This window comes from Aquarana catesbeiana, linkage group LG11 (assembly GCF_042186555.1).
Source record: "Aquarana catesbeiana isolate 2022-GZ linkage group LG11, ASM4218655v1, whole genome shotgun sequence".
NCBI classification, from domain to species: Eukaryota; Metazoa; Chordata; class Amphibia; order Anura; family Ranidae; genus Aquarana; species Aquarana catesbeiana.
In genome coordinates this window covers 218,227,456-218,341,633 of record NC_133334.1, presented here as the reverse complement: position 1 = coordinate 218,341,633, position 114,178 = coordinate 218,227,456, and the positions used below count along the sequence as shown (strand labels likewise).

Below are 114,178 nucleotides of genomic sequence, written 5' to 3'. Positions count from 1 at the left end.
CAGTGTTGCCAACCTACCAGATTGAAATTTACTGACACAACACCCACAATTTACTGGCACAGCCATGTTTTTACTGACATATCCAAAAGTACAGTATTTAGGCTACAAACAAATACAATATGCAATTAGCAATGTGATTTAAAGTGGTGTTCTGGCCGAAATTATACTTTTTAAATAAAAATACCCCCATAATACACAAGCCTAATGTATTCTAGTAAAGTTAGTCTGTAAACTAAGGTCTGTTTTGTTAGTTTATAGCAGTAGTTTGTTATTTTATTTTTTGTTATTTTATAAACTTACAACTTACTTACTTGCAGATCTCGCACATGCTCAGTGCAGCACAAGCGGTGTAATAGGTTTCAGGTCAGGTTTCCATAGCAACGGCAGTGTCAGAGGAAGTTGCCGCCCCTTCCCAGAAGGCATTGCAAACAGGAAATGATGCGATGGGCCGCAGCCAGGGAGGAGGAAGTGAAAAATGAATACAGCAGATATACCGTAGGTGCTGAGAAAAAAAAATTAAAAATATCCAATTCGTTTACAGTGCGCAGTTTAGTGAGGGATGCTGAAGAGTTATAAAAGTGGGTGGAACTCCACTTTAAGGTAGATAATAAGTCAAAAAACATATTTCTTATTTTATTTTTGATATAGTAAGTAGCTCAGGGACAGGACTCAGGAGGGCAAGAAATTAGAATGGGCGGCACACACATAAAATTTACTCTCACAGTAACACCGACAGCAGTGTACAGCAGCACAGATGATGATGAGGATGAGACCTCACTGACACCACACATCACCTCCTGAGTCACAGTGACAGTCTCTCTCCAAGCCAAGTGGTCCCTCCAGTCCAAACAGTAATGACAGTCCTGGTCCCAGCCCGCCATGCTCCCATACTGCAGACCCGCAATGAGGCTCAGGCCGATCTGTTGTCTCCATTGCACCATAACATCACATGACATGCTCAGGTATCGCTTCCGCCAGAGCCGCCCTATTACACTGTAGCAGGCACTCAGATGGTCTCAGCTGGCTCCGCACCAAGCTGAGAGTCACAGCCATGTTGGATTTCACTGCCCTCTGGAAGAAAAAAAAATATGTTTTGAGTTAATGTATCTGCGGTCACCATATTTGTAAACATACTCTAAGAAGTTTTGATTTTATAACTACTTGAAATCAAAGAGTGTTTTTGTGCTCACCCTGTATACTGGCGCTAGGTAAATACATTCAGTTCTGGTAATTATTGTTAGAATACTTGAGGTGTTTAACCATATCTCTCACGGTACCGTTATTGTCTTATTGATTGTATAAGTACACTTGCTAATCTTCTCTTATTTTCTGGTACAATGTTTTTATTGATATGCAAAAGGAAACCAGATGTCAAATTCCCATGGAGTTTATATAAACAGGATAATAATACAGATTTTCACGCAAGAACATAAATAAAAATGTGTTACAGGATTTAAACTATAAACCAACAGTGACCCTCGGGCCTGGGCCAGGAGCCAACATGATACCTGAGCCTACAGACTCAGGGGCTGGGGTGGACAGGGAAGTGGACCTGCCCACAAAAATGGTGTGAATAAAAACAAACTAAGCATAGGACAAAGAAATGAACAAAAAAAAAAAAAAAAAAACAGAGAGGTGAAGAGGAGGTAGAGAAAGGAAGTTCCCCCAGGCTGGGGATGGGGTCAAGGTAATTTGAAAGGCCTAGGCTGGTTGGGTGAAGAGTTGGAAACGCATAGGACTATTACGGGGCCCATACCCTGAGAAATCTGGCATGGGAGTCGTGGAGGATACTGGTCATTTTTTTGTGGATCATCAGAGTCATCAAGGTGCTCTTCACCTCTGAAAATGATACCGTCGGCTTTTTTGCCATGCCCTTCCTATTGTGCGTTTAGCTGCGATGAACAGATAGGCAGCTAGTTTATATTGGTAAGTGAAGAGGCCCGGGATTGGACAATGGAGCAATGCAGGGTTAGGGTCCTTATGGAAGGGTACGTAGAAGAGGGTAGATAGGAGTCCAAAGACCCTCGACCAAAATCCCATGAGGCGGGGGCAGGACCACCAAATGTGTATTTCATCTCCTCGCTGAACACACCCCCGGAAGCATCTATCACTATGGGATGGGTATGACTTGGCAATGTGGGCTGGAACCCAGTACCAGCGAAGAAGGACCTTGTAGACAGCCACCAACATGGCTGTGTTAAAGGAGCATTTCACTATGCTGGACCAGGCTTTACTCCAGTCTGTGAGGTCAATGTGGGGCAGGTCTTGTTCACATTTGAGCACATTGGAGAGGGAGGTAGAGGTGCTGTTGGCGTTGAGTGAAGAGTAAATCACAGAAATGGTGCCTGCTCCACCTGGACACTGCAGACAGGTACGTTCGAAGGCAGTCGTATGGTACGGGAGTACCAGTACCAGTTAAAGATAATGAAAGAGTTCGACTGAACGAGCTTTGTGGGACTCTTGGATCGAGGACCATGTGGGGAAAGTGTGGGAAGTGGGAACTAAGAAAATGAACCTGTGAGAACCCATGGGCAGGCACCACGAAAATACATGTGGCTGTTTTAGGCCTGGTGGGAACATGAGGTTATTCAAGAGAGAGAGTAGTGGAAGGAACAGAGACATGAGCTTGCTGGAGTATGGCAGGCTATGTGCCATGAGGGGGCTGACAGAAGGAGGATGCAGTTTGGGGAGTAGCCACAGTAAGGCAGAGATTGGGACCGGCGCACAGTTAGGCATCTCTAAGCGGACTCATAGAGAGATGAGAGACATTGCGTGGAGCATGATAAGTTGGGAAATTTGGGCTGCATGGTAATATTTTGTAATATTTGGGACACCCAGCCTGCCTCGCAGTCTATGTGCATACAGAGTGGAGTGGGAAACCTTGGGACGCTTGTATCCCCAAATGAAGGAGAGGAGTCTGTTCTGGAGGAGACATAAGTAGAACGCAGAAACTTGTAAAGGCAGGGTCCAAAAGAAGTATAAAATCATTGGAAGGATGGTCATCTTGACTGCGTGTATGCAGCCAATCCAAGATAAGGTGGGAAATTGCCATGATGCCATAAAAGCAGTGATAGTGCGCAAAAGGGGATAGAAGTTGTCAGAGAAAAGGGAAGTGTAAAATGGAGTCCAATTTGATACCTAAATAGTCCAAGGAGGAGCTAGCCCAGCGATACTGGAAGAAGGATTGGAGATGTGAGGCCAGGGATTCCAGGAGAGTGATGTTTAGGGCAGCAGTTTTGTGCGGGTTAATTTGGAGTCTGGAGATAGCGGTAAAGCAGGCCAATAGGGCCTGAGGGTTGGGCAAGGAGACAATAGGGTTGGTAAGGGTCAGGAGGGCATCGTCTGCAAACATGTTCAGCTTGTAGCATTCTCCCGCATAAGGTATGCCATTAATGTTAGGGTCTGCCCTAAGAGCAATGGCCATCGACTCAAGAACAAGTATAAAGAGGAATCTTCTCTTATTTTAGACTTTGCTTAGCTTAATAAATTCTTTGAAATACCTCAAGGTGTGTTGGTAAGTGCTGGGTGAGCGAGGTGTGTCATCTTTAGGTGTGCAGAGAAATCACAAAAATAGTTCAGCAGCTCCTCTGGAGGTAGCACTACACTTATATAAGAAGTTACCATAGAGATTTCACAGATGTAATGCGCTGCCGAGCTAGGGATGGGAATACATAGAGATTTTACAGTTGTGGTGTGCTGCTGGGCGAGGGATGGGAGTACATAGAGATTTTATTGTACAATGTGCGTCTGAGCCAGGGATGGGGGTACATAGAGATTTTACAGGTACAATGTGCTTCTGAGCCAGGGATGAAAGTACAGGTGTAAAGTGCTGCTGAGCCAGTAGGGATACATAGAAATGTTCCAGGGATAGGGATCTTTTTAGGTACAGTGTGTTGCTGAGCCATGGATAGGATGCACTAAAACATTTTAGATACGATGTGTGCCTGATTTAGGGATAGGGGTGCATAGACACTTTCCATGTACAGTGTGTTGCTGAGCCATGGATAGGGTGCACCAAAATTTTTTAGCTACAGTGTGTTGCTGAGTCAGAAATGGGGTGCACAGACACTTTCCATGTACAATGTGTTGCCGAGCCATGGATAGGATGCACCAAACCTTTTTGGGAATGGTGTGTTGCTTAGTCAGGGATGGGGTGCTCAGACACTTTCCATGTATAGTGTGTTGGTAAGCCAGGGATGGGGATAAATAAAGATTTTCCAGGTATGGTGTTCTGCTGAGACAGAGGTGGGGTTACAAGGGCATATTCAGAAACAGTTTGATGCTAAACTAGAAATATGCAGGAGAGAAAAAAAAAACAGGCAAAATGTTTTTTTCTTTTGTTTCCTTTTTTTTTGTACATTCAATGAGCGAAGTACACTTACTGTATATTATTACTAAGTCACATTTGAAGGCTCTAGTTTAACAGAAATCTTTGGTCAGGCAAGAATTCAGCTCTATAAATAAATGTACACATACAATGATTATTATCAGAGCGATCTAACAATAAACCAGATTAAGAAGAGTTGCTTGCTCAGCATGCATTTAATTACATGCCACCTGTCCCTACACACCACCCAGTGTCCAACACACACCACTCACCGGTGCTGAGCATAATCCACAGATATTATACAAAGGCAAGTGATAATAGATGATGCTTAATTCTATAGAACATTTCAACACTTTTTCAATAGGCCAAAACAACGTAGTAAACTATAATAGCCAATGATAATGAATTCCTGTTTTTAGTATCTGCTCTTTGCACATTTTCTTTGGGTTACTACACTTTGTACTTTGTCACTGCTTTATCAGAAGGCTTGCAACTGTGCCCACCGGGTGAACAGTAAAAACAAAGAAAAAAAAAAAAGTTTAGGTGCATGTATAATATTTGTGTATGTAAAAACTGGGGGTAAGTTTACACAATTCAATCATAAATCCTTAATAATGGGGTTAACATGTAGCTGACATGCCCTAGAGCGTGACACTATTATGCCACTGAGTCACTCTAAAATCTAAAAAAAATATGATCAGTGTTTGGGGATATTTAAAATCAGTAAGTGTCTTATCTGTTATGGTCATCTACAGAACCTGTATAATTCATAGGTGCCGGGTATAAAAGGGATGAGAGGGTAACCCTAAATAACTTGACGTGTATGCACAATGTGCAGCCATCTAAGCAAGGGTTGAATAGAGGGATTTAGCGCAATTAAAGCTAACAGAAAGAGATGGGTAGGAAGGCAAGAAGACGTGACTGCTACTAGTCTTGAGCATTAGAGAAGATTAAGATTAGGTCACAAGGGTATTCTAGCAGTGTAGCTGTATTGTCATTTCTCAGAAGTTACAGAGTCTAAAAATGAATTATGGGCATGAATTAGCACCCTAAGGGCTTGTTTACACGTGCTTAAAAATGTGGCATTGGACACATTTTTCAAAGTGCTCTGCATGCCAATCAAAGCTCCTGTCACTAAATAAAATGGTTAGCTTACAGTCCAGTTTACACATTGCCTCTGCTTTGCTTCAAAAATTATACCCCATGTCACTTTCTTGGTGCTTCAAAGTGTCTCCAAAGCCTCCATAGACGCCTATGACAAAGCTCACTAGCAGCACCTGCAGCTTTTGAGAGGCTTTTATTCCACCTAAGCTTCGCTTTGTTTTGGAGGTATTGCAGATATGAAATATCCCAGGATGCACTGGGAAATCAACAAGCTAACCGGAAAGACATTGCCAGTAGTCACTTCATGTGTTCATGTGTATATATTCTGGAAGTGTCTGGTGCAGACATCACATCTGGTGTACAGCGAAGAGCAACAGGAAGATGAACGAGGTCTGGAGTGGAACAACTAGCAGACAGCACACCTTGTGTGCAACATGGGAAAGCTATAGCGGAAGGTGAGCAGGGAATGGAGAGAGAGAGGACTGAGTGGCAGAGGATCAGCAGAGGTGGGGGACCTGAGCAAAAGAAACTAGCAATGTCACATGTGCGCAGAATGGGACCAATATAGCGGAAGGTAAGTGGGGACCAGAGAGAGAGAAGGATCAGAAGAGCTGGGGCTTACAACTGAGTGGGAGATCAGCAGAGCTGGAGGTTACTACTGAGTGGTGGATCAGCAATGTTGGGGATACTACTGGGTAATGCATCAGCAGAACTGGGAGTACTACAGAGCAAGGGAACTTCTGAACGAGGGTACTATGAAGCTGGGGATCTACTGAACAGGGGTACTAATGAGCTGGAGTTCTACTGGGTCCCTTTAAAACAAATAGAAAATCAACACCCACACGGCATTTGCCAAGCTTCATTAAAGCTTCAAAAAAGCATCACCGAAGCCATCACAAAAGCATCATAAACACATCAAAAAAGCATGTTGAAATGGTAGCCGCTTTAATGTGTGTTAAAGTCGAAGCAAGTGTAAATAAGCCGTAACAAAACTTCATGTGATTCCCAGGCTCAAGCCCTGCAGGAATGCATGGGAATGTCATTCCTGTACTTTTTCTACAGCAGGAACGATGCTCCCTTTGCGCTGTGGCTGCAGCAGGGCAATCCTGGGAGGCTCAGGTGCAAAGTCCTCCCCTCCCTCCCTCCCTCCTCCTCTTGTGTAAAAAATGATGTCCCTCTCAGTGGCGGAGTGTAGTGTGTGTAGTGCTGCAGCAAGGGTCAATAGATTATTGGGCACTAGCAGAGGACACACTGTTCACCGCCGGAATGTTGGGCTCGGACTGACTGACACGTTCTATACCACCAGCCTAGGCAGCATTGAACACAGTGGGAGCGGCCACCAGGCAGCACCGAGCACACTGGGAGCGGCGGCCGTAGTCCTGCCCACCACTCTCTAGCGGTGGGCGGGAATACGGGCGCTGCTTCCGGTGTGTGTTCAATGCTGCTTGGGCTGGCGTTATAGAACCGTGTCAGTCAGTCCAAGCCCAACATTCCGGCGGTGAACAGCGTGAGCTGGGTGAGTGCCCAATGATCTATTAACCCTTGCTGCAGTACTACCCTCCGCCACTGAGAGGGACATCATTGAGTCTGCAATAATGGGCACGGTGAGGCGGCAATGATGGGTACGGTGAGGCGGCAATGATGGGGACGGTGAGGCTGCAATGATGGGGACGGTGAGGCTGCAATGATGGGCATGGTGAGGCTGCATTGATGGGCACAATGAGGCTGCAATGATGGGCACAGTTAGGCTGCATTGATGGGCACAGGTGAGTCTGCATTTCATGGGCACAGGTGAGTCTGCATTTCATGGGCACAGGTGAGTCTGCATTTCATGGGCACAGTGAGGCTGCAATGATGGACACAGTGAGTCTGCATTGAATCATTGTCACACATTGTGGTGATTTTTTTGTTAGTATAGCATACAGGTTAAATTACAGTGGGGCAAAAAAGTATTTAGTCAGCCACCAATTGTGCAAGTTCTCCCACTTAAAAAGATGAGAGAAGCCTGCAATTGTCATCATAGGTATACCTTATCTATGAGAGACAAAATGTGGAAATCAAAATCAAATCCAGGCAATCAAATTGTCTGATTTTTGAAAGAATTTATTTGCAAATTATGGTGGAAAATAAGTATTTGGTCACCTACAAACAAGCAAGATTTCTGTCTCTCACAGACCTGTATCTTCTTCTTTGAGAGGCTCCTCTGTCCTCCACTGACACCTGTATTAATGGCACCTGTTTGAACTTGTTATCAGTATAAAAGACACCTGTCCACAACCTCAAACAGTCACACTCCAAATTCCACTATGGTGAAGGCCAAAGAGCTGTCGAAGGACACCAGAAACACATTTGTAGACCTGCACCAGACTGGGAAGACTGATTCTGCAATAGGCAAGCAGCTTGGTGTGAAGAAATCAACTGTGGGAGCAATAATTAGAAAATGGAAGACATACAAGACCACTGATAATCTCCCTCGATCTGGGGCTCCACGCAAGATCTCACCCCGTGGGATCAAAATGATCACAAGAACAGTGAGAAAAAAATCCCAGAACCACACGGGGGGACCTAGTGAATGACCTGCAGAGAGCTGGGACCAACGTAACAAAGGCTACCATCAGTAACACACTACGCCGCCAGGGACTCAGATCCTGCAGTGCCAGATGTGTCCCCCTGCTTAAGCCAGTACATGTCCGGGCCCGTCTGAAGTTTGCTAGAGAGCATTTGGATGATCCAGAAGAGGATTGGGAGAAAGTCATATGGTCAGATGAAACCAAAGTACAACTGTTTGGTAGAAACACAAGTGGTTTTGTATGTCTTCCATTGTCTAATTATTGCTCCCACAGTTGATTTCTTCACACCAAGCTTCTTGCCTATTGCAGATTCAGTCTTCCCATCAGGTCTACAAATGTGTTTCTGGTGTCCTTCGACAGCTCTTTGGTCTTCACCATAGTGGAGTTTGGAGTGTGACTGTTTGAGGTTGTGGACAGGTGTCTTTTATACTGATAAGTTCAAACAGGTGCCATTAATACAAGTAATGAATGGAGGACAGAGGAGCCTCTTAAAGAAGAAAATACAGGTCTGTGAGAGCCAGAAATCTTGCTTGTTTTTAGGTGACCAAATACTTATTTTCCACCATAATTTGCAAATAAATTATTTCAAAAATCAGACAAGGTGATTGTCTGGATTTGTTTCCACACTTTGTCTCTTATAGTTGAAGTATACCTATGATGACAATTACAGGCCTCTCTCATCTTTTTAAGTGGGAGAACTTGCACAATTGGTGGCTGACTAAATACTTTTTTGCCCCACTGTATTTTGTTGTTACATCTGTTCTATATTTATTTGTTTAATGCATGTGAATTTCGGAGGTTTCCTCGTAAACTGTCACTTTACAATAAATGTTGCACTTTATTTGTTAAAAACGGAGTATGTAATATATATATATATATATATATATATATACACATACACACACACACACGCACGCACATACAGACTTTTTTATTTTTGAGGTGGTGGTGCGGGAGGATCTTGGGTGAGTTCCCACACTTTTTTTTCCCAGGACTCGACCCCTGGTGATTCCATAGAAAGTAGCACAAACTCAGAAGTTCAGAATCTGCTAGTTTCTTAAAACAAAACTTTACTGAGAGAAACATGGAGTCTGCCATTGCTGACTTCCTTCTGTAAATGCTAAAAAGGACCTCTGACTTTACAGTCACTTTCAGGTTGTAGATACTTGATCTAGGGCAGTGACTCAAAGTGTCGAAGCCAGAGGTCACTATAACAATTAGGGGACAAGCATTTTCAGAGGAAATTGGCAGTGACAATCCATATATAGTATATAGGGGGCTTCCACTCAAGAGTAAAGGTTTGCAACATTCTCAGCATGAATTAAACCAGCTCTCTGTCAAAAAGACTTCCAAGGATATTCCTAGAAATCTTACAATATCCCTGAATTCTTCCTTTTATATTAAAATCCATTTGCAATACACCACTGTACAATATATAGTGAAGGTTTGGGAGACATCTAAACATACTCTTTACATTGAAAGCCCAGCAAGACTCATCCTCATATGGGAAAATGACTTACTACCAGAGCTAGCTAAAACTTCAAAGTTTTTGTCTTTGGGGAAAGCTGGTGTTAATACAGTTCCTCAGCTCTACATGGCTGAACATTTTAAAACATTCCAACAGCTGCAGTTGGAATTCTTGTTAGTTTTACCAATATTTACAACTTAGCCACGCAGCACAGGCCCAATGTGGCATATCTGACTCCCACTTTGGCAATGTATCCATACTAGATGGGCTAACCAAAAGCAAGACTTCTAGGGAATACATTTCTTCTACGTGTATATATAAAATCTATCTATAAATCATACAGCTCTAAAGATCTCCCCTACTCTATATTTATATCCAATACATTTATATATACATACAATCCTGACATGGGTGTTCACACAAACATACATTTCACCAATAAGCCAGTCTCTTAGTAGTTCAGACAATTAATAATGCATCCTCCTTCTTTCACCAGATTAATTATCTTAGTGTAGAAACACAAAGAAAAGGCTACATTGCTCCAAGTCCTGCGTGTGTTCCTCCAGTCCCCATCCACATTGGATGTCGGATTTCGGAGCTCATCCTATAAATCCATAAAGCAAAAACCAAAGAACAGCCACACTCCATAGAGTCACTCCATGAATTGGCTTCTGAGACAGTGACCATGTAATGGTAAGGCAACTAAGCTCAGGGCAAGGCCTAAGGTACTCAAAAAACATTGCCATGAGGGACAGATGGTCAGATATGACCAAAACCACTGTAGGCAGTCAATGCTGAATGATGGAAAGGAAAATGCATCAAGTGCTTGACATTCGACCCAGCTGATGTCAGTGCAGTGAGCTGTGAAAACAGAACCTTTGTACATAATCGCTCTGGTTTCTCCCCAAACATTGCAGTCATTTCCCTCTCCTCTCCCTGCTATCGCCACGTCTGAAGTGTAGAAGCAGGCAACAAAATAAATTACACAAATGGCCAGTGAGGTGCCACCTTATTAAACTGGCTGTTTGTATAGAAATCCTTGGCAGCTTCTCACTGAGCTGGGATAAGAAGCATGCATCTCCACTCCTCGATGCAGCTTATTTAACCTGCTGCACAGTGGAGACAAGCCACAGTAGTCACTATCGCTGTTTATCTCCGCTTCATTAACGTACACCATGAAGGAATTCAGTATTACCTCTCTCTAGGCATTTTTCTGAGACAGATCTTATTTTCATGATTTTGAATGATTACCCAGTTCAAAGAGAGGAGGCGACTGCATTCTCACATTGAAATAACAGGAATTGTGGTGGATAAAAAGATTGAAGTCACTGCATTTTGATGGGTTAAATAGAGAGTATGATTTACATCTCTTGTTACATTTAGCATTTCTGTATATTGTTTTAGGGAGTTATACAGTGACAACAGAATGATATAATTTTCAGCTTGACTTTTTATTTGTGACTAATGTAGAGATACAGATATAATATCATTTTTTGATTCAGAGAATTTGTACACAAGCGAAGTGTTTCTGCTTTTTATATGTTTTTCATTTTGTATTTATATATTATATTGTGTATTGGCAAGTGACTGTGCTATCCAGTTTGTGTGACTTCCATCTTGTAAATGCATTTAAAGTGCAAAGTAAAGGCAAAACCTAACTAATTTTAAACCTATTCCCACCCACATTCTAAGACTAATCTATCTAGTCCTATAAAGAAAAGATCACTATACTTACCTATTTTGCAACCGCCCCAGGCTGAGCTGTCAGTGGCAACTTCAGCGTATAAGAGATGCAGCTGACAACAGAAGCCCCATAGTAAGTCTATAAGTAAGTCTATAAGTGAGGTCACTTCCTAGCCATTGTCAGCTTTCTCCTGCTCACAGAGGGAGTGCCGCTAGAGACCAAACCGGAGCGGCTTCAAAAATAGGTAAGTATAGCAATATTTTCTTCACAGTGGCTAGATAGATTAGGCTTAGAATGTGGGTCTGAGTAGGTTTAGAGTTAGTTAGGTTTTGCCATTACTTCCACTTTAAGACCCCTTTCACACTGAAGGCGCTTTTCAGGTGTTTTACGCTAAAAATAGCACTTGTAAAGCACCTCTCAAGCCTCCACCGAGTCCTTTACACTGGGGCGGTGTGCTTGCAGGACCGAAAAAAAGCAGTGTCTTTGGGGTGGTGCGGGAGCGGTGTATACACTGCTCCTGCCATTGAAATCAATGGGCAGCACTGCTGAAGCACCTGCAAAGTGTTTCGGCAGCGGCGCTTTGCGGGTGGTTTTAACCCTTTCCTCAGCCCCGCTAGCGGGCGAAAAGTGCTGCTATGATAGAGTGGGGCGTGGTCCGTGTCAGCGGTAAAGCGCTGCTAGTTTTAGCAGCGCTTTACCGCTGACAGGGACCACGCCCCACTCTATTAGAGTGGTTTGTTCAGCTTAAAGCGATATTAAACCCCAAACCAGAAAGGTAATATATTACAGCTCACCAATTCTTCGATGTGGTGGCTGCAATAGTTTTCTTTTCTTTGCCTGTTTTCATGTGGTGATCTGGCCAGTAACAAATGCCCTGTATTAGAGTGCCCCAACTCTGGATGAATGAGCAGATGAGCACCTTTGAACAGCAGCACTGTCAGTTTGGGGGGGGGGTTAGATGCACCAGAAGATTTAGATACACTAACAAATCGAAGCCAAACTTCAGTTCACACTGTAGCTACAGCAACAGCTTTTTTTTTTTTTTTTTTTTTTTTGGATAAAGCTTTTACATAAATGAATAAAAGCTGATCATTGTAAGCACCGCGGTCCGTGATTTGTCTCAGCACTAACTGATACACTTACAGTAGAGCTTGTTCTGTTGAAAAGCAACTGGATCACCAGATGAAATTGAAGGACAGAAAGCCTAAAAAAGTAAACAAATGCATCCATCATACCTAGAAATGAATAAGCTGCAATATAATAAATATTTGCTTTTGGGTTTAACACTGCTTTAATTACTATTGCATCTGACAAAGAGGCAGGAGGCTCAAAAATGTTTTGCAGATGAATGTACTGACAATAAAGAGATTGTGCTTTCTCCAGGAATCTTTAGAGTACTATGACTCTCCTGGAGATGCCATATAATAGATCTCCAATAAACAACTAAGAATGCTACTTTATTTGTGTAAGGAAACAGTTTATTTGGTTTTGAGTTTTCTGGAAATAGACCTATAATTAAAGATTCTCATAAGGCAATAAGTCATCATTGGCATGAATGCTTCTTGCTTGCCATTTTAAGTTAAAAAAAAAAAAAAAACCTACTGCCGCATCTGAAATGTGAATCTTAATTATAGATCTATTTTCAGAAACCGCAAAACCAAACAGCTTGCATAGTTGTGCATGAAAAACTATTATACAGTATTTTTTACCATCATGGTTGGGAAGACAATGCATGCAGTGCTTTTAATGGCTAGTCCAAACTTCAAGGTTAACTCCAATTGAAGGTTAACAAATTGAAATATATATATATATACACACACAGTAGCGGGGTGCCTGTGAAACAGGTTAAAATGACAGGAAAAGTGATTGATGGGATATATGTTCCTCCACGGATTCTTAGATTTGCAATCTAAGGTAATACCAGCAAAGACTTCAGGGTAAAGAAGGATTGCTCTTTACCCTGTATTGCTAAAGTCCATTCCAGAGCTGGTTTTATTGGGAGTCTGATAGAGCTCTGGGTGGGACAGACTCTCAAGTCCGTGGACCGCAGTTCAATGTTTTCTTTTCAGGTCTTGATTAAGGCAACTGATCCTAGCTCTCAGTGAGAGAGTGTGTCTCTATGTGAGGAGGCAATGACGAGCATGGCTGCTTATCCCTGACTTTGGATACAAGTATTTGCTTTTGTAAGGATACTTACTAAAAACCAAGGACTGGTCAGACTAGGGACACAGTAAGGCTCGCAAGAGCAGAAGTTTATTTTTGTTTGATGGCAAGATGCCTTTTTCTTCTGTTTGGGAAAATCCTGTGGATTAAACATGATGTTTTCCCTAAAGAAACTGTGAGTTTGTCCCTGCATTGAGTCTGATCCCCTACAAATTTGCAGAGAATGCGGGCACAAGACCCAGAGACTGTACCTCTTGCAGCGACATTTTCGAAAAAAAAAAAAAGAGCCAGCGCTCTTAAAGGGACAGTACGCTAAGAAAAGATTTTTTGAATTCACTGGTACCAGTGAATTGTTAAGAGATTGGTGGAACTAATTAAGAAAAAGAACAACAAGGGCGCCACTCTAAGTGCAGTATTTAAAACAAATTTAATACATCTTTAAAATGGGTACTCACAAGGGTACATGTAAACAGGCATGTGGGTAACAGATAGAAGGTGCCAGATATCCCGGGAGTGGTGTCCAATCACATCATTCAGTGACGATTTCCTTCACACGACAGGCTGCACTGCTGTATGGTCAATGTTTCCTGCCGCTGGAACGCACTGCTCGTAATCGGGGTCACTTCTGGGTTCGTGCAGAGATAGGCAGGCGACGCGTTTGCGGAGCTATGCTCCTTCCTCAGGCCTAACGTGACCTGTGATAGGTCAAAACTTATATGGTCTATGAGGGGCATTGATTGGAGGAGGAAACCGTCAATCAGAATGGGGCACAAAGCTATGTAGTGCAAATCGAATGCTGACGTGTCTGATGTAGAAGTGGAAAGTGTAGTGTTCGTATGTCTGCTGTGACAGACCTAATAAGACAGCGCTGTATGTGTGTGTGTGTGTGTGTGTGTGTGTGTGTGTGTGTGTGTGTGTGTGTGTGTGTGTGTGTGTGTGTGTGTGTGTGTGTGTGTGTGTGTGTGTGTGTGTGTGTGTGTGTGTGTGTAAGAGAAAGGGTTTATTGGAAAATAAAATAAAGTATGTGTGTTTCTGTTATTGTGGTCTGTAAGAAAATTAGAAAATGTGAATAAACTGTGAAACTGAAGTTGCATGGTAATCAGATTACTAATATTAATGAAATTGAGATAACTGTGAAAATGAGAATAAAGAGAAATAAATGTTAAAAACGAAAATGATGAAGAATGGGAAATAAAGAAAACTGGTATAATTGAGTAAGAAGAATGAAGAAATAAATTTATAGATGAAAAATCAAACGAGGAAAATAGGGAATAAAAATAAAAAATATATAACAAATTATTAACAAAATAACAATATATAATGAAATAAGAATTATTATAAAAATGATTAGAAAATATATTGTTGAAAAAGTGGTGATGGAAGTAATGGAAGACTAATAGAAAAATAATAATAAAAAATAAAAATAAATATAATGAAAAAATAATAATAAAATAATAATAATGAAAAAAATAATAAAATAAAATAAAAATAATAATAATAAAAATAAAAAGAGAAAACGAAATAAAAATAAACACTAAAAATAAGATTTAATAAAAATGGAAAAATAAAAAAAAAAAAGGATTTAGACAGACAAAATACTAATGGTGAGATTATATGTAAAAATTGTTGTGGTCTTGGGAATAATACTAACAAAAATACACAGGTTTTCATTGGTTGTGAAATCAGAACGTGACTAAGTCATAACTTCTAGATCCTAATTATAGAATGTAGAGTGGCTAAGCTTTGGAATAGTACTCAAATGACCACCATAATGTATTTTCTTTGTTATTGTGATTTTACAGTGTTCATTTTTCATTTGAGTACTATTCCAAAGCTTAGCCACTCTACATTCTATAATTAGGATCTAGAAGTTATGGCTTAGTCATGTTCTGATTTCACAACCAATGAAAACCTGTGTATTTTTGTTAGTATTATTCCCAAGACCACAACAATTTTTACATATAATCTCACCATTAGTATTTTGTCTATCTAAATCCATTTTTATTTTTATTTTTCCATTTTTATTAAATCTTATTTTTAGTGTTTATTTTTATTTCATTTTCTCTTTTTATTTTTATTATTATTATTATTTTTATTTTATTTCATTTTATTATTTTTTTCATTCGTTATATTTATTTTTATTATTATTTTTCTATTAGTCATCCATTACCTCCATCACCACTTTTTCAACAATATATTTTCTAATCATTTTTATAATAATTTTTATTTCATTATATATTGTTATTTTGTTATTATTATTTTATTATATATTTTTTATTTTTATTCCCTATTTTCCTCTTTTGATTTTCCATCTCTAAATTTATTTCTTCATTCTTCTTATTCAATTATACCAGTTTTCTTTATTTCCCATTCTTCATCATTTTCATTTTTAACATTCCTCTTTATTCTCATTTTCACAGTTATCTCAATTTCATTAATATTAGTAATCTGATTACCATGCAACTTCAGTTTCACAGTTTATTCACATTTTCTAATTTTCTTACAGACCACAATAACAGAAAAACACATACTTTATTTTATTTTTCAATAAACCCTTTCTCTTACACACACACACATATATATATATATATATATATATATCTATATATATATATATATAGATAGCGCTGTCTTATTAGGTCTGTCACAGCAGACATACGAACACTACGCTTTCCACTTCTACATCAGACACGTCAGCATTCGATTTGCACTACATAGCTTTGTGCCCCATTCTGACTGACGGTTTCCTCCTCCAATCAATGCCCCTCATAGACCATATAAGTTTTGACCTATCACAGGTCACGTTGGGCCTGAGGAAGGAGCTTAGCTCCGCAAACGCCTCGCCTGCCTGTCTCTGCACGAACCCAAAAGTGACCCCGTCCCCCCGATTACGAGCAGTGCGTTCCAGCGCCAGGAAACTTTGACCATACAGCAGTGCAGCCTGTCGTGTGAAGGAAATCGTCACTGAATTATGTGATTGGACACCACTCCCGGGATATCTGGCACCTTCTATCCGTTACCCACATGCCTGTTTACATGTACCCTTGTGAGTACCCATTTTAAAGATGTATTAAATTTGTTTTAAATACTGCACTTAGAGTGGCACCCTTGTTCTTTTTCTTCAGTACCCAGAGGATTGCTTCTTTCAATCTACAGGGCTGCCTTCTACAGTTGCCTTCATATGCAATGGACTACATTTTGTTTTTTTTGGACTTTTAGCATCTAATAGTTCGTTTTGCCTCAATCACCCATTATATTGTTTTTAGCCCCTAGTTTTGCATTTATGTCAGTAGTTGTGTATTAATCTTCCCAATCACTTCATCCTCTCTTTATTAAGAGTAACAAGGTTGGGGGGTTACAATTGTTTCTAATTGTGTTGGACCCAGCGCTCACACTCACATGTTGTGGAACTAATTAAACAGCTGGTACAGGCACACACAGAACAGGAAACTAACCGCTTGTTGGTGACTGCTACCAAAGTGGCCATGCAGGAGCAGAAGGAGTTCAATAAGCTCAGTGTCAGGTACAGTCCTTGACTGACAAGGTTCTACGTGTGGGAAATGTTGCAGATTTACGCAAGCGAGTGCAGGCTACACTACAGAAAATGATGGCCGAGGATAATGTGGAGGCTTTCCTCGCGGTTTTTGAGAGGGTGGCAGAGCATGATGGGCTTCCTCAGGACCAGTGGGCTGAGGTCCTTGCCCACTTTTTGACCTGGGACCCACAGAAGGCCTATTTTGATCTGAATGCTGCTGAGGCCTGGCAATATAAAACTCTGAAAACTGAGATTCTGGCCTGCCTTGGCGCAACAATGGCTTTGAGAGCTCAGCGTGTCCATGCTTGGCAAATTAAGGTCCCAGATGTATAACCTCATTTACCTCACATGGATGTGGTTACAGCCAGGAGGTCGCCACCCCAGCCCAAATCGTGGAGAGAGTCGTAGTGGACTGCTTTGTGAGAGCCCTTCCAACCCCTATACAGCGGTTTGCCAGGAGGGCTGATCCTAAAGATGCCAATGAGTTGGTGGCCCACGTGGAGCGGTACTAAAGTGGGGGGAAAAAAAGGAGGTAAATGGGATTGAGGTTCCTGAGGCATGAAGAGGCTCAATAACCAAAGGGAGAACTGCCAAGACCAGGGTCCTATAGTGTGCTGGCATTGCCAAGAACCGGGGCACCTGGCCGCCAGTTGTCCGCTAAACCAGGAACCTATGGATTACAGTATGACCCAGTATGATTACAGTATGACCCAGCAAAGCTCTTTTGTTGCTACACCAGGAGGCACCCCACAACAGCCAGGTGGCACTGAGAAACAGATTTGTGTCAAAGTGGACGGTTGCCAGATGACTGCCTTGCTGGATTCTGGCAGTCTAGTAACTCCAGTGCATGCCAGTCTCGTGAACCCCCAAAAGTTTCAGTGACAGCTAATGGGCATTGTTTGTATTCATGGGGATCGTTGTTTGTATTCATGGGGATACCAAGTGCTACTCCATGGCCATTGTAGCCATCGAATCTCCCTGTGGCACCATGGACCATGAGATTGGTATAGTCCCAAATCTCATGTATAACACTGGAATGGGAAAAGCTGCGCTAAAAATAAAGTCCATGACAGTTGACATCAGGGTAAACAAAATGTCCATTAAAAACATAAAAGATCGTAGTGACACCACAATGTGCATGAACAAAGTGCCCAACCACCGTAGCTGTAGATTGAGCTTACCGGACGGCAAGCTTAAAAAGGCAAGTGGCTATAGCCCAGCCAAGGCCTCTAAGCTTGCTGATGACCACAGTATTCAGATGGCAGAGATCGCTCCCTAGGATTCACTTCCGGTATCCACACACTCATTAGATTGCCCAGAAGAAAAAAGAACTGGCCATAATGTAATACATTCCAAACGGTTTTAATAAAAACAAGTAGTACACTTACAATTAGAAGGCGATAACATCACATATAAAAGAGCCGGCTGGCATATACAAAAACGGAGCCCGTCCTCCTACTCCGATGGCGTGGTGACGTCAATACGTGCCTTCCCAGACGATCTGTTTGTCTGCCCTGCTAGATTAGATTACCTTACTGGCAACTTCGTTTCGGATATCGACTATTCTCTGGACTGTGCCTGTCTTTGAATTGCATGAAGGTGTTTTTAATGGACATTTTGTTTACCTTGATGTCAACAGTCATGGACTTTATTTTTAGCGCAGCTTTCCCCATTCCATAGACTTTCTTGTGTTATCGCACTGTATGCTGCTGTTTTTTGCTATTTTTCAGCGCGGTATTTTTACATTTCTATCATGTATAACACAGTCTTTGGACGAGACTTCCCTTTTTTCTGGGACTTATAGGATAACGCCAAGGGAGCAGGGCCCCCACCTGGATCAGATTACTATTGCCCAGAACCGCTGGAGGAGCAGAACGAAGAGAAAGAGTCTGCACATTTTCCCTTGGAGGTCCTTGCAGGTGACACAGAGAACCCCCCTCCGGAGTTAGACCTGCTAAGAGTATTGCTAAAGAGCTTTCTCTTATATTTTCACATGTGGGTATTCCTCGGGAGATGTTAACTAACCAGGGAACGCCCTTCATGTCAAAGGTTACTAAAGAGTTGTGTAAATTGTTTCAAATTAATCACTTACGCAGTTCTGTGTACCACCCACAAACGGATGGTCTAGTGGAAAGGTTCAACAAAACGCTGAAAGGAATGTTAAAGCGAGTGGTAGCGGCAGATGGTAGGGACTGGGACAGCCTCTTTCCCTATCTCATGTTTGCTGTACGGGAGGTACCCCAAGCCTCCATTGGCTTTTCCCCTTTCGAGTTGCTGTATGGCCGACATCTGAGGGGCCTATTAGATATAATAAAAAAAGAGACCTGGGACAAGAGGCAACCCCACTCAAAAGTGTAGTGGAACATATTGCTCAAATGCAAGACCGGATCTATCAAACATGTCATACAATCATGCAATGGTTTCGCACAGAGCAGCCCAATCTTCTTAGTCTCGGGTCCCCACCCAGCGCTCCTGGCCCCTCCCTCCTGCCTAGTGCTCCCAGAGCAAACAGCTTGCTGTGGGGGCACCCAAGCAGGCTTGCTCCTGAGCGGCTGCTCTGCGTGTCCATTCTGACAGAGACGCAGCTTGGCCCTGTCCCCCTCTCTTCTCATTGGCTATGATTGACAGCAGCGCAAGCAATGGCTCCTGCTGCTGTCTCAGCCAATGAGGCCCTATAGTCAGAGCTTCTTCTACAAAAGTATCAATTTTGATATCTCTTTTAACCTTTACATTATCAGTAGCATTTGTATATAGACCAACATGGATTAAGCTAAGCTTTAAAGTGATTATAAAGTCTCTTTTTTTTTTCTATACAAATATGTTATACTTACAGTCAGGTCCATAAATATTGGGACATCGACACAATTCTAATCTTTTTGACTCTATACACCACTACAATGGATTTGAAATGAAACAAACACGATGTGCTTTAACTGCAGACTTTCAGCTTTAATTTGAGGGTATTTACATCCAAATCAGGTGAACGGTGTAGGAATTACAACAGTTTGTAAATGTGCCTCCCACTTTTTAAGGGACCAAAAGTAATGGGACAGATTAACAATCAGAAAAAGAAGGAGGGCGCACTAACCTAGTGCATTACCACTGATAAACTTTATTGCAGCATAAAAGCAGCAAAAATTATACTCACAAACGAGCTATCAAAACCAGCTTTGAAAAGGGCGCAAATGCGCTGTTCTGTGGATCGACACACCAGGACCTATTGCCAAGAGGGTCAGACCGGTGCAAATGGCCAATGACTAACGCGTTTCAGGGGAGCACCCCCTTCTTCAGAGCCTGAACAGGCAATGGCTGGTCTCTCGAAATTGCCTCTCTATAGATGTATATATGTGTGTGCATAAGTACCTGTGTCTGCCACACCCAATTGGTAGCGATGCCCCCTCACAAACGGCAACACCCACCCATTCAGGCTTACCCTCCCTGGACCCCTCCCTCTATGTACAAACCCCATTTGCAGCCAAAAGATAGTACTAATAAAAACAAGCAACAGGCATCACTCTATGTTGCTTGCTATATACTGAGCCAACAAATCTGTAGCAAAATCAGTATGGACCACAAAAAAAAAAAAAAAAAAAAAGGGGGTGGGGGGGGCGCCGACCACACATACCTCTCCTCCTGCAAGCAGCTCCGTAGATGGCCCCATGCCGTGGACAAACTGCCGTGGATAGTACGGGGCTTCTCTGGCTCCCAGGAGCCATATAAGCACTGCACACAGCGTGTGGAACGCACGCCGCCCAAAGGACCAGGAAGTGCGGGCGTTCCTGCGTTCCACCCGCAACTTCCGGCCGATCGTGACGTCAGTTCCCCTTCCACAAGCGTCAGAAGACGCTGTGTGCAGGGGACATGGCCCGGAAGCACGGGTGTGTTTGCGTTCCACCCGCTGCTTCCGGCCGTCATGGAGTTGCCTGTGAATGGCCAGAAACGTTGGTGCGCGCGCATCCCCGTAGGTCCGCGCGCCTCCCACCAATAGCTCCACTGCTGACAGCTATCCTAGGCTGAAAATGGCTGCACAGTACAGGCAGCATTCTAGTCACAGCCACAGGCAGCTCGCAGCCCACATCACTCTACAAGGACCATTCATGGGATGGATATAGAGGGTAAAGGTGTATTAATAAAAAACACATATGTATAGTAAAAAATAGAGATCAATCTCAAATGGGGAGGTTGGTGAGGAGATCAAATTGATACCAAATGAAAATACTAATAGATGATATTCCGTTGATGTGATCCGCAGAGGTATCCTTCCAAGGTGCGATAAGTTATACAACACATAATATATGTATGGTTCATAGATTTAAAATACGGTTGATAAAACAACATATAATATATATATTTTTCATAAAATATAATATCTTAAAAAGGTCAAAACATGAAAATCCATAGCAATTAGTCGCTGATCATAAAAATAAGACCAAAAAGAAATCCGTGCACGATGATACCTAAATAATACTGATCAAAAAAATAATAAAATTACAATAAATAAGAGATCTAAAAACAAATGCTCATCGGCCTAAACCATTAATAACACCATTAAAAAACAGCAATGGAGAATGCCAGCTAAGAGACTACGCACCACTCTATATAGATATAATAAAATATAAATATAGTAGAATAAATAACCTATGGCAGGATAGAACATACTATGTCAAATGACTATAGTGACCGTCCCCCCAGCAAATGCCATGGAGGATACCTCTGCGGACTGGGGTACCAAAGACGAGAGAGACCATTGCCCGCTTGCACCTAATGGAAATTGAACACTATATCCCAATGGCGGTGAAGTACATGACATAGACTACATAATGTTGACAAATTAACAAATTAACCACTGTCTAAAAACCAACCACAGCCTGGTAACTAGCTTCTACACAATACAAGAGGAGAGAAGCGACCTAGCGATACCGATACAGTCCACGTTGAATGCAATTGAGAAACAACAGGAGTCCCCTCTAAAATCAAGATCTAATGACGTATTGGGGATAGGTAAGACTGGTACCAATACAATTAAATCTAAGGTTGAGATTCCTTTTTTTGTGCAAGGAGCTGCGGGAAGAACGAAACCCGCAGCGCAAAAAAGCATCGCATTCCGACCTCTATCACCCCCGAATACCAGGAGGCAGTTAAAACAACGAGAAGAGGGTGTAGGGGAGGGCGGAAATCCAAAGAGAGATCAAAAACATCAGAGAGCCACTCCACTATAAAAATTTTCAATCTGTCGAAATGTGAGTTCCTTGACACAGAGCTTGAATTGCTTAGAAGGGGACTCAACTACGCCCCTGAGAGTCCTCCAAATCTGTTTGAGCTCTTTATCGATCTCAATAAGTTTGTGCGGAATCTTACTGTAAAGCGCCATTTTAGGTTGAAGGAAATAAATGGAACAAATGAGGGTCCAGAAACGACTATCCCCATTGCCCATGCTGAACCTCTAGACAAAGAGATATTGGAGATTTTGGAGGAGCTATACCTGGAAGGAGGTCAAGAATCTGTGGAAGTCTCTCCTCCCTTAACCCTGGAGGGTGTGACGATCAATACTAACTTCAGACCAAAATCAAGCTTCTACCCCCACTGGAATAAGGGGAACTTCATACCCACTTTTTACGAAGTGGTGATGGAGGAATTCAGGAAAATCTGTGGGGACAATAAACGGAAGTTTATAAAGGGCCACGAAGTAAGTCTGGAGGGCCCTTTGGGTAGTCTGAAAAAGAACTCTGAAATAGTCATAAGAAAAGCAGATAAAGGTGGAGGTCTGGTTATTCAAGATAGAGATCAATATTTAGAGGAAGCCTACAGACTGATCGGCGATACCAACACCTATGAGAGACTCACCTGGGATCCTACAGTCAACTATAACATCGAATTAAAAGTGCTTCTGGACAAAGCATTATCAGATCAAGTCCTGACTAAAAACGAGTATCATTTTCTGTATTCAAAGCACCCAGTGGTCCCTCACTTCTACCATATCCCAAAAATACACAAAGATATGGAGAAGCCTCCAGGAAGACCTATTATAGCAGGGATCGACAGCTTGACCAGCAATCTTGGCAACTATATCGATCACTTCCTCCAGGGACTGGTGGTCAACCTGCCATCATACATCAAGGACTCAGGCCACGCTTTAGAGGTACTTAGTGCATATTCTTGGGAGCAGGGATATAGATGGCTATCACTTGATGTGACATCTCTATATACATTTATCCAGCACGAGTTCGGGCTTACGGCTATTGAATATTATGTTGCAGAAGCACACCTATTCGATCCCAGGCAAGCTCGATTCATTTACGAATGCATTGAGTTTACTTTGACTCACAATTATTTCACCTTTTTGGACAGGTTCTATAGGCAGGTAAGGGGTACAGCTATGGGTGCTAGGTTCGCTCCCAGCTATGCGAACCTGTTCATGGGTTATTGGGAGCTGAATTACATCTGGGCCAATAACCCTTATGGGAGGAACCTAGTGTTGTACTCGCGTTATATAGACGATATCCTTATCATCTGGAGCGGTACCGATGAGGAACTGAAGGGATTCCTAGCACATTGTGCAGGAAACCCTTATGGGATTTCCTTCACACATGTGGTAGACGATAAGTCCTTGATCTTCCTGGACTTAGAGCTACAGGTTGACGACACTGGGGCCATTTTTTTTTTACAAATGAAAGTTGTTGTTTATTTACGAAGAGTACACATTTACAGAATAATGAATACATTGATATACGAGGGGATACATAGCAGTGTTTAAAATACAGAATATATCTATCACGACCTACATGGTCGCTATCAATAAAACATATGCAGGTATTTATTTGTGATTATTAAGCACATGTATACCATTTGCGTTGAGAGATAGTTTTTTCATCACATCAGTGCATATAGTAGAGGGATATTCTACTGGAATTTATTCAGTAGTTGTGTTGCATGTGGCTGCGTTGTTTAACCATAAGTCCCATACTTTCCCGTATTTAGATGGGCAGCCCCTATGGGCATATATTTCTTTCTTATGTGGTAAGACAGCATTAATGGCAGCTATCCATTCCTGGAGTGTTGGTGGTTCCCTCCTCATCCATTTTCTAGCTATGAGTAATCTAGCCACAAACAATGCCTCCTTGAGAAAGATGATATGGAATTTGTCTGAATCTGGATCTGGGGGGCGTGGCCGGAAGCGGACGGAGATGTGTGTGGTGGAGTGAGCGCTTGTGTCCACCCTGCTCCAGGTGCCTGAAAACCTTGTGAACAGCCCGGTCTCCCTGTGATAGAATGCTGGTGCCTATCCTGTTCTCCCCCTGCCGTGCCGCTTAGCCACACTGCCGTGTACTGCCGTGTACTGCTTCCCTGGAGCTTGGAGCGGTGTCGGAGCGTAGTGGAGGAGGTAGTGGAGGGAGACAGACGAGCGGGGCTCGGCAGCCGGCGGAAGTGTGTGGTGAGGAGGACGCTGTGTTGGAGAAGCCCTCAGTGGCAGGAACACCGCCCGGTGCAGACTGTACTGGGGAAAGGTGAAGTGCCGGTGCGAAGATTGGAAACTGGCGGTGGTGATGATAGGAGGAGAAAAGTGGTGGCTGCTAATCAGTGCTGTGGAGACCTGTTTCAAATAACCGCGGTGGCTGTAGAAGTGAACTTCTGGGTCTGCCTACTTTAATAGAGGAGATACTCCTGCTGCAGCGCGGTATCGTATGAATTATACTTGACTTTGCTTGCTGTTCGTTATACCCTGTCTCTGATTTTACTGCATAGTCTGCTGTCCATCATACTGAGAACCCCCTGGTAGGATTGTATATTCAGAGGGCTGTTTGGAACCCCATGGGCGCAGATCAATTAAAGGTGTAACCTGCTTGGTAACACAAGTATAGCCCCGGGGGTGAAGTGGAGTGTATCACTTAGATATCAGCAGTCATACCAGGAGGTGGCGGGGGTGGCACTGGGCTAATAACCCTTTCCTTTCTCCCTGATAAGGACTGTGTATGCAGTATAAGGCTCAATTTCATAAAGAATAAAACTATCATGTCAGGAAGAAGGAAGGGAGAAGAGCATCCCAATCATGACACTATGGGAACCCAGTCCCTGCGGTCAGCAAAAGAAAAGGAGAAGGAAAAAGGTCTCTACCCTACAGTGGCAGGGGCAACTGCAGCGGCGGTGGCAGCGTCCGCTAAGTTAGAAAAAATGGTCCTGGCTGCGGAGCATACCCCGAATAAAGGGGGACAGCAAACCCTGAATAAGTCAGCAATGGACAGGAAAAGTCAAGGACAGTCGGGTCTCCACACAGAAACAAAAACCTCCTCTGTAAAAGGGCCAGGCACCACTGGTAAAGAAATGGAGGCCTCAGCTACTCCAATGGGTATGACAGAAGAGGAACCCTCTTTAAAAGATATTTTATTGGCAATAAACGCATGCAAGCAGTCCTTAGGGGTTCTAGGAGATCAAATGAAGGATATTAAAGAGGACCTGACCCTAGTACGAAATGATCTTAAGAAAACAGCAGAAAGGGTGGTGGAAGCGGAAAACAGAATTAGTGTGATTGAAGATGAGCTGTTACCACTGAAGCAAGAAGTGAAGATCTGGAGAGGAAAAATTGAGACCCTGGCGGGGAAGTTTGATGAGATGGAAAATAGACTTCGCAGGGACAATGTGAGGGTGGTAGGGGTCCCCGAGGGGAGTGAAGGTCCAGATCCGGTAGTATTCCTGGAAAAATGGTTGGTGGGGGTGTTTGGGAGGGAGACATTTACTCAACAATTTTCAATAGAGAGAGCGCACAGAATCCCCTTCAGACCCCCCCCCCCCGGTAGCCCCCCGAGACCAATTTTAGTAAAGTTCTTAAATTATAGGGACAAAGTAACCCTCTTGCGTAAAGCCCGAGAGATGGGAAAGGTCTTGTATAAGGATGTAAGGATATCAATATTCCCAGATTTCTCCCCAGATCTACAAAAACGCAGAGCTGGGTTCCTGGGGGTTAAACGTAGCCTCCAGAAATTCAATGTCTCGTATGCTCTCCTCTACCCTGCTAAACTACGGATAAATGCACTGGGGGGAAGTCAGATTTTTGAGTCCCCGGACAGTGCACTGGCATGGTTGGAGGAAAAGAAGGATCAATTGCCTAGGAAATAATGGAGGAAAGGTGTTGAATTTACTATATAGAGACAGGGCACAAGGTTTTTTATTATTCTGTCATATTTATTTCACATAAGGAGCAGGGTGGTAATGAAAGAAGGGTAATGGGTGTAACCTTGAGAGGGGATGTTGGTATATTAGGCTTTGTTTTTTGTTTTTGCTTTGAATGTTGGGGGGGTGGGGAGGGTGGGGAGGGTGGGGGGTGGAGGGGGGTGGAGTGGTTGGGAGGGAGGGTGTGGTATGGAAGGGTAGGTGGATATGGGCTGGCCATTAAAAATGCCCCTAGGGGGTACCTAGAATGGTATGGGGGGGATTGGGGGTCGGGGGGGGGTCGGGGAGGGTGGGGGTGGGGGGTCAAGGGGATGAGCTTTGGGAATATTAGAATGCAATACAGGGTATTAAGTCACACACTCACGAAAAAAAGTTGCAATGATACAGTTAATTACACAAACTCACAAAGGATACAGATAAACACGGGGATAAAATTTAAAGGATGTAATGAGACAGTGGATTTAAGGTCTAACACACTGGGATATGTATGATTTGTATAGAATTGCATTTGTTATTTGGGTTAGCACAGAGATATCATTTTTTGTAGATGGTAAATATTTCGACGCCTGGGTAGATGTGGTAAAGCGAGAACTGAGGGTGAAGAGGCCGGGAATACCAAAACAACAGGAAGTCAATAAATTAGTAGGAACAGGGAAGATTTCCTTCCTTAAAAATATAAGGGGGTACCCTAGACTGGGCTCGGGTGGTTTTTCTTTTTTCCTCTTTCCCTCCCAGTATAGTACCTGGATCTTTGATTAATCAATGGGATCAAGGATAGGGTCATGGAATGTTAGGGGGATGGGCACTCCCTCTAAGAGAGCATTAGTATTTGACATGCTAGACTCTGTTAGAGTAGATATTGTTTGTCTGCAGGAGACGCATTTGACAAAGGATTCTATAGCTCAACTTAAAAGTAAAAAATATCGACATCAGTACCACGCGGTACACACCTCTTATTCTAGGGGGGTGGCGGTGTTAATTGGGAAAGAGACTGCGTTCTTCTGCAGGCAAAGTAATATAGATGCTGGGGGTAGGTATGTTTTTTTGCACTGCACTGTAGGGAGTCAGGAATGTGTACTGGCGAATATTTATAATCCCCCACCTTTTAGGCTAGAAGTTTTATATAGCTTGCTGGATTTTATTGTGGATAAACCAAACATACCTGTTATTGTTGTTGGGGATTTTAATGTTGCAATAAATAAAGAAATAGACAGATTTCCCCCAGGTAAGGAGTGGCAGGGATCGAATGGGAGCCGTATGGGCCAGTTTCTTGAGGAGGCCGGGTTGTGTGACCTTTGGAGGATGGGTAATCCGGGGGTGCAACAATACTCATGCTACTCAGGTGCACATTCCTCCTTCTCAAGAATAGACCTTGTCCTAGGTAATGTTATGGCCGCACATATTGTCAGTGATATAATTTACCAACCTAGGGGTATTTCAGACCACTCATTGGTGACAGCCAGGATGGCAACTGGGGAAAATAAACAACGTAGCCCCTGGAAATTAAATCCAATTTGGCTTGAGTTAATTGAGGACCCAACTGTGATTATAACTAGGTTACGGGAGTTCATTAGTCTAAATGAGGAGTCTACAGCAAGAGGGGTGATGTGGGACGCCCTGAAGGCGTTTCTGAGGGGTCTATTGATCCAGCAGGTTTCAAGAATAAAAAAAGCTTCAAGGTTGGGGGAAGAGAGGATTAGGGAGGAGCTACAAGTAGCAGAGAGGGAACTCGTGAGAAACCCTTCCCCAGAAAACCAACAAAAATGGGAAAATACACAGTCAGTATATAAAGAGGTATTGACTAGGAACTCTGAAAATAAAAGGTTATTTCAAAAACAAATAATATTTGGAGAAGGAGAGAAAGTAGGAAAAATATTGGCCCACATTGTTAAATCAGACTCTCCCCCCCCGACGATTCCCGCTATTAGAACTAAGATTGGTGAGATTACCTCCCAACCAGATAAAATAAATGAAACTTTTAAAATATATTATGAGGAATTATATAAGTCCCGGGGGACAGCGGGGGGGCTGGCACTGGACGAATTTTTCAGGAAAATAGAATTGCCCTCCTTGTCGAGGCTGGACGCTGAGGCACTGGAAGCTCCGATAACATTAGAAGATATTAAAATGGCCGTGAAGGAACTGGCCAATAAAAAATCTCCCGGTCCTGATGGTCTCCCTGCGGAGATTTATAAGAACTATGGGGAGATATTATTACCAGTGCTTCTCAGGGTGTTTGAGTGGGCATACCAGGAGGGGAAACTAACTGAATCAATGACGGAGGCCACAATAATAATGATACCTAAAGAAGGGAAAGACCCCCTGGAACCCGCATCATATAGACCCATCTCATTGCTGTGTTCAGATGCAAAAATCTTGGCTAAGATTCTCGCCTCTAGGTTACAAAAAATAATCCATAAATTAGTTCATCCGGATCAAACTGGGTTTATCCCACAGAGATCAACAAGCGAAAATATTAGGCGGTTTTTTTTAAATTTACAAATTCCAACTGAAAACTTGGGTTCCAGAGCTATAGTAGCGTTGGATGTTATAAAGGCATTTGATAGTCTTGAATGGGGCTTTATTTGGTATATATTGAGGGCATATGGCTTTGGTCCCACTTTCAGTAAATGGGTAAAAATTCTATACAATGGACCCCAAGCAAAGATCAGAACCAATAATGTACTCTCGAGTAAGTTTTGTCTGGAAAGAGGTACAAGACAAGGGTGTCCCTTGTCACCTCTGATCTTTGCTTTGGCAATGGAACCAGTGGCCGCTGCGGTAAGACAAAATAGAAATATGGAAGGTTTCAGGAGAAGGATGAGGGAAGAGAGGATCGCGTTATACGCGGACGATGTACTTATCTTTCTGGGGGATACGGAGGGATCGCTCAGACAGGTGATGGGTATATTCTCAGATTTTGGGGAGATCTCGGGTCTCTCCATAAACTGGGAGAAGTCGATCTTGTTACCAATAGACCCAATTAAGCAAGGCCCCATTCTGGAAGAAACCCCGCTAAAAATAGTGGAGAAAACAAAATATCTTGGTATCCATATAACTAAAGATGTGGAGGATTTCTTACATAATAACTTAGCCCCCTTATTGGTGAAATTTAGGAAAAAGATTGATATATGGAAGAGACTCCCATTGTCGGTAGCTGGAAGATGTAACCTAATCAAAATGCTATGGCTGCCCCAGCTATTGTACATTTTGTATAACTCTCCAGTATGGATTAATGGCAAATGGTTTAAAAAAATGGACATGCTGTTTAGGGGGTTGATATGGAAGGGAGGGCACTCCAGGATTAGTTTACAAACATTACAGCTGGCAGTGACGGAGGGAGGTATGGCGATTCCACACCCTCGTAGCTACTTTTTGGCAGCTCAGTTGCAACATCTGAGAACGGGTCACGGTCCTATGGGTAATAACAACACTGCAATAATGATTGAGGGAGCGCCCCATAGGCGGGTTTTGGAGGTCTTGGAGGCAAACTCGTTTGTATTTAGAACCCCCACAGTCAAATTAATGTTAAAAGTATGGAATCTTATTAAAGGAATGAAGGACATGGAGGGAGAAGGGAGGTGTAGTCCTCTTTGGGATAATAAGAACTATCAAGAACTGTCACAAATAGGTAAAATTATGACCTGGGAATCAAAGGGGATAGTTAAATTGGAACAACTATATGATGGCAATATGTTAAAGACCTTTGCCGCCTTAAGGGAGGAATTTGGTATCCCGAGTCACTCATACTTTAACTACATACAGATCAGGCATGCTCTGCAGGCCCAATTTGGGGAGCAAGGCCCGAAATGGAGTCAATCTCCCATCTTCCAAAAATTAGAGAGTGTGGAGGATTCAAAGGGATTAATCGCAGAATTTTACAAACATATATGCCGGTATAGCAGGGAGGAACCAGTTAAACTTAAATGCAGAAGAGAGTGGGAGTCGGACCTGGGGTCAATATCGGATGTGCAATGGAAAGAGATATTGGAGGGGAGTCACCAGGTCTCGGTCTCTCCCGCTCAGAAATTCTCGCATTTATTGCTTTTACATAGGGCATATTATACTCCAGAAAAATTGTTTAAGTATGGGAGAAGGGTTGATGACAAATGTCCTAGGTGTCATTATACAGGAGATCTGATGCACATGCTATGGAAATGCCCCAAGTTAGTTCGCTACTGGATGGAAGTAGTGGAGTCCATAAATAAGGCCTTTAACCTAGATCTTAGCGCAAACCCGAAAATGTGTATATTGGGGGTGGGAGAAGATCTAGGTAACAGAAGGGCGGAAAGAAATGCAGTACGGAGATGCCTCTACCAGGCAAGAAAGGAAATAGCGAGGAGATGGCAAGCAGAGAAACCCCCCACAATAGAGAACTGGTCCAAAACGGTGTGTGAAACAATAAGGAAAGAAAGGATAGTCTATGTAAGGGGAGGGAACATCAAAGAATTTGAGAAAATGTGGAACCCCTGGCTTATGAAGATGAACTACCCTAAGTATTGAAGATTTAGAGAGGAAAGGGAAGATGTAGTTTTTATATAATAGCAGTAATATGTAAGTAGGGTAATTACGAGTGAGAGTGGGCTGGATACTTGACTATAGACTAGGACCTGAGGGAGTAAAATGGGAGAAAAATTGAGAAAATACCTCTTATAGAAGTGACACACACATTGGATAAGAAGGAAGGTGATTTTTCTTCCTTCTTTCTTTTCTGTTTTTCTTTTGTCATGATGATATATGTATATTGTATGATGTGATGTATTTTGTATGAACATGAATAAAAAGCATTGAATTTAAAAAAAAAAAAAAAAAAAGAATCTGGATCTGGGAAAATTCCCAATATGCACTGCTTGGGGCACAGTTTAAGAGGAGACCCCATTTCATCGTGTATGAATCGCACTATGTGAGACCAATAGTCATGTATAACCGGGCATACCCAGAGGAGATGAAAAAAGGAGCTAGATGGGTTGTCACATCTAGGGCATAGGGGGCTGTGGTTAGGTTTGAATCTAATCATTCTGGCCGGGGTCAAGTATGACCTATGTAAAATGTAAAGTTGGGTGAGGCGATCAGAGAGCCTGGTGGACACAGTTTTGCAATTATCCAACGCATCTTCCCATTCATCATCCTCCAGCTCCCCCACCTCCCCAGCCCATCGGTCCCGCAGACTGTAAGCAATTTTCACAGCCGTAGGCCGAAGCAAAGAGATGTAAAATATCGAGATGAGTTTAGAGGAATCTTGTCCCTTGATGATATTTAGAATATCCAATCGTTCTACGTTGGGAGGAACATTGTGGAACTGGGCCTGTAGAGCATGGCGGAGCTGGAGGTATCTGAAATGCATGGAGTTAGGGAGGCTAAATTCATCCTTAAGTTGTTGAAATGATTTCAATACGTTGTCCCTGTATACATCTGAGAGAATAGTCACCCCCCTAGCGACCCATATTCCATAGTCTGGCAGAGACAAAAGTTCTTTCAGCCCTGGGTTGCCCCAAAGCGGCGTGTGTGAGTGTGTATGAAGGGCATGTATTCTGCTTCTTATTATTGCCCACACCTTGCAGTGGGTGGATATTAGGCCCGGACAACCTCCCCCCAATATCCGAGGATCTGCAGGGTCTCTAAAGATGATTTGAAATGGGTGGGAGTAGAGGTGGGTATATTGGGAACATAGTAGGGTCATATAACGTTTTTTATCGCATTTGTCTATGTAATAAAAGTGTGATAGTTGCGCCGCCAGATAGTAGAGGTTGAAATCAGGTAAGGCTGTGCCACCTAGGTCCGCAGGGTTTTTTAATACTTGCCAAGATAGTTTATGGCGAGACCTTCCCCATACAAATGAGTTAAGAATTGTTTCAATTGTTTTAAAGATCCTGAGTGGCAGGTATATCGGGGCATGCCAAAAGACATAAAGGAATTTGGGGAGCAAGATCATCTTGATAAGGTTCACACGTCCCATAACCCCCAGGGGGAGTTTAGCCCAGATCTGGGTCTTATTTTTCAAAATTGTTAACAGAGGCTCTATATTCTGTTTGGTGTACTCTACGGGAGTGCGAGTGACATTGATCCCCAAGTATTTCATGCTACTAACTATCGTAAGGGGGGAGGAAGCTTGACTTTGTGTGGGTGCACCTATGTCTATAGGGAGGATTTGGGACTTGTCCCAATTTATTTTAAGACCCGAATAGTTCCCAAATGTTTGTATGGTCTCTAGTGCTAATTTCAAAGAGGGGCCTGAATCTGATAGGTACAGCAGCATATCATCTGCGTATAGACTGATTTTCTCCACCAGTTCGCCTCTCCGTAGACCCATAATGCCCGGGTGAAATCTCAATGAAGCCGCAAGGGGTTCCACCACGAGGGCATAGAGTAGAGGAGATAGCGGGCATCCCTGGCGCATCCCCCTTGAGAGGGGGAAGGCGTCCGAGACTCTCCCGTTAACCAAGACCCTGGCACTGGGATTTTGATACATTAGTTGGATCCATCTAATGAATTTCGGTCCGAATCCAAATTTAGCTAGGCATTGCCATAAATATGTCCACTCAACGGAGTCGAATGCCTTGGCGGCATCCAAAGACACCACAACTCTGGATCCCATTTGGTCGTGTTGAGCTTGTATATTCATATGTAGTCTGCGGAGGTTATGGGCTGCATTTTTAGTGGGCATAAAACCCGTTTGATCCGGGTGGATCAGGGTAAGGATTATTTTATTTAGACGCAACGCCAGGATCTTGGCCAAAATCTTTATATCTAGTTGAAGAAGCGAAATGGGGCGATAAGATTCTGGGATTTCTAAATTTTTACCAGGTTTGGGTATGAGCACTATATAAGCTTCAGTCATGGATTGGGGGATAGAGCCAGATTTAAACATATGTGCGTATAGTTCGTGCAATCTAGGGACAATGTTATCTATATATGTTTTATAAAATTCTAGGGGGAGGCCGTCAGATCCAGGTGCTTTCAAGGCTTTGAGGTGGGATATCGCTTCAATAATATCATCTGTAGACACTGGGGCTTCCAGCATTTCAATCTGGGTTTGGGATAGTGTAGGTATTTCTATATTCGCTAATAGTGCCCCTGCATCTCTATTGTCATTATCAACCGTGGAGGTGTAGAGCGCTGAGAAATAAGAACGAAATTCTTCCGCTACTCTATCAGGTTCAGTAATCATTTCCCCATTAATGCCCCTAAGAGATACTACCGTGGGTGGTCTGAGGTCTATATGGGCTAAGTATGCCAGGAGGCGTCCCGCCCTCTCTCCACATTCATAAAGCCTTTGTTTGGTGTAGAATATGTTTCTCTCCGCTTTTTCAAAGTGTAGGTTGGATACTATACGGGCTTGCTGTTTTAGTTGGTCGGCATTAGAGGGGGTAGGGTTAGATGTAAATTCCCTCTCCAGCTCTGTCAAGACTCGTTCTGCCTGGTGTATTACGTGTGAGGACGTCCTCCTATGTTTATTTATGTGTTGGGCAAGTGTCATGCGAGCATGGGATTTAAAGGCATCCCATACTATTTCAAGAGGCGCTGAAGCTCTGTTATGTTGAAAAAATATGTCCCACTCAATCCCAATCTCATCTATTCCGGGTACCACCGATAACCAGAAGGGATTGAGTTTCCATGTATAGGTATTGGGCGGGGAGTCAAGTTTAAGCACAACCCAGTATGGGGCGTGGTCTGATAGTGTACGAGGGTAAAAACCCACGTCCTCCAACAGAGGGAGAAGGGAGCGGGATAGCAAAATAAGATCAATCCTAGACATTGAGTTATGAGATATTGAAAAGCAGGAATAGGCCTTATCTTGTGGGTGACGATATCTCCATGTGTCAATCAGAGCCATCTCACCGAGTAATCTACCGAATCTAGTGTGTTGGGGGGAGGAGATATTAGATGATTGTGTAGTCATTCTATCGAGATCCCTGTCTAACACATTATTGAAGTCTCCCATCCACAGTACCGGAACCGTAGGATGTTGAGCCATAAAAGCAAGGCCTTCATGTAAAACATTAAAGTGGAACGGGGGAGGTACATAGACTGCAAGAATAAGTATTTCCAGCCCATTTAGCTTGGCGTGTAAAAACAGGAATCTGCCCTGTGCATCTGATTTAAGCGTCAGTAAGATAAACTGCACTGTCTTCGCCACCAATAGTGCGACTCCTCTAGAATTGGAGGTGTATGGAGCATGATACACCCACCCCACCCAGGGTTTCTTAAGTGTTGACATCAATTGACCGGTAAGATGTGTAAGGGCTATTATCTCAGCTCGCATATTTTTGAGGATAGATAGGGTTGCATTTCTTTTGGGTTTAGCTCTTATACCTCTCACGTTCCACGTAACACATTTCAACTTAGAAACCATACTTAAATTTGTTTATCTTTGAGCTCGCCATCCTGGTCGCGGAGCAGCCGCCCCGCTGCAGCCTGCAGTACAGGAGAGCATGTATCTCCGCCCATCGCAATCTAGGCGGCAGAGTCAGGATCCATGATTTTCCAACCCTGGAGTCTGAATCCACAATTTCCCCCCCCCCAGCGCATGGGCATATGTATATCAGTATATAAACCAGGTATCTGCAATGAAGACTCCTCTTATCTCTATTAGCCTGTATGAAAAAAAAACAACAAAACTTTTTCAACTTGTAGATTAACACTCTGGGCTGCACAGGCAGACATCCCTTCCCACGTAACACAGGGGCAGGCTGCTGTTCCCGTACATTCCAGGGAAACAAAACTTGCGCCTTTTGGCGAACATTACATGAAATTCCTGTAAAAACAGGACCCACTAGGAGTCCTATATCTAGGGGGACAATAAATCGCTGGAGAGCGAGCAATAACATGAGGGACTTGACTCCCAAAACATGACCTCCAGGATGATAGGATGTGGAAGGATATGCAGAGGTATACGCTAGAGAGTGTCTTCTGGAAGTCATGAAGGGCTTCTGCTTGCCAAAGAAAACAGTTATCATCCATGATGGATGGTATGTGCATAGGGGACAAAGGCGTATGCCAGATGAGATTGCGGAGATGTGCTCCAGAAAAAAGGGGGGGGGGAAGGGGGGACGGTAAAACAGGGGAGGCATAGCAGGGTATAGTGAGATGTGAATATGAGAAAGTTCACTGGCAAGGTGAGGGCCGGCTCCACATGAACTTGTATGGTACAGTACCTTGATGGAGCAAAGTCCGGTTTGTCACGGTGTATGGTGTAATGTCGGCAATGCATTCAGGCGTCATGCACGGTTTACGGCATTAGTGGTCATCTGAAATCCTAGAGAATCCTATGAGGGTGCTCGGTCCGGTGCTGCTCTGTTTTCCATCCATTCGAGTACCGCTTCTGGTGTATCAAAGAAGTGGGCCCTGTCCTCACCGACCACACGCAATCTGGCCGGGAAGAGCATTGCATATTTGTAATGGCGGATCCGCAGTTGTCGTTTGGCTTCTGTAAATTGCGCGCGCTTCTTCTGAACTTCTGCCGAGAAGTCTGGGAAGACTTTGACCTCTCCATTGTTGAATGGGATGTTGCCCTTTAGCCTAGTGAGGCGGAGGACAGCATCTCGGTCACGGTAATTAAGCAGTTTGGCAATGAATGTTCTGGGGGGCGCACCTTGGGGAGGAGGTTTGGAGGCCAATCTGTGTGCCCTCTCCACCACGAATGAGGTGGAAAATTCAGCCCGGCCAAAGGTAGAGATTAGCAGATTCTCCAGGAATGAGGGGGGGTCGGCACCCTCCACACCCTCCGGCAATCCCACAAACCTTAGATTGCACCTCCTCAGTCGGTTTTTCATGTCGTCTTGCTTCATAAGTACCATGTTCAGCTGGTGTTGTAATCTTTCCGTTGTTATCTGCAATGGCGGTATGTCGTCCTTCACCTGGCTGATCCGTGTCTCTGTATCAGTAACCCGTTCTCTTAGTTTCTGCAAGTCCTGTCGGATTAGCGACACATCCACCTTCACCTCCTCTATTTTACACGTGAGGGTGCTCTTGCAGTCCGAGATTGCTTCCAGGACGCGGGCAGTGTCGTCTGCAGCTGAGTCCGACGGAGCGGGCTGGTCGGCGCCATTTTCCTCTGCGGCTGTCTTATCTTGTAGGCGGAATTTTGCAAGTTTAGCGGCCGTGTCCGTGCCTTTTTTTGGAGGAGACATCTTCTCTATACTGTCCCACTGCTGGCAGTTTGAAGAGGTCGGTATTTGCGGTGGTTGTTACCCCAAGAATGACGGACACGGATTTTGGGCAAGCGGAGCTCTCAGTCAGTGTTCCTCACGCCATGCTGGTCCAGGCCACGCCCCACACTGGGGCCATTTACTCAAAACCCCATTTCAAACCGAGCGCTGGTAATTCATATCTCCACGCCCGGAGTCACCATCACCCTAGATGGATTAGGAATGTACCTTTTGGTCAGTTTTGCAGACTCAGGCGGACCTGCACCCTGAAGCACGATTACGAAGAACAAAGCCTTGTCCTCAAGACGAAGTTCAAGGAAAAGGGTTACGAAGAGGAGCATATAGAGGAGGCGTTCCAAAAATACCTTGTGCTATATGACAATACTCGTGTTGGAAAGGAAGAAAAAAAAAGACAAATCCTCACATGGATGAACGACCACAAGTACGATTTTGCACTAGGTATAACAACAAGGCCCTCTTAATACAAAAAATCCTCAAAAAGAACTGGAGGATCCTTGAATTAGACCCTATCTTGAAGACAAGCCTTCCTTCGCATCCCAATTTGGTCTTTAGGAGACCGAAGGACCTAAGGAGCATTATTGCCCCAAGCAGAGTGAGAAAACAAAGAAATGGAGGGCTTAGTAGCATTTGGAGCACGATTTTTGACCAGAAGGGTAGTTACAGATGTGGGAGTAACACTTGTGGGAACTGCGTGCATATGTGCCATAGAAAGAAAGAAGTCGTTGGAACAGACGGTAGGATTCACAAGATGAAGCAGTTTATCAACTGCGGCACCCCGTATGTCATCTATGGCCTTCTGTGTCTTTGTGGCCTCCTTTATGTAGGACGGACGTCAAGACCCATGAGGACCAGAATGAACGAGCACAGGAGCAGTATCCTTATGGAGAAGGACAACTTTTCAATACCAAAACACTTTAAAGAAACCCATAGTAGCAGTACAGACGGCCTCAAAGTGTTCGGTATAGAAGCGATGCCGAGCGACTTGGATAGCGGCAAAAAACATCAAATGCTGTGTAATAGAGAGGCCTTCTGGATTTTTTCACTTGGGAACTCTGGCTCCAAAAGGCCTGAACGAGGAAATCGAACTGCACAATGTTGTCTAACTCCTTCAGTTCCCGTCAAAGCCCCCGAGTCATTGGTGGCACTAGCCAGGTCAATTAGGGTTTGACCTTTCAAGTGTGCTTATTGCCACCAATATGCAGGTTGGGGCTCTCTTTTGGGTCATATGGGGTACACTAGGTTTAGTGACCAGGAATTGGGGCAGATAGGTTTGACAGATGTAGTAGTAGTTTTACAGTTTTTAGTTCCATGTGTAGAAGCTAGTTACCAGGCTGTGGTTGGTTTTTAGACAGTGGTCAATTTGTTAATTTGTCAACATTATGTAGTCTATGTCATTTTATGTACTTCATCGCCATTGGGATATAGTGTTCAATTACCATTAGGTGCAAGCGGGCAATGGTCTCTCTCGTCTTTGGTACGCCAGTCCGCAGAGGTATCCTCCATGGCATTTGCTGGGGGGACGGTCACTATGGTCATTTGACATAGTATGTTCTATCCTGCCATAGGTTATTTATTCTACTATATTTATATTTTATTATATCTATATAGAGTGGTGCGTAGTCTCTTAGCTGGCATTCTCCATTGCTGTTTTTTAATGGTGTTATTAATGGTTTAGGCCGATGAGCATTTGTTTTTAGATCTCTTATTTATTGTAATTTTATTATTTTTTTGATCAGTATTATTTAGGTATCATCGTGCACGGATTTCTTTTTGGTCTTATTTTTATGATCAGCGACTAATTGCTATGGATTTTCATGTTTTGACCTTTTTAAGATATATTTTATGAAAAATATATATATTATATGTTGTTTTATCAACCGTATTTTAAATCTATGAACCATACATATATTATGTGTTGTATAACTTATCGCACCTTGGAAGGATACCTCTGCGGATCACATCAACGGAATATCATCTATTAGTATTTTCATTTGGTATCAATTTGATCTCCTCACCAACCTCCCCATTTGAGATTGATCTCTATTTTTTACTATACATATGTGTTTTTTATTAATACACCTTTACTCTCTATATCCATCCCATGAATGGTCCTTGTAGAGTGATGGGGGCTGCGAGCTGCCTGTGGCTGTGACTAGAATGCTGCCTGTACTGTGCAGGCATTGTCAGCCTAGGATAGCTGTCAGCAGTGGAGCTATTGGTGGGAGGCGCGCAGACCTACGGGGATGCGTGCGCACCAACGTTTCTGGCCATTCACAGGCAACTCCATGACGGCCGGAACAGCGGGTGGAACGCAAACACACCCGTGCTTCCGGGCCGTATCCCCTGCACACAGCGTCTTCTGACGCTTGTGGAAGGGGAACTGACGTCACGATCGGCCGGAAGTTGCGGGTGGAACGCAGGAACGCCCGCACTTCCTGGTCCTTCGGGCGGCGTGCGTTCCACATGCTGTGTGCAGTGCTTATATGGCTCCTTGGAGCCAGAGAAGCCCCGTATTATCCACCGCGATTTGTCCACGGCATGGGGCTATCTACGGAGCTGCTTGCAGGAGGAGAGGTATGTGTGGTCGGCGCCCCCCCACCCCCTTTTTTTTTGTTTTTTTTTGTTTGTGGTCCATACTGATTTTGCTACAGATTTGTTGGCTCAGTATATAGCAAGCAACATAGAGTGATGCCTGTTGCTTGTTTTTATTAGTACTATCTTTTGGCTGCAAATGGGGTTTGTACATAGAGGGAGGGTTCCAGGGAGGGTAAGCCTGAATGGGTGGGTGTTGCCGTTTGCGAGGGGGCGTCACTACCAATTGGGTGTGGCAGACACAGGTACTTATGCACACACATATATACATCTATAGAGAGGCAATTTCGAGAGACCAGCCATTGCCCGTTCAGGCTCTGAAGAAGGGGGTGCTCCCCTGAAACGCGTTAGCCATTGGCCATTTGCACCGGTCTGACCCTCTTGGCAATAGGTCCTGGTGTGTCGATCCACAGAACAGCGCATTTGCGCCCTTTTCAAAGCTGGTTTTGATAGCTCGTTTGTGAGTATAATTTTTGCTGTTTTTATGCTGCAATAAAGTTTATCAGTGGTAATGCACTAGGTTAGTGCGCCCTCCTTTTTCTGTTTTTCTAGCTTGAATACCCATTGTTCAGAGGAGGGCTGCAAGACGCTAGGCAATACCTTGTTATAGGTGGTCGCACCACATGTTCAGTTCCTGGACACCTGAGCGCAGGAGAGATTTTTCTTTTTGTGTTTGACAGATTAACAATCATCCAAACTTTCACTTTTTAATACTTGGTTGCAAATCCTTTGCAGTCAATTACAGCCTGAAGTCTGGAATGCATAGACATCACCAGACGCTGGGTTTCATCCCTGGTGATGCTCTGCTGGGCCTCTACTGCAACTGTCCTCAGTTCCTGCTTGTTCTTGGGGCATTTTCCCTTCATTTTTGTCTACAGCAAGTGAAATGCATGCTCAAATCGGATTCAGGTCAGGTGATTGACTTGGCCGTTGCATAAAATTCCACTTCTTTCCCTTAAAAAAGTCTTTGGTTGCTTTCGCAGTATGCTTCGGGTCATTGTCCATCTGCACGGTGAAGCGCCGTCCAATGAGTTCTGAAAGGGGTTGTAAAGGTAAAAATTTTTTCACCTTAATGCATTCTATGCATTAAGGTGAAAAAACTTTTGACAGTACCGCCGCCCCCAGGGCCCCCGTTTTACTTACCTGACGCCTCGAATCTTCGCTCCTCGTCCTCGTCAGCTTCATTGCAGCTCAGCCTGGTCGCTGATTGGCTGCAGTGGATGGATTGAAAGCAGCGCAGCCATTGGCTCGCGCTGCTGTCAATCACATCCGATGACGCGGCGCGCCGGGGGGCGGGGCCGAGTGATACAGCGAGCGGCTATAGCCGCCGGCTGTATCACGGGAGCGCGCCCGCAAGCACTCACCACCGTGCGAGGGAGCTCGCATGAAGGTGGTAAATGCTTGCGGGGAGGAGCTGAAACAGCCGCCGAGGGACCCCAGAAGACCAGGTTCGGGGCCACTCTGTGCAGAACGAGCTGCACAGTGAAGGTAAGTATAACATGTTTGTTATTTAAAAAAAAAAAAAAAAAACTTTACAACCCCTTGAAGCATTTTGCTGAATAGGAGCAGATAATATTGCCTGAAACACCTCAGAATTTATCCTGCTGCTTTTGTCAGCAGTCACATCATCAATAAATACAAGAGAACCAGTTCCATTGGCAGCCATACATGCCCACGCCATGACACTACCACCACCATGCTTCACTGATGAGGTGGTATTGCTTTGGATCATGAGCAGTTCCTTTCCTTCTCCATACTCTTCTCTTCCCATCACTCTGGTACAAGTTGATCTTGGTCTCATCTGTCCATAGGATGTTGTTCCAGAACTGTGAAGGCTTTTTTTAGATGTTGTTTGGCAAACTCTAATCTGGCCTTCCTGTTTTTGAGGCTCACCAATGGTTTACATCTTGTGGTGAACCCTCTGTATTCACTCTGGTGAAGTCTTCTCTTGATTGTTGACTTTGACACACATACACCTACCTCCTTGAGAGTGTTCTTGATCTGGCCAACTGTTGTGAAGGGCGTTTTCTTCACCAGGGAAAGAATTCTTCGGTCATCCACCACAGTTGTTTTCCGTGGTCTTCTGGGTCTTTAGGTGTTGCTGAGCTCACCGGTGCGTTCTTTCTTTTTAAGGATGTTCCAAACAGTTGATTTAGCCACACAATGTTTTTGCTATCTCTCTGATGGGTTTGTTTTGTTTTTTCAGCCTAATGATGGCTTATTTCACTGATAGTGACAGCTCTTTGGATCTCATATTGAGAGTTGACAGCAACAGATTCCAAATGCAAATAGCACACTTGAAATGAACTCTGGACCTTTTATCTGCTCCTTGTAAATGGGATAATGAGGGAATAACACACACCTGGCCATGGAACAGCTGAGCAGCCAATTGTCCCATTACTTTTGGTCCCTTAAAAAGTGGGAGGCACATATACAAACTGTTGTAATTCCTACACCGTTCACCTGATTTGGATGTAAATACCCTCAAATTAAAGCTGAAAGTCTGCAGTTAAAGCACATCTTGTTTGTTTCATTTCAAATCCATTGTGGTGGTGTATAGAGCCAAAAAGATTAGAATTGTGTCGATGTCCCAATATTTATGGACCTGACTGTACATGCTCTTTTGCAGTGGTTTTGCACAGAGCAGCCCAGATCCTTCTCTTCTTGGGTGCCTCTTCTGTGCTCCTGGCCCCTCCCCCCATTGAGTCTCCCCACAGCAAGCAGCTTGCTATGGGGGCACCCAGGCTGAGCTGCAGCTCTGTGTCTCCATTCAGACATGGAGCTGCCATTTGGCCCCACCCCCTCTCTCTCCTGATTGGCTGACTTTGATGGACAGCAGCAGGAGCCAATGGCACTGCTGATGTGTCTCAGCCAATCAGGAGGGAGAGTCCCGGACAGCTGAGACACTCATGGCCATCACTGGACACAGATGGGCTCTGGTAAGTATTAGGGGGGCAGCTGCACATCTATGCATTAAGATAAAAAAAAACTTCCGACTTTACAACCCCTTTAAAAGGAACAATAAGCCAACCATCTAAGAACACAAATGTAATATACTGCAGCTTGGCAGTCCTTTAATGTGGTGGCCATAGCTTTTTTTTTTTTTTAACTTCTTCTTAGGCTCCTCCCCTCCCTTTTTTACCTGGTGATTCTGTCACTAACATTCTCCTTGTACTAGGGTGACAATACTCACTCTAATATAGCTATAGAGAAACAGTGAAATCACCCTAGGACAGAAAGTGTTTTAGGCCTACAAAACAACTATAACCAGGGGGGGGGGGGGTTATGTAGTCCATAGAGAGAGCAATAACAGTAAGCAGAGAGAAGAATTAATTATCAGCTAACAATATTTCTGGTAAGATTAACAGACATTTCTTTGCACTTAATGAATAGAACAACAAAATTATGTATAAAAAAAAAAGGAAGCATATAAGCGAAGTTTGTTGTTGGGGTTTACCAACGGTAAACACCCAAAGAGCACTTTATGAAGTCCATGATGTTTCTGAAGACATAAAAGATAAATTTACAATATAAGCTTAGCAATTATGTACATATATAAAAATATCAAATACGCAAACTATCTTTTTTTTTATCTATAACAGACCGTCCAGATTGTGTAATTTAACTGCCATCCAACAACGTCTTACAGTACATGGAACCCTAAAACTATGAAGGGTAGATAAAGTTAAGTGGAACTCAATAGACGCAGTGTGCGGTCTTGTGACTGCTTGTAAGAAAGAGAACCAGTCTTCCAGGGCATTTTAACATTTTCCACATTGACATAATTCATACACCCTTCTTTTTCTTCTTCTTTTTAGTAGTATTTGCAGTTGCTATATCCTCTGCAGCACTCCTCCTTTTCCCTTCTTTCTTCTTGGTAGAGGTTTTGTCTATCACAGTTTCCAAGTTACCCCAGACTTCATCATCTTCCTCATCCTTCACATCTTGTGTGGGGAGTGGAGTCAACTCTTCTTCCTGAATATGAGTCAAATAATAACTTAAATCTATAATTAATAACTATTTACCTTCATAACCCAAGTCCCACTAACAGCTCCACCCATAACCAAACATTTACTGTGCTGCAACATGTCATTTTTCAATAAATTATGTTACTGTACATAGTAAACAATACACCAACATTAAGCCCGCATGTGGGTATGGTTCACAGTGAGGTACAATGAGTAGCAACTCCCCATGCATGCAAGGCCCAAGAGTAGATAATAAATGCACACAACTGTATTATAAATAATTTGAGATCCAGGAGTTCCAAGTCTTCCTAATCTCTGTTTTATCAAATAAAGTGGCAGTCAGTTTCTCAATCGTCTAATTCCATGACATTTTCATGTTTGACCTGTGCCAGGGTAGGGACTCCCGACTTACAAGCCCTATAGCCAAAGCTTGTTTAGCTGTCATAAATACAAAGGAGATACATTTAAATTGACTTGAGGTGCATATGGGGGTCTTTAATTTCAGCAAGGCCTCATAAGTGGAATGCTATCACTGTATGCATTAATGGGTAAACCACTGTTCAAAAGCGTTTAATCCTTGGGCAACCCCACCACACATATACCAACACAGCAGCCATACTGCAGCCCCAAAAGCAAAGATCCGAGGCATCCAGCACAAATGTTGCACTCTAAGAGGGTACCATCGAAGTAGAAGCTTGTAATTAGTCTCCAGGAAGGAAGAATTGGTCACCCATGAAAAAAATCATCCCATATTTAGGACCACTGACTGATTGACTGATTAGGATTCCCCAGGTCCCTTTCCAATTGTAAAACAGAAGTTGGGGGGTCTTGCATATCACCAGTCAAGACAGATTTGTTAATTAAAGACAGCGCACCTTTGGACAAAGGATCCCTACGGCACACGTGCTCAACCAAAGTAGGATTGAGTGGCAAACCCATGTGTTTCAGGTTCTATTTCTCAAAGCATGAGCACCTCTTAGAGGTAGTATCTAGGGTTTTGTTTTTTGTTTTTATTCAAACATCACAACAGTATAAAACACAGCAGTGTTCTAAATACTATAAGTGGTTTATAACATTTCCAAGAAATGTGTATTAGCTCTAGATCTAGATACGACACAAATTTTGAAAAATAACCACCTAAGAGCATGTACCTTAAAAAGCAAGCCAGCTTCCATATCTATATCCTTAAAGGTGTCCTTTGAAGTAAGGAAACTGGCACTCTGATCAGTTAATAGTATTTTAAATAACTGGGTGTAGTGCTACTCTGTGATAACGTGCCAACTGCTAAAACCTCACACGTGAAATAATAAAATATACTTTATAAACCAATTAAAGGAGCAGAGCCGGGTGATGTCACTTCTGGTAAAGATCGAGACCAGAAGTTGGTGAGAGACACTGTGTATTGCATGCTGGATAAGAGGTTTTTAATGTGAGTACATCTTTTTTGAATAAGGGAGTGCATTTCTTTAAACAATATTGCACCATTAGCAATCTTTCTTTTTTTCTGGGAGTGATAACTTTCACTATGGAGACATGAGCTGGATTTCTTAAAGGGACCTGTCCATCATTTCCCCCACTGAAGGAGTGTTCCCTGGGAGGAAGAGAGGGTGACTCCATTTCTGATCCATGGTTAGAGATAAGTTCACATGACCTAAATTATATGGGTCGCATACCAAAGGTGAGGACTTAAGGCACACGGATTTGGAACACTGGCAACTCACAGCTATTTGGGTACTGTTCATATAAGGGCAGAGAGGCCTGCAGAAGTGAAGTGGACACTTTGAGCACTTGGATTTATGGACTTGTTAGTGCACATGCTTCAATGTTTGGATTGTTAACACTGATAGCGTTCTAATTTACTATATTTTACTCTATGGGATTGTAATTACAAATGGTATTAACGTTTTGGGAGTATCAAACACACTAGGGTGATGTTATTATTTATTTAAGGAAGTTTTTGCTGGTTTATAATATATTTCATATGTGAGGTTCTCATAATAAACATGTTATCAGAGAGCAGCACTACAGTTATTAATATATTACATACATTTGGATGTGGGAACACATAGTAGGTGGCAGCAGCAGCATTTATTTGCCCTATATGTTGGTATTGCACAAGGTTTTCATCATTATTTGACTAGTTAATAGGCAGTCATGCTGATCCAATGGCTTCAGCCACTGGCCTCAAGTTCAGACTTTTCTAATTTCATACGTGTCGCTAAGTTAAGCAATAGGTTCATTAGTCTTCTTATCTAAACGCTTTTTAATTAGGGTGGTAAAGAAAAATAAAGCCACCATAAATACAAAATGTAGAGAGTTTTAGTACCCCTAAAAATTAGAAGAGGGTCACCAGACATAGGGGTTAAAGGCAAATCAACTTTGCACCACAAGTGCACCTGAAAGTGCAGTTGCTGTAGATCTGAGGGGAAGATCTGCTGATTTTATCATCCATTCATGTGCAAGCTAAAATGCTGTTTTTTATTTATCTTGCATGCCCCCCTAAGATCTACAGTGACTGCACTTTCAAGTGCATTTGCAGTGCACTTGTAGTGCAAAGTGGATTTGCCTTTAGTAAATCGACCCCATAGGGTAGGTGTTTTCAGACGGATTAGTCAATGACATTTATAAGGTAACTACAGTCATCACCATCCTAAACTTACTCTCCTTGGGTCTCATTTGAGATAGAAATTGTGACGTATGGAAAGAAAAATAATGACAGGGCGCGAATATTAGTAGGATCACAAAGCAAACACTTTCTTAAACAAAGCTCATTTACATGTAAAAAAAAAAAAACGGGGGTGGCAGAGCAAGCAAAAACAACACATGGATCATCCACAAGGATATGGGAGGGCCAATCAAACAGCAGCACAGCCAGATGGCAAAAACACATACCAGAGTCAAAAGCACCAGCTGCAAGAGGCACTGCTCACTGACAGGAGGAGTGTCGTCAGGATGTGAGTGGGGCATGACACCCTACTTACACAACCTTCTTGGATTGCCAGTGCAGTGCTCCTGTATCATGTACACATAGCTGCTGGCTCCTAATACAGGAGTGCTGTCAGATCGGGACTCTGCTGGATTTGCAACTTTTACAATTCGAAAGGACATCAACACAAGCATGTGCCCAGTTTTAAAACTGCAAAAGTTGCTTTTTTCCACCCCTTTCTCCCCAACCTATTAGACCTTTTTCATACTGGGGCGGTGCTGACGTTAGCGGTAAAGCGCCCCTAGTTTTAGCAGCACTTTTTGCCTGCTAGCAAAGCACTTTTAACCCCCACTAGCGGCTGAAGAAAGGATTAATAGCGCCCCTGTTGCTGCGCTGCCGAAGCGCTTTGCAGGCTCTTCGGCGGTGCTGCCAATTCATTTCAATGGGCAGGGGCAGTGCTGCTTGTAGGACTTTTTTTCCCCCCGTCTTGCAAGCGCACTGCCCCAGTGTGAAAGCTCTCGGGCTTTCACATCGGGTTGGCTTGAGAGGTGCTTTTCAGGTGATATTTTTAGCGCTAAAACGCCTGAAAAGCGCCCCATTGTGAAAGGGGTCTTAGCTACTAAATTCTTCATAGCTAAGTGATCTGACATATACAAACTGTTGCTTCTCCCTAATCTGTGCAACTACATACTCCACTGTGACTGGCATGCATTGTCTGCCTTTTATTTTTGGTTCTGAGGCAAGGAGACCAGCAACGGCACAGACCACAGCAGGAAGGTACCACAACATTACTGTGAACGTCCAGGTCTACACGAAACCCAATTGGCAGATCCAGAGCTGAGCAGCGATCTTGGAGACAAGGAGGAGTACAATCCCCTGATCCCACATCAAGGGGGATTGCAGTTTGGTATCTTTGCCCTGGGCGACCTTGTCACTTCTAGCATGACCCTATATTCCACACTCTGCATTCTAAGTATCGTCTACCAAACATGGAGATATTTTCAAGTAAGACATTTCCTCTACTGGCTGCCTCTTGAATGCCGGATTTTTGCTTACGCCATTTTAATTCCAAAGCAAAGACGACTCTCACTTACCAGGAATTATATAGCTACTTTATACTACATTCTGGTCCAATTTTGTACTAGCATCCAACAATTCTGTTTAGAGCTGGGAGGCAGATCAGGAAGTTGACCTTGAACAAATTGGGGTTGTTTTACTAAAACTGGAGAGTGCAAAATCTGGTGCAGCTGTGTATGGTAGCCAATCAGCTTCTAACTTCAGCTTGTTCAATTAAGCTTTGACAAAAAAACTGGATGCTGATTGATTTCTATGCAGAGCTACACGATTTACACTCTCCAGTTTTGTAAATCAACCCCACTGACTGGCCCAAATATGGAGCATGACCAAATCTTGCTCCCAAAATGTCTCAGCTGTAGATACTTACTATAAAGTCCTGCTAACATGGATATCTAGTTTGCCCTCACATAGCTTATGTGCTCCCAGGTCACTCTCCAAAACGGTTTCTGTAGCCACATTTTATCATACTTATTGAACCTGCCCATTCACACAGGTGTTCTGGTTGCAGGTTTTCAGCTACTACGTGTCTTCCAAAAAAAAAAAAATCACTCCCTATAGGCACCTAACAAAAGCACTCTTAAACCTAAAGACTTAGATCATTACACGGCACCAATTTACACTTATGAGTCATGGTCTAATAGCCGTGACAAGCTATTGCAAAAAAGTATGGCTTTCTAGGACACTTCATATTTTGGAGGTTACAACTAGATTATACTAATGGAAAGCTTACAACCAAACTTCAGGGCTCCACGTTCAATTCTGAAACCTGGGTTACTCATTTCCTGCTTGCAGACTTTGATAGGTGCCTCCTTGACCTGTAACACTAAAGCCCCCAGCAGCTCACTGGACCAACCTGTATCCCCTGGACCCTCCCTCCCCTTTCCTTACACTATCCTCAGCCCCTAGCCCTCTTATCTCCTCCTCCTTCACTCTTTCTGCCAAATAATTGCAATGGTATGACTCCAAAGACCTCTAGCATATCAAATCAATAGCATGAATTGCTAAGTGGTCATTCTTGTTTTATCACATAAATTATGCTCCATACTATACTCCTGCACTTTTTGTATTTAGGAAAATCTCCTCAATAAAAAAGACTGAACACAGAACTTACTAGGAGGTTTAAGCAGTCACAGAACTTAAAAAAATGGTCACGGGTCTTTTTCCTCTCTTTAGGCATAAACCTGAACATTCAGCCAAGTATTCACAAATATGTGACAACCAATGGATATTACTAATAAAACTCAAAAAAGTGCAGTGCTAAAATATTTAGCAATTATAAAACAAAAAATAAACAGAAAGAAAAAATTGACATCTCTTATCACATATCATGCATGTATTAATATCGTCATCTTATATAATCTATTAAAAGATCTAAAAGTCCACAAACGTGAAAGAATGTATCAAAATGTCCACAAAGTGCAGGAAATCACAAATTAGAAAGTCCTCTGAAGGTGATACTTCGCAGTGTAACATAAACGTGTAAAGTGATTACAGTGCTCATTCACTAAAAAGACGACTTGTATGCAGGGAGGGGGGCCTTACGTGCTGTCACCCTGCCGTATCCGAGGTTCGGATCGGTGGCCACTAATGGAAGTCTGGTAAGTTTGTTTTATACTGTGGTGTACACCATATGGAATATTTTACTAGCAGTTTTAAATTGCCATATATCCTAATAAATATAGTATACTATATGTCACGGAACGTCCCTCACTTCGCTTGAGTGCTTCCGTCATATACCGCTTCTTAAGTTCTGGAACACGAGTCCAATGGATCTGGCTATAGGAACCCCCAAGAACTAGACAACACCAGTCTTGGGGTACATCAGGACTGACTCTTTATTTGAGATCTCACACAATTTTATACACCAGGATGACTCAAAGCTAACCTAATTAACATGAGCTAATTTACTATTAAATTTACCCAGACCAGATGACTCAGAGACATGACCTGTAGGACAGACTTGTGGGCACCGAGCTTAACACAGTAGTATAAACACAATAGCAGGAGCTAATTACAATTAACAATACAAACAACAATCTCCCCCCTCCTCAGCGTATTCATCAACAGTTCGTTTCCTAGCCAGTCCTGGAGGCTAATGTGATCAGCTCACTCAATTAACAGGTTGAGTTCGGAATCAACCAAACCAATAATAGTCTCTACATACATCCTGGGAGATATTGTGGACAAATATTACTGTCCCATTTTAAGTAGTCCAAGATATATTTTCTCACTCACCCTGTGCCAGGATGGCACAGGGTGACTTAGACATAAGATGTATTCTGAGTTCCACGGGCCCTCCCGTCACACTATATACTGCTTTTTTTGGGCTCCATGTGATGAGAATTTTCTGGCTAGGATTCCCCCTGATTGAGCACTATTCCTGTGGAGGATTGATCGAAAAGACTGCTGGGAATCTCTCTAGTTTGGTTTGACATTTTATGCCGTTTATCAATGAAATTCTGGCGAGTGCATATTAGTGAAGGAAGAGTACTGAAGTCACCTTTTAGTGAATGAGCATCAAAGTCACTTTACACATTTATATTGTTACACTACAAAGTGTCAGAGGACTTTCTAATTTGTGATCATTTCCTGCACTTCATGGACTTTTTGATACATTCGTCAACGTTTTTTTGGACTTTTTGGATCTTTAATGGGTTTATATAAGATGACGATAATAATACATGCATGATATGTAATGAGATGTAAAAATGTTTCTTCCTGTGTTTATTTTGTGTTACATGATTGTTAAATATTTTAGCGCTGCACTTTTTTGAGTTTTATTATTGTTTATTAGGTGTGTCACCTTTTGTGCTAGCAGCTCCACCTCCAAAGCGCTCACGGATTTTGTACTAATGGATATTATGGCCTGAGGGCAGTCAGATGATGAGTACAAATCCCATCCCCTACTACAGTCTTTAGTACTTTTCAGAGAACATAGCCTTCGCCTTTTTAAAAAAAAGCTGAATCTTTTAACCCCTTCATGACCAAGGTCCAAACAAATGTTAATGTCCAATTTTGCAAGTTTGACATGTGTTAGTATAACTGTACATATCACCACAACTACTTAATATATACAGGTGGATTACATCTCGTTTTAGTTTCAGGACAAATTGGGCTTTCATTGATAAATGTTAAAAGATATCTCCTGTTTTTGTTTTATTGTGAAAGGTAAACTTGCCCAAAATAGTAGGGAAAAAAGGGAAACATACACACACATATATATATATATATATATATATATATATATATTTCATTTTTTTTTCATTTTAAGTGGAGCCTATATTTTTATGCCATTACCATGACCGACCACCAATAATAAAGAAAAACCACATGAAAATAAATTCTACTTCTGATGATCATGGCGATACCATATGTGTGCGTTGTTTATTCTTTGTACCCATAGTAGGGTCAAGTACCAATATAGTCTTCCGTCCCTCCATTAGGAAGATTTATCTGCTCTATTTTTTCTGTTTACCATTATCTCAGAGTGAAAGCGAATCCCAAATTTTGGGTTGTCACCAGAAGAGGTATAGAGGGGAAATCTTCTAATGGAGGACACTAGTTCTAGTGACAAACCTGACCTCCCTTACTTTAGAAGGATTTCCTCACACTTTCCATTTTGGCTGTGGGACAAGTAGTGAAAGGAAACCTCCCCAATAGGACACAGATGGCAGAAAAAAAAAAAAAAAAATGACAGGGGTTATAACCCTCACTTACTCTATAGAAAACAAATAAAAAAAAAATTGCCTTCAGTTCTACTTTAAATGGGTAACACTCAAACCTTACCTATAGCATTATAGGTTTCTTACCTTATACCAGTGGTCTCCAAACTATGGCCGGGGGCCAAATGTGGCCCTTTGCTTGCTGTTATCCGGTCCTTGGGGGACTATTTATATCCACTAATACCAACAATGGGGCATAACCCCCCCCCCAATGGCAATAAAGTAGCAGAATTCCACCCAATGACACCGAAGATGGGGCATTGTTGATTCCCACTGGCGTTGGGACCTTTTCTACTCCCAATGCCTACAGTCTGGCCCCCTTTAAGTCTGAAGGACAGTAAACTGGCCCTTTGTTGCCTTTTACTGATGAGAACCAATAGAAAAGAAAGAGCACTATGCAGGCATCAAAGTCCTGACTGTGAAATTCCTGAGGCATTCGACTGTTTCCCCCGACTATCAGCACATGAGCCAGATAATATATAAATACCCCACGGTGGTGTGGGGAGAGCAGCCCAGGTTGAAAGGAGATTTCACAATCAATTCAATGTCAATGTGAATAACAGCATATGGACGTCACATACAACTTTGGCAGGGTCAGATACATAAAACACAATAGGAGAATTCAGGAGGGGGTTTAGAAGGGCAATACAGGGAGGCAACACAAGAGGGAAGAAGAAAAGAAATAGGAGCCAGGGAAAAAAGGGAAGTTGTGGACAGGCCCCCCACACCGCCCTATAAAGACAGGAAGTCCTGGTCTAACTCCGGAGAAAGAAAGATGTCCAGGGTAGCCAGGTGGAGACAAATTTCTCCATTTTATCAGTGAATTTAGCGTCAAGTTTTTCATGCAAGAGGACTTAAAGTGATACTAAAGCTTTTTATCATTTAAAAACAACATGTTATACTTTCCTGCTCTGTGTAGTGGTTTTGCATAGAGCATCCCAGATCCTCCCCTCCTCGGGTCCCTCTTGGCAGGCCCTTCTGGCTCTCCCCCAGCCTGCACAGCAAGCAGCTTGCTATGGGGGCACCCAAGCCAAGCTGTAGCTCCATGGCTCCATTTAGACATGGAGCCACGGCCCGGCCCCATCTCTTTCCTCATTAACTTTGATTGACAGCAGAGGGAGCCAATGGTGCTCCACTGCTGTGGAGCGCCACTGACCTGGCCAGCCGAGTCTCTCGTGGAAATCGTAGGATCTAGATTGGGCTCAAGTAAGTATTAGGGGGCTGCTGCACACAGGTTTTTTATCTTAATGCATAGAATGTATTAAGATAAAAAACCTTCTGCCTTTACAATCACTTTAATTCATTCAGGATATGATTTAATTTAAAGAGGGTGGGCATCTTCCAGGCCTTGCTAATTGTCTGTTTTGCTGCCTTAAAGTGATTCTAAATAAATAAAAAAATCTAACATGTTATACTTGCCTGCTTTGTGTAATGGTTTTGCACAGAGCAACCCTGATCCTCTTTTTAGGTCCCCCGCTGGTGGTCCTGGCTCCTCCCCCCTGCCAAGTGCCTCTTGCTATGGGGGCACTCGAGCAGGCTCGGTCAAAAGCTGTTGGGGTTCGGCCTCAATCCCCCCCACACTCTCTCCTGATTGGCTCCTGCTGCTGTGTGAGCCAATGAGAAGACCGACACCCAGTAGAGCTGCTGCTCTCATGCACATCGCTGAATCGAGATCGGGTTCAGGTGAGGATAAAGGAGGACGAACTGCACCCAGGTGGTTTTATTTAACGTAATGCATAGAATGCATTAAGTTAAAAAAACCTTCTGCCTTTAGAACCACTTTAAGATATTTCTTTTGTATCTTTTTTTTTTTTTTTTTATATATAGATACACTTGTGTAGTAATAAAAACATGACAGATTTTCTAATCTTCAGCTGAAAAAAAATAAAAGTTATGCATACACTTTTAATTGCCAATCTGCTCTTGTCGTCTTGTGTTTCAGGGTCTTCGTCATTCACTACACACACTTTTTAATGAAAATTCTTATGTGGCTGCATAAGCATGCTTCCAGCTTACCTCCCACTTGTCACGTGACGTCAACAGAAGACAATTTAACCGCGATTTTAGGTACACCTGTAAAAGGCACAAAGAAAATGATGACTGCAAGATAACCTCTATACCAGGGGTGTCAAACTCAATTTCATCGTGGGCCGCATCAGCATTATGATTGTCCTCAAAAGGGCCGGTTGTATCTGTAAGATTAGATGTCCAGCGCATCCCCTCCCCTTACATTAGATGTCAAGAGCCACCCCACCATCAGAAGTTGAGTCCCCTACTCTAACATCACAGTGCACCCCCTTTCCTTATGCTGCTGCTGCTGGGAAGAAGCTGGATGCATTGCTTGAAAGCAGAAAGTAGGGGTCTGGAGGAGGACCAGAGGAGGGCTGGAGCTCTTCTGCAGCTGCAGGAGAGGTGTGAGGGCCACATGAAATGGCCTGGAGGGCCGGATTCGGCCCGCGGGCCTTGTGTTTGACACCTGTGCTCTATACTATCACACACTTCAGTAGATTTACTTATTGTCCTAAGTCCTAAGTAATATAGCTTTACTGGAGTTCCTTCATTATGTAATAAATGTGTGTTATGCAAGCAGCTCTTTAATAGTGGAGCAATAGCAAGGCAGATCTGTCAACAAGAGACAATCCTAAACTTTAGGCTACATTCATATCTATGCAGTTTTCATGCAGTGCAGTTGCAACACAATGAAATTTTAGATGTGTTTCGACTGCATTTTATATACACTACCATTTATTCCTGTGGAAAGTGATTCCACACCAATGATGTAGGAAGCAGAATATTTTTTAACCACTTCAGCCCTGGAAGGATTTGCCTCCTTCCTGACCAGAGCACTTTTTACAATTTGGCACTGCGTTGCTTTAACTGGTAATTGTGCGGCCATGCAATGCTGTACCAAAAAAAAGTTGCGTCCTTTTTTTCCCACAAATAGAGCTTTCTTTTGTGCTATTTGATCACCTCTGCGGTTTTTATTTTTTGCTCTGTAAACGAAAAAATATTTTCTACTATTTGTTATAAAAAAAAAAAAAAAATACAATAAAAACTCAATTTTAGTCATACATTTAGGCCAAATTGCCTTCCGCCACACAGGTAATAAAAAAAAAAAAAAAAATTCAATAAGCTTATATTTATTGGTTTGCGCAAAAGTTTTAGCGTCTAAACATTAGGGTACATTTTCTGGAATTTACGCAACTTTTAGTTTATGACTGCCTATCTCATTTCTTGAGGTGCTAGAATGGCAGGGCAGTACAATCCCCCCCCCCCCCCAAAATGACCCCATTTTGTAAAGTAGACACCCCAAGGAATTTGCCAAGAGGCATGTTGAGCACATTGAATATTTTATTTTTTGTCACGTGATTGAAAAATGACAAAAAAAAAAGTACACAAAGTTGCAACTGAAATGATACATTGCTCAAACATGCCATGGGCATATGTGAAATTACACCCCAAAATACATTCTGCTGCTTCTCCTGAGTACATGGATACCACATGTGTGAGACTTTTTGGGAGCCTAGCCATGTACGGGACCCCGAAAATCAATCACTGCCTTCAGGATTTCTAAGGGCGTAAAATGGTGATTTCACTCCTCACTGCCTATCACAGTATCACAGGCCATAATATGCCAAGATGGCACAAACCCCCCCGCAAATGACCCCATTTTGGAAAGTAGACACCCCAAGCTATTTGCAGAGAGGCATGTTAAGTATTTTGCAGAGGTTTCTTTTTGTCACAAAGTTTTGAAAATTGAAAAAAGAAAAAAAAATACATTTTCCTTTTCTTTCTTCATTTTCAAAAACAAATGAAAGCTGCAAAATACTCACCATGCCTCTCAGCAAATAGCTTGGGGTGTCTACTTTCCAAAATGGGGTCATTGGGGGGGGGGGTTGTGCTATTTTGACATTTCAGGGCCTCTCCTCCAATGATAAGACTTGTCCTGACACCCCCCCCACTGCACAGCCATTCACTGGTAAGCTCAGTGTGCTGCTGCTTCTCCTCCCCCAGCCCTTATGCAGCTGAGAACAGAGGGAATGTGATCACTTATAGGAAAGCTGAAGGCTTAAGGCTGAAAAATGACTGAACCCGATATGTTTATTTTTGGACAAGATTTAAAAAAAAAAAGGAAAATGTATCCATACTTGTTATAACAAATTTTGTGCACCAAAAAAATGGCAACTATTTGCTATTTAAAATGTGTATTTAGTAATAGAACAAATGTGTTGTAGCTTTGTAAAATGTCCTAGAGTTAACCACTTGCCGACCAGCTGCGGCAGGTCGGCACAATCCCGCAAATCGCCAAAGGGGTACACTGGCACCTTTAAGGGCGATAGGCACGCGCCCACTGCACGTGGCCGGCGCCCGCGATGTCTGCCGGCCACCTGCGATCACAGGCACGAGAGCCAGAACGGGATGTGTGTGTGTGTGTGTGTGTGTGTGTGTGTGTGTGTGTATGTAAACACACAAATCCCGTTCTGACAGGAGAGGAGACACAGATCTGCTGTTCCTACTAATCAGGAACAGCGATCTGTCTCCTCCTCTAGTCAGCCCCACCCCCCACGGCTAGAAACACACACGTTTCCGTTATTCCTAATGCTATACTAGAAGCCGTCTTAGGTATATGGGTTCCTTAGGGTGAACCCCTTTTGGGCTTTATAGCCACAGCAAAATCTTTTCTGGCTGTACGCACTGTCAGTTTTGCCGTCAAGTTCTCTACTTAGCGAAAACCTGGAACAGTTGTCAGGTAGTATACAGTGTTGTGGAATTCTCAATTGTGTTACGATTTATCAAACCAGTGTTGGAAGAAATGTAAAATATATATTATATCATTGGTGATCTCTACATCTGAAAAGCTAGCTGCCTCTCTGTTGGGGTGATCCAGTGGCTAAAATGGAGCTTCTGCCACAGAACAAGCATATAGCAAATTAAGTCAGACCACCTAATAAGCATAGAAGTCCTGGGTCAGTGACAAAGTATTGAAGCCAGTAGATCAGCCTGAAAGCCTGGCAACTAGAATTTTGCAAAGAAAGGTCAGAAGCTGCAGGATACATATTTCTCTTAGCACGTTTCTGGTAATGCACACATTTTAGAATGAAAAATTTGGGGTTGCCATTGCTAACAGGCAACCCCTATTTTAGAAAGAAAAAGGCCAGCAGGTGTAGCCTACATATTTCTCATCACGTTTCTGATAATGCGCACATTTTCAAATCAAAATATGGGCTGCCATTGGTAACTATGTTCTGTCATAAAACCTAAGATATTTACCTTGTGTAGAAGTTCTTTGTCATTGAGGTTATGGAGCCGCATAAACCTGTCTAGACCACAGGAAGCAACAACGGGCATAGACTTGTGACACTGAATGGAGCGCACAGAACCAGCACTGCCCTTCAGGGAACATAAAAGCCGACCTAAGTAGAAAAATACAAATCATTCAGAAAAGTGACTTTGCCGACAATGAATTCTGGCACAGAATTTTTTGATACAACTCTCCTCTATACACAGCAGTAGCAAACATCACTGCAGTTAATCAGCAGAGAAATCTAGAGACAGAAGGGATGGAGAGGCAAAGAGCTTGCATTTTTGTTGTATAAGGGGACAACTCTGAATACAATGCATCCGGAAATGCAGCCTCAAGTCTTTTTTGAGTATGATGCTACAAGCTTGGGCAGTCTCTCCCATTCTTCTTTGCAGGATCTCTCAAGCGCAATCAGGTTGAATGGGGAGCGTCGGGGGAAACAGCCATCTCTCCAAAGCTGTTTAATCGGGTTCAAGTCTGGGCCACTCAAGGACATTCACAGAGTTGTCCCATAGCCATCTCCTTTGTTATCTTGGCTGTGTGCTTAGGGTCGTTGTTTGGAAGATGAACCTTCACCTCAGTCTGAGGTCGAGAATGCTCTGGAGCAGGTTTTCATCAAGAATATCTCTGTACATTGCTGCATTCATCTTTCCCTCGATCCTGACTAGTTTCCCAGTTCCTGCCACTGAAAAACATCCCCACAGCATGATGATGCCACCACCATGCTTCACTGTAGGGATAGTATTGGTCAGGTGATAAGCGGTGAGTGGTTTCCTCCAGACATGACGCTTGCCATTCAGGCCAAAGAGTTCAATTTTTGCTTTATCAGACCAGAGAATTTCGTTTCTCATGGTCTGAAAGTCCTTCAGGTGCCTTTTGGCAAACTCCAGGCGGACTGTCATGTGCCTTTTACTGAGGAGTGGCTTAAACACCTAATCTCACTCGACCAGCGCGTCAAAATACACAGAACGGAACTTCACTTCCGGTGATGCGTAAACATCACTTCTGGTTGCCGTACAGCCGCGTTTCGTCATAGCGACTTCATCCTGTGATTCGTGATTTTAACTTGCCTTCTTGTAAGTGAGAGTGTGAGGCAACTAATGCTGGTGAGTTTACATCTAATTGGGGAGTGGAGACACTGTAGTGATCACGAGGCGCGGTGTCAGATAAGTCTATCATTTGAACTTCTCATCACGAAGATACCACTTTGCTGTTATTGTCTTATTATATGGACTATTCTCATGTTTACAAAGCATTACTCATTGGGTGTGTAATACTTATCTATGTATTGTATCATTTAGCACCACTCTTTACCTTTTGGCTTACATTTGGTAGATCTGGTTTATCATACTTTTTTCTTTGAGGTGGCTGCTCTATTCTTATTTGCTCAATTTGTATTTTTTGTGGCGCAGTGTTAAGATCTTAGGTAGCAGCTCTTTGTGAGATCCAATTGTGTATTAAAATAATGAATTTAGTCCAGTTTGGCATAAGGCTGTAAAATAACAAAATGTGCAAAAAGTGAAGCGCTGTGAATACTTTCCGGATGCACTATATATGTTCACTAGTCACCACTACAGACAGGAGAAGATGTAATCATGCATAATTACTGGAATACTCTCGATATTGTCTGTTATAAGCACACATGTATTTTAAAGTGTCTGCAAGCCTCCCTTTAATGGCCATTAGCCAGGAAAATGAACCTGCCTGGAGAGGTGAGTTTCCAATTGAGCTTTCAGGGAACAGCAGAAGAAAAAAAAAACAGACAATATATTTGAAAACAAACTTGATTTAGTTTGATATATTGAGCTTTGGTATTCTAAGAGTACACTTGTTCCTTAAAAGGAGAAGTACAGCCAAAGCTCGTTTGGCTGTACTTCTGTGGATCATAGCTCAGGAAAGACCGAGACCATATGGTTGGGATCAGCCCACATGCCTGGATTGGCACTCAGGTCAGCCTCTCAGCAAGCCGCTCGCTCCCGCCCCCTCCACAGCACAGCGCTCCAGTGAGCGCGGGAAAGGCCCAGAGCAGAGAGCAGCTGACTGACAGTCACCAGCTCTCTGTCCAGAAAGCTCTGAGAACTGAGCGTTCAGCGGTGTTTGAACGTTTGGTTCTCAGTCTTAGAGCTGGTGGGGGGATCAATGCTGCATCCACCTAGGTAAGCATGATTTAAAAAACAAAAATAAAAAACATTCCCATACTTTTCTTTTAATTAAAAAATCCTTACCTTTCCTCAAGTCAATTACACCCATGTTACCATGAGAATTTCCAACCACTACAGACCTGTATGGGGAAGCAAAGAGATCCAAGTTAAGCTATTTTAAACGTGCAAAAATTAAAGGTTCATGGAAGATGCTGACACATTGCACTAGCTCTGTTGTATTAAATAATTCAGACGACAACAGTAAAAGTGAGACTGTAACAAGAAGAGTAGACTCTGTGATAAGCAGCCAGGGTTGTGAATAGCTCACTGCTGCACATTCCAAGACATAGAAGAAGCCTAAAGCTGCACAATTAATCGTATAAAAAAAAAAAAAAAAAATAAATAAATAATATATATATATTAATTAATAATAATATCGGGATCCCGATTCAACCCCCCTCACGATGCTAATCAGCCATTTCTGCGATTCTGTGTTAACAATGCAGAGCCAAGCTGTCAGAAAAAAAAAAAAAAAAGAAGCTGAGAGCTAAAGAGAAGGGAAGAGATACAATGTATGTTTTAGTTCTTTTTAGATCAAAGGGATGAAGGTTGGTCTGTAAATGAGTTCAGTTTAACCACTTAAAGACTAAACCCTTTGCTTACAAGTTAAAATCAGTATTTTTTGCTAGAAAATTACTTAGAACCCCCAAACATTATATATATTTTTTTTTTCCAGAGACCCCAGAGAATAAAATGGCAGTCGTTGCAATATTTTATGTCACACTGTATTTGCACAACAGTCTTTCAAACGTATTTTTTTTGTGAAACAATACACTTCAAATGAATTTAAAAAAATAAACAGTAAAGTTAGGCCAGTTTTTTTGTATAATGTGAAAGATGAGGTTACGCCGCAAGAATTGTGAGAGAATCGTGATCTTTATTCCTAGCAAAAAATGTGTAATTCTCGTTTTAGCCAGAATCGTGCAGCTCTAAAGAAGCCAATGAGAAAAGCAACCTGACAGAAACTACCTAGCATATTATAACAGTTCTGAGTGAGGTTAATTATCCACAAGGAGTAGGGATTATCCCCGTAATTCACAGAATCCCAGTCAAACACTTGTCTGTCAAACCCAAAGTATAATCACACTGAACAGACCATTATACAAATGAAATCTAAGTACATGGCAAAACTGTTCCAACACGACATGACAATCCAAACCCCACCCATTAAGCTATTTGATCTTCATAAGTATATGCTCACAGAGATGACCAAACACATAAGCAAATGCCTATCACTGATCCTTTCTAAGGGGTTTTCTAACATAGGATTACTACAGTTTCAAAGGCCTCATTACTACATAGACTTCTGAAGTCTACACAGAATTTTAAAGTGGATGTAAACCCTCACATATACCCAGTGAAGTGAACAGCCTCAAATGATACACAGATATTAATCAAAGCCTCCTACATAAGTTTTATTTGTATATGTGTTGTCTTCAGCTCTCTACACAGTTTAGAAAGTGAACATCCTGCTAGAAATTGTTTTCATCCTGTTCCACCACTGGGTGTGGAGTCTTAGCAAACACTTTGTGACAGCTGATTGGAGAAAAGGCACCCCCCTACATAGGCAGAGGAAGGAAGAAACTTGCAGAGCTGTGCTATGAATAAACCAGCTCCCTGCTAATCTATTTATAGCACCCACCCCACAATTTTCCAGCTGCTTTTATCTCCTGTGTCAGAGAACTTGTCAGAAGTTATCATGCTGAAAACAGAGGAACGGAGCAGCAGAAAAAGACACAAGACTTGGAGCTTTGGAGAGAGATAAGTAAACACTACAGATGTATGTGCCTAAGCCAGATTTCATGAATGGGGTTTACATACACTTTAATTACATTTTCTGGTGCGAGAAGTCAGTTTTTTCCTTAATTTTCTAAACTACAATAATAACAGTTCAACTTTACTGGTTTTTCTTCTTTCAGACTCATAAACATGCTACAGGAAAACAAAGCTCATTACAAAAAATTAAAAATAAAAAGTACCTGCCATCTGGAGTAATGCTCAGTGCTGTCAGTGGATCCTCACCAAATAAAGCCTCCAGAACTGGTCGCCTTTGCGGAGTATTGGGATCATATACTCTAACCTGGTGGAGAGATTTCATCAGTAAAAGCACTGCTTAAAGCTGAACTTTATGCTAAACCAATTTTGTCCAAATACAAAACACCATGTGTATTTTTACTTCAATCAAGAGTGTCCTTTGTGTATTTTCTTCCAGATCTGTACAGCAATCCAGCACAAAACTGCTGTGTGTGTGTGTGTGTGTGTGTGTGTGTGTGTGTGTGTGTGTGTGTGTGTGAGTCATGGCGCATTTTTTTGAAGTTTTAATATATTAATACTCCCCGCTGACACCACCACTTGTGGAAGAGAGTTCCACATTCTCACTATATTTTTTTTATTTTATTTTGTTGGCATACTCTTACCAGAGCAATACAATGTTACCATAACACTGTACCACTGTGGGGAGTTCATCAGGATTTTTTTTTTCACATTCTATGTTTGCTTATAGCAGTGAATTTCACTGCTACATGCAAATATTTTTACAGAATGACAGTGTGTAGACATTTTGTATTATTGTGATTAGCTGTGATTGGCCTCAGCTAATCACATGGTACAAATGGGCTGTGATTGTACCATGTGATCACTGTGACCAATCACAGCTAGCAACACAATTGTATACAATGAATGGCATGAAAGGAAGCCATTCATTGTTTACAACTGACATATGATCTGCTGTGATTGGTTACAGTGATCATGTTTTACCAACAGCAGGTCGGTACACTGATCAATCATGTGACAGATAACGCCGTAGCACAGCCTGGAGGGGCCATGCTAGGCACGTTCTTGGGAGGACAAAATATGACGCCCTCTCGGAACAACAAGGTTCCTGCCCGAACGTCACTTTACAATGGCCCAGACAGGAAGCAGTTTACAAAATTGCACAACGTATTTTAACCTACTGGGGATACTGGGGATACTTTTGTGCAAAGGCTATTTATTAAAAAAAAGTTAAAGTTGGCATTAAAGCCAAAAACATTTTCGCTCTAGTTTTAGAGTATTTAAAGTAGAGTAGAGAAGGATTGGAATTCCTTTCTAATTTGTTCCACTAGCCAAAGTTCCATTAGAGATTTCACCTCATTTCATTTTCAGAAATGGAATGCGGACAGAAGGTAAAGTGCTTTTCCTTAGTAAAGTAGGAAAGGCTAGAACCTTCTCTCAGATTTGTATTTCTGTCCGTGTCCCCGTTTCAGATTTTCCCCTCACTTCCCATCCAGTGAAACTGTTGTCAGCAGAACAGAAAGGGAGGGTAATCTCTCAAACACTGCCTCAGATATTAGTAAAAACCTGGTAAGAGTTCCCATCATTCCCCACTTTATCCACAACTAGAAATAAGTGTTTTTGACATGACATATACCGATAATATTGATTGTTTTCTTTAACCACTTGCTGACCGGCTCACGCCGATATACGTTGGCGAAGTGGCCACGGGTGCGCAAAACGACATACCCGTACGTCAGTCTTTCATCAACAGGTAGCGGGCATGCGCCCGCCATGGGTCCCGCGGACTCGATGTCCGCCGGTGTCCCGCAATCGTGGCACGGAGAGGCAGAACAGGGAGATACCTATTGTAAACAAAGCATTTCCCTGTTCTGCCTAGCAACATGACAGGGATCTACTGCTCCCAGTGATCGGGAGCAGTGATCTCTCATGTTCTAGTGAGCCCATCTCCTACAGGAAGAACACGCTGAGTGAACACACTTAGCCCCTTGACCGCCCCCTAGTGTTAAACCCCTTCCCTGCCAGTGACATTTACACAGTAATCAGTGCATTTTTATAGCACTGATCACTGTATAAAATGTCAATGGTCCCAAAATAGTGTCAAAAGTGTTTGATATGTCCGCCGCAATATTGCAGTCACGGAAAAAAAAAAAAATGCAGATCACCACCATTACTAATAATAAATTAAAAAGAAAAAAAAAAAAAAAAAGCCATAAATCTATCCCCTATTTTGTCAAAGCGATAACTTGATAACTTGCGCAAACCAATCAATATACGCTTATTTCGATTTTTTTACCAAAAATATGTAGTAGTTTTGTTTATAGGGCAAAAAATAAAAAACCTCAGAGGTGATCAAATACCACCAAAAGAAAGCTCTTTTTGTGGGAAAAAAAAAAAGAAAAAAAAAAAAAGAAAAAAAAAAAAAAGGACAACCTTGTTTGGGTATAGCAACGCACGACCGCGCAATTGTCAATTAAAGCGACGCAGTGCCGTATCGCAAAAAAGGGCTTGGTCAGGAAGGGGGTAAATCATTCCGGGGCTGAAGTGGTAAAAACGAGGCTAATAGGATATTTTCCTTATATTTCACATTTACTTCCTCCAGGTAATGGGTATCAAACTCGGCCGTGGCTCTCACCAGATTTTTAAAATGAGAGGTTTTAGATAAATTGTTGCTTACATGACAAAACACTACGATAACTGCAGCATTATTTTTTACATTGGCTTTTAGTCACTTACAGTATATTATCATAATATGCCAGACAGAAGCTACCTAATCTGACATATCGCTGTGCCATGAGCAATTTCTTGTACGTAAGATAGCGGTGACTGATGTTTAATGACTTTGAGGGACTCTTGTAAAACTCCACTGAACGCAGTCCAGCACAAATGATGGAAGCAGAATTTACCAGAACTAGATGGGTGCTTCAGGTCCTAATTTCAAACTTCAGGGTGGGCATAAGGGCTAAGAACCCTGCTAAACGTATTTTTAACTATACAGCTCAGATAGAAATGCACACAGACATTTACAACCTGCAAGTGCCAGGTCTATGCTTTATTCATTTCAGGATCCAGTGTAGTATTGCTTGGCTGCCATTGACCGACACACAGGGACAGTTTTCTGGCATGCGTCAGCAGTGGCGTACCGAGTGGGGGGCAGGCCCCCCCGGGTGCCACACACTGGAGGGGGGGTGTCAGGCCAGCACCCCCCCCCCCCCTCGGCGACTGAAGCGATGAAAGCACCGCGGGGGCGGGTTTAGGCAGCGGCATGGTGACAGGCAGGTAAGAGCAGGGAGAGGCGAGCTGCAGTGGCGTTGCAAGGGGGTGCGGGTTGACACCACTGCACCAACCATCCCCTTCTCTTGTGGCTGCGGGCTGTCTGAGTGGTCCCGGATGTCACACAGGGGGAGGGGACCTGCTGTGCATGTGCCACGCTGATCTGAGGTACTGAATGGGGGGGGGCTGTACTGAATGGGGGGAGGGGGTCCGTATAACATGCAGGGGGTCCAGCGCTATGGGGGGGCTGTATAATGTAAAGGGGTCCAGAGGTGCAGGGGGCTGTGTAATATAAAGAAAGGGGTCCAGAGATGCAGGGTGCTGTGTAATGTAAAGGGGTCCAGAGGTGCAGGGTGCTGTGTAATGTAAAGGGGTCCAGAGGTGCAGGGTGCTGTGTAATGTAAAGGGGTCCAGAGGTGCAGGGTGCTGGGTAATGTAAAGGGGTCCAGAGGTGCAGGGTGCTGTGTAATGAATGTAAAGGGGTCCAGAGGTGCAGGGTGCTGTGTAATGTAAAGGTATGCAAGGTGTTGTGTAATGTAAAGGGGTCCAGAGAAGCAGGGTGCTGTGTAATGTAAAGGGGTTCAGACATGCAGGGTGCTGTGTAATGTAAACGGGTCCAGAGGTGCAGGGTGCTGTGTAATGTAAAGGGGTGCAGCGTGCTGTGTAATGTAAAGGGGTCCAGAGATGCAGGGTGCTGTGTAATGTAAAGGGTTCCAGAAGTGCAGTTGTGGAGAGGGGGTACACAGTAGTGACAAAGAGATATTGAAGGATGCAGAGGTATGCAGGGGGCATAGTGAGATGTTTATACATTTTAACATGGGGGGGGCCAGATATAGGATCCGCCCCGGGTGCCAAATTCTCTAGGTACGCCCCTGTGCGCCGGTTATAAAGCCTGCATGTCTAATTATTAAGGCTTTAGTTTGAGTCCCATGCAGTGTGAAGACACATTCGTTTATCCTTTTGGCGTAGTGTGAAGCTGAATACAGGCAGCCTATACAAGTGAATGGAAAAGCATTGGCTGTACTAATCTAGTTAAAGACTTTTTGGAAGATATAGATAAATAGCTCTTCTAAAAAAGGACCCTATGCAGTCATCACAAACCACAATTAAATATTTTAATTATGGTCACCAAATAAAATCTGAGAGGTTTATCACTTACTTGATGATAGCTTGTACAGGTGACGATTTTATCTGTCTCTGGGATGAAATCCAAGTCACGAATCCAAACAGGTACACGGAGATCGAGCCAATCATTCCTCACCTAAGTGAAACAAAATAAAGCAACATTTGAATGTTTGCGATAGAAATTTCTGTGATCATAATACTGCTTTTTAATTAAAGTCATGATTTAACAAACCAGCTTACTCAGTATTAGTTCATGGGCTAGTGTTCAAGAATAAAAAATAGTATCTATTCTAGAAAGCATACATTCTACTTTGTGTGCAAAAAAAAAAAAAGTTGATGAATTTGATACCTATGATATGTATATAAAAAAGTTAAATATGGATCTTCTTTTCAATTGATTGTATACTTGAAATTATTCTTTACCCAATTTATTGTGTGAATATTCTAAAATCCTTTATTAGATCAGTCTCAATGTATCAGTTTGCAAAGCAGAAAAAGAGCGGCATCTTATATGGGTTATCAGACCGTGATGATTTCAGACCAAACCAGGGAAGTGCTTTCTTGTTAGGCCCCTTTCACACATGCGGACAGTATGTCCGTATTTCATCCATCCGTTTTCGGATGAAATACGGACATACATGCATCCCTATGGGATAGCGGGTGTCAGAGGATGTACATCTGCTAACACCCGATGTCGTCCGCCTCCGCTCTCGTCCGATTCTGCGGACGGAAGAAAATCCTATTTTTCTATCCGTCTGCAGAGCGGATCGGAGGAACACGGACAGACGGTCCTGTCTCTGTAATTTGTATTTAGTGCAACCCATACAAGGGGAAGGTAATTGAGACACACAGTTAACATTCTGCATAACAATATTTTTATAGCTGTTCTCATAAATTGGCTAACTTACATTTTTGGCTTTGAAGATAGGCTCCTCTGCTCTTTGCAAATCCCAGATTTTTAGGTCATTCTCTTTTCCTCCAGTCCCAACTTTGTTACGCTGAGCATCACACTGCCGCATCTTTGCAACTCCAGGACCAACCTGCACCTCAAGCTGAAACAAAGATATTTACTCTTTAAAATACCATTCATGAAGAACAATGCACCTACAACCAATAAATGTCAAATTTATAAAATCTCTGCTGTAGAATGCATGCGGGGTTAGCACCGTGGCCAGGTGATATAGTGCAACAGTGTGCAAAAACATAAGGCAAGTGTCTGCATTCTGATCTTATTATTGTGGGTTGCAGGAAAGAAAATCGCTTGATTCCCCCATCAACACAGTCAGCTCAATTTCCCAATCAACGGAGCCGTTGTGTTCTCCCAGGTTGGGGCTGGCGTCTCCACCGGGAGAACACAGGGATTACCGCTAGCGGCAAGAATAGATGTTAGCAATAATTGCATGTAAAATCCAAACAGGCTGGTTGTACCAAAGTTGATCAATCAACTTGGGTACATTCATCCTGCCCATACATGGTTCGAACCACCTATGCCATCTTAACCGACACGGAAGAGTCAAAACCTGTAAAATGCCTTTTAGATGTATGCAACATCTGCATCTGTTAAACAATTGAAGTGTGACTACCAGACAAGCCAACAGTTTTGTTGTAAATAACGAAGAACGACATAAAAAGCACAATTTGATGCAATTAAGTTCTCTGTACAAAATTACTACATCTATTTTTGTGAACTTTTCTGCACATCATCATCCTGAATAAGAATGGTAGAAAAAGGGGCAACAGTGTGAGTGAACCAAGCTCTAGTAGCATGCATAGTGCTACCAGTGGAAAGTTTCTGACATAATAGGGAACAGAGTAATGACCTCATCACCCTTCATAGCCTTTTTGACAGGCTGGTTACAGATTGTTTATCAAGCCGTTTTGTTTAACCACATGCCGACCGGGCCATAGCCGAAAGACGGCTACAACACAGTCGGCTTATTCTGGGCGGGCGTCCTCACAGAATCGGGCACGCACCCGGGAACATCCATGACCGCCGGGTCCGGGGGACCCAGCGCATCACGGATCACGGTAAATGGCTGCGGATAGCGGCCGTTTACTACGTGATCGCTCCGTCAAATGACGAAGCATCACTTGTAAACAAACCGGCGTCATGTCATGACGCCGGTTCCTCTCTCCCCTCTCTGTACCAATTGGTACAGTGTGAGAGGAGAGTTTGCAGCGCTGTGGGCACTACAGATCCAGCCCACAGCGCTGCTCAGTGCCCATACTCTGCCAATATGCTGCCAATACTCTGCAATAAATTTTAACAGAAACAAAAGATTTTTTTTTTTTTAACCGAATTTTCAGCTTTTTTTGATTTATAGCGGGAAAAAAAAAAAAAAAAACAGCGGTGGTTAGACACCACCAAAAGACAGCTCTATTTATGTGAAAAAAAGGACAAACATTTCAAATGGGTACAGTTTTGCATGACTGAGTAATTGTCATTCAAATTGTGAGAGCACCAAAAGCTGAAAATTGGTCTGGTTAGGAAGGGGGTTTAAGTGCCCAGTGGTCAAGTGGTTAAATGCAGTAATGAAAAGCAATGTAGGAAACAAGGCTATGCGATTCCTGTATCACAAGAGTAGCTAAATATATTTAGCACATATTTTGACAGGTATGTCAGGTGACATACAATATAAAATATTAACCAATTGCCTAAAGTTTAAAATTACAACATAATATTCAAACAGAGTAGAAATATTAAAAATGAATGCCAGGCAATGATAAGGGACATTAATATATCACCAAATGTGTTTTTTTCTTCTTAATGAAAGCATGAGATTTTTTTTTTACTTAGTGTCAGCCTTTTGCAGTCCCTGTACAGCAGAGCTCAGTCCAGTAAAGGGAAAAGCAGCACCAGTCAGCTGTGCTATAGTGCTCATGTGCTAACAAGGAGCATGCTGACAGCAGAGTAACAGGGTGATGAGCTTATCAGTGTCTCACTTCCCTTGTCACTGGACTGTGAAAAGTTGGGGGGGAGGGACAAGAGCTTCAAGAGAAACATGATCTTCCGCACTGCCAGACAAGGTTGTACTGTGCAGCAAATTTGGGTAAGTTTCAGGGCCGGATATACACAAAGATACAGATCCTTTGGCATGTCAAAGTGATACTAAACACACACTGTTTAATTTACATCCTCTGCTACTGGTCACATTTTGGGGAAAAAATAAATAAATTATTTACTCTTACTCAATTTCAAAGGATGTGGGTTTTTTTTAATAACAACAGTTTTAAAATTGTCATATAAATATATATTTGAAGTCAAAGATTTATTATTTCTTGGCAACAAACACGGTGTGGACAGATTTCTATCGGTCACAGGCTGTGTCTCGCCCCTCCAGCCTGTGCCTTAGAATAAAAGAGGGAGGTGAAGCCTCTATCAACCTATATGTAATATCCCACCGCCATTGTGTTTAGCTGGTTAGTGGGCATGGAGGTGGAGAGAGGGAGGGAATGGGCTGTCATTTACCACTGTGTATACGCCCATGTGTGTGATGCTATATACACATGGGCTGCTTAAATGTGGTAGTGAGGAAATGCTCAGCATAGAAACTCACTGAAAACTGAGCATGTGGAGAGCAGCCAACACAGCTCTGCAAAATCCCTAGCTAAATTGGGTACATGGAAAGAAGAGGGAGATAGAGAACAGCAGCATCAACCAATTTTTTTGCAGAATACAGAAAATGTATCTCATAATGACTAAGGCTCGGTTCACACTAGGGGCGGCGCGACTTGCAGGTCGCCTCACCGAGGCGACCTGCACACGACTGCCACGGCGACTTGCAAAACGACTTCTGTATAGAAGTCTATGCAAGTCACCTCAAAAGAAGTACAGGAACCTTTTTCTAAGTCGGAGCGACGGATTAGAATGGTTCCACTGAACAGAACGGGACGCTACTTGTCAGGCGACTAGGTCGCCTGACAAGTCGTCCTAGTGTGAACCGAGCCTTAGTGAGTATGAACAGCATGTAATACACCATTTATCGATTATGTCAACAACTATCTTGTATGTGTTTCATCTGTGTATTTAGCCGTTTGCCTGGTGCTCAGTTTTAAACTTTCTCAACAGCAAACAGCTATAACAGCAAGTCCCACTCACATTTTCAGATGATCCTTCTCTCCATACTTTCATAAGCCCAGACTCTACACAAGTAATGATACCACTGTAATGAAAAAAAAAATATTAAAAAAGGTAAATAGTCTCTTACTTTGCAAAACCTGTCTTTAAAATGTGATGAATAAGAAACATCATGCCTTAAAGCATAAGTGCACTTTAAGATAAATTGCATTTATCTTTTTTGCCCATTTTCTGCCAACTTAACCCACCTTCCCGCTCCACAGATGCATGCTTACCTCGATACGACAGTCACAGCCTCTGGTGTTTGTTAACACCTAGCAAAGCAAGTCTCCCTGTTCTGACATCAGCTGCGCATTACAGTCCCACTTCTATGAGCCTGTGTCCCGAGGCCAGAGAGACAAGCAGAGATGGCCCCACAGAAGTTTATAAGGCTGTAATACACAATGTGGTCAGGAGAGAGACAGTGACTGCGCTGGATGTAATCACTGGAGGTCTCAGCTGTTGGATCAAGTTATATGCATCTGTGGAATGCGAAAGTGGGTTGCATTTAGATAACAGCAAACAAATACTCTTGCGCATAAGTGTGGTGTCCTGGTGGTCTATTACTCAAGGGACGATTTCTTTGGCCTTGCTGCCCCCCAGGATAGGGAATATCCTAATAGTCACAGAAAAAGCAGGGTGGATAAAAATCAATGATTGAAAAAAAAAAATCGAATTTTTATCGAATTTATTTTAATAAAAATGCATCTAAAGATAGTTTTCTATTTAAGATACATTAATAATTTAGTTTATTAAGCATGAAATGGAGCTTAGTTATGTAGCACAAGGCTGTATATTCCTGCTCCTAATCCTTTAAAAGCATGTTATATGACAGTGCTTGTCCTGTGTCATTTGGCCCCCTGTAACACCTAAAAAAAACCTGGCTGATCCTGCCAGTTTCTGCCCATCCTTCTGTAAACTGACCACGGTGTATCTCATGGCTGCTGAGACCAGACACCATGGTTAGTTTACGTCCCTCTGTCATCAGCCGCCTCCTATCTGCTCTCCTCTTCTGCTCCTGTTTCCTCCTCCCCTCTCTCCTCTCACAACACTAACCATCAGCACTGCCTCTTATTGCAGTGTCCCACTCTGTGAACGATTTATAAATATAAATGCTGTAAATACCTCATTTAAAAGCTGAGATTGCGATCACATGACCAGCCAGCTCTCTCCTCCAGACTGACATCAGCAGAAGAATCTCTGCCTCGCCCACTGCATCTCTCAGAGGAGGAAAGGAGAAAGCTGGCCAGTCATGTGATCGCAATCTCGGCAGTGAAATGAGGTATTTGCAGCATTTATTTTTATAAATCACACACACACTGTCACATCCCCTTTGATCTCCATCTTCCCAATTATGAAAGAATTCAAGGAATTTGGTCACCTAATTTTATTACTGCCTAAAAGACCTACAATTATCACCACTGCTACTACACAAGGAAAACCTACAAATTTTTAAAACATAATAGACTTTCGATGCATTATTAAATTGATAAAAGTGGACATTTTACCAAAGCTCTTATACGCCTTCCAAACAATTACCAATCACCCCAAGCACCGCCTCCGCACAAGGCCTTTATCAAAAACCTGAATAAAGTTCTATAAGACTCCATATGGCAACAGACACCTCCCAGGAAACACTGTCCCTACTGGGAAATAAGATCTAAAGTTGCATTACCTGAGGCACATTACAGAAAAAGTTTTAGCTTTAGACACTTTAAAACATACCTTCACAGCGTATTCTGATATTTGTTCCTGTTAAGTAAGCGCTTACGTTTTTTGGGGTAGCAAGTGCATTTATTGGTGGTGCTTGCTGCCACTTCCTCTTACCTCATCTTGTCAAAGATGACATAGCCCTCGGCATCCACAGCCTTCTGGCATATCACATCATATATGCCCAGGAGGCTTCAGGACAGACTTCCCTGAGGCCTCAACCGCATGCAGGCGCTGCAGCGCTTCAGCAGGGGGGTCAGCTGTGAGTGATCAGGAAGTGCCAGCTGGTACCTGAATGTAAGATGTTGGCACTGAGGAACAGAAACCCTGGCACGAATTGGGTGCAAGGGAGCCTGTGCTAAACGTCAGGGCTGCAGTACTTTTCGTTTTTTAAAAGGCCAGATGAAGTTCCTCTAAGTTCGTGTTAGCATTATATTTTGTTAAAGCACAACTGAACTCTCTGCAAGTAGTACTGTAATGCCATAAAGCTGCATATACAGTAATATGCTGTTCTTTTAGGTTTATATTAGTTGGCAAGCTCTGCAGCAAGTATTAAAATATGTGCCGGCAGCACATTAAAGATTCAGACTGCTGCTCTTCCACACAAGCAGCGGCCCGGGTCATCAATGTTCCACCATGCCCCCCCTCTTACACACTGCTCTAATTATTATTCAAGATTTATATAGCGCACACAGTTTAGCCAGCGCTTAACAGCGTTCTTGCTAGCTGAGTGTACCTGCTGAGTGGAGGGGAGTGATTTAGATACACTAAAGCAGATTTAGATACACTAAAATGTAAGCCAAACTCCAGCTAACACTTTATAAAAATGACAGCAAACACTTTTTTTTCCCTTTTGGAATAAAGGTTTTACATGAATACACTGTAAGCACCCCTGTCAATGTTAAATGGTTTGCCTCATCCCTGTAAAAGATACATCTGGAAGCGAGCTTGTTCTTCCAAAAAACAACAGACTTACTGGCCAGATCACCAGGTGAAAACAGAAGAAAACCTTAAAAGATAAGTTCACCTTTTAACAAAAAATAATAAATGCACATTTTTTGCAGGTAAAATGTATTTTTATTATTACTATTTTTTTGTTTTGGGAGCCTGTGTGTGAATCTTGTCAGTAGGGAGCTGGAAGAAAAAAAAAAAAAAAAAAAAAAATCAAACCACAATGTCCAGTGGGGATCAGGCATCCGACACTCCTGGAAGTGTGTCAGATGCTGGAGAATCTCAGGAAGACAGCAGAAATCAGTGGCACAAGTGAAGGAATAAGTATTAACACTTTACTATACAGGATAGCCTCAATTTTAATCACTTCCTTTTAGTGCAAAGCCCCTTACTCCTTAAAGGAGGAAGTAAACCGCTGTTTTTTTTCTGACCTGAAAGGTAAAGGCATAATGTGCTAGTATGCATCGCATACTAGCACATTATGTGAAACTTACCGGCAAACAAAGCCCTCGTCGTCACTGCTGGAGGCTGCATCCATTCTCACCCATCTTCCTTCCGGGTCCGCAAACTCCAGCTGTGTGACTGGCCGGAGCCGCGTGACGTCACTCCCGCACAGGAGTCACCGGTCATGGCACAGGGCTCTGAAGGAATGGCTTGGGTGGCCATTCCTTCTGAGCGCATGCACCGATTACATAATCAGCTGCATATACAGTAAATATACAGTAAATATCACCTAAACTGTGCAAAATTAGGAGATACTGTATTTACAGTACCTATAGGTAAGCCTTATTATAGGCACAATCAATAGGAGTTTACAACCACTTTAAAGCACCCTGTCAAGATAGAGGTTATCATAACTAAAGTTCCCCTACAGGAGACCGAGGGATTTTTGTACTGCTGTTATATAAACATACATACACTTGCTCCATCATATATAAATATAACTATAGTAGTTCCTCTATCATACTAAAGACTTACTTGTCTAGGATACCAAGTCCTCTGAACGCTCCCTCTCCTCCTCTACATTCATGAAAATCTGTAAATTTAGATTTTTCACAGTTGAAAACTTTCACTATTCCATCCCGGCTGCCCACTAAAACCTAAGAGAAAGAAAAAAAAGAAAAAAAAAAAAAACACATTAGGCAATGTAACGTGTATCTCTTTTAGGACTTGTTCACGCCATTTCCAGTATCCTGCATATTTTTGCACTGGATAAATGCAGGTCACTAGAGAGGCACATAGAAAAAACAATGGTTTTCCACATTACAAAACAAAATAATGCATATAAATGTATTGCTCAGAAAAATGCATGCAAATGTGAATTAATGCACATGCATTTCCTGTGTTATTTTTATGTGCAGTATGGTTTAAGAGGATCCTTAGGCTTGGTTTTATTTTTTTTTTAATTGTTTATTTTTCAACAATTGTAAAACAGCATATCATAAGATACAAAGATTATGACATTTTAACATTAAAGCAATCAAAAGCAAAGTACAGACAGATTAATTGAGCTTGGTGGGGATATCTGTATAGGCAGGTGTCAGCTTGGTTTTATTTTCAAGAGCACAAAAAGGTTAGTAAATAGTTAGGATCAGCCCAATCACCATTACAGAAGACTGGCTTTATAATATGGCAGTTGCAGAATGAAGCACTAGGGTACTCATTCAAGCAGTCACCCTAATGCCTACCTATGATTCCAGGTCTTATCTTGAAGAGGAAGTAAACCCTGATGGGTTTTACTTCCTTTTTTTCCCCTGCAAAGTAAAAGCATAATGAGCTAGTATGCATTGCATACTAGCACATTATGTGACACTTACCTGCAAATGATGCCTGCGCCGTCCCCACTGCAGGCCGCATCCATCTTCGCCTCTCTTCCTTCTGGGGCTGCGGACTCCAGAGTCCCATGCTCGTGGGAACCACCAGTCCCGGCTCTCGCTATTGAAAAAACGGCACGGGTGGCCGCTTCTTATCGGTGCAGTGTACAGCAACCTTCTCCTAAACGGTGCATGTTTAGGAGATATTTACACTACTTATAGGTAAGCCCTATGTTAGGCTTACCTAGAGGTACAACTTATCAATGGAGGTTTACAACCTCTTTAAGAGCCACATGATAAATAAAAAGAGGATACAACTGGTTGTTATGAGTGTGGTGGGGATTGGACTGTGGATTTCGTAAGAGTTTGATTTAAATAATGGGCAGAACAGGTACTCCTCTCACCTCTGATTCCTGTGGATCTCCAAAGCACATGACATTCACCTCCTGTCCCTTGTCCAGAGAGGAAACTTCTGTGTAGTTGGTCGCTTGTTTCTTCACCAAATCAATGCCTGCAATGTCAATATAGGCAAAGCATAAGTTCACCACTGGGTTTTTTTATTTTTTTTGATAAATAATAAAAGACTGAAAAAAAAAATCTTAGTTTCAGTTTTAGAATTTTGTAAATAAGTGATCTTTCATTCTCACCAATATGTGCTGAGGCAGCACTGATCAGGGCAGTACAGTGGCTAAGTGGTTAGCACTTCCGCCTAGCAGCATTAGAATAGTCGGTATGAATACCTGCCTGGAGTTTGCATGTCCTCCCTGTGCCTGCATGGGTTTCCCCCAGTTTCCTCCCACACTTCAAAGACACACTGATGGGCTTCTATCTAAATTGGCCCTAGGTTTTATGAATGTGAATAATAGACCTTAGATTGTAAGCTCCTTGAGGGCGGGGACTGATGTAAATGTACAAAATATATAAATGTAAAGCGCTGCATAAATTGATGGTGCTATACAAGTACCTGTAGTAATTAATCTAGAGTGAAATTGAAAATAAATTTAAAGGGGAGTTCTGGCCAGGAAAATTTTTTTTTTAAACTCAGCAGCTACAAACACTGTAGCTGCTGACTTTTAATAAGCACACTTACCTGTCCTGAGTGCCCGCGATGTCGGCCGCCCGAGGCCGACCCGTCCCTTAGGCTCTCGGGTCCCGGCACCGCCATTCCAACTAAGGGAAACAGGCAATGGAGCCTTGCGGCTTCACTGCCCGTTTCCTACTGCGCATGCGCGAGTCGCATAGTGCTTTGTGAATGGGACGTGATGTGTTGTGGGACACACACAGTTCCCATAACACACCGCGCCCCATTCCCCAGAAGACAACGCAGGGAAAAGAAGACTGAACATCACCGCGGCGTAGGAAGAGGCAGATCAGGAAGACTGCCTAGCAACAGCCATTTCAGGTGAGTTAATTTTTTTTTTTCCCTCCAATTTTTTAGGAATTTTTTTGTGCAATTTTTTTTTTTTTTTTTAGGGTGGACCTCCACTTTAAGTGGTCACAAGAACAGCAATAGTGAGCCACCTTACAATGGAGACTCTTCTATTGGTGACAACCAGGGATTTCCCTCACTTCCTGTTGTGGCTATGAGGCCGGAAGTAAAGGAAAATCTACCCCACTGGGACATAGATTAAAAAAAAAACAAAAACACACACACGTCAGGGTATACAACCCTCTATCCAACATGGAAAGAAAAATTTGGCTTTAGTTCTACTTTAAAATGTTCATCTTTTTCAATAAAATGAAATGGTGAACACCTACACCGCCCCCCTCCACTTCCTTCTTGTATTTTCCTCCGTGGGTGCTGAGCTGTCAGTGATTTGAAATTCTTGCTCTTCTCTGTGCAGCGCTTTCTAGACAGACTCACTGTGCAGGTGCTGACCAATCAGAATTGCTTTGATCTGTCCTGGAAGCATCGCAAAGAGAATAGGGAGAACAGCAGGGATTTCCAAACCCTGGACTGCACAGGCACTGACAGCTCTGTTTCGTCAGATTAGGTGACCCGTCAGATTTTTTAACAGAAGTGACGTTCCATCGCCACCATCTTGCTACACCCCGTACTTGTTCACAGTAACGATACATTGAGAAGGCGGCAAGCAGACATCTTGTTACACCCATCAGAGTCTTGCATTTCACTCTTATTGTTAACAGTAGACCAAGCTTATATAGTGAAATTCAGTACTTTGAATTCCGTTTGACAATTTGGATGGTGAACTTTAAAAGCAGCGGCAAGCCTGCTGATCTCACAGGTTTACTAATCTGACCAAACACCGCTGCTTTGAAAATTAAACATCAAAACAGTCAGTTGGATTTCAAAATACTGAATTTCACTGTATAAGCTCTGTTTACTGTTAGGCCTCTTTCACACGGACGATCCGTATGTCCGTTTTTCATCCTTCCGTTTTCCTATGGAGCGTCGGATGTCAGCGGTGACATGTCCGCTGACATCCGACCCGCTCCGATCCGAAAAGTGTAACGGAGGAAAAACCTACTTTTCCATCCATTTTCGGATCGGATCGGGTGACGACGGACACTACGGTCCGTCATCATCTGATCCCCCCATGGGGAGAGCGGTGCTCTGACAGGTCCGTCACTGCACAGCGTGCAGCGATGGACCTGTCATCTTCCTGCTCAGCGGGGATCGGCGGAGCGATCCCCGCTGAGCAAGCGGGTGTTCACGGTGCGGATCATGACTGATCTGCCCCGTGTGAAAGAGCCCTTAACAATAACTGTAAAATGCATGACTCCGGTGGGTGTAACAAGATGTTCGCTTGATGCCTTCTCACTGTATCCTTACTGTGGACGAGTGTGGAAGTCTAGCAAGATAGCGGCGACAGAACGTCACTTCCGTTACAAAATCTGATGGGACGCAGAATCTGATGAAACAAGCTCAGCACCTACTGAGGTAAGAAAAGTGGGGATTAAAGGGGGGATTAAAAGGGGGGTGATGGGTTACGGTGTCAGTTTGCTTTTTTATATTTTCCTGAAAAGGTGAACCTGTACTTTACCATCCCCAACCCCTTTGGGGAAACTGCAGCTGAGTAACCAACCTAGTGCTTACAATAGAAATCAGTGGGAAGGAGCAGCTTTGTTACACAACTGATAGTATTATATTCCTCTTCCCAACAATATACAAAGTATCAGATTGATGGAGACCAGATACATGTGTTCTGCTGATACAGTCAGATCTATAAGGAAACACACAGGCTGGTCTGCAAATATGTCATAACTAGATGGCCCTTCTCTTACAGAGAGAGAGATATATATATATATATATATATATATATATAAACAAAAAAAAACGTTGAGGAATACAGAGAGCAGAGCAGTGTGATCCCTCCACTGACAATATACTATGCTTCTTAGCAGACTTCACAGGCAGCAGCCTAATCACTCGTGCCTGCAGCTTATTTACTTAGAAGATGAGTAGAACCTACACACAGGGTCACTTACCTTTAAGAATCCCGGTCTCAGTACCAACCCACACGTGGTTACGTGCAGGCGCCGCCATGTTTACCCACCCGGCCAGCGATCAGGTCCGGTGACGTCGCAGTCACATGACTTGGCTGGACAGGGAATGTGGTGCTCACGTGATCCGGTGTTGTCGATGAATTGAGTAGTAAAGTGTGGTTGGCGTTCCTCAATGTAGTGTAGATTGTGAGGGTATTATCTGCTCTCTACATTCCTTATCCTTCCTGCTTTTCTGGTGTGCCTTCCCTCCTGTAGTCTCTGCCATGTTAAACACACTGAGTTACCACTGAGCAAGGTGCAAGTACATGTCACCTTTGCTGTAGAGATGGCAGATTTCAACCAACCTCAAAGGTGACCTGCCACCCACACTGAGATATCGACCGAAAGAGAAGCTTACCGGTCAGACTGTGGTGTGCTGAGCCAGAAAAGAGAGCATAGGTACATATTGAAAAGTAAAATAAGATTACTGTGCATTGGTTGTTTAAAGTTCTGAAAACATAATAAAAACGTTTAAAACGAAAAGTGAAATAAGTCCCATCGTTGGTGGAGCGCATCCCTCGTAGGAGATGCTGGTGAATAGGGATCCCCCACCCTGCACAGCCAGGCACACCGACTTTCCACAGGCACACCTTGCAGCTTTGTTTTTTTATTTAGGGGTTAATAACTTGGATGGGGATAGGGCACTGTCAGCCCGTGCATTGTGGGCGCACAGGCACCACCGCCGCCCTTTCCTTTCAGGACGCTGGGCGCATGAATTCCTATGGGGGCTTTCAATAGTGTTTTGAAGCACATGATTAGAGCCAGAGGCTCGAATAGGCTTCAAAAGAGGGTGGGCTTGGGGCGCAGAGCACTGCGTCCCGATCCCACTCAGTTGTGTGACAAGAGCGAATGAATTTTCACTATTTTCATACTAAATCTTCTCCCCGCCAACCAGGAAGCAGGTGTGAGAGCTGTTTCCCGATTGGCCAAAATGTCAGGCGATCCTATTGGATGCCTGACATGGAACCAGAGAGGAAGCCCGCCAGCCTGGAGCCACTGCCCGGACCCCGCACCCACTAGCATGGAGCCGCTGCCTAAACCCCGCACCCGCCAGCCTGGAGGCGCTGCCCGCACCCCGCCACACTGGACGACACCCCCATCTATCTGGATTTATCTAACCAGGTAAGTGCCGGACCAACCGGCAGACACGTGCGGGGAGGGGGGTTGTTAGTGCCACCCCCCGAACAAAAAACCCACCAGCCGCCACTGGGATAGCGGTATTATGGGATGCCCACTTGACTGGAACAAAGTCTCTTCAGGGACAACTATATACACTCACTATGTACTGTCCTCTTCCTCCAGCACATCACTTGCTTGCAGAAACACTCAGGCTCAGCTGGAACACTATTTAGGTGGGATCTGACAGGGCACTCTGTTGAATCCAGCAAAAGCCCTTTACAGGCAGGGACCGCAGGCCCCTTTGGAATGTAGAAAAAAAATCCCAGTGTCCAGCTACCTTCCTGTGGCTACTGATCCCAGTCCCACCTCTTCAGCCACTGCCAGCCAACCTGGCTGCAGCTGCCTCTTTCACTAGTCCTCCTGGCTAATCTTCCTCAGTCCTCCCAGACTGACTCTTCAGCCATCCCAGACTGCCACTCACCAGTCCTCCCAGACTGCTCAGTCTCCAGGACGTGCTCGCTGGCTCCTGCTGTCCTCACACCTGCTCCCGTGCCTCTGGAAAGGACTCCTCGTGTTTCAGAGGATACCTCCAGCACCCAAGCCCCAGCCCATTCGCTAGTGTGTCCCATGGACTCGATGTCCAACGGCCACCAGTGATCGCTCCACAGAGAGGCAGAATGGGGATCTGCCAGTGTAAACAAACAGATCCCCGTTCTGTCTGGGGAGTAGAGTGAGATTGTCTGTTCCTAGTGATTAGGAACAGCGATCTCTCTCTAATCCCTGTCAGTCCACTCGCCCCACAGTTAGAAAGCACCTCCCTAGGAAGCATTTAACCCTTTGATCGCCCCTGGTGTTAACCCCTTCCCTGCCAGTCTCATTTATACAGTAATCAGTGCATTTTTTATAGCACTGATCTCTGTAAAAATGTCACTGGTCCCAAAAAAGTGTCTGATCTGTCCGCCGCAATGTCACAGACCCACTAAAAATCGCAGATCACCGCCATTACTAGTAAAAAAAAAAAAAATTATTAATACAAATGCCATAAATCTATCCCCTATTTTATAGACACGATAACCTTTGTGCAAACCAATGAATATATGCTAACTGGGATTTTGTTTTACCAAAAATATGTAGAAGAATACAGATTGTCCTAAACTGAGGAAGAAATGAGTTTTTTTACATTTTTTTGGGATATTTATTATAGCAAAATGTAAAAAAATTGTTGCTCTTTTTTTGTTTATAGCGCAAAAAATAAGAACCGCAGAGGTGATCAAATACCACCAAAAGAAAGCGCTATTTGTGGGAAAAAAGGACATCAATTTAGTTTGGGTACAGCGTCGCATGACCACGAAATTGCATGTTAAAGCAACGCAGTGCCATATCACAAAAAATGGCCTGGTCAGGAAGTGGGTAAATCCTTCTGGGGCTGAAGTGATTAAGAGTAAAATAAGCCCAATAGTCGGTGTCCACGGGATAAAAGAAGCACTAATATTTAATGCCAGTGGAAGCAAATTAGGTGGTAATTTTTGGTGTCATTAGGAGTAAAAAAAAAAAAAAGTCCTAACTGTTGTCAGTAGGATAGAATAAGCCATATTCATTGGAGTCAGTAGGGTAAAATAAACTCACATCTTTAGTGTTGGTAGGAGCAAAAGAGGTGTTGATCACTGGTGTCAGTGGGAGCAAAATAGGTGCCAATCAGTGTCAGTTGGAATAAAATAAGTCGCAGTAAGTGGTGTTTGTGAGGTAGAACAAGTCCCAATCGTTGGTGTCAGTGGGATAAAATAACCCCCAATCCCCCCATATCTTACTGGGAACAGGCTATAATGCTTATATTTAGCCGTCTGTCTCCCTGGGATACCCTTCTCAGTTTTCCAGGGACATCTAGTAGTATACTGTGGGTCTCCTTGACCGCTCTTTACCTTGTTTTAAATTTCGTTTTGTAGTTTTATTTATATTTCTTCTATTTTTCTTTCTTTTCTTTTTCTCTCCCCTTTGGCAATGGTTCTCATTTGGAAAATCCTGACTTTGACCATCTGCTGCTGCTTTGTCCCTGTCAGTTTGTTCTTTCTATGTGAAAGGTCTTAACCATCCCAGTAAACAGTCTCTAATTTTAATACCATCTCCATAAAGAGAGGCTTGATATAGTGCTTTTTTAAGAAATGCATTTTCAAACTGTTATTTATCCAGCATGTGCGAATAAATTTTTTACTACATGGTTTCACAGCACTAATCCCTATGCTAAATCTAAAGGAGTCTCAATTGCCATTCATGCCCAACTCCAGGTTCTGGATTCAAAAATTGATCCCTTGGGTAGATTTTTGTTTCCTAAAAAGTCTGTCTGGACAGTCAGTCTATACTATTTCTAATCTATATCTACTTAATACCTCCCAATCTTCTCAGGGCTTTAAATATCTTCGTACTCTTGAAACCTTTGCGGAAATAATTTTGGTTATTCCTTAATTGTTGGACCTCTCATTTGCAAGGTCATCCATCCAGGATTCAGTTGGGTAAGGAGATTACAGAACTCTCACAACTCAAGTGAAGCTGATTAGATTCTGGCTTGGACAAAACATCACATTCCAGCCCTGCCACTGTGCACATCCCCGATGGGCTAAACTAATAGGCAGGGGTTAGTACATAAGGTGTCACATCCTCCAAGTTTTCCTACTCGTTGGACTATGCTAGGCATTTAGACTGGGGTCTTGCCTTACACACGGGGTACCTTTGTATAAGCAGATGGCTGAACTCTAGTTAACTCTTTCGATGTAATATACACCACCACGGTTACTGATGCATTTTGGAGGAATACGCTGAGCCTATGCCCTGAGCCCTCTCCACATGTCCAGCGTATCACCGCTACCTCACTCCCAGTAATGGTATGGGGTCCCACCGTGCACCTAGCAGGGACTCCATGTGTGCACTCCACTTAACTCTTATAGGGCGTACACACGGTCGGACTTTGTTCGGACATTCCGACAACAAAATCCTAGGATTTTTTCCGACGGATGTTGGCTCAAACTTGTTTTGCCTACACACGGTCGCACAAAGTTGTCGGAATTTCCGATCGCCAACCACGCGGTCACGTACACCACGTACGACGAGACTAGAAAAGGCCAGTTCAGAACCAAGCGCAGCACCCTTTGGGCTCCTTTTGCTAATCTCGTGTTAGTAAAAGTTTGGTGAGAGATGATTCGCGCTTTTTCAGACTCGTGGCTTTCAGATCGTTTTCTGCCGTTCAGTTTGTGCTTGTGGGTTTGTATCTGCTCTTCAGTGCATGCAGCAAGTTCCGCGTGACTTTAGGTAGTCATTGTATTCTTGTTCGTTCGTTCCTGTTTTTCAGGTCGCTCTTCACAGGCCTTGCTGTTCTTCAGTGCGTTCTGTTACTTCGTTCTGAGCAGCCGACCGTTTTCTAGCCATGTTTCGTATGCGTACTCCTCGTAGAGTTCGTGCTGTGCGGGGGCTTGGTGTTGGGGTCCTGACCTTGACACAAGTCCAGTCCATGAACAGGGTGGGGAGGAGTTCATGGACCAAGAATTGGTTGCTTCAGCGTGACCAGTTCTCTCATATGCCTTTGCTCCGTGAGATCCGTGAGAATAATCCTGATGATTTCAGGAACTTTCTCAGGATGACGGACCCCATGTTTCACCGTTTGTTGGCTTTGCTGACCCCCTATATCAGCAGGCAGGATACCTGCATGAGGCAAGCCATCACTCCGGAGCAGAGGTTGGTCGCTACCTTGCGGTATTTGGCCACAGGGAGAAGCCTGCAGGACTTAAAGTTCTCGACAGGCATCTCCCCCCAGGCTCTGGGTATCATCATCCCAGAGACCTGTTCTGCCATCATACAGGTCCTGCAGAAGGAGTATATGAAGGTAAGATTTTTATCCTTTAATATCACATTTTATTGTATTGAATGTTTGATAATATCTTGTATTTCTTTCCTCATTCCCTAATGACCATGATTGTAATATGCTGTGAATGTCCCCTTTGTTCTCATGCATGCTGGATTTTTATGTAATTATTATTTTAGGTCCTTCATACATATTTGCCCTTCAATAACCTCCCCAGCATGGTGTCTCCTGCCCTATATTCACCTCATGTAGTCACTTAACAATGTATTTTATAAGCTCCATAGTAGTGCTTTACCCCAAACACCCCCTAAAATGTTTGGAAATTTTATTTTTTCTTTAAATTCAGGCAGAGTGCCAGAGGCTTTTTTTTGTGGTGTCCCCAAATAATTTTTAGTAACCCTCCCTCCCCCAACTGCTAAGTCAGCTGATCCCAATTCTCTATCTATCCTCAATCATCTATCTGCTGACTTTGCCAAACCCATACACACTATACCCACCTCTTTACTGGTCAGATTTATGGACGAATTACCCAAAGCATGTAGTGCAAGGGCCTGCCTGTATACTTTCCAATGGTACTGTTTAAAGTTTTTGTATCCTATTATTATCTTGATAGGTAATAGCAGAATGTCCAAATGTCCTCAAATGTGGGTTTGATATAGCGTTCAGATGGGGGGAAATCACCCCTGGAAAAGCCAAATTTGGAAGATGCACACCAATTTACGAATGTCAACATGTGCTATCTGCCATCAGGGGGGATCAAGGGACGTGTTTTGGGGGAGCAAGCCCTTCCTCAACGCGACTTTATAATTGAGGAAGGGGTTGCACCCCCAAAACACGTCCATTGATCTCCCGTGATGGCAGATAGCACATGTTGGCACACTGTGTGCATCCTCCAAATTTGGCTTTTCAAAACATTGCAAAAAAATGTAAAAGATTGGACCACAATCCAAAAAGTGATTTTGTGGGGTTTTAAATTCGCCCCAAAACATCAATGATGTTATTATTTTTTTTAATAACATCATTGATTTTTTGCTGGATGTTTTGCAGTTCGGCATTACACCCCATGATCTCCCCGATCAGGATCTGGGCACTTTCTGAAGTAAAGCGTTCTCTATCCCTCACATCACGATCACCTAAAAAGAGAGAAAGAAAAAAAAAAACAGGTCTCAAAAATCTGCCACCATCCATCTCTTTTACCTGAGCCTGTGGTCGCAGACACTCACCTGTTGTGGTGCCAATCTCCACCACATCTTCTTCTTCCTCCTGCTCAGCTTGGGTTTGGGGTATTTCACCTTCTTCCAGAGGTGGAGGGTCTCTGGTCTCCTCGGATGAGGGGTGTCCTCCGAGTCTTTTCTCCCCTATGTAAAACAAAAATGGTATAATTAGCACACAGATATTTGATGGCCAAACTAGAAATAGGAAACATTGCTTGGAAGTGGGGTACAATTGTCTATTTTAGCCGAGTTCAAAAATGTCTTTTTTTTATTGCCCTTTGTCAAGCTGCAATACTTTACCTGTTTAGTACAAGCTTCACAGATGGAGACCCCCCCTATAGTATACACTGGAGCACCTGTGTGGCCCCCTAATAAAAATGGTGTTCTGGGGTCCCACACTAGTGCTCCAGTGTCCAGATGTGAAAACAGCTGCTCAGTGTCCTCTCCTTACACACAATCTAGTTGGCATTTCATTCTAGTAACAAACCCATCTACACAAATAAATATTTGGCATCCAAGTAGGCCCCAAAAAAATGTGGGAAAATGCATATGGCCTAAACAATGGTGTTTTAGAGGCCGAAAGAAAAATGTTTGATACGAACAAATAATGGGCCCATGAACATTAAAGTTGCTCTTTTAAACGTTACAATTAATAAAAGCACATGGAGCAGCACGAACGTAATAAAGACAGAAAGAATAGGAACACAGCACAACTACTTACTTTTTTGCAGCACTCTCCGGATCTTTCGGTACTGCTCTGGCTCTCTTAACTTCAGGTCCGACCACCGCTTCCTGAGCTGATCTTTCGATCTTCGTACCCCGAAATTCCTGTGAAGGCTTTTGATCACTTTCGCCATGATCTTGGCCTTTCTGATGTTGGGGTTGGGGTAAGGCCCATACTTTCCGTCATAGTCGGACTTCTTCATGATGTCGACCATCTCCAACATCTCCCCAAAGGACATATTTGTGGCCTTAAAACGTCTCCTTCTGGATCGGGACGTGTCCGGATCCAGGCTTTCCTCCTCCTTGTTGCTAGAATTAGCATGCACCTGCTGTAACTCCGCCATGTGCTCTTCACCCACTGCGCCGAACGAAAAGGGGCGGGGAATAGACTAGAAAGAACGTCAGGGGCAGGCGGAGTTACACGCATGCGCAGTGTGTATAAAGCGTAACACGCGTGCGTATTATGTACAATCTGTGAGCGGAGGAAGGAGCATTGGACGCGCCGATCGTAAGAACGAAGGTAAGAGACAAACTTGTGCCTATACTGCTTCTAGATTGAGGCCTATATTGTAACAAGATTAGGAGAGTTTTGTCTGACATTAGGCTTTGTCTTGTGTTGTGTCTTGCAGTGAACATGGATATGCTACTCAAAGATAATGACTTCATGTCAGTATTCCTAGAGATGCTAAGGGAGCTGCCCTGTCTGTGGGAGATTAAACACCCCCATTTCAAGAACCAAGCAAAGAGGAAGGCAGCACTGGAGCAATTGTGTGAAATTGTGAAGCAGGTGATCCCCACGGCAGACATCACCTATTTAAAGATATTAATTGGTTGCCTGAGGAGCACATATCTAAGGGAGCGCAAGAAGGTCCAGGATTCACAGAGATCCGGAGCAGCAGATGACATCTATGTCCCCACGATGTTGTACTACGACAGGCTACATTTTCTGGCAGGCCAGACTGAACCCAGGTCATCCCTCTCCAGTCTTCCTTCCACGCTTCCTTCCCCCCCGGCTAAGGCTTCTGACGCCCAACCTGGGCCTTCCAGGCCACATGTGGAGGAGCCCAGATTGAGCCAGGTATAGCATTTCTCTAAATATTTCTGCTTGTCCAATCAATGATGTTAACTAGATGTTAGTTGGGAGTACTAATTTAGGATTGGGATTGATGATGCAAAATATTACAACCATGTCCCTTTTTCATACACAGGGAAGTCTCAGCCAGGAGGTGGCCGGGCCGAGCCGGCTGGCTGATCTGCAGGTCCCTCCACCCCCCCTGAAAAGAGAAAGTGGCAGTAGGAGGAGTGCCCTAGAGGAGGCTGCTATAGGATACTTTTGGAGGGCTACAGAGGTCCTGGGAGCACCCCACACCATGGAGGAGAACATTGCTGCCTTCATTGCATATAAAATGCAGAGGATGGAGGAGGGACAACAAGTCATGTGTGAGGCCCTCATATTGGAGGCTCTTGAGAAAGGTATGAGGGGCCAAATGCCAAAGGTCCTCCTCCTCCTCCTCCCTCTCCTCCAGGTCCTCCCAGTCCTCCTCCAGGTCCTACTCCTCCTCCTGCCACATCTCCAACTGCACAGCCACAGCCCGGAAAGAAGCGTGGAAGGAAGCGTGGAAGGAAGACCAGACAGTGATTGCCCTGGGTTCAGTCTGGTCGGCCAAAAGATGCAGCCTCTTGTGGTACCACAGCCTGGGGACACAGATGTCATCTGCTGCTATTCGGATCTCTGCGAATTCTGGACCAGACTGCCCTCCCTTACATATGGACTCCTCAGGCCACCAATTTTGATGTTGAAGAATTGATGTCTGCCGTGGGGGTCCCAGGCTTTGCTAATTTCTCCTGTTGATCCAGTGTTGCCTTCCTCTTTGTTTGGTTCTGATCCCTTAATAAAGGATTTTTGTTTTGAATTATACTCTCCTATGTGTTTTACTTCAAAAAGGACAGTTTGTTTGTGAGGATTCAGGTACATTTCAAATATACAATGTGAAATGAATAAGGGACACCAACAACAAACAATCTCCTGGAGATTAAATAATACAAGATATCAATGGTGTTGGGGTAACTTGACACACAAAACACACACAAAAATATTCTGGAGTAAAAATAAAAATAACATTGAACAAAGATCAGCCTTGGAAAAAATACAAACATTAAAGAAAAAAAAAGGCTGAAAATCCAAAAAAAAAAAAAAAAAATAAAATAATATAAAACTGTCAGATGTGACAACTAATAACAATATATTGAGGGAATCCCACTAAAAAAACACAAATAAAACTTTGTGAGAAGTGTGTGTGAATATGAGCAGCAAAACTACTTAATTCTTGTCACATTATAAAGAAGAAGAGAGTGCGCTGTATTAACCACTTGACGACCGCCTCACGCCGATTTACGTCGGCAAGGTGGCACGGACAGGCAAAATCACGTACATATACGTGATTTGCCTTCCGCGGGTGGGGGGTCCGATCGGACCCCCCCCGGTGCCCGAGGCGGTCGTCTTTTGTCCCACGGCGATCGGAGATGAGGGGGAGGCCATCCGTTCGTGGCCCCCCCCTCGCGATCGCCGCCGGCCAATCACATCATTCCTTTGCTGCTGTATGCTAAACAGCAGCAAAGGAAATGATGTCATCTCTCCTCGGCTCGGTAATTTCCGTTCCGGCCCGAGGAGAGAAGACAGGTATGTGAGTGCACAACACTACACACACACAGTAGAACATGCCAGGCACACAAAACACCCCGACCCCCCCCCCCAATCACCCCCCCCCCCCCAATCACCCCCCCCCCCGTCACAAACTGACACCAGCAGTTTTTTTGTTTTTTTTTCTGATTACTGCATTGGTGTCAGTTTGTGACAGTTACAGTGTTGGGACAGTTAGTATTACCCCCTGTAGGTCGAGGATACCCCCCTAACCCCCCCTAATAAAGTTTTAACCCCTTGATCACCCCGTCACCAGTGTCGCTAAGCGATCATTTTTCTGATCGCTGTATTAGAGTTGCTGGTGACGCTAGTTAGGGACCTAAATATTTAGTTTCGCCGTCAGCGTTTTATAGCGACAGGGACCCCCATATACTACCGAATAAATGTTTTAACCCCTTGATGGCCCCCTAGTTAACCCTTTCACCACTGATCACCGTATAACTGTTACGGGTGACGCTGGTTAGTTTGTTTATTTTTTATAGTGTCAGGGCACCCGCCGTTTATTACCGAATAAAGGTTTAGCCCCCTGATCGCCCGGCGGTGATATGCGTCGCCCCAGGCAGCGTCAGATTAGTGCCAGTACCGCTAACACCCACGCACGCAGCATACGCCTCCCTTAGTGGTATAGTATCTGATCGGATCAATATCTGATCCGATCAGATCTATACTAGCGTCCCCAGCAGTTTAGGGTTCCCAAAAACACAGTGTTAGCGGGATCAGCCCAGATACCTGCTAGCACCTGCGTTTTGCCCCTCCGCCCGGCCCAGCCCAAGTGCAGTATCGATCGATCACTGTCACTTACAAAACACTAAACGCATAACTGCAGCGTTCGCAGAGTCAGGCCTGATCCCTGCGATCGCTAACAGTTTTTTTGGTAGCATTTTGGTGAACTGGCAAGCACCAGCCCCAGGCAGCGTCAGGTTAGCGCCAGTAGCGCTAACACCCACGCACGCACCGTACAGCTCCCTTAGTGGTATAGTATCTGATCGGATCAATATCTGATCCGATCAGATCTATACTGGCGTCCCCAGCAGTTTAGGGTTCCCAAAAACGCAGTGTTAGCGGGATCAGCCCAGATACCTGCTAGCACCTGCATTTTGCCCCTCCGCCCGGCCCAGCCCACCCAAGTGCAGTATCGATCGATCACTGTCACTTACAAAACACTTAACGCATAACTGCAGCATTCGCAGAGTCAGGCCTGATCCCTGCGATCACTAACAGTTTTTTTGGTAGCTTTTTATTGAACTGGCAAGCGCCAGCGGCCTAGTACACCCCGGTCGTAGTCAAACCAGCACTGCAGTAACACTTGGTGACGTGGCGAGTCCCATAAGTGCAGTTCAAGCTGGTGAGGTGGCAAGCACAAGTAGTGTCCCGCTGCCACCAAGAAGACAAACACAGGCCCGTCGTGCCCATAGTGCCCTTCCTGCTGCATTCGCCAATCCTAATTGGGAACCCACCGCTTCTGCAGCGCCCGTACTTCCCCCATTCACATCCCCAACCAAATGCAGTCGGCTGCATGAGAGGCATTTTCTTTATGTCCTCCCGAGTACCCCTACCCAACGAACCCCCAAAAAAGATGTCGTGTCTGCAGCAAGCGCGAATATAGGCGTGACACCCACTATTATTGTCCCTCCTGTCCTGACAATCCTGGTCTTTGCATTGGTGAATGTTTTGAACGCTACCATTCATTAGTTGAGTATTAGCGTAGGGTACAGCATTGCACAGACTAGGCACACTTTCACAGGGTCTCCCAAGATGCCATCGCATTTTGAGAGACCCGAACCTGGAACCGGTTACCGTTATAAAAGTTAGTTACAAAAAAAGTGTAAAAAAAAAAAAATATATATATAAAATAAAAAAAAATAGTTGTCGTTTTATTGTTCTCTCTCTCTCTATTCTCTCTCTCTTGTTCTGCTCTTTTTTACTGTATTCTATTCTGCAATGTTTTATTGTCATTATGTTTTATCACGTTTGCTTTTCAGGTATGCAATTTTTTATACTTTACAGTTTACTGTGCTTTATAGTTAACCATTTTTTTGTCTTCAGGTACGCCATTCACGACTTTGAATGGTTATACCAGAATGATGCCTGCAGGTTTAGGTATCATCTTGGTATCATTCTTTTCAGCCAGCGGTCGGCTTTCATGTAAAAGCAATCCTAGTGGCTAATTAGCCTCTAGACTGCTTTTACAAGCCGTGGGAGGGAATGCCCCCCCCCCACCGTCTTCCGTGTTTTTCTCTGGCTCTCCTGTCTCAACAGGGAACCTGAGAATGCAGCCGGTGATTCAGCCAGCTGACCATAGAGCTGATCAGAGACCAGAGTGGCTCCAAACATCTCTATGGCCTAAGAAACCGGAAGCTACAAGCATTTTATGACTTAGATTTCGCTGGATGTAAATAGCGCCATTGGGAAATTGGGGAAGCATTTTATCACACCGATCTTGGTGTCATCAGATGCTTTGAGGGCAGAGGAGAGATCTAGGGTCTAATAGACCCCAATTTTTTCAAAAAAGAGTACCTGTCACTACCTATTGCTATCATAGGGGATATTTACATTCCCCGAGATAACAATAAAAATGATTAAAAAAAAAAAAAAAAATTAAAGGAACAGTTTAAAAATAAGATAAAAAAGCAAAAAAATAATAAAGAAAAAAAAAAAAAAAAGCACCCCTGTCGCCCCCTGCTCTCGCGCTAAGGCGAACGCAAGCGGCGGTCTGTCGTCAAACGTAAACAGCAATTGCACCATGCATGTGATGTATCGCCGCGAAGGTCAGATCGAGGGCAGTAATTTTTGCAGTAGACCTCCTCTGTAAATCTAAAGTGGTAACCTGTAAAGGCTTTTAAAGGCTTTTAAAAATGTATTTATTTTGTTGCCACTGCACGTTTGTGCGCAATTTTAAAGCATGTCATGTTTGGTATCCATGTACTCGGCCTAAGATCATCTTTTTTATTTCATCAAACATTTGGGCACTATAGTGTGTTTTAGTGCATTAAAATTTTAAAAAGTGTGTTTTTTCCCCAAAAAATGCGTTTGAAAAATCGCTGCGCAAATACTGTGTGAAAAAAAAAATGAAACACCCACCATTTTAATCTGTAGGGCATTTGCTTTAAAAAAATATATAATGTTTGGGGGTTCAAAGTAATTTTTTTGCAAAAAAAAATAACTTTTTCATGTAAACAATGAGTGTCAGAAAGGGCTTTGTCTTCAACTGGTTAGAAGAGTTGGTGATGTGTGACATAAGCTTCTAAATGTTGTGCATAAAATGCCAGGACAGTTCAAAACCCCCACAAATGACCCCATTTTGGAAAGTAGATACCCCAAGCTATTTGCTGAGAGGCATGTCGAGTCCATGGAATATTTTATATTGCGACACAAGTTGCGGGAAAGAGACAAATTTTTTTTTTTTTTTTTGCACAAAGTTGTCACTAAATGATATATTGCTCAAACATGCCATGGGAATATGTGAAATTACACCCCAAAATACATTCTGCTGCTTCTCCTGAGTACGGGGATACCACATGTGTGAGACTTTTTGGGAGCCTAGCCGCGTACGGGACCCCGAAAACCAAGCACCGCCTTCAGGCTTTCTAAGGGCATGAATTTTTGATTTCACTCTTCACTGCCTATCACAGTTTCGGAGGCCATGGAAAGCCCAGGTGGCACAAAACCCCCCCCCCAAATGACCCCATTTTGGAAAGTAGACACCCAAAGCTATTTGCTGAGAGGTATAGTGAGTATTTTGCAGACCTCGCTTTTTGTCACAAAGTTTTGAAAATTGAAAAAAAAAAAAGTTTTTTCTTGTCTTTCTTCATTTTCAAAAACAAATGAGAGCTGCAAAATACTCACCATGCCTCTCAGCAAATAGCTTGGGGTGTCTACTGTGCAAAAAAAAAAAAAAGTGTCACTTTCCCGCAACTTGTGTCAAAATATAAAATATTCCATGGACTCAATATGCCTCTCAGCAAATAGCTTGGGGTGTCTACTTTCCAAAATGGGGTCATTTGGGGGGGTTTTGTGCCACCTGGGCATTCCATGGCCTCCGAAACTGTGATAGGCAGTGAAGAGTGAAATCAAAAATTTACACCCTTAGAAATCCTGAAGGCGGTGCTTGGTTTTCGGGGCCCCGTACGCGGCTAAGCTCCCAAAAAGTCCCACACACGTGGTATCCCCATACTCAGGAGAAGCAGCTGAATGTATTTTGGGGTGCAATTCCACATAGGCCCATGGCCTGTGTGAGCAATATATCATTTAGTGACAACTTTTTGTAAATATTTTTTTTTTTTTTGTCATTATTCAATCACTTGGGACAAAAAAAAAAAATATTCAATGGGTTCAACATGCCTCTCAGCAATTTCCTTGGGGTGTCTACTTTCCAAAATGGGATCATTTGGGGGGGGGTTGTACTGCCCTGCCATTTTAGCACCTCAAGAAATGACATAGGCAGTCATAAACTAAAAGCTGTGTAAATTACAGAAAATGTACCCTAGTTTGTAGACGCTATAACTTTTGCGCAAACCAATAAATATATGCTTATTGACATTTTTTTACCAAAGACATGTGGCCGAATACATTTTGGCCTAAATGTATGACTAAAATTTAGTTTATTGGATTTTTTTTATAACAAAAAGTAGAAAATATCATTTTTTTTCAAAATTTTCGGTCTTTTTCCGTTTATAGCGCAAAAAATAAAAACTGCAGAGGTGATCAAATACCATCAAAAGAAAGCTCTATTTGTGGGAAGAAAAGGACGCAAATTTCGTTTGGGTACAGCATTGCATGACCGCGCAATTAGCAGTTAAAGCGACGCAGTGCCAAATTGGAAAAAGACCTCTGGTCCTTAGGCAGCATAATGGTCCGGGGCTCAAGTGGTTAAACTATTTTTAACATTGCAGCGTGAAGAAAGTGCTGTATCCATTGCGAACGCTAAGTTTACCAGAATGAGCTGTCCCGTCTCGGAATTTCTTCTGAGCATGCGTGGCACTCTGTGCGTCGGAACAGGCCACACACGGTTGGAATTGACGCGATCGGATTTTGTTGTCGGAAAATTTTATCTCCTGCTGTCCAACTTTGTGTGTCGGAAAATCCGATGGAAAATGTCCGATGGAGCCCACACACGGTCGGAATTTCCGACAACACGCTCCGATCGGACATTTTCCATCGGAAAATCCGACCGTGTGTACGGGGCACAGACTGTACAGTCTGTACCTGTGTACAGGTTAGGGGCCTCTGCGGTGCTGATCTGCTACTGCTACTATGGGAGGTGGACCGCTCACTGAGAGAATGCCAACACAACTGCCTCACTGCAAGAGGCTGTCCCACCTGTCACAGGCATGTGCTTCTAGACAGGCTGCTTGGTAAACCTCCATTATCCTTGGTAACCACTTGATTTATTGCACACCACGGTACTCCTGCAGTGCTGTCTTCATACCCCATTTTGTTCGAACTGACCCAACTGTAGACTGAGTGCTAGTTACTTGCATTACACCCCCTTAATAACTTCAGACCAGGCAAAGGCAAAGTTTCAAAACTTTGCAACTGTTAAAAAAAAATTTCAAAACTTTACTGAAGAATAAGTTATTACGACAGTTCAATATAAAGTGCATTCTTTTCCTAACATTCCTAGTACCTAATTTCAGGCTTGTGGCTGCCCCAGTGTATCTGCATAGGGTGAGAGTCCGCAGAAGATTTCTTCAGGGAGTACTGCACATCCCAGAAATCTCCCCTAATAGTGGGAACTCCGATTTTGCCATGACACTGGTGATCCAGACTCCGGCAACGATGACAAGCAATACATCTCTCTAGCTCTGAGCCCCTTGGATGCACACCCCTGTTCCCTTTATAATACACAGAACCAGTGGGTTGGACCCAGCAAAGCCTGCCAAAAGGAAAACCTGGGAACATAATTAACCCTACCCTTCCCAACAAGGGCAATGATAACCTCTCCCTGTCTATATTGACTTCCTAGACTTCAGAGTCAAATTGTTGAAGTGGGGTCTCTTATCCCTGAGTTGTTTAAAGACCTCTGTTGCAGTTAGATGATGCCAGACGTGGATGCCCTGGCCTCTATGTTCCAAAACACACTAGACAGGTTTGTCTCATGATCCAGGGATCCTCTAAACTTCACAGTGGAGGCTCTGGTGACTCCGTAGAATCTGTTCAACCTGATCTATGTTTTTTTTTTCTCTCAAGATGAAGGGCAATCTGGTGCTTTTCATTGCACTGAAGTGGCCCGGGGACACATGGTACTCACACCTCATCAAATTCCTGGCAAACTCTTCTTAGGCCTCCCTGTAGTTTATTTGGAGTTTCTGTCCCAAAGCCCAATTTGTCACCCTGCATCTCAGTTGTTGGCTTTCTCAGCTTGGCTGTTGAAGCTCTTCTTCTCGTTCTACTGTCACTAAGTTTATTTAACATCTCATCATTCATGATCATGACCTCAATGCAAGTTTCCCCTTTCTCCATCCAGGTTCACTCTGCCAGATCAGGTAGTGCTTCTTGGGCTTTTCAGCATCAGTTTCTCAGATTTGCAAGGCTACCACCTGGTTTTCTGTTTACTCTTCGGTAAGTTAAGTTTTACCAGGTGATCGTTCAGGCGTCATCTGGTACTGGCTTCGGTTTTAAGGCTCTTTAGGCAGCTCTGTAGGCGTTGAGCCGCATTTTTATTGCTCAACAAGTGTCGAGCCAAGTTTTTTTTGCCCCCCCCCCCAACCACCACCCCTTAAGCTGCAAAGGCAGAAGATGAGGGTGCATACATATTGCAGCAAAATTATCTCCACTGTCACATTTGTCAGGTAGGTAGTAACTCCACCAAATGATACCCATGCAAGGCACGGTGGTGCAACATTTATGGGGTTTGAACAGGCAGCAAGGAGGTGACATATTGCCTCCTCAATGCCTGTCAAATGACTCTGAAAAGTGATCCAACAGCAGATTGCTTTTCAGAGGTGCAGACGTGACAGCCACTGGTGTGAACATAGTAAAATTGGGTGTAGAGGGCGCTCAAATAACAAATGACAATTGACTGTGCAAAAATGAATATTCAAATCTCTCAAACAACTAGCATAAAATTGTGAAATAAAGTGCAAAGTGCCATAAGTGATTATACATAATCAGTGATAAACACAAATAGTGAAACAATGTATATCAAATGAAAACCGTCAATCATTAAAAGTCCCAAACACAAAAAAATCTTCTGTGTTGAATTCTTCTGAACAACAGAAATAGTGGATAATCCGTCACCAACTGAGAGAAATACACCCAAAGTGCTCCATATGTGAATTCTGCTTACCAGAAGGTGGTGACCCCTTTAATTAAATGTGCTTTAGCAAGATATTGCTTGCTGCAATGGTGAAGACTGTGGATGTTAAAACCTCTCCTCCGCAAAGATCATAGATGGGATATGTAAAAAAATATAATGGGAACCAATAACGTAATCCTGTTTATTTAACCACTTGCCGACTGTTGCACGCCGATATACGTCGGCACAATGGCAGCAGTGGGCAAATGGGCGTACCTGTACGTCCCCTTTAAGATCCAGGGATAGCAGGCGCACACGTCACATACAGCGTGACCGTGCCCGCGGGACCGGCAGACTCTATGTCTGCCAGTCTCCCGGCGATCGTGTCACGGAGCCTCAGAACAAGAAAGTGCCTATGTAAACAAGGCATTTCCCCATTCTGGTTATGGGGAAAGAGATCACCGCTCCCTGTCATCGGGAGCGGTGATCGCTGTCATGTGACTTGAAGCCCATCCCCCCCACAGTTATAATCACTCCCTAGGACACACTTAACTCCTTCATCGCCCCCTAGTGATTAACCTCTTTCCTGCCAGTGTAATTTACACCAGTGGTCATCAACCCTGTCCTCAGGGCCCACTAACAGGCCAGGTTTTATGCATTACCTTGGGGAGATGCAGACTAGAATACTGCAATCACTAAGCAGCAAATGATATCACCTGTGATGTATTTCAGTTATCTTGCAAACCTGGCCTGCTGGTGGGTCCTGAGGACAGGGTTGATGACCACTGATTTACACAGTAATCAATGCATTTTTATAGCACTGATCGCTGTATAAATGACAATGGTCCCAATATAGTGTCAAAATTGTCCGATGTGTCCGCCATAATGTCGCAGTCCCGATAAAAATCGCACATCATCGCCATTACTAATGAAAAAAAAAATAAAAAATAAAAAATGCCATAAAACTATCCCCTATTTTGTAGACGCTATAACTTTTGCGCAAACCAATCAATATACGCTTATTGCGATTTTTTACCAAAAATGTGTAGAAGAACAGATATCGGCCTAAACTGAGGAAAAAAAATAGTTTATATTTATTTTATTTATATTTTTGGGGGATATTTATTATAGCAAAAAGTAAAAAAATAATGTGTTTTTTTCAAAATTGCTGCATTTTTTTGTTTATAGCGCAAAAAATAAAAACCGCAGAAGTGATCAAATACCACCAAAAGAAAGCTCTATTTGTGGGGAAAAAAAGTACATCAATTTTGTTTTGGTGCAACATCACACGACCGTGCAATTGTCAGTTAAAGCGACGCAGTGCCAAATCGCAAAAAGTGCGCTGGTCAGGAAGGGGGTAAAATCTTCCGGGGCTGAAGCAGTTAAAAAATGGTAAAATACAAAAGCCGAATGGCTGCTTACATGAATAGTGCTTTGGCCAGGCACTGGGGCTGTTAAACGCATCAGTGATCTGAAGGTGCCTCGCGGCTCACCCTCGTAGCTGCATTCCACCGTCCAGCTCGGAACAACCAAAGGGACCGGAAGTGACGTGACCAAGACTCACCTCGACATACGTTTCATTATTACGTCATCAGGAAGCGTTCCTTTTTTTATCATTGGTGTGAGCATAGCCTTAAAGGAGGGTTCCGGTGTTCTGTCGAGAAAGTTCCCCTCGGCGGATAAGGACCCCCCCTCTACTGCGCAAGCGCTGCGCTTGCCCAGTAGGAGCCGGTGGAAATAGCCGAAGCCGAATAGAATAGAAATCAGCCGTACATGGTGCCTGTAAGAGGGCCCCTCGTGGGCTCGCTTCGCTCGCCACGCTTCGGGCACGGCGTCGCTTCGCTCGGCACTTTTTTATTCTCCCTCTAGGTCCACTTGGATAATGGGGCTTGAACCTGGACCCAGGGCGCAGGCGCCGTGTACAGCTGATTGAAGTTTTTCAGCTTCGGCTATTTTCGGCGGCCCCTAGTCGTTCGTACTGTGCAAGCGCTGCGCCTGCGCAGTACAGGGGGTCCTTATCCGCCTGGGGAACTTTCTCGGCAAGACACCGGCCGCTATATATATTTTTTTTAAAAGTCAGCAGCTACAGGGTTTAATAAGGACACTTACCTGTCCAGGGAGCCCGCGATGTTGGCCCCCCGAGGCCGATCCGTCCATCAGATCGGCCGCCGGCGCCTCCATCTTAACAAAGGGAAACAGGCAGTGGAGCCTTGCGGCTTCACTGCCCGTTTCCTACTGCACATGCGAGTCGCGCGTCGCTTTGTGAATGGTCCTGTTGCTTCCTGGGACACACACACTTCCCAGAAGGCAACAGGGCCGCTCACCGAAGAGGAGGAAGCGCCGCGGAGTAGGAAGAGGCAGATTAGGAAGACTGCCTAGCAACAAGGGTTTCAGGTAAGTTATTCATTTTTTTTTTTCAAATGTTTTTTTTTTTAAATTTATTTACGATTTTTGATGCTATTTTTTATTATAGGGTGGCCCTCCACTTTAACCCTTTGTTTTTTGTTTTTTTTGGGGCCTGTTAGTCTTTTGCTTGCTCTGTTGCCCACCCCTCAGTTGGACTGCTTTTTGGAAGTCCCAGTGCCTAATTATACCCCACTTCCATTTAAAGAACGGTGTTCATTAACATCAGTGTAGTTAAAATAAATAATTAGTCAATGCTTTATCATTATTGATAGCAAGCAATTGTGCTGCAAGTTTGAAAATTACTTGCTAAGCTATTGCTAGATTTGCCACACAAATTTTCTGCAAAGTGGAAAAGCGTCAACTAAAACTGAAAATGTGTAGCAAGTTAACAAGACTCAAGGCCCGTACACACAATACGAAAATCAGAAGGAAAAATTCGTAAAACGAGCTGTCTGCAGATTTTCGGATCGTTAGTACGGTGCTTTTGACAGCTGATATCACTTTTTCGTCAGACAAAAGCTGGATGTGCAGGCTACAAAATTTTTGTCGGATGTGAACTCAACGTCTGATTTTTGGATGGTCAGTACAAAAATTGTCACACAAAAGTCGAAAGTACAAACACGCATGATCGGAACCAAGGAACGACTGGGAAGAGTTTGGTCTTGTAAACTACTGTTCGTAATCTAGAATTAACATTCGTGACGCGGAACTTGATGAAATGTCGAAATGCAGCGCACATTCTCATCATCTTTTTTTTTGAAAATTCTTTTTATTGAGTTTGCATAAAAATAAAACAAAGTTACATAATACAGCCTCTGGGCATACCCCGGCTGAGGTAATAACCAATAAAACAATCCTGTGCATTTATACTTATCTATAAAACTTCTATAACTTAAACTACTCGTGTCATTAAGATTGAGAGGACAGGGGGAGGATAGTGTGTCATGTATTTCAGGTGACCACATCGGGAAGAGCTGCTGAGTATGAGGATAACGCCTTTAAGAGAACCTTCAGATAATGGCAAAATTAGGTCTTCACTGCTACAAGACTTTTAGCTGAAGTAGACAATCAATGGGAACATTCTCATCTTCTTTAATGGGATAATAACAAAGCTGCTTTGCTGGTGATACTGATGGAGTTATGCCAAACGTATTTTAAAAGGCATTTGATTTGTAGTGATATAAATAATATTAATATTACGGTTGTTGTTTGATTCTTTGGGGAAGTTACCACAACACCATTATCCCGTAGTTTTTAAGATCAAAGATACAACTATGTTGGTGTCCCTTGTTAATTTTCCATTGTGTTGTTTTTCATGTAACTGCCAACTCCCAAACTGTCATTTGAAGAAAAACACATAGCCAAGTATTATTCTACACATTTTTTTTATTGTGCAGAAAAAGAAACAGAAATTAAATTAGAGATGCTATCTGCCATCCAAATAAAAATAACTTAACAAAAAAGTGCGAATCAACGATCGCCAAACTTCTACCAACATGAAATTAGCAGAAGGGGCCCAAAAGGTGGCGCTTGAGAAATGAACTTCCTCTTTATACTCTCATAGTACGTCACTACGTTCGTGTTTGGCGAAGGACAATTTGCGGATAGTTAGTATGCTAGACAAAATCCTCCACACGTGCCTTTGATAATAATCAGACGCTCGGTCGTCCAACAATCGAACCATGTGTACAAGGCTTCAAGTCCCATACACACTATTAGATTTTCTGCAGATTTTTGTCTTCAGATTTACCAAAACCATGTAGTGCAAAGGCCTGCCTGATTGCATACAAATTGAAACTCTTATGCCCCGTACACACGGTCGGATTTTCCAACGGAAAATGTGCGATCGGAGTGTGTTGTCGGAAATTCCGATCGTGTGTGGGCTCCATCGGACATTTTCCATCGAATTTTCCGACACACAAAGTTTGAGAGCAGGCTATAAAATTTTCCGACAACAAAATCCGATCGCGTCAATTCCGACCGTGTGTGGCCAATTCCGAAACACAAAGTGCCACGCATGCTCAGAAGAAATTCCGAGACGGAACAGCTCGGTCTGGTAAAACTAGCGTTCGGAATGGATACAGCACTTCCGTCACGCTGCAATGTTTTAAATTGTTTAATACAGCGCACTCTCTTCTTCTTTATAATGTGAGAAGAATGAAGTCGTTTTGCTGCTCATATTCACACAGACTTCTCACAAACGTCTTTCTTTATTATTTATTGTGATTCCCTCAATATATTTTGATTCGTCACATCTGACAAAATTTTTGTTTGTTTTTTTTATTTTTGTTTTGTATTTTTTTCAAGGCTGATTTTTTTTGAGTTTTGTTTTGTATTTTTTTCAAGGCTGTTTTTTTTGGCAGGGGGGGTTTGTATTTTTTTCAAGGCTGATGTTTTTTTTTGTTTTTTTGGGGTTTTACTCCATAATATTTTTGTGTGTGTTTTGTGTGTCAAGTTACCACAACACCATTGATATCTTCTATTATTTAATCTCAAGGAGATTGTTTGGTGTTGGTGTCTCCCTTTAATTTCACATTGTATTTTTGGAAAACACACATAGGCGAGTATAATTGAAACAAAAATTCCTTTATTAAGGACTCAGAACCAAACAAAGAAGGAGGCAACGCTGGAGAAACAGCAGAAATTGGTGAAGCCTTGGACCCCCAGGGCACACATTAATTCTTTTACAGCAAAATTGGTGGCCTGAGGAGTCCATATCTAAGGGAGTGCAGTCTGGTCCAGAAGTCCCAGAGATCCAGAAAACAGCAGATGACATCTGTGTCCCAGGCTGTGGTACTACAAGAGGCTGCATATTTTGCCAGACCAGACTGAACCCAGGGCCATCACTCTCTGGTCTTCCTTCCACGCTTCCTTCACGGCTGTGGCTCTGGTGTTGGAGATGTGGCAGGAGGAGGAGTAGGACCTGGAGGAGGAGGACTATGTGTGAGGTCACAAATGTGGGTAGCACATGTTATTTGGCCCCTCAGCCCCTTATTGAGAGCTTCCAAAATTAAGAACTCACACAGGAGTCGTTGGCCCTCCTCCATCTGCATCATTTTGCAGGCAGTTATGCCAGCAAAGTCCTCCTCCACACTGTGGGGGGTTCTCAGGGCCTCAGTAGCCTTCCAAAATAGGCCTATCTCAGCCTCCTCCAGGTTACTCCTCTTCCTGCCACTTTGTCTTTGAAGGTGTAGGGGAGGGACCTGGATATCAGGCAGCCTGCTTGGCCCGGCCACCTCCTGGCTGAGACTTCCCTGTGTATGAAAAAGGGACATGGTTTTAGTTTTTGCTTCATCAATCACAATCATAAATTAGCAATCCAAACTAACATCTAGTTAATATCATTGATTGGACAACCATGAATATTTAGAAGAATGCTATACCTGGCTCAAGCTGGGCCCCTCCACATGTTGCTGCCTGGAAGGCCCAGGTTGGGCGTCAGAAGCCTCAGCTGGGGGGGAAGGAAGCGTGGAAGGAAGACTTGAGAGTTCTGGCCTGGGTTCAGTCTGGCCTGCCAGAAAATGCAGCCTGTCATAGTACCACAGCCTGGGGACATAGATGTCATCTGCAGCTCCTGATCTCTGGGAATCCTGGACCTTCTTGCGCTCCCTTAGATAAGTGCTCCTCAGGCCACCAATTAGAACCTTCAAATAGGTGATGTCTGCTGTGGGGATCACCTGCTTCACAAATTCCAACAAATTATCCAGCGCTGCCTTCCTCTTTGTTTGGTTCTTATAATCAGGGTGGTTTATCTGCCACAGACAGGGCAGCTCCCTGAACATATCAATGAAGATTGGCATAAAGTCCTTATCTTTCAAGATATCCATTTTCACTGCAAGACACAACACAAGACAAACCCTAATGTCAGCCTAAAGTCTTCTAAACTTGTGCAAATACAGGCCTCAATCTAGAAGCAGTATAGGCCCAATGTTAAATCTTACCTTCGCAATCATGATTGGCGCCTCCGTTACTCCTTCCTCCGCTCACAGATCGTACGTACTATGCACGCGTGTTACGCTTTATAGACACTGCGCATGCGTGAAACTCCGCCAGCCCCTGACGTTCTTTCTAGTTTATTCCCCGCTCCTTCTCGTTCATCGCAGTGGGGAAGATCACATGGCGGAGACACAGCAGGTGTCTGATAATTACACCAACGAGGAGGAGGAAAGCCCGGAGGCAGAAACATCCCAATCCAGAAGCAGACAATATAAGGCATCAAATATGTCCTTTGGGGAGATGTTGGACATCCTGAAGAAGGCAGACTATGACGGGAAGTATGGACCTTACCCCAACGTCAGAAAGGCCAAGATCATGGCGAAAGTGGTCAAGAGTCTGCACCGGAATTTCGGGGTACGACGATCGAAAGATCAGCTCAGGAAGTGGTGGTCGGACCTCAAATTAAGAGAACACAAGCAGTACAGAAAGATCTGGAGAGTGCTGCAAAAAAGTAAGTAGTTGCCTGTGTTCCTATTCTTTATATGTTTATTACGTTCGTGCTGCTCCAAGTGCTTTTCTTAACTGTTATCCAGTTTAAAATGGCAACTTTCATGTTCATGGGCACATTATTCATTCGTATCAAACATTTTTCGTTCCGCCTAGAAAACACCATTGTTTTGGCCATATGCATTTGCCCACATTTTTTAGGGCCTACTTGTCTGATATTAATTTGGTTGTGTAGATGGGTTTGTTACTAGAATGAAATGCAAACTAGACTCTGTGTATCAATGTCCGATCGTGTGTACGGGGCATTAAGGTTTGACCTCATATTATATGGTTTTGGTAAATCTGAAGACAAAAATCTGCAGAAACTCTAATGCCCCGTACACATGATCGGACATTGATCGGACATTCCGACAACAAAATCCATGGATTTTTTCCGACCGATGTTGGCTCAAACTTGTTTTGCGTACACAGTCGCACAAAGTTGTCGGAATTTCTGCTCGCCAAGAATGCAGTGACGTACACCACGTACGACGAGACTAGTAAAGGCCATTTCAGAACCAAGCGCGGCACCCTTTGGGCTCCTTTTGCTAATCTCGTGTTAGTAAAAGTTTGGTGAGAGAGACGATTTGCGCTTTCAGACTCGTGGTTTTCAGATTGTTTTCTGCTGTTCAGTTTGTGCTTGTGGGTTTGTATCTGCTCTTCAGTGCATGCAGCAAGCTACGCGTGACTTTGTCATTGTGTTCTTGTTCGTTCGTTACTGTTTTTCAGGTCGCTCTTCACAGGCCTTGCTGTTCTTCAGTGCGTTCTGTTACTTCGTTCTGAGCAGCTGACCGTTTTCTAGCCATGTTGCGTATATGTACTCCTCGTAGAGTTCGTGCTGTGGGGGGGCTTGGTGTTGGGGTCCTGACCTTGACACAAGCCCAGTCCATGAACAGGGTGGGGAGGAGTTCATGGACCAAGAATTGGTTGCTTCAGCTTGACCAGTTCTGTCATATGCCTTTGCTCCGTGAGATCCGTGAGAATAATCCTGATGATTTCAGGAACTTTCTCCAGATGACGGACCCCGTATTTCACCGTTTGTTGGCTTTGCTGACCCCCTACATCAGCAGGCAGGATATCTGCATGAGGCAAGCCATCACACCGGAGCAGAGGCTAGTCGCCACCCTGCGGTACTTGGCAACGGGGAGAAACCTGCAGGACTTGAAGTTCTCCACAGGCATCTCCCCCCAGGCTCTGGGTATCATTATCCCAGAGACCTGTTCTGCCATCATCCAGGTCCTGCAGAAGGAGTATATTAAGGTAAGATTTTTATCCTTTAACATCACATTTTATTGTATAGAATGTTTGCTAATGTATTGTATTTTTTTTCCTCATTCCCTAATTACCATGATTGTAATATGCTGTGAATGTCCCCTTTGTCCTCATGCATGCTGGATTTTTATGTAATTATTTTTTTCTCCTTCATACATATTTGCCTTCACTTACCTCCCCAGCATGGTCTCCTGGCCCTATATTCACCTCATGTAGTCACTTAACGATGTATTTTATCAGCTCCATAGTATAGCTTTACCCTAAATACGCCCTAAAATGTTAAGAAATGTGATTGGTGCTTAAAATTCATGCAGAGTTCCAGAGGCTTTTTTTTTGGGTGTCCCCAAATCATTTTTAACCCTCCCTCCCACCAACTGCTAAGTCAGCTGATACCAATTCTCTATCTATCCTCAATCATCTATCTGCTGACTTAGCCAAACCCATACACACTATACCCATCTCTTTAGTGTTCAGATTTATGGATGAATTCCCCAAAGCATGTAGTGCAAGGGCCTGCCTGTATACTTTCAAATGGTACTGTTTAAAGTTTTTGTATCCTATTATTATCTTGCTAGGTAATAGCAGAATGTCCAAATGTGCTAAAATGTGTACAGTGTGTATTTATATCTTTGTCTTATGACACTTCTTACCTGTCCAGTGGGCTGTCAATAGTGTAACTAAGGAGGGGCTGTTCAAAGTAATACCCATTATTTAGGCATTCATCTCTCAATGAAGTGGAGAGGGTTACCTGTCCAAGAGCTCCCCCCCCTATAATGTTAGAAATGGCCCATGAGAAGGGGGGGGGGGGGAATCTGATAGGTGTACCTTATACTTTGGTCTTTAAAAACTCCCTCAAATAAATGTAATCTTGATGTTGGCCAAGAATGTTTGTGTCTAATCTGCTTTCCCTGTTTATGTGCAAAATGACTAATTTTTGTTTTTTTTTGTTTTTTGTTTTGACTCCACAGTTTCCTTCCACGCCACAGGAATGGCAGACTGTGGCCTCCCACTTTGCCCAGCGGTGGGACTTTCCTAACTGCGGAGGGGCAATGGATGGGAAACACGTCCACATTGTCCCACCACCCAACTCGGGGTCGTACTATTATAAATATAAGGGGTTCAATAGTATTGTGATGTTGGCGGTGGTGTCGGCTACTTATGAGTTCCTGTATGTGGACGTGGGGAAGAATGGCCGGATGTCCGATGGTGGAGTCATCGCCCAGATGGAGTTCTAAAGGCGTCTCCAGAATGGCAGCTTGGACTTGCCACCTCCAGAAGACAATGTGGAAGGACTCCCATTCGTCTTCATTGCGGATGAAGCATTTGCGCTGGGGGACCATCTTATGCGGCCATTCCCGATGAGGACACTCACCCCGGACCAGAGGGTTTTTAATTACCGGCTGGCCAGAGCCAGAAGAGTGGTGGAGAACACGTTTGGAATCATGGCCAGCCGGTTCCGCCTATTTCTTACACCCATACATATGGCGGAGTATACACTGAATCCTATTATCCTGGCGTGCTGTGTTCTACACAACTTTTTACGGCAACATTCTGCCAACTATGCTGGCTCAGTTGGGCCTGAGGCTGCAATTCCAAATGAACCAATCCTGATGGCACTTGAAAGTGGCCGTCCTGGCTTGCCCCCCCCGAGTGCCTGTGATGTCCGGCTAAGATACCTTGAATTCTTTGCGGGTAGGGGGGCTATCAATATGCCAGACAATGTGTAAAACCTTTTTCAAATAAAAAAAAAAAATACTCAAATCTTTGGTGACTTTTACTGCTTGTGTTTGTTTTAGCTGACCCTGACAGAAATGTGGTGAGTCCTGAAAATGGCGTGATTGTCTAACCTTACAAAGCACTGTTGGGTGTTATTTACTAAAGGCAAAGACACTTTGCACTACAAGTGCACTTGAAACTGCACTTGTAGTGCAAAGTGGATTTGCCCTCAGACACCCATTGTCACAGAAAACAGCAATTAGAGCACCACTCATAGGCGTGCACACAGGGTGTGCCAGGTGTGCCTGGGCACACCCTAATCACCCCATGTGCATTAGCATTATCCAGGGACAGCACCAGGTGGGTGTTTGAGGGTGCCAGTGACCAGTGTAAATGCTCTCATTATATTAAAGGCTAGGTTCAACACTAGGAACATGTTACACCCATATTTAGGGCGTAATGCAATATGCTCCCTCTCTCCCATCAACTGTCTCCCACCACCAGAGCCTTCTTTCTGTGACAGCAGGTGGCGTTCATGTGTGTTTGAGATTTGGGGTGCACACCCTAATGCAATAGGCTGCGCACACCTATGGGTGCACACCCTATTGCAAAAGGCTGCGCACACCTATGGCACCACTAAAGTGTTGGAGCGTTGAGACAATAATCCACACAATCTTGATTATCAATCTTTTTAATACCAGCACAATCACATGTGCATTTGTAAAAGGTTTTTTAAAACAAACCAACATGTTTGTTGTATAACAATGTTTGGGGTCACATTAGAAAAAGTAGAAATGTCCATTTAAGATAAAACAGGCATGTTTAAAACCAACAAGAAAGACACAAATCTTGAACTTACAAAGTTCACATTTGGTAGAACTTGAAGGCAATATCAGACATGAGTATTTAGAAACTGTGATATTGCGTTCAGATGGGGTGAAGTCACCCCAGGAAAAGCCACATTTTGAAGATGCACACAAATTTCCGAATGTCAACATGCTAACTGCCATCACAGTGGATCAATGGACGTGTTTTGGGTGTACAACCCCTTCCTCACAGCTACTTTATTATTGAGGAAGGGGTTGCACCCCCAAAACGCGTCCATTGATCTCCCGTGATGGCAGATAGCACATGTTGACACACTGTGTGCCTCTTCAAAATTTGGCTTTTCTAAAATTTCTCCAAAAAATGTCAATTATTTTTAGCACACCAAAAACCAAAGGGATTTGGAGGGGTTTTAAACTCTCCCTAAAACATCAATGATGTTCTTCATTTTTTGTTGAACATCATTGATGTTTTTCTGGATGTTTTCCAAGTCCCTATTACACCCCATGATCTCCCCGATCAGGATCTGTGCACCTTCCGAGGTGAAAGGATCTGGATCCACAACATCACGATCACCTAAAAAGATAAAAAACAAAAAACACCATGTATTATATATATGCCGGCATCCATCTCTTACCTGAGCCTGTGGTCGCAGACATTCACCTGTTGTGGTGCCAATTTCCACCACGTCTTCCTCCTGCTCTGCTTCTCTTGGGTGGATTTCCCCTTCTTCCAGAGGTGGGGTGTCTCTGGTCTCCTCGCATGAGGGGTGTCCTCCGAGTCTTTTATCCCCTATGTAAAAATAAATAGGTATACTTAGCACACAGATATTTGATGGCAGAAATAGGAATATGAAACATTGCTTGGAAGTGGGGTACAATTGTCTGTTTTGGCAGAGTTCCAAGATATTGCATTTTTCTTGTCCTTTGTCAAGCTTGAATACTTTACCTGTCTTGTACAAGCTTCACAGATGGAGACACCCCTATAGTATACACTGGAGCACCTGTGTGGGACCCCCTAATAAAAAGGGTGTTCTTGTGTCCCACACTAGTGCTCCAGTGTCCAGATGTGAAAACTGCTGCTGAGTGTCCTCTCCTTACACAGAATCTAGTTTGCATTTCATTCTAGTAACAAACCCATCTACACAACCAAATTATTTTCAGACAAGTAGGCCCTAAAAAATGTGGGCAAATGCATATGGCCAAAACAATGGTGTTTTCTAGGCCGCACGAAAAATGTTTGATACGAACGAATAATGTGCCCATGAACATGAAAGTTGACATTTTGAAATGGATAACAGTTAAGAAAAGCACATGGAGCAGCACGAACGTAATAAATATAAAAAGAATCGGAACACAGCACAACTACTTACTTTTTTGCAGCACTCTCCGGATCCTTCTGTACTGCTCATGCTCTCTTAATTTGAGGTCCGACCACCGCTTCCTAAACTGATCCTTGGATCGCGGTACCCCGAATTTCCGGTGCAGACTCTTGACCACTTTCGCCATGATCTTGGCCTTTCTGACATTGGGGTTGGGGTAAGGTCCATACTTCCCGTCATAGTCGGCCCTTTTCATTATGTCGACCATCTCCAACATCTCCCCAAAGGACATATTTGATGCCTTATATCATCTCCTTCTGGATCGGGACGTTTCTGGCTCCGGGCTTTCCTCCTCCTCGTTGCTGTAATTATCTGACACCTGCTGTGTCTCTGCCATGTGCTCTTCCCCCCTGCGATGAACGAGAAGGAGCGGGGAATAGACTAGAAAGAACGTCAGGGGCTGGCGGAGTTTCACGCATGCGCAGTGTCTATAAAGCGTAACACGCATGCATAGTACGTACAATCTGTGAGCGGAGGAAGGAGTAACGGAGGCGCCGATCGTGATAGCGAAGGTAAGATTTAACATTGGGTCTATACTGCTTCTAGATTGAGGCCTGTATTTGTACATGTTTAGTAGACTTTAGGCTGACATTAGGGTTTGTCTTGTGTTGTGTCTTGCAGTGAAAATGGATATCTTGAAAGATGAGGACTTTATGCCAATCTTCACTGATATGTTCAGGGAGCTGCCCTGTCTGTGGCAGATAAACCACCCGGAATATAAGAACCAAACAAAGAGGAAGGCAGCGCTGGATAATTTGTTGGAATTTGTGAAGCCGGTGATCCCCACGGCAGACATCACCTATTTGAAGGTTCTAATTGGTGGCCTAAGGAGCACTTATCTAAGGGAGCGCAAGAAGGTCCAGGATTCCCAGAGATCAGGAGCTGCAGATGACATCTATGTCCCCAGGCTGTGGTACTATGACAGACTGCATTTTCTGGCAGGTCAGAGTGAACCCAGGCCAGCACTCTCCACTCTTCCTTCCTTGCTTCCTTCCCCCCCAGCTGAGGCTTCTGACGCCCAACCTGGGCCTTCCAGGCAGCAACATGTGGAGAAGCCCAGATTGAGCCAGGTATAGCATTCCTCTAAATATTTCTGGTTGTCCAATCAATGATGTTAACTAGATGTTAGTTTTGAGTACTAATTTCTTATTGTGATTGATGAAGCAAAAACTAAAACCATGTCCCTTTTTCATACACAGGGAAGTCTCAGCCAGGAGGTGGCCGGGCCAAGCAGGCTGCCTGATATCCAGGTCCCTCCCCTACACCTTCAAAGACAAAGTGGCAGGAAGAGGAGTAACCTGGAGGAGGCTGCCATAGGCCTCTTTTGGAAGGCTACAGAGGCCCTAAGAACCCCCCACAGTGTGGAGGAGGACTTTGCTGGCATAACTGCCTGCAAAATGATGCAGATGGAGGAGGGCCAACGACTCCTGTGTGAGTTCCTAATTTTGGAAGCTCTCAATAAGGGGTTGAGGGGCCAAATAACATGTGCTACCCACATTTGTGACCTCACACATGGTCCTCCTCCTCCTCCTCCAGGTCCTACTCCTCCTCCTGCCACATCTCCAACACCAGAGCCACAGCCGGGAAGGAAGCGTGGAAAGAAGACCAGAGAGTGATGGCCCTAGGTTCAGTCTGGTCTGGCAAAATATGCAGCCTCTTGTAGTACCACAGCCTGGGGACAGAGATGTCATCTGCTGCTTTCCGGACCAGACTGCACTTCTTTAGATATGGACTCCTCAGGCCACCAATTTTGCTGGAAAAGAATTTATGTCTGCCCTGGGGGTCAAAGGCTTCGCCAATTTCTGCTGTTTCTCCAGCGTTGCCTCCCTCTTTGCTTGGTTCTGAGCCCTTAATAAAGGAATTTTTGTTTCAATTATACTCGCCTATGTGTGTTTTCCTTCAAAAAGGACAGTTTGTTTGTGAGGAGGCAGGTACATTTCAAAAATACAATGTGAAATTAACAAGAGACACCAACACCAAACAATCTCCTTGAGGTTAAATTATACAAGATATCAATGGTGTTGTGGTAACTTGACACACAAAACACACACAAAAATATTATGGAGTAAAACACAAAAAAACAAATAAAAAACAGCCTTGAAAAAAATACAAACCCAAAAAAAAACAAAAAACAGCCTTGAAAGAAAAAAAAATGTAAAAACAATCAATAAGAAATTTGGTCAGATGTGACAAATCAAAATATATTGAGGGAATCACGATAAATAATAAAGAAATAAGTTTGTGAGAAGTCTGTGTGAATATGAGCAGCAAAACTACTTCATTCTTCTCACATTATAAAGATGAAGAGAGTGCGCTGTATTAAACTATTTAAAACATTGCAGCGTGACGAAAGTGCTGTATCCATTCCGAAAGCTAATTTTACCAGACCGAGCTGTTCTGTCTCGGAATTTCTTCTGAGCATGCGTGACACTTTGTGTGTCGGAACTGGCCACACACGGTCGGAATTGACGCGATCGGATTTTGTTGTCGGAAAATTTTATATCCTGCTCTCAAACTTTGTGTGTCGGAAAATCCAATAGAAAAAGTCTGATGGAGCCCACACATGGTCGGGATGTCCGACAACGCGCTCCGATCGCACATTTTCCATCGGAAAATCTGACTGTGTGTACGGGGCATAATAGTGTGTATGGGGTCTAACAATTCAACACTGCCACAATTTTGTGGCAAGTTTTCCTTGCTATCTGGGACCATAAAAAATACTAGGCTTAATACTTCTTATAATAAATGCTTTGTTTAATTGTTTCAGTAATGTCACTATAATTACACAATTTTAGCGGTATTGCGAGTACAGACCATAGCACAATTAACCATTTATAAAGCCATTATTTGTTTAAAATAAACATTTAAAGTGTTACCGTGCATTCACTATATCTGGTCTCCCACAGTACACAGAACATGGAAATGCAATTATTTTAGTAAATATAAACTGCTAAATACCTTTTCTCATCACAGTATATAGCAGTCTTGTGACTTCTATCAGTGTCAGCCTGAGCACTGGTTAAAGCTTGTAGGAGGAGTTTTCATTCTCCTCTGACTGTCCTATGAGGCTGCATGACCCCTGACCCTCTGTCTGGATAGTGCTGATTGGCCCTGTGCTGATCACATGCACCATCCCAAAAAAACTCTCTAGCAATACACACCAAAATAAGCATGTGCAGAGTGCCCCCAAGGCTCTGTACTATCGTGAGATGGATTGGGGACAGTGGAAGAAGGGGAAGATCAGAGAAGACAGGATCAAATAACCTTTTTACACAAGGGATTAAACCCTTAAATTCCACAGTGAGTGTAACAAGCATGCTTTACTGCATATACAGACTGATTCTTCTGTTTTTCGGGTTTAGTAACACTTTAATCTTTGGATATGGCATTATTCAGTTTGGCATATATTGTTTAGCATAGATGGATTTATCTAAACGCCATGCTGTAGAGGTGTTTTATTTGGCACGTGTATTAATCTGGATATTTGGCGTTTCCTAGATTGATGTAGCACCCTCCTAGATAGGTGCTAGGTTTAGATAGATGCAATTAGTTTGTGTTTTGATAGGTAAATTTAGTTGCCACGCTGTAGTCAGTGTGGCTGTAATTGTTTATTAGGTAAAAGCATCATTTGCTCACTGCACTCTGTCAGCTGCTGCCAGTCTGTCTGATAGCTCCCTCTGTATCCAGGAAACTTGAGAAGTTTCTGGATGATAGTTGTGAAGCTATCCAGATGGAAGCATGAATATGGATACAGTCCTAGCCAATCCCAGAGAGGCAGGCTTTGATGGCATGCTAGGAGACAGCATATATTCTGAGCTCGGGGTCTTTTCCTGGAGAGGATTAGTCCAGCTTGGATGGTACGCTGCCCTCCCAGGCACTGCTGCTATGTCTGCTGTCGTGAGGCTTTGAGTGGGTGACCTGAGAGCCTGGATGCTGAGACCCTGGGACTATAGAAAGCTGACTGAGGGGGGCTGTCTGCTGAAGATCTAGTCTGATATCACCAGAGTAAAGTGTCCCTTGGAAGTTGGAAGGAGGCAACCAGCTGTTCCTTGGGCCTTGTGTGAGTACAGACGCTTGGGGACCTTTGTGCTTTTGCCACCCCTGGTGCTAGTGAGTCAGCTGTGGGTCTATTTCTACTTAAGGCACTCTGCTCTTGTGGCTCTAAGAAAGAGATTTACAGTTAACTACTACTACTACCACTATCTTATAGTGGTTGTAAACCCCTTTTTAGAACTTGTACCTATAGGTAAGCCTAGAATAAGGCTTACCTATAGGTACTGTAAATATATCCTAAACGTGCGCTGTGAAGAAACTGCCCTCTATGCCGTTTCTTCATGAGTGAGTGCCGTGACTGGCGGCTCCGAAACGCATGCGCAGGAGTCATGTCTCGCGGCTCGGCCAATCACACAGCTGGAGTCCGCAGCCAAAGAAAAAGGATGTGCAAAGATGGATGCAGCCCCCAGCGGGGACAGCACGGGCTTCGTTTTCAGTGGCGGCTTGCGCTCAAAATTTTTGGGTGGGGCGCAGACAAACTGAAAAATTCTGAAAAAAAACCCCATCAATTGCCCCCACTTTACCATCAAACGCAGCCACTGTGCCCATCAAACGCAGCCACTGTACCCATCAATTGCTGCCACTGTACCCGTCAAACGCAGCCACTGTGCCATCAAACGCAGCCACTGTGCCATCAAACGCAGCCACTGTGCCCATCAAACGCAGCCACTGTGCCCATCAAACGCAGCCACTGTGCCATATCAAATGCTGCCACTGTGCCATCCAATGCAGCCACTGTGCCCATCTTATGCAGCCACTGTGCCCATCTTATGCAGCCACTGTGCCCCATCAAATGCAACCACTGTGCCCATCATATGCAGCCACTGTGCCCATCAAATGTAGCCACTGTGCCCATCAAATGCAGCCTCACTGTGCCCCATCAAATGCAGCCTCACTGTGCCCCATCAAATGCAGCCACTGTGCCATATCAAATGCCAGTGTGCCCCTCGCCCGCCGTCTGTACTTACCCTGTCTCAGTGGTGGTGGGACAGCTCCTCAATGTCTTCTCCCAACCTCTGCTATGATTGGACGTCAGATAGGCGTCCAATCACAGCGCCTGTCATTTCAGCTAATCAGGTGACGCGTAACAGATCCGAGCACCTGATTGTCGGAGAGGCGGTTTAGTGTTAAGAAAGCGAAAATTCACTCGATTTTCTAACACAGCTGAATGATCTGCGAGCGCCCAGCATAGCGTTCGCAGTGCTAGAGGGGTGGCTGGAGAGATGGGGCGGTGCCTGTGCGCCCTTATGGACGCACCGCCACTGTTTTCAGGTAAGTGCCACATAATGGGCTAGCCCATTATGCTTTTACTTTGCAGGGTTTGCAGAGAACAAAAGAGGAAGTAAAACCCATCAGGGTTTACTTCCTCTATAAAGCTGAAGTCTACTGTTTGCTGCAAGCACAGACTTTAAAATAGCTTGTTTTAAGTCCTCAAGTGTACATAGTTCTTGTTTTCGAAAACATCCCACCTAATTCCCTCAACCTTATCCAAGTTCTCCAAAAATAAAAATAACACCAATAGACTGGTCATTGAAGAAATGTGTGAATGAGCTTGTGCGCCTGGCTGCTGGGCGAAGATTGTGGAGAACTCTGGACAGTATTCATGTGGCTCCTACGGGAGTAGCACTACATTTACATATAGGAAACAAAATAATTTGTATGTTGAACCTAATGGACATGTGTCTTAACCTATAAGAAGCTATGTAACTAAATTATATTTGTAACATATTCCATATTACAATATCTAAAAATCATGTTTCGGCATGTCTATGTAATGCAATTTAAGCCTATAAAATGCAGCATATTCTGCCAAGGGTAGAAATAGGATTAATTATAGTCTGTATTAATAATATCTGATTTAATTAAGTATATGTATCAACATGACACGTGGATGGGTCTTGATATGTTTTAATGCAATTGAGGGCAACTTACCCATGGCGCATTTGAAATCTACAGTTTACTAAGCACAGACCAGCAATATTTAAAACATTTGGTGTTAAGGGTGAGACTTGGTTTGGCCAGTGCAGAAGCTGCTTGCAACACCTAAGTGTTAGCAACTCTTCATTGACTTCAGACTATGGCGGATACCTAGATTTGACAAGAAAAAACTATTTAAATTGTGGATTCCTTCATATCAGTAGAGAGCACACATGGCATTGAAGCCCATTACTCTCCTGCCCACCCATTCTGGCAATTCTGGCCTCTACGAAATAAACATCCAAAAAAAAGTGAAGCGCACTTACATGACTGTGCCTTTAAATAATACTCAAAATAAATCAAATTAATTTTGACCTGGCAGACCCAACCTTTAAAACACATAGGCCGTCAAGAACCTAGAGGATGGGGAACTACCCCTTTACACATGGCGGCTACTGGAGATAAAAGAAGCTGATTGGATCATTCGGGGATGGTGTGCTCGGTGGAGACGTGACTAAAGCCGCTAACAGGATTGCAGGTACCCTCAGATCACTCCTTTCCCTTCTTTCCTCCCCCTTCTTCTTTTTCCCCCTCTCCTTTTTCTAATGATCCCATGAGTTGAACATAACTTCTGATATATTGATATCGGTTTAAGGACTCAATAGCATGCAGGTGTGCTGTTGACTGATATATATGCCTGGAACCTCTGCACTCATGGGATGGACCCCCTGCTTATAGGGGACACTTGAAGTCCCACCCGGAGGTGCGAGGTGATCCTCTGGTGCTCCTGGGGCATGCGGGGGGTAGAGGGAGGTTAGTTGGAGGCATTTGGGCCCCCCTCCCTCTGCCCCGGCCGTGGCCAGGAGAACAAACCCTTACTATGGTCTTGCGGACGGCCCCTTCGGGTCTGTCACTAGGGGTAGAGTGGTTGTTCAAGAGGCCAATATACCTTATCTACCCTGTACACATACTACAGCTACCCACAACACCGCCTCCAAGGCGATGCTTCTAGCCTATTAACTGGTAATAAACCCTTGTCATTTCGCACAACTCACTCATGGTACTTATTTTATTTAAATGTTGTATTCTATTTTTATTTTGTATTTTATTTTTCTTTTGTTCAACCGGTTAAGTTGTGCAGTATATGCATGGTAGACCCATGTGGGTCAGCAATTTCATTCTCATGCAAAATGTTGAACATGTCTTGTTATATGTACTTTCAAAATAAAATAAAGATTATATAAAAAAATTAATTTTGACAAAGTAATAATGCAAAGTAGTGATCAATACACAATGAATAGTGTCAAAAACGTGAAAAATTATTATTGTGAACTTCCAAAATGAATAAGAATTCCTTTCCAATCTCATCATTGGGTTTTTTCGGACTAATTTTTCCTATTCACTTTGGAGGTTTATAATAAGAATTTTTTTCATGTTTTTTGCTTTTGGATTATTTATGGACTCAATGTATATTTATCACTACTTTGGATTATTACTTTGTCACAATTTATTATGAGTATTATTTAATTGCCCAGTCAAGTATATGTAGCGCTGACAACTTTTGTTTCTAGCCATATGTGTTGTTGTTAAGGTAATCAGTTGATATAGTGCCATCTAGTGGCCAATTATAAGGGTACAATACTTTTATTTTCATCATTTTAAGAAGTGACATGGAAGTGATTAATTGTTTACTTCTGGACATTAACTATGACCTACCCACAATGCTCATGGACCAGAGGAGAACTTAACTGCATTGTGGGGAGGATATAAAAGGGCTGGGAGCGGCCATCTTAGGTCTCTTGTTCCTGGGACGCGTGGCCTGCTAGCAGGACTCTGTGAGTGTGTGTGTCCCACAGGGCTGCGGCCTACCTTGTGAAGAAGCGGAGCAGCAGCAAGGATCCTGCCATCGTATCACAGTGTGCTGGAGCAGCAGACGTGATTGTTTCGGAGACCCGTGGAGGAGGTAACCGAGGACTCCTGGTCGTTAGTAAACGGAACAGCGTGACAGCATGGTTGTGGCTCCACATGGACTGAGAACTGCTGAAATGGAGATACTCATCTGTCCAGATCCGGTGCGGTGAGAGGGTTAACACCCAGAAGTTTGTTTAACACTACACACATTTAGAACTGTTACAGAGTGTTGCTGGGACTGATAGTCCCACGAAACAATTGAGTTGGAAAACATTACATTTACACAGACTTCAATATCCAGGAACTGATACTAGATGTCTGTCTTCTTCAAGTAAGAACACTGAATCAATTTGCTTGATCATAATTGCCTTTGTGTATCACCTTGCACTGCGCAACACTCTAGAAAAACTCTCTGTGGATTACAAATACTGACTCATAGCTAGCGAAGATTGAAGATGTCAGGACTATCTCTTCTATTGCAGGGCCCTGCATCTAGTTATAAAGGATAGTGACTTTACGGTCTAAAGTAGGGGGAGCTCCCTGGTATATAAATATTTAGGTATATCTGTGTATGTGCACAAAGACTGTCATAACTATTCACTATACTGTCGCACTACGTTGGTGTGATAGTGTAATCACTGTAACAACTTTTCTATATAATTTAAGTAAAAAGAAGTTATTTTTATTATTGCAGAAGCTTGCGTGCAGTGTTGTTTTTCTCCTGCAGGTGGAGTTACAAGCACCCAGGTATATATATATATATATATATATATATATATATATATATATATATAATGTGTGTATATTGTGAGTTAAGGTTGGTATTAGTGTCATTACCACATTGCACTACAGCTGTGTCAGGGGGATTGAACGAGTTAAGAGGGGTGAAGAGATCAGAGAACAGGCCCGATAATAAATCAGCAGCTCCACCGTGAGTAAGTGCTACATATATATGCTCTGCACTTTTTTGGATGTTTATATGTGAGCCTGGTATCAAAGGTATAATATTCAGCAGCATCAGTAAATTAACCATAAGCACAGATTTTCTTCTGGTTTAATGTACCAAATAAAGCCTAGTGCTAGAAAGGATTCCAAATTTAGGTTCTTCCTAAGGCAGTCAGGCTACCA

General features: G+C 43.3%; 1 protein-coding gene and 1 long non-coding RNA gene across 2 annotated transcripts; one reads left to right on the top strand and one right to left on the bottom strand.

Annotated features, from left to right (window-relative positions):
- The first annotated feature begins 5,723 nt into the window (after positions 1-5,723).
- On the top strand, positions 5,724-60,154 carry LOC141112460 (uncharacterized). Its single transcript, XR_012236605.1, has 2 exons — positions 5,724-5,886; positions 59,893-60,154. It is a non-coding gene; the product is annotated as an uncharacterized lncRNA (long non-coding RNA).
- Positions 42,217-76,340, bottom strand: WDR74 (WD repeat domain 74). The gene is made up of 11 exons (XM_073605316.1): positions 76,187-76,340; positions 73,141-73,247; positions 71,901-72,022; positions 68,244-68,307; positions 65,053-65,196; positions 64,179-64,280; positions 59,953-60,053; positions 57,998-58,053; positions 55,742-55,884; positions 52,487-52,543; positions 42,217-42,752 (listed from the first exon to the last, which is right to left on the bottom strand). The coding sequence occupies exons 1-11, from the start codon at positions 76,242-76,244 to the stop codon at positions 42,564-42,566; spliced, it is 1,143 nt and encodes a 380-aa protein (XP_073461417.1). The 5' UTR covers positions 76,245-76,340; the 3' UTR covers positions 42,217-42,563.
- Between the last annotated feature and the right edge of the window lie 37,838 nt (positions 76,341-114,178).

What these genes read in the sequence shown, in the direction of transcription:
- WDR74 (XM_073605316.1), bottom strand. Translation starts at nt 76,244, where the DNA reads ATGGCGGCGCCTGCACGTAACCACGTGTGGGTTGGTACTGAGACCGGG. An exon ending in CTATCTTCAAAGCCAAAAAT is followed by an intron (nt 64,281 to 65,052) that starts GTAAGTTAGCCA and finishes TGTTTCACTTAG; the next exon opens with GTGAGGAATGATTGGCTCGA. An exon ending in CGTCACGTGACAAGTGGGAG is followed by an intron (nt 42,753 to 52,486) that starts GTAAGCTGGAAG and finishes ACTCATATTCAG; the next exon opens with GAAGAAGAGTTGACTCCACT.